The sequence below is a fragment of the Vulpes vulpes genome, chromosome 3, assembly GCF_048418805.1.
Source record: "Vulpes vulpes isolate BD-2025 chromosome 3, VulVul3, whole genome shotgun sequence".
Lineage (NCBI taxonomy): Eukaryota > Metazoa > Chordata > Mammalia > Carnivora > Canidae > Vulpes > Vulpes vulpes.
Window position 1 is genome coordinate 3,360,133 of NC_132782.1, and position 144,179 is coordinate 3,504,311.

The 144,179-nt window shown below is 42.6% G+C and overlaps 2 protein-coding genes, 1 long non-coding RNA gene and 2 other non-coding genes across 18 annotated transcripts in view; 3 read left to right on the forward strand and 2 right to left on the reverse strand.

The window, feature by feature from the left end:
• Window positions 1–22,230: 22,230 nt before the first annotated feature.
• NR4A2 (nuclear receptor subfamily 4 group A member 2) lies at window positions 22,231–40,114 on the reverse strand. 3 transcript variants are annotated; one of them, XM_072751543.1, is made up of 8 exons: window positions 39,992–40,114; window positions 28,572–28,695; window positions 27,125–27,990; window positions 26,208–26,337; window positions 25,627–25,790; window positions 24,544–24,746; window positions 23,970–24,148; window positions 22,231–23,823 (listed from the first exon to the last, which is right to left on the reverse strand). In XM_072751543.1, exons 3-8 carry the CDS (start codon window positions 27,986–27,988, stop codon window positions 23,567–23,569), a joined length of 1,797 nt encoding a protein of 598 aa, XP_072607644.1. In that variant the 5' UTR covers window positions 27,989–27,990; window positions 28,572–28,695; window positions 39,992–40,114; the 3' UTR covers window positions 22,231–23,566. The 3 variants fall into 3 exon arrangements, 2 of the variants coding, with proteins under 2 accessions (XP_072607644.1, XP_072607643.1); XM_072751542.1 differs by lacking the exon at window positions 39,992–40,114 and adding an exon at window positions 30,353–30,462; XR_012000285.1 differs by lacking the exon at window positions 39,992–40,114 and adding an exon at window positions 30,353–30,462 and having other exon boundaries at window positions 23,753–23,823; window positions 23,970–24,027.
• Window positions 40,115–40,790: 676 nt separating this feature from the next.
• Window positions 40,791–65,030, forward strand: LOC140598166 (uncharacterized). Its single transcript, XR_012000286.1, has 4 exons — window positions 40,791–41,617; window positions 41,739–41,856; window positions 45,241–45,702; window positions 64,396–65,030. It is a non-coding gene; the product is annotated as an uncharacterized lncRNA (long non-coding RNA).
• Window positions 65,031–85,801: 20,771 nt separating this feature from the next.
• TRNAA-CGC (transfer RNA alanine (anticodon CGC)) lies at window positions 85,802–85,873 on the forward strand. The gene has a single exon. It is a non-coding gene; the product is annotated as a tRNA-Ala (tRNA).
• A 267-nt stretch (window positions 85,874–86,140) lies between these two features.
• On the reverse strand, window positions 86,141–86,211 carry TRNAG-GCC (transfer RNA glycine (anticodon GCC)). Its single transcript has one exon. It is a non-coding gene; the product is annotated as a tRNA-Gly (tRNA).
• A 26,638-nt stretch (window positions 86,212–112,849) lies between these two features.
• Window positions 112,850–144,179, forward strand: part of GPD2 (glycerol-3-phosphate dehydrogenase 2) — a 149,112-nt gene continuing 117,782 nt past the window's right edge. Inside the window, exons 1-3 of one of the 12 annotated variants that reach the window (XM_072751547.1) lie at window positions 126,304–126,369; window positions 131,249–131,310; window positions 133,679–133,753. The gene's annotated coding sequence lies outside the window, so the exon portion shown is untranslated. Of the gene's footprint in view, window positions 113,375–118,183; window positions 118,409–118,435; window positions 118,671–119,258; window positions 119,399–119,745; window positions 120,057–120,534; window positions 120,620–126,303; window positions 126,370–131,248; window positions 131,311–133,678; window positions 133,754–144,179 lie in introns of those variants that run through there. The other 11 variants (XM_072751550.1, XM_072751551.1, XM_072751546.1 and 8 more) reach the window with 11 other exon arrangements.

Sequence of the window (144,179 nt, forward strand, 5' to 3'; positions counted from 1 at the left end):
AAGCATGTGACTCTTGATCTCAAGGTTGTAAGTTCAAGCCCCCATGGGTTATAGAAATTACTTAAAAATAAAATCTTAAAAGAAAAAGAAAATTTTATATTTACATTCATCAGGGCTATTGATCCATTGTTTTCTTTTCTTGTAGCTTCTTCTGGTTTTGATAGTTGGATAATACTGGTCTTACAAAATAAGTTTGGAAATGTTCCCTCCTCTTTCACTTTTTGAAAATGTTTGAGAAGGATTGGTATTAATCATAAATGTTTAATAAAATTTACTAGTAAGGCAATCTAGTCATGGGCTTTTCTTCATTGGGAAATTTTTGATTACTGATTTAATCTCCTTACTAGTAATTGGTCTATTCAGATTTTCTATTTCTTCCTAATTTAGTCTTGGTAAATTGTATATTTCTAAAAATGTTCATTCCTTCCAGCCTGCACAGTTTTTTGGCATAGAGTTGTGCATTTTTGTGGTATCAGTTGTAACGTTTCCTTTCTCACACATATTTTTGTTAATTTGGGTTGATTCTCTTTTTCACTTGATTAGTCTGTTTGTCAATTTTATTCATCTTTTTAAAAAACCAACTCTTAGTTTCATTCATCTTTCCTATTGTTTTTCTGTTCTCTATTTCATTGAATTCTGTGTTCTAATATTTGTTATTTTCTTGCCTCTATTAACTTTGGGCTCAGATTGTTTTACTTTTGCTAGTTCCTTAAGGTTCAGGGTTAGGATGTTTATTTGGGATCTCTCTTACTTCTTAATATATGCATTTATATGAACTACCTCTTAGAACTCCTTTTGCTGCACCCTAGGAGTTCTGGTATATTGTGTTTACATTTTAGTTTGTCTAAAGAAACTTTGTTACTTGTCATTTAAGTTCTTCTTTGATCCATTGGTTTTTCAGGAGAGTTTTGTGTAATTTCCATGTGTTTGTAAATATTCTAGTTTTCCTCTTGTTATTGATTTCTAATTTCATGCCACTGTAGTAAGGGAAGATACTTGGTATATATTTAGTCTTCCTGAATTTGCTAAGATTTTTTTTTAGGAATGTATTTATTTATTCATGAAAGACACATGGAGAGAGAGGCAGAGACACAGCCAGAGGGAGAAGCAGACTCCCTGCAGGGACCCGGATGAGGGACTTCATCCCAGGACTCCGGGATCACGACCTGAGCCAAAGACGAACACTCAACCGTGAGCCACGCAGGTGTCCCTGCAAAGACTTTTTATGTGACCTCTCATATGGCCTATCCTAGAAAACGTACCATGTGCGCTTGTGCAGGATGTGTATCATGCTGTTGTTGGATAGGATGTTTGTATATGTTTGTTATGTCCATTTGGTCTATAATGTTCAAATTCTCTATGTCCTTATTGATTCTTTGTGCGGATGATCTATCCATCACTAAGAGTGGGGCATTAAAGGCTCCAGCTATTATTGTATAACTGTTTATTCTTTTAGCTCTGGTAGTTTTTGCTCTACATACTTAGGTGATCTGATGTTAGGTGCATAAATATTTATAATTGTTATATCTTCTTGATGTATTGACCCCCTTATTACTACATAATGACCTATTTTATCTCTTTTCATTATTTTTGGTTTAAAGTCTATTTTGTCTGATGTAAATATAGCTCCCTCTGATGTTTTTAGATAATCATTTGCTTGAAACGTCTTTTTCAATTCCTTAATTCTTCATCTGTGTGTGTCTTTAAGATTAAAATGAGTCTTCTATAGGTAGCATATTGTTGGATCTGTTTTTCTAATCCATTCAGTCATTCTGCCTTTTTTTTTTTTTTTTTGGAGTATTTAATCCATTTATGTTTAAAGTTGTTGTTGTTGTTGTATTGAGTAGGCTCTACACACAGTGCGGAGCCCAACATGGGGTTTGAATTCACTGAGAGCAAGACCTGAGCTGAGATCAAGAGTCGTATGCTCAACTGACTGAGCCACCCAGGTGCCCCTATTTATGTTTAAAGTAATTATTGATTACTGTAAGAATTTTCTATTGCCATTTTATTAATTGTTTCCTGGTTGTTTTCTAAATCTAGTATTTCTTTTTTCTTATCTTACTGTCTTTTTTCCTATGCTTTCATGTCTTTTGATATCAAAGCATGCTTTGACTCTTTTATTGTGTTTTTTGTTGTTGTCTAATCACTACATTTTCCCTTGAAGTTACAAGAGGACTATATAAAATATCTCAAACTTCTAAAACTCTACTTTAAACTGATAAAGTCGGAAATTCATATACTTTACACTTTTACTTCTCCCCCTCACATTTTGGGTTATTGCTGTTAAAATTTACATGATTTTTATATTGTCCAACTAATTAATTTTTGTATTTATGGTTATTTTTGTTATATTTTAAAAGCTTTTAAACTAGGATTGTGAGTTATTTGCAACTGTTACCATATTGCAGAACTTAACTATAACTATATATTTATCATTACCAGTGAGATTTATGGTACCTTTTGATGTTAATTAATTTTCTTTTACTTCCACTCAAAGAATTCCCTTTAGTTTTTCTTATAAGGCCCATCTGTAGGTAATGAACTCTCTCATATTTTTGTTTGTTCAGAAGAATCTTTATCCATCTTTGTTTCTGAAGGATAGCTTCACTAGGTATAGAATTCTTACTTGACACTTATTTTCTTTCAATATTTTGAATACATTATCCCTTTATCTCCTGGCCTGAAAGTTGCTGTTGTGAAATCTTCCAAAAGTCATATTTATGTGTACAAGAACAAAACCATACCCCTCTTACACCACTTACAAAAATTAACACAAAATGGAATAAAGACTTAAATGACCTGAAACCATGAAACCCCTAGAAGAAAACATAGCAACAAAAATCCCTGATGGAGTGCCTGGGTGGCTCCGTCAGTTAAGCAACTGACCCTTGATTTCAGCTCAGGTTATGATCTTAGGGTTGTGAGATAGAGCCCCACATCTAGCTCCATGCTGAGCAGGGAGTCTGTTTTTCTTTCACTCTCCTTCTCAAATAAATAAATCTTAAAAAATCAAAACAAAACAAAAACATCTCCTTAAGATGGGTCTTGGTAATGGTTTTATTGCGTATGATATCTAAAGCATAAGCAACAAAATAAAAAATAAACAAGGGGACTACATGAAACTAAAAAGCTTCTACACAGCAAAGAAATGATCAACAAAGTAAAAAGACAACCTATGGAATGAGAAAAAATTGCATACTATATAATGGATTGATATCCAAAACATTAAAGAACCCATACAACTCAACATCAAAAAAGGGAAAAAAAAAATTAAAAGTGGGCATGGAACCTGAACAGACACTTCTTCAAAGAAGATATACAGGGGGATCCCTGGGTGGCTCAGCGGTTTAGCACCTGCCTTTGGCCCAGAGTGTGATCCTGGAGTCCTGGGATCGAGTCCCACATCGGGCTCCCTGCATGGAGCCTGCTTCTCCTTGGCCTATGTCTCTGCCTCTGTGTGTGTGTGTGTGTGTCTCATGAATAGATAAATAAAATCTTTTAAAAATAATAATAAATAAAATTAAAAAACAACAAAGAAGATATACAGATGGCCAACAGGTACAGGAAAAGATGCTCATCATAACTAGTCATTAGGGAAATGCAAATTAAAACCACAATGGGATATCACCTTATGCCTGCTAGATGGTTATCATCAAAAAGACAAGAGATTACAAATACTGGCATGGATATAAAGAAAATGGAAACCTGTGCACTGTTGATGAGATTGTAAATTGGCACAGCCACTATGGAAAACAGTTTGGAGGATCCTCAGAAAATTAAAAATAGAACTATCACATGACCAAACAATTCTGCTTCTGGGACTATATCCAAAGATAATGAAAATACTTACCCATAAAGATATCTACAGCCCCATGTTCATAGCAGCATCATTTACAATAAACAAGACACAGAAAAAGTCTGTGTCCATTGATGAATATATGGATAAAGAAATTGTGATATATATATATATATATATATATATATATATATCACATATATAGGTATATATAGATGTATCCTATATTATTATTATATATAATATTCCTATATATAGTGATATATAGATATATTGTGATATACATGAATATTATGAATATATTGAATATATATGAATATGAGTATATTGAACATATTATATATATGAATGTTATGAAACATATATATGAATAATATGAATATTATTCAGCCATAAAAAAAGGAAATCCTACCATTTGTGATGACACAGATGGATCTGGAAGGCATTATGCAAAGTGAAATAAGTCAGACACAGGAGACAAATGCAGTATGATCTCACTTACATATGGAATCTTAAAAAAAGAAAAGAAATACAAAAGAAATCCAAACTCATAGAAAAAGAGATCATATTTGTGATTACCAAATGCAGGGCATAGGGGAAGATGATCAAAAGATACAAACTTCTAGTTATAAGATAAATAAGCACTAGAAATGTAATGTACAACATGATGACTATTACTGACACTGATGTGTGATACATTGGCAAGTTGTTAAGAGAGTAAGTCCTAAAAGTTCTCATTACAGGTGAAGTGGGGTTTTTTTTTCCTTTTTTATTTTCTTCTTTCTTTTTATTTTATCTATATGAGAAGAAGGATGTTAGCTGAACCTATAACGGTAATCGTTTCATGATATATATAAATCAAACCATTATACTATGTGCCTTAAACTTATACAGTGATATATGTCAATTATTTCTCAGTAAAGCTGAAAAAAAAGTAATAAAAAATTAAGTGATTTGCAACATTCCAGAAGGTTGTCTGGGCCATTTAGATTTAGGCATAAAGTATTACATGTAACATCTATATAAAGATCTTATTTAAAAATACCTATATTGTATTTATACATACATCATATCATATATGTATGATATTATGATTTATAATAAGAAACATGTATTTGGTCTTTGTCCCCATTTCTGGCATAGAACTAAAACCATGGAATTTCTTAAGTGGTGAGAGCGATTAAGATCTTTTGTTATATGAATGAGGTGACTTTTGGTGCACCAAAGAGTCTTGCCTGATTTTTAGGAGAACCAACCATGTTATTGGGACTTCCAGACCCATTCTCCCCCACCTCTGCCAGGGTAAAGGAGCTTGAAATTGAGTTCAGTAGCCAATGGTGAGTGATTAAATCAGTCAGGTTTATATAATAGAACTTCAGAAAAAAACACAAAGGGCAGGGTTCAGAGTTTCCAGAGCAGTGAACACATGGAAAATGATGCTCTTGGAGAGGACATGGAAGCTCCACACCCTTTCTTCATATCCTGCCCTAAGCATCTCTTCCATTTGGCTATTCCTGAGTTATATCCTTTTATAATAAACTGGAAATCTAGTAAGCAAAATGCTTCAGAGTTCTGTGAGGTTCTCTAGCAAATTAATACAACCTGAGGAAGAGGTCTTGGGAACCTTTGATTTATAGCCAGCCAGTCAGTCAGTCAAAAGTATAGGTATCTACCCAAGCTTGTGATGGATTGTCATCTTCAGTTGGAGGGAGTTGTTGGAACCTCCACTCTGACCAGTTTGTCAGAAGCACAGATAATAGCTTGGGTTTGTGGTTGGTGTCTCAAGGAAGTTGGGAGTGTAGTCTTGTGCAACTAAGCCCTTACCCTGCAGGATCTGAAGCTATCTGATGTCAGAATTGAGTTGAATTCTAAGACACCCAACTGGAATACAAGAATAGCTTGTTGGTGTGGGGAACTTCTGCACACATTGGAATTGGCACCAAACCATAAGAACATGCTACATAACTATAAAAATTATTCTTGACAACATTTCTTAGGAATTTACCATAGCCATGTTTATATATCTTACCCATATTTTTAACCAATTATGCTATATTCTATACTTTAAATGGATAGATAAAAATTTATTTAGTGATTTCCCTAAAAAAGCTTTTTAGTTGTTTTCAAGCTTCACTCCTACAAACAATGCTACACTAAGCATCTATAAGCATATATCCTTTCCCTTATGGAGAATTCCCCTAGGAAGGATACTTAATTATGGAGCGTATTTACATAGGTATTGACAAGTCACCTTCTAAAAATGCTATCCCAATTTACACACACATCAACAATTTTAGGAAATGGCTCATTTCCTTTCATCCGCACCAACAAAGGATATTGTCTACACACTTAATATTTTACCCACTTACAGTTCTAAAAAATGGTCTCTGATTATTGCTTGCAAGAAATAATAGCAAAAAAGAAAAATTGTTGTAATAAAAGATTAATTCAGAAGTCCAAAAGCTTTAGTTTTTCCTCAGGAGTTGCCAAAAGAGAGAGAAAAATTATCCAAAAAAAAAAAAGAAAGAGGGAAAAATTTGAAAGAAATAACTGAGGGTATTTTCTCAAAAAGGAATGGCATTCTAGATTGAGATGGCCCACTGAACCCACAACACAGGAAATTTTTATAATAATAAAGTTAAAAAGAAAATCCTAAAGAGGGCGTTATACAAAACCAACCAATCACCAGCACCACCAAAAACAAAACCAGTAACCAGAATGCCATAACCAGAGTGATCTTTATAAAAATTTAATCAGATTATTTCCTTTCCCAGTTGAAGTTTCGTTGCTTTATTAATTGCTCCCTACTGCATATTGGTGAAGGCATAAAATATAAATGCTTTTGTATCCTTTTGCAGAATCCAGGTTCTGATTATCGCTCTAACCCCTGCTAATGTCCCCTCCTCAGATTTTATATGCCATCATTTCCAGAAAACCCAAGGCCTTTTATATTTCTCTCTCTCTCTCTCTCTCTCTTTCTCTCTGCCTTAGAAGTAAATGTCTCCTTTCTCTGCAAAAGAGAGGATGTTCCCAGGCATTCATGGGCACTCCATCCCAACATATGCTTGCAGGCCCCTGCTTAGAGTTATTAACATATTATGCCAAAAGTGTTTGTTTTCACGTATGTCTTCCTTACTAAACTCTACCAGACTTGAGAGCAATGACTATGGATTTTCTTCTTTGTATTTCTCTTATTTCTATACTAGCACATAAAGAATTTGCAGTCAAGATTGGTCAAATGAAAGAACCCGAACAAGGCCCTTCATGATGAACAACATTATAAACCACCACATACAACTACAAAGTAATGAGTGGAAGATGGAATTGAAATAAAAAGTACTTGAATTCTCAGAGCCTAATAAGATAGTGGTAAGAGAAATAATAAATATAGCACTACCTTACTGGGGATTAATAATGTCCCAGGCTGTTTTTATCTCATTGACAGATGAGGAAACTGACGCACAGATAGGCTAGGTAAATTGCTCAAGGTAACACAGCTAGTAGCTGGCAATGCTCAATAAACGTGTTTGGTTGGTTACCAAGGATTGCTCCTTTATTTCAATGCTCATAGAAAGTGCCAGGAATCTCACTCGATCTTATACAGGATAAAATGCACTGGATTCTGAAGCTATAAGTATTATCTTGCATTTGGTCAACTTTCACATTTATATATCCAAATATTCAGAACTATTCCCCAGCATACTCCTTAAAGAATCTAAAGCTACCATTCACTGGAGCCTGCTTCTTCCCTTTCTTTTTCAAAAATATATAGCTTTAGGGGATCCCTGGGTGGCGCAGCGGTTTGGCGCCTGCCTTTGGCCCAGGGCCCGATCCTGGAGACCCGGGATCGAATCCCACATCGGGCTCCCGGTGCATGGAGCCTGCTTCTCCCTCTGCCTGTGTCTCTGCCTCTCTCTCTCTCTCTCTCTCTCTGTGACTATCATAAATAAATAAATAAATAAATAAATAAATAAATAAATAAAATATATATAGCTTTAAACTGGGCAACTAATCTAATTCCTGAAGGGTTCCTGATATCAGCACAAACTAGGTTAATTCTTTTCTAAATACTACAAATAGAAAAGAACAGGGAGCAGGATGTATGCAGAGTCTCATATACACCTACAGAAAATAAAAAGCTCTAAGACAAGGGTTCATCCTATTGAGCATGTCAAAATTTCTAATTCCACCCGCTTCCAGATCCTAGAAACTCATTGTAAGTTCAAGGCGCTCAGAATGATGCAAAACTGGGCACTGTGTAACTATCTGCTTGCTTATGTGTTATCTATCTGACCTAATCTGTTTTAAACAGACAAACTTTGAACCTGCAAGTAAATAAGTTTCATTTTAATTACTAAACAAATGTTTTACTTGCCTTTGGTTAGGTATGCCATTATTTATGCCCTAATTAGTGTCAGAGCAATTTTGTGTCTGTATATGTAATAATATGTCTACTGCCTCCAGCGTTTCCTCTGCATTATATGTCTTAAGAACATAAGTCATTATTTATAAACCCACAAAGAAAGTGTTAAGCAACAAAGCTAACCATTGTCAACTACTCTCATGTTCGTACCAACTCAAAGACATCTCATTCCTTGGAAAAAAATCAATGGAAGTTATTCACATATGTTAAAGAATCATCTCAAAAAAATACTTTTTCTATAAATAAATACATTTTGTATAAGTAAGCCAAATGTACATAATGTAATTTAGATACACTTGGCATCCTAGAAACACTTGGGAGAGTATTCACGAAATCACTCACTAAATGCTATAATACTCTGTCACTGTATCATAATATTTTATATGCAAAATATGCCCTTCCCAGAGTGGGCCTAAAAACACTCATTTCTGAGCCGTTTATCTGGAATATAAATGTGTTAATGCACTATGGGGTAAAACACTTGAGTGCCTAAGGATTTTCACTAGGTCCCAGAAATTCATCAAAGGATAAATCTATCATTCCTTTTAATGACATATTCAAAATAGTTAGCATCTAAATATTAAAGCGCTCATAAAATTTCTTTTTCAAATCCTCATTCCATGACGTTACCCTTTATGCAGTTGGAAATAAACTGGGGTATTATCTTTGACATGCAAGGGAAACAAGACAAGACTGGCCAAGAGAGAGAAAGATGGCCTTAGTGAAGCTTGTGAGACCACTTTAAGCTTTGCCATTTTACAATTCTATAAACGGACAGTGCTTATCTTCCTAAGAAGATAACAAATGTTAACTGCCTCAAAAATCAATCTAATTCACCAAGTAGACATTATAAACACTGCACAAGTTATGTCATGGCTAATAACAATGTTCTTGTACCCACGGAAAATTCACATGGTGTGCAATGATGTAGTGAATTTGAAAAGTTCTAGAGAACTCATTTACACAGTCTCATTGCATAATTCTGAGCTTCATTGACATGGCCACTCCACCCTGGTTGGACTTGTCCTATGCTTTCAAGAGATAGACAGCAACGAACCACAAATAGGACAGAAAGAAAAATAAAACTGCATAATCACTTTAGAAGTTTTGTGGTCAAAAAACAGAGCTCAAAATAATGTAAGGGTTTAAGTGAATAAAATGGAGGAAAAAAAAAAAACAAAACCCTGAATAAGATGATTAACATGCAAACTGAAAGGTTAGGATTGAGTTTCCTAAAGCCATGACAAAACTAAAAAGAAAAAAAAAAAAGGAAAAAGAAAACAATTTTTTTTTAAAAAGCTCAGTATCACAACAATTCCTGGTTATTGAACAAATTAAGATAATACAAATACCTTGTCATTAAATAGTTTTAGAACCAAGGTATAAGTACTGTAAACAAAATAATCTAAAATCCAACACTCCCTTAAATGATCAGAAGAATTTAAAATGTTTGAAATAAGCTAATCATAAAACTGGAAACAAAAAACAACCCCCTTCCTTATCCACATTGGTATTTTTAAATGCACAAATAGTCACATCAGAGATGCTCTTGTTAGAAAAGTTTATCATTAGGTTTAGAAGAAAAAGTCAATGATCGTAGCTCTGTTTACTCTAATTATTTCTTTTGTGCAAAATAAGGTCATTTTCCCACTAAATCATTAACACGGTAACAAAAGTAAAGCAGTTTAGAGATTAGAAATGTTTGCTTACAGCACAGTCTGTCTACCTGTGTAATCCCTTCTCCTTGCTTTTTAAGGCAAAAATGATTAAATCTCTGGGCTGAAGAGTTTGCCAAAATAAAAACTGAAATTATAACCATTTACAAAATGAAAAAAAATCTACTGAAATCTTACAGCACCTTCTTCACTTAATAAAACTGTCTAGTAAATATAGCTCATCGACTTTTATTAGGGCAATGCCTTTTTTAAAACATCACTTTTTCTCCTTTTTTATTGAAATATAGTTGACGTGCAGTGTTATATTAGCTCCATTACAACTTTATTTCTAATAAATAATAATAAGGAAAAACCCTTGGAATCTCCGGCAGTGAAGTAAGAAGGTACTATACAGACATTTTACATGTCATCTTGAAACTAAAATTATGTGGCAAGTTTGGGTCTAAAACACTCCTATTAGAAATCGAAAGATACTTCCTATAAAACCGATTGGCTATAACCGACAAAAGCCATTATGCACTAGCTATAAACAACACCATCCCCCCAAAAAAGTAAAACAAATGTTGATTGGTTCCCATTCTCTCTCTCTCTCTCTCTCTCTCTCTCTCTCTCTCTCTCTCGCAATTAGCACAGTAAATCCTCCAAAGTTCAGATATCAACTGACTACAATAGCTCAAGGGGAAATACCTGTGTGCTCCCCCAATATGAGACCTCACTGTTAGAAGCTTAAATTATACGTATAGTAAATATCAGTTCAAATAAAGACAGACTCTAAGTCAGTGTTATCATACGTAGGCTCCTATCCAGAAATAATTACACCCAGCCTTGTGCAGCAGGCACGCCCTGGAAGCCTGCATATGTTGGCTTCTCTGCAGCCTGACAGCAGGCAGTTTCAAAGTGCATGGGGAGTGGAGAGCTCACGTTAATGAGATTCTCCTTCTGCATCCCTCTACCTCACAGGCTGCATCTTCTAGCACAGGAAAAGCACTCTCTCACTGAGAGAAAGCAGGAGATTCTTATGAGCCTTGAGTTCATTTAATTCTTCTTTTTTTCTTTTTGCCATTAATGTTTTTAGATCCATTTAGAGTTCTCATTGACACTGGAAGAAATCTTTTCCTTTGCTTGGCTTCTAGAGGAGGATGCTTTGTAAAATCCTTTCCTTTCCCTCACTTCCATGCTTATTATAATTTCAAGTGGCCACTTCATTCCATTCGTTCTTTTCCCTTCCAAGCTGAGCCAAGTTTCAGAGGGGCATGCCAGAAAAAAATACTAATAAAAGACAAATAGGAACACTTCTTAGTTCTTTTATCAATTTGATACTGGGCTGAGTTCCATCAACATCACTTCCATTATGAGAACAATGCCAGGAGAAGAATATTTTATTAAAAGAAAACATTAAGATCCTCCTATTACACTGACCAAGGTAAGATTACCTTGCTATAGAATATATGGTCGAGAGCAGCTCTCATGCTAAGAAGACCTATGAAAGTAGGAGTGGTCCTATTTTTAGGACAGCTTCATTTAAGATTCGCTCTGACCTTTATTTGAATGTGTCATATTTAATTTAAACTCCATATAAAGTTCTTCACATTCTAAACTGAAGTAAACTACTGCTTTTTCTTCCTTTCCCTCCTCCTCACCTCAAAGTTTTCCTGCAGTGAAAAAGCAATCTTTTTTCTTTTGCATTAATAAGAGCCATACAGTTTATTAATCCCCCCAAATTGCTTCCATTATTTTACAAATAGCATCACGCAAATTATTTTCCTGATAATCTACCAAATTCCTCTTTACTTCTTTTCTTCCCCTTACCTCAAAGTTATTGCCATCTTGGACCAATCTAAACAATTCATCTTCTACCTTGGTATTTACACTCTTCAAATAATCATACATGGTTTTCTTGTCTCTCCTCCCCTCTACTGCTTGTCTTGTGTGGGTAAGCAATATATAATTGGTCCTTTTAATCTTTCCTCATAAGTCAATTGCTCCAGCCCCTTAATCATTTTTGTTGTGGTTCTCTGAAATCTGTCCAATTTGTCAACATCCCTCTGGTGCTGGGAAGTTCAGGACTGCATGCAGGATTCCGGCACTGCCTTGTCAATGCTTTCTGCAGAAAAGGATTAGCATCTCTCTTGTTCTGATGGTGAGAAGTCCCTGGGCATGCAGCTTAAAAAGCATATAAGCTTTTCTGCTCTGATTTTACATGGAATACTGCGACCTAATTTTTTATCTAGCCTTCACTCCAAGCATTAGCATTTTACAAATATTTCTCTTGCACTCATATTCCGTATTTCACATCTGTAATGCTGAGACATGTATTGGATATATTTGCTTTCATCTTTTTCAGCTTAGAAGCGCTTTATTTTCGCCCTGTATGCCTGACCTCTCTTTGTGCCACTGTATTTTTCCAGTCTCACCAAGTTCTCCATTCACGACCATTTGTGAGAGTGATTAATACAACGTTTGCCATCATAAGGATTGTTAGTAACAAGGTTAAATAAAAACCTTATAACAGCACCCCCATAGAATCACACAACACGAGTCAGCTTATTGTTAGATAACAGTTTGTTTTATTTATGGTCTTTCCATTTTCAGCACATGTGACACTGTTCGTGTTAATCTGAATAAGATTTCAAATAAGATTTTGCAAAACTGGATCACAGGTTTCATGTTCCTTTTAGTCACCAGTTTTGTAATTTGATCAAAGGGTTGTTAAGTTTGACTGCTGTGGTTCAGTTCTCAATTTTGGAAGTTACTGTTATTAGCTGGAGGGAAAAAAAATGATTAGGCTATTCACAGTACTGGGAGATTGAATTCTCTAAGTGAAAGCCATAGGAACATAGACTTTTAAAAATAATAAGCGTTCATTGCAAAATCATACACATTTAATAATATGCCTAGGTTTCATGTTTATGGTCCTGTTTCACTAAGTTATCATCTAAATTTATGAATATGTCTACATAATGCAAGTGTTTGTATTCTAGTTACAGAAAGGAAAAAAATGCTTATTTACAGCTTCCTGTTTATAGTACCTTGCCTATTCTCTATCATCCATTGCTGCTTGCAATCTAATGAATGATGCATTTCTCACCCACACCAACTTTCCTATAATCATCAAATTCCATAACTATTTTATATTATTCTACATTGGAATGCTTATTTTGAATACATGTTAAGGGAAATTAACTCAAGAAAAGACAAGCACTTGATTTTCTTTCTCTTGCTTTCCAGTTAAGTACATACAAGAAATGTAATGAATGAATCAACAGTACATATTTTGATGAAAGCAATGTTCAGCATACAAAACACTGCACATTCAAGAAAAGCCTCGCATTTTTTCCTAACTCATAACTTGGGAAATGAGATTCACAAGCTTGTTAGCATCAGACTATAATCATTCACATTGCTCTACAAAGTAAAATAATATATTTTTTAAAAACCAGCATCACACCTTTGATGTTAGACTTTTCTGTTGTTTTGTAGTTTATGAATGAAATTTCACTCGGGAAGATCCTCAAAGGGATGTAAAAGTCCTAAGGCTCTGTTAGTCAAGAAGAGAAACTGGGAAGATACGAGTCAAGAGTCTGTGCAGGTTGGTGACACCATGTAAATTGCAAGATGCAACATTCAATACATCTGCGGGCGGAAAGTAAACTTGCAGTATTCTTACAAGCCCCGGGCCACATTTGCTGTGTGTGTCATGGAGGTGAAGTGTGAGTCCCCAGGGAAAGGGTACAAAGGAAAGTGCACAGAAAACTTCCACTCCAGAGGAAAAGCAGTCCTGACATCCCAGACAGAGAAAATTGCCCCTTTGTCCTTCCACCTGGAGGTAGAGTGCCGTCCTGGCATGTGACAACAGGTGGAGATTAAAAACAGGAGAAATATCTAGGACAAAAAAATGTCAAAGCCTTAGAGTCAGTAACAGTCTTAAAGAAAATAACATTTAAAGGGAAGCCACATTATTAGCAACATCAGTTTTAAAGAGGGAAAAGGCAATGAGTAACTTATTCTGAATGCTAAGACTCGCAGCTAAATCCATCCTTATAATCTGAGCAGACACTAGGATAGACTTGGTGTAGCACCGTGTTTATCACGCAAGGTAAAGAAGAGGCGGCAAAACTTGTTGTATTTTCCAAAACTCAAACCACAAACAGTAGTGCTTTTAGTAACGTGCTACTCCTAGGTTTGAAAAATGCCTCACCAGAGATTAGCTGAACCTTCTGTACTCACTTACCGAGTTCTACCTGGAGAAATAAGATAGAATATGGTACAAAGGGAAGACAACCACACTGCCAAATCCGTGTTTTAGTCAGAGAAGGCTGCTGAATCTCTGATGTAGGTATGTGTTTCCTTATACTTTCGTCGGGGCCACCTGGATTTCTCAGTGTAAGTGGCAATTCCCTCCTAGCGACCCTCCCAGAAATAAATGAATAGAGGACAATTCCAAATACTACTTAGACTGATCTCAAAACCTCTATTCATCACACCAGATTTTGGTACACAAATTCCTTGGCTTCTGAGCACGTAATCATTCCACAGAATTGCTTTTCCTTACTTGTTAATCCAGGACTATAGCAAATGTAAGATATCTCACGTGTATCAAATACATGTTTTTTTTTTTAAAGTAAAAATCAGGGGTGCCTGGGTGGCTCAGCCAGTTGAATGTCTGCCTTTGGCTCAGGTCATGACCCCAGGGTTCTGGGATCCAGCCCCACATCCAGCCCTGCATGGGGCTCTCCGCTCAGCGGGAGGCCTGCTTCTCCCCCTCCCTTTCCCTCTGTCTCTGCCTCTCTGTCTACTTATGCTCTCTGTCAAATAAATGAATAAAATCTTTAAGAAAAGAAAAGAAATAATAAAAAGTAAAAAATCAGATTATCTCTTCCACACACAGCCCTCTTTTTATGGCCATAACATGAAAAGCAGTAATAGCCTAATTCATTAAAACATCATTTACATAAATAACAACGAATCATTTATCCGAAAAGCAGATTTATAGATCCCAAATATAAACACCAAAAGCTGCATTTTAGTAACAAAACATGCACTATTGGGGAAAAAAATGCAAGACAGACAGAGCAGTACACCATACATAAAATGTCAAACATGTCAAAACACTCATGAATACCAACATCTCCCACCACACCACGACCAATTTTAAAGGTTATTTAGGGCTAACACATCTGCAAGTGCAGATTTTACAGCAGCAGACTTTTTTCTCCGATATATGAAAAATAAGTCACTAATGTGTCAAATGTTTTTTATGTTGTTTCCATACATGTGACCCATGCACATCCTGCCCACCGCCACTGAGAGCAGGGCAGTTACACACAACACAGATTCTTAGCATCGAATGGATTCATTATGGATTTCTGGAAGCTTGGTTTCAGCTGTATCAATTCAGTATGCAGGGAGGATAATTAAGCAAAAGATCAAGAAAACAAATGTAGCTATCTTCATTCCCCAAAATAAAAACCCCTCTTAGGGTCTCCATAATTCAACTTTTCAGAACTTCATCTCAAAAAGGCGCTTTCAGAACATGTCACAAGGCTTCCTTGTCCTTAAGTCACTGGTTATGAATTATTTCCGGATAGCTGCAGACAAGTCAGTTTTATAAAACAAGAAGCATAACGCATGCAGAACATACTTATCCTATTCCCGGCCCTCAGATAAGCGAGGCTTAAATTAAATGTCAAAGACGAACAAAATCTATCATATAAGCAAACAGCTGACCTAAATCCACCATAGTTTGTTTGTCAACTGTGTATATTCCAATAAATTTTGTAATATAATAAGACTATCTGTGCAACCCTTTGACCACACCAAGCTAGATGCAGATAGTCTTCTGAAGAAATATTACTCTCTGCTTGACACTCTAAGTAAAATCTACTCTACCATTTGGCAGACTAGGAGAGTAGCTTTAAGAAAATGTTAATAACAGTTAAACACCCCGTAGACCACAAATAGAGAAAGAGAAGAAAGAGTAAATGGCTCACGCTCAGCCAGTTTTTACAAAGCGGTGTGCTCCGGGCTGGGACTAAAGTGAACTTACTGATGTGCAGTTTGGTTTTCCTGATAGGAAATGTAGAAGCTGGCTAAAGATCAAATGATTAATGTAAGGAAATGCAAACAGCTTGGGGAGGAAAAACATTTTTACTCTTTACTACCATTAATATCACTTCCTCGGTGACATAAGCACATGCAGCAATCATTCCCAATCTCTTCTTTTCTTGGGCAGCAAAGCAAGCAACTCAAAACTCCCTCGTGTACTAACGAGGAAAAGCAATCAAAATAATCCCATCGAAGAGAAGGGAAGACTAGGGCGATATACTATCATCCCTGTGCTCACTACCATTTCACGTCAATGGTCCCCTCTGGAAGTCTGAACACACCTGAAGCAACCTCTTCAACTCAGCAGAAACCCTGTGGAAGAGACCCAGTCCCTCTGGGCCGGCTATCATGAAGCCGAGGCAGTTGGAATTGTGTGTCTCGGTTCTGAGTTCAAATTCCAGCTATCCCATGTACTGACCGGCCAAGATACTCAACAATACCTTTGAGCCTCATCTCCTCATTTGTAAAATGGAAGTAATAATGGGAATGTCACAGGTTGGAGCTGAGAGGATGACGCGAGAGGAGATCCAGCCTTGCCACAGGTGGTAGGTAGAATAACTGTGCCGGAGGAACCTCCGAAACCACGCAAGGTTGGCCTCACCTGCCACCTGGCTCGGCCTTTCCTGTTGGTCCAAATCTTGGAAGGAAGCCTGCATCTCCCTGCTTGAAGATTGTAGCAGTCCTTAGGGAAACAAACCTGCTTTCCAATCCCTCCTGCTAGAAAGGAATGAACAGGAGAGGCACCTTTCTTGAAAATTGTTTTGCTCTTTTTAATTCCTTTGTGACAAAACTTGAAACTTCCGTGGGGTCCGAGGCTTCCCACGCCTAAAGCAGCCACCCTCTCTTTACATAACTCTGTATTATCCCCTCCACATCCAACTTTCATCACAGACCCACCCTCATACCCCCCCCCAGTATCCCTTCTGCACCCTTTTTATTTGCTCTCCATTATCTCCTCATTTTCCTTTAAGCTCATCCACGTTACTGTTGGTGCCCAGAATCCTCTATTTCTAGGGCACTTTGGTCCTCTCCTTCCCATCTCTATTTGCCTACAACTCTGACACTCTGGTTAAATAACTCGAGTCTCCCCCTCCTCTTCCATCTCCTCAGTCCCCACTCAGCTGAGCACCCACGGTCTGGTTCATTGTCTTTATCCACCCCATCTTTATTTCCCTCAAAAGCTTCTGCTCCTTTCCATGTGCTGAGCAATAGCATACAAATGCGACAGCCTGGCAGGTAACCGGCAGACAACGTGGCGTTGACTCCCCTCCCTTCTGTGGAGCTTCCCCAGTGACCTTCACTGTTCACTCTCTTCCCAGGCTCCAGGTTGCTGAGGGAAAGGAACAGGGGGTTGCTCTACCTTGGCCCTTACTCATAATGCCCAGCAGGGTTCCAAGCACGTAACAGGCAGGGGGCCGCAGAGGTGTGGAATCCCACTGCGGTGTGAGGGGGGCAGTGAAGACTTGGGGGCAAAAAAAAAAAAAAATACAGAAGAGAGAGGACTGATCAAAACCAGCACCAGGATGCTCAACTCCCCTTATCAGCCTCTCAGTATAGGCACGTCCTCCCCTTCACTTCCGGCACATCTGGTCCACCAGCAGAGGCTCCCAAACTTTCCAAGACTCACGCTCATAAGTACATTTTATATCGCAGACGGAGAGAAGTCTCAGCAAACAAGACAAGCTCTTCATACTCTGTGCAAAGCACTCATGATTTCTATTGTTAATCTTTTATTTCTTTGGAAGAAAACTCTGATCACAATCCATTATATTGATTTTACGAACCATTTAGTGGGTTGGGACCCGCAGTTTGAAAAACACTGGCCTGCTTGCAGCCCCGGCGCAAGAGCCTCCCCTCGCTGTCTACCCGCGCCCTTTTAAAAGCCCAGCTCCTTGGGAGACCGCGCACACACACACACACACACACACACGTTCACACACACGCGCGCGCGCGCACACACACACACGTGCACACACGCGCGCGCACACACACACGCGCGCACACACACGCGCGCGCGCACACACACGTGCACACACACACGCGCACACACACGCACACACACACGCGCACACACACGCGCACACACACACGCGCGCGCACACACACGCACACACACACGCGCACACACACGCACACACACACGCACGCACACACACGTGCACACACGCGCGCACACACACGTGCACACACACGTGCACACACACGCGCGCGCACACACACACGCACACACGCGCACACACACACACGCGCGCACACACACACACCCGCAAGCTTCCAGAGGCGGAAAGTCCGGGCAGTGCAGGCCCCGCGCAGCCCCTCGGGGCGTCACGCGCGCTGCGGCCTGCGGCCACCCTGTCCCGCCCGCGGAAGCTGCTGCGGGCACCCGGGCCCCGCGGCCACCAAGCAGGGGCACGGCCCGGGGAACCCCAGGGTCTCCAGGCCCAAGTGTGGATAGGAATACACAGATGTAGGGGTGAGAGAGATTAACGAGGGGGGGAAGGAAGGGGGGGCCAGACTGTCCGAGGGCCCGGTCGGTCCGGGTCGGGCGCCCCGTCCAGGCCGCCGAGCGCGCCCGCAGACGGCGCGGGGCCAGGGACCGGGGCGCTCCGGGCCTGCGAGGGCGGCTCCAGGGCCCGGGGCTCAGGACCGGCTCCAGCGCCCGGCGGCGAGCGCACACGTGCGGGGCACGCGCGGGGCACGGCTGTGCGGACCCCGGTCGGCTCTGCCCGCGGTGTGGACGCGCCTCCGCCGCGCGCTTCCGTGCGGGCCCGCGGTGTGGACCGACGCCCCGCCAGCCGCGCGGCCCCCGACGGGCGCGTGCGGGGAGAGCCGGGGGCGCGGCCGCTCGTGCTCGTGCTCGTGCTCGCGCTCGCGCCCCGCCGCACCCACCGGGTCCCCCGGCCCGAGGCGACGCGGCCGCAGCCGCCGGGAAAGCCCGGGGCGCCGGGGGCGGGGGACCGACGGGGACCCCGGGGAGCGCGGCCCCCTCGGCGCGGTGTCCGGCCGCCCCAGAGCGCGGGGGCAGCGGCGGCCCCTGCGTCCCCCTCCCCGGGCCTGCCGCGGTCCCGGGGCCTCGCCGTCCGCGACGGGGCCTGCGGGCCCAGCGCGGGGCAGTCGGCGGCCGCAGCCTCGCTCCCCGCGGCCCTCCCGCCGCTGCCGGCGCCCCGGGACCCCGCGCCCCCGCCCCCGCCCCCGCCCGCGGCGCCCCGAGCCGGGCCGGACTCGCCCGGAGAAAGCGCCGGTTCCCGTGGGAGGAAGGAGCCTGCGGGCCCCGCGGCCGCCCCCGCCGCGCTCGGGAGGGACACGCCGCGGCCTCACTCCCCGGGACGCGGACACGCGGGGTCCCAGGAGGGTTTCTAGAGAAACTTAAAAGTAAGAATGAAAGAGGCGGATTTCTGAGTCTATTTCACTATTAAAAACGCATCCTACGACGCGGTGTGCTGCTTGGCGTTGCGCGCTCGGCCGTGCGGTCGGCGGCGGGAGCGGCCCGGCCCGAGCCCGCGCGGGAACCTGCCGGCGGCGCCGCGTCCTCCGTGCGCCCGGGCCGGGCGGGCCCCAAGCTCCGCGGCCGCGGGGGCGCCCCTTCCCGTGGCTGTGCGACCCGGACCCCGCCCCCGGCCTCCGCGTGGGGCCCCGCCGCGCGGGGAGGGGGTCGCTGCGAAACCCGGGGCGCGCCCCGAGCGACGGTTCCTGTTCCGGGGGGGGCTCCGGGGGCTCGGAGGGAGCTGCCCGGCCCCGGCCCCGCGCGGCCCCGAAACACCCCAAGGAAGTTTTGAAGCCTCAGTACGCGACGTGCCCCGGGCGGGGGGCTCCGCCGGCTCCGGCCGGGAGGGAGGCCGCGGGACACCCGGCGGGAGACCCCGGCCCGCGCGCCCCGCCGCCCCCTCCGCGCTGCGCACCGGGAAGGGAGGCGCGTGGGGGGGCTCGGGGGGGCCCAAGGGGCTGGGGGCGGGGGGGGGCGGGGGCGGGGGCGGGGGCTCGGCCTTGCCGCGGCGGGAGCGCCCGAGCCGCGGAGCGCGGCGGCCCCAGCGCCACGGGGAGGTCCAGTCCGTCCCGCGGGCCGGTCCGTGGGCCGCCAGCCCTCACGCCCAGGCCCGGCTCCCGCTGGCGCAGACGCCCCGACAGCGGCGAGCCCCGGGGCCCAAGGCGGGGTGAAATGGAGCCCTCGGGTGACGTCCTTGCGCGGCAGGAGCGGCTTCCCGGCGGGCCTGCCCGTGGGACGTGAGGGGCGCTCGGGGCGCTCGGGGCGCTCGGGGCGCTCGGGGCGGGGGCGCGAGCTGCCTGGGGCCGCAGCGCCGCGCCGAAGGAACCACGCCGGGCGCTGCCGCCCTCCGGGCTCAGGCGCAGCTCCGTGGACCCCAGTACGACCCCAGTACGACCCCCGCACCCCCCCGGCGGGGCCCAGAGCGCCGCGCCCCCCAGCCAGGAGCCGCCCCGCAGGGCGCCCGCGCGCCCAGACCCAAAACGGGCCCTTCCGGCGCGGAGCGCGGGGTGCCGGGCTCGGCAGCTGCCCCCGGGGCGCGGGACCCACGGGGGGAGGACGGGGACGGGGACGGGGACGGCGCCTCCCCTGCAGCCCCCGCGTCCTCCTGAGGAAGCCCCGCGCGGCGTCCGGGCTCCGCGGTGCAGCGCGTCGGTGGCCCCGCGGGCTCGGCCCGCAGCCGGGGGGGGGGGGGGGGCGCGGGGGGCGCGGGATCGCGGCGGGGTGACCCGCACCCGCGAAGCCCGGGAGGCGCCGGCCCCGGGCGCCTTGGGGACCCCCGCCTCGCCGAGCGTGCGGGCCCGTGCCCTGCGCCCCAGCCCCGCGCCCGGACCGGGAGGCGCACGACCTAGCGCCACGGCCTGGGGGTGCGCAGCCTCCTCAGGGGGACCCGCGGGAGAGGCGGTTCTGGGTTCGACTGTCGGGGACCGAGTGGCTGCCTCGGGGCCTCAGCACCGGGCGACCGCCGGGCGCTCCGCAGACACCGGCCTCTCGGAAGACCTCTCTCTCGGCTTATTAGCGGGAGGCTCTGGTTGCGCTGGAAGTTGCGAAAAGAAAAGGAAATGGCAAGTCCCATCTTTTCAAGAAAGGCAGGAAACTGGATGCTTCGCTCACTATTTAATCCTTTCTGTGACCGCCCGCGTTTGCCCCCGGAGATACCTGCGGGGAAACCCACCTGTTTAAAATGAGCTTCAGTTATCACGGAACCTGCCTTCTCTCTTTTCTCCCCATAAAAAAAGGAGGGGGGGGGGAGAGAAGCAAAGTAAGAAAGAACAACCTAAGAACTCTTGTGGCAGTTCACCGGCAATTTCTGACTTTGCGTTTGAAAACAATGTCTCTGAGTTTCAGCGACCCGCTGGCCCCCCGTAAGCGGCCAGGGCCGGCGAGGAAGACGGCGCCCACCCTGCGCCCCGCAGGCCCGCGGGCCTGAAGCTACGCAGGCAGGACCCCGACTGCCCAGGGCCCGGGGCTGAGCCGCGGCCGCAGCACCGCTTGCTCCTTTGCTAAAGGTTGATGATGCTGCCTGGAATCCTAGAGGCTGTGGATTAACTCACTTGTACTAGACCCAGAATCTGACAAATGAAATATTTTATGATTTATCTGAAAAACTTTAAAAACGTGATGCTAAAAGTGTCAAGTGTACCTCATCACTCTCCAGTGAAGGAGGACAACAAAAAGCTGTAAGAAATGCCCCTACTGAGTTCTGCGGTGTGCCAAGACCACTGACCCAAAGCCCAGAGGGCACAAAATGCTTGGCCCTTCTTTCAACACCCTTTACAACAGCAATAAGTAGAGGAATTGGAAAAATCAGAGATAATGTACAACATGCTTCAAATCCATGTTAACTTCCTGAGTCTTAAAAAGATACTCCCTAAGCATTCTGCAAGATGAAAACTTGACAGGACTTCAGAGACTTTGCAAAAGTTCAAAAGCCATCTCTGGTCTCCTGAACCTCTCTTCGGAAAGCTGCACTTAAGAGCAAAGTTAACGAAAGAGTTAAGGTATTCTCAATTGATTCTGATAAAGGCAGGTTGCCACCCTCGAAACTTCTGATGGAGGAAAAATGTACTGGGTTTTCTGGATAATTAGTTCAATTCTCCAGGTTCTTTTGCTAGAATAGATCCAGGCTGTCAGTTTGAAACTCAAATGAATAAATGACCTATCCTGAATCAATCTCCAGCTGTATTGTATATTGCTGTTTAGTCATCATTTTTTTCTGACCCAGAAAAAAAAAGACAAAATTCTGTTCATTTACATAGTTTATTGTTGTAAACATTAAAATTGTCTTTCTCAAAGAAAGAATTTATCAGAAAAAAAAATCAGCGTCTCTAACTGTCATACACCATAGAAAAAAAGGCAGTGACTCATATCATGTGCCATACTGGAAATATACAAAGAAAAATACTACAGAATATGGCAATATTAAAATTCTTACTCAAACATAAAATAATATATTAACTGACAATTTAGACATTAAAAAAAAAACAAAAAAAAATTCAAAGTGCTCAGTAATTTCCAGGGAGTTATGTATATTATAAGCACTCTGGAAACAGTCAAAAGCTGCTGCATGCAAGTTTTGTTTAGCTTTAGACAACAAAATAATCAAGATATAAACTTTCTTTTATCAACATCAACGGTACATACAACACTTACAAACAAGGAATGTTGGACGGTGTTACAAACACTATGTGTCCCTTTTGTCAGGATTTTCTGATGTGTAATACTTGTGCCCACCTATTTTACAATTGAGAAAATGTTTAAGCTCAGATAACTACCAATCTTTATAAAATCTAACAGACTACATAGTGTCTGAAATACTATTTATATAATATAGACATTACTGAAATAGCAAGTGCCTATAACATTTTCAACCTAGAATCAACATGCTTGTCCCTTTTTTGTGTAGTTCTTTTTTTCTTTTTTCTTTTTTTTTTTTTTTTGCAAACACACTTATCTTTTAGAATTTGTAATATGTATTCATAAATAGGCACAAAATAATTTAAAAAGCCAAACTGCATTGGGTAAATTTACAAGCCTTTCCCTTCTTCAACTCATGCCACCCACGCAACATTTAGTTTTACTATATATTACAGCTTTCTTTACAGCAGAAAACTTTGAAGTCTTTTAAAGGGCAATACTTGTGGGTCCCCAAACAATGTGTGAGTGTGTGTGTGTGTGTGTGTGTGTGTTACATTTGTCTTAACTGCAACAACCAAACATGGCCAAACATTTCCCATCATACATTAGGAATCTTTCTTCTGAACAATAAACTGATTTTTAAACTGATAATAAAAAGTTTATACCACTGCACTGTGTGTAGTCCGTGTTCTAAATCCAGGATGCCCCGGAGCCAAATGCCCTTTCAGGTTCTGCCTGCAGGTTGGGAAATAGCAACAGTTTTTGTTGTTTTGTTTTGTTTTGTTTTGTTTTTTCTTTAGGGATCAGGGGACTGGGGTTTTATGGATGGGGTGGGGGCCGGCTAGAGCTGAGGCAGCTCAAGGGGATATCTCTGCCTTGTGACTTGCCCCTCTGGATAGTTTTAGATTTCTTTGCAGTTCCTTTGAAGTGCACGGGAGGAGGTCTTAGAAAGGTAAAGTGTCCAGGAAAAGTTTGTCAATTATTGCTGGCGGTGGTACCAAGTCTTCTAGTTTCAGGTAGAAAATGCGCTGTAGCCCCTGTGTGCAAAGAGTACGGAGTTCTGGGAGCTTCCCCAACAGTTTGGACAAATAGTTGGGGCGGTTCAACCCCCCATTATTGAAAGTCACATGATCTTTGAGACAATTTACAATCTTGTTTTGCAGTTCTTCCACTCTCTTGGGTTCCTTGAGCCCGTGTCTCTCTGCAGGAAACACAATCAGAAACAAAAGAGGAACACACAAAGCAGTTAGCTAGCTGGCAGGACCAGGGAGGATCAGTGGCAAGGGAAAACCGGGACAGATCCTGCTGGGCAGTTTTGGAGAAATGCCCTGCACTTGAGGTACTGACCTGTGACCATAGCCAGGGCAGCAATGCAGGAGAAGGCAGAAATGTCGATGTTCATATTCTGCAAGTTGGAGGAGAATTCAACAATGGAATCAATCCATTCCCCAAAGCCACGAACGCATTGCAACCTGTGCAAGACCACCCCATTGCAAAAGATGAGTTTACCCTCCACTGGGTTGGACCTGCAATTAATACCAAAGAGAGAGAGGGGAGAAAAAGAGAGAGAGAAAAGCTAAACAACTAATTACTTGAAGAGCAATAAATGAGGGATTTAAGAGGTACCTAATTACGGAAGAGTTAATAAAATGTAGACCAGTAGACCTTGAAAGGGTTTAATTTCATAACAATGAAGAACGCCCCCTATCCCACTTCCATTCCATTCATCCAAGCCTTCTGGGCTTGCTCCTTCCCTTCTCTTCCTTTTGTCTACTATCTTTTCCTTCTTCTTTCCCTCTTTCATTTTCCTATTCTGTCCTTTTCTCTTTCCCCCTTTTATTTCCCCTTTCTTCTTTCTTCTCCTTCTTGATCCCTCTCTTCCTCCTTTCCCCCAGCCTCCCTGGATTGCCTCCTCCATTACCTGTACGCTAATCGAAGCACAAACAGTTCTAAGAAAGCTGATTCAAAAAGCAAGTCTTGGTCGGCTTTCGGCAGGTCAGCGAAGCCCGGGATCTTCTCAGCCCAGCCCCTGATGATCTCCATGGAGCCAGTCAGGAGATCATAGAACTGCTGGATATGCTGGGTGTCATCTCCACTCATCTGATAGTCAGGGTTCGCCTGGAACTGGAATTTCATTTTAAAAAGCACTTAATGAGGTTCTCTAAAATATATAACCCGTGAAATTGCTAACCCCGCTTCTAGTAGGGGAGCCAGGTTTTTATAACAATTAAACCTCTCTCTGACCAGTAAGGAAATTAGATGTTCCGGGGCAATTAATTCAATTAGGGATGGTGCTATGAGGTCGCTGCTTTAAATATGTAAATTACCATTTCCATACAGACTAAATACAGTGCCATCCAGCCCTGGGAAACGTTCACTCTTATCTCCACAAAACAATTGACACGTTAGTATTCATGCCAGTCCCAGAGTGGGTCTCGAGCAGAGACGCCCTTTGCAAATCTTAATAATATTGCAGTGGCTTCTAGGTTTGCCTGACACACTTCCTCCAATTAAAACCCACACATTTCTCACAGCTGGGGTAAAAAAGGAACCTGACCACTTGATTCCCCATGCCACAGCCATTCCTCATACATTTCTTTTTCCCTTCCCCGACCCCTAAGCAGGCATCACCCCCCGCCCAGACAGTGCCACAGAGGATGAGGATTAAAGCATCTCTACGGAAGGCTGGGGATAAAACGCAAGTGGGGAGCATTTTTGCACAGCCTCTGGTTTGGGCATGAGAGGCATTAGTGGATGAGTATATGTGTGCACGATGGCAGTGAGAAGGAGGGCTCCCAGAGAGGTGATCACTGTGGCCTGTCCGCCCTTCCTCTGTCTGCCCCGGTGTCTACACTCCCAGCAACATGGTTTGTTTGTCGCTCTGTCTCCTGCGGCTCTGCCCAGAGATGTAAAGCCACAGCCTTGCTTGGGTGAGTGAAGGGTATGGGAAGGGGTCCTGCCCGTCTGTGGGTTTGTCCACATGCTACCCCCGCCAGCTTCTTACCCTGGAATAGTCCAGGCTGGTCATAGCCGGGTTGGAGTCGACATGGGCCCTGACGAGGGCACTGATCAGACTCACCGGGGGCGAGGGGGGAGAGGGCTCCTGTGGGCTCTTCGGTTTCGAGGGCAAACGACCTCTCCGGCCTTTTAAACTGTCCGTGCGAACCACTGCAAAGGAATAAATAGGTTAGCGTCGCTCCCCCTAGCGGGACCCAGCTGCCGCCTCGGCCCCTCCCAGGGGTAAGGCCGCAGCCCCGGGCACCCGGGCGGCGCGCAGGGTCCCACTGCTTGTAAAGCCTTTAATGACGACAAGCATTAAAAAAAAGAAAGAAAAGAAAAAAGAAAAGAAAATGTGGGGTTGTTTCATGTCTTCTTCCAGATGGGTCGTATAGTCGACGGCGAGAAGGGCCTGGCTGCTTTCCCCAGGGCAGGATGCGCAAGCAGGCGGCTGCCGGGCAGGGAGGCCGGGCGCGGAAGGGGGGCACCCGAGGATAACCCCGCCGGCCCCCGGCTCTGGGACGCGGAAAATGGGTCTGGGCTAGGAGCAGGGGGCTCCCGCGAAGTGGGCTGCTCGGCCCGACCTACCTTCTTTGACCATCCCAACAGCCAGGCACTTCTGAAACCGGCAGTACTGACAGCGATTCCGGCGCCGCTTGTCCACTGGGCAGTTTTTATTTGCTAAACACACGTATTTTGCGTTTTTTTGTACCGTGCGCTGCAAAAGGAGACAACATAGACCGATTTTTTTTTCTTTTGAAAATCCAACAACCCAGGGAGGGAATCCAGGAACAATTTCTGAACGGCTGCGATCTACACTCCCTCCCCACAAACAAACACATACACACAACTCCTTTTAATTTTTTTTCCTTTTCCTTTTCCTTTTCTTTCTTTTCGTTTTCCTCCCCCAGGGCATTTAACAGGAGAAAATTGATAGCGTTAACATTTGAGCTAACCTTGCCGCTCCTTGCTGTGTTTTATATGCCAAGAGAAGGAGAAGGAGACGCTCAGTAAATACAAATCCGTGGGCATTCATATTATTTACATTCCTTGGAGACCTTCTCTATTTAAAATGATAAGATTATTCAATCAGGATGGCGAAATAAAGAGATCACTTAATTTGACCATAGGGAATTCTGTTCCACTTGGTTAGCTCAGACACGGTTCTCTGTCCTAACCAATTTCAATCTGAACAGAGAAGACAGCTCCCAGCACATGCAAATGACCCTCTTCCTGCTCCGGCTCCTGCAACTCGGGGCTGGAGCCTGCCGGGGTCGGCTGCGCGCAGGGGCGACGCGACCCCAGGTCTCCGGGTCTCGCTCCTTCCCTTCCTCCGGTACCCAGAGGCCTCCGCCCCGGGCGGTGGGCGCCCGCAGGGCAGCCTGGGCGGACCCCGCCGCTGGTGGAGCCGGGGCTGGGCTGCCGGCACCCGGTGGAGCGCGCGCTCCGAGGCTCCCGGCACTAGGGGGCCCCTACCTGCCGCCCCCGCCCCCGTCCTCGCTCACCTTAAAGAAACCTTTGCAGCCCTCACAGGTGCGCACGCCGTAGTGCTGGCAGGCCGCGTTGTCGCCGCACACGGCGCAGAGCCCCTCGTTGGAGGGGGAGCCCCGCGACGGCGGCGAGGGCACCTGCGTGTCCAGCAGCTGCGACGCGTGGCCGATCTGCAGGCCGGGGAAGCCCATGGACGCGGGCTTCCGGATGGGGTTGGGCACCGCGAAGGTCTGCCCGTCCACCACGTGGTGGCTGCCCGCCTGCTCCGGGTTCATGGGGACGTGCAGGGGCCCGTCGAAGCGCATCTGGCAGCTAGACACAGGGGTGCCGGGGGGCGATTGCTTAAATGAGAAGAGGGAGAGGCGGGAGACGGGCGTTTTCCTCTGCTCGATCATGTGCGTGGTGGCCACGTAGTTCTGATGGAAGTTGTGGAGAGAGCCTGGGTCGTCCCACATGGGGCTGTGCTGCACTTGGAAGCCCGGGGTGGTGGGCGTCGGGGGCGAGGAGGGCTTGTAGTAAACCGACCCGGAGTGCGGCATCATCTCCTCGGACTGGGGGGGCAGGTGGCTGTGTTGCTGGTAGTTGTGCATCTGAATGTCTTCTACCTTAATGGAGGACTGCTGTCCGGACAGGGGCATTTGGTACAAGCAAGGTGGCTTGACGTCGTAGCCTGTGCTGTAGTTGTCCATAAAGGTACTGAAGCTGGGGAGAGAAGTGGTGGCAGTGATTTCAGTGTTGGTGAGGTCCATGCTAAACTTGACAAACTCTGGAGTTAAGAAATCGGAGCTGTATTCTCCCGAAGAGTGGTAACTGTAGCTCTGAGACGCGGGGCTGGCTCCTTGAGGCGAGGACCCATACTGCGCCTGAACACAAGGCATGGCTGGAAATGAAACAGGGTGATACACACTCAGCCTGGTCAACCGAACACTTTCTCCCGGGCTCGGGTACACCTGGAGCTACACCGGCAGCCCGCGGCGGTCAGGGAGCCTGGGGCCGCCAGAGGAAGGGTGCAGAGCGCGAGTGCTGCGGAGCAAGACACTGCGGCCCTGGGGAGGCTGGCCCAGGGAGGCTGGCCGGGGAGGCTGGCCAGGGAGGCTGGTCCGGGGAGGCTGGTCCCGGGAGGCTGGCCTGGGGAGGCTGGCCCGGAGAGGCTGCCCCCACCCCCAAGGGCCAGAGCCAGAAGGCCATCGAGGGAGGGTCTCTGTTCCAGGGTATTTCAGACGCCTCCCCATCACCCCCTCACACGGATGGTCCGCTCAGAGGAGCCTTTCCTCTGAAGCTCGGGTGCAGCAAGCTCATTCTAGAAATGAGGTTGAAAGCACAATGAGAATGTTGTTCCCCAAAGACGTTGGCCCGGGAAAACCTTAAGTTACAGACTTTGCTGAGGAAGATCGCATTGCCCTGTGTCTTGACGTTCAGGGAACTCGGAGGAGGGAAAGAAAGAAATGAAGTTGCACTAACCTTCAGCCGAATTACAGGCGTTTTCGAGGAAATTAAAGGTGGACAGTGTCGTAATTCAACGAAGGACAAAGTTTCCAATATTTTTAGAAAAGCAATGGGGAGTCCAGCGTGTCGGATCTCCTCCCTGAAATACAGACACAGGAAGCTTCAGGGTGACTTTCCCCGACAGATTCAGCCGGGCATCTGTAGAGTCCCCAGGCAAGCCCTTCTCTGCCCTCCTTGATCGTTTCCTTGGAAATTGCTGTGTAGCCTTTACCAAACTCAGCAGTTACAAGGAGTGTGTGAGAGAGGACCGTAAACAACCCGGAGTGCCCCCCGTTGCACTGTGTAAATCCTTGCAGACAGAGGGTTCTGAAGGAGTACTTATTTATGACTTATGATGTAATAAACTGGACCCCTTGCTAAGATGGGGGGGCTGGGGTGGGGGTGGAGATAGGGCTGGGGGTAGTGTCATTTCCATTTGAGTTTCATTCAGACTCAAGAATAAACTAGAGTCTAATAAAATATAGCATTGGAATCTTAAATTTCTCTGTGGTGAAGCTAGCTTTTCTTTGGGGAGGGGTAAAGAAAGTAGAAGTCAAAAGCATAATATGAAAACCCCATCTCTCCCTCCCCGCCCCCCCCCCCCCCCACGCGTTACAGAATGTTAGCAAGGCCTGGGCAGCCCCGGCCCTGGAGGCAATCTGAGTGGAAGCATCTGGATTTCCTAAGTGGTTTTGACAGAACACTGGGATTGAGGATACAGGTGAATTGCCATTCACTTCTCCAGGGAAACTTGTCTTTCACCACCTTTGATGGCCAAGGGGTGGGAAGAGGAGACCCTACTTTTCCAGGAGCACCTTAGGTCAGGTGCAGAGGCAGAGAAGCCCCGCTCTCCGGTACTGGCACCAAGGCTGGAGGCGCTTCCCGACCCGGGAAGCCGAGCGAACACCTTGCCCACCCCGCCTGCCGCAGTCTGCCCACTTGCCAGAGCCAGGCATTCCTGCGCCCTAGGAATTTTCAGACGTTTCCACTTGGAAGACATTCTAGAGCACAGACAATCTCGTTGCTAATGAAAAAGAAAGCCAGACCTCCACCCCGTCTGTTCCCCTCCCCCTCCCCCATCATCTTGCTTCCGGGGAGGAAGGCTAATCAGAAAAAGTAGAGGGAGAGGGGGCCCCGGACGACCACGGCCCTTAGGAGGTTTGCCAGTGCTGGACCTCGGCCTCCGGGCCACTTGGCTTCAGGCTTCAGGGCTGCTCTACTCTGTCTCGCTCTCTCTCTCCGTCTCTGTGTCTCTGTCTCTGACGTACGCACAGACCCAAGCCCGGCATGTGTCAAAACCAGAAATTTCAGGCAACTTAGTAACAGGACGCTCCGGCACCAGCAGCGCCGCCCCTCATTCAGTGGTGCCCGGGAAACCCTGGCACGGCGGCCGGCCTCCGGGACGCAGTCCCCGAGCAACACGCGCACTGGGGAACCTCCTCCCCGGCCCCGTGTGGGCCGCGCCCGCGCCCCCCCTCGGACACGCGGGGCGCGGCGTCTCCCTGCCCCGTGCTCGCAGTCCAGTCCGCCCTAAGAGGAAACTTGGGGCTCGGATCCCGCGCGCGGGTCGGCGGCGCCGGCCGCGTCCGCCCGCCGCGGGGAGCCCGGGGAGCCCGCGCCCCGGGGCCACGGCGCCGGCGCCCGGACCCACGACCGCGCGCCCCCGCGCCCCGCGCCCCGCGCCACACACGTGCGGGCGAGAGGCGAGCGCGGAGCCGGGGCAGGAAGGGCCGGGGCGGCGCGCCGCACCTACTCACTCAGGACTTCTCCGCGCCTCTCCTCATTCATCCAACTGCGCCCGGGAGGCGCTCGGGCCGGGGCCGGGCCGGGGCGGGCGGGCGGGCGGCAGCGCGGCGGAGCGCAGCGGCGGGCGGCGGCGGAGCGGGGCGCGGCGGGCAGCGGCGAGCGGGACGGCGGAGCGAGCGCGGCCGCCGGCGGACTGGCCCTGGCCGCCAATGTGCCTTTGTTTATGTGGCTCGCGCCGCCGCTGCCAACATGCACCTAAAGTCCCCGCGCGTCAGCGCGCGTCAGCCGCCCGCCGCCCAATCGCCGCGCCGCCGCGCTCCCCGGACTCCTGGCCGCCGCTCGCTTTGGTATATTTCCGACCTGACGTCACGAGCAGGGCAGATTTTAAGGTGGGAACCGTTCTGGGTTCACCTTGGTCGCCAGCTTGGGTTTTTTTTTTCTTTCTTTCTTTCTCTCTCTTTTTTTTTTTTTTTTTTTCCGAAAGAGGTGCGACCCTGCCCTCGGGCCCGGGCGGCCGCGACTTGTCACCTCGCCTCCCCCCACCCGGCCGCCCGCACGCGGGGGAGGGAGCAACAAAAGCCCGCGCGGCAGGGACGGCCGGCAGGGGCCAGGTGGCCAGCACCTGGACGGGCGAGGGGCCGGACGTGCCCGGCGGCGCCCTAACCTCACCCTCTCGCAAGTGTCAGCCCCACTGGCGGGAGCGCGGACCGATGCCGCACGACCCGAGAGCTCCAGGGCTCAGGCGGCCAGGCCGGGATCTCCCTAGCCCGGCGCGGGACCCCTTTCCTGCCCCTGCCGCGCGCGGCCTCCGGCTTGGCCTGGGCACCTCGCGGCGTGTGCCCCTCCCGCTGCCTCCCTCGCGCACACGCACAGCCCCAGGTGGAAGGGGCGTCGGGCCCATCTGCAAGGCTCCCTTCTTCCCTCGCAGCGCCCACGTGCAGGGGAGGACGCGGTGCGTGGAAGGGGGCAGGGGGCAGGGAGCCGGCAGCCTGTCAGGGCTCGCAAAAGTCAGAGCGCGCCGCCGCCCACGCTCCGGCCGCAGACAATGCAGCCAGGCAGCCGGCAACAGGTGCGCCTTCCGCAGAAAGGTGCTCCAGCCTCGCCGCGGGGCGACCCGCAGTCCCCGGGGCTCTCGGCGCCCGCCAGCACCACCCTAACACGGTTAGAGGAGGAACAGCCCTCCTCCGAAGCACACGCGCTCTCGAAGCCCCAGAGCCAAGAGGGAGACGCAAAACGTGGGGAGGAGGCGCAGGGGGGTCGCTGCACGAGCGTAAAGTTGTGTGCAGCCCCCCCAGGAGAGGGACCCGGCGCACCGCGGGAGCGGCCTGGCCGCCCGAGGGCGACCCCCCCAGCTGCCCCGGCCCGGGCACGGCGGGCCTCCCAGACCGGTCCCGAGGCGCGGTCGGAGGCGGGGGGGGCGGGGGGGGGGCTTCCAGGCCGCGGGGACCCCTGGGCGACTCCCGCCCCCAATCCTGCCGCTCCCGGGATGGGCCAGGGGCGCCGGGCGCCCGCCGCCCTCCGACCGGCTCGGCTCCGCTGGGCGCCCGGCGCTGCTGTCCCGGCTGCGCGGCCCGGGCTCCTCCGCGCCGCAGCCTCCGGGGACTGCGCGGCCACCTTAAGTTTCCCCCAGATGTGGCGCCTGCCGCCGCCGCCTCCGCGGCTCGGCGGTGCCCCAGCGGCCCGAGTGCAAATAAAACCAGGAAGTGTGTGTGCGAGTGTGTGTGTGCGCGTGTGTGCGCGTGTGCGCGGGGGGGCTGCGGGGGCCGAGTGAGGGTGTGAGCGGGGGGAGCGCGGGGGGGGCGCGGGGGGCGAGGCATAGCCTATTAGCAGGGGCCCCGCAGCGTCAGCGCCCCGTGGGCAGGAGCGATTCCACGCGAACGAAAGGGAAAAAGTGAGAGTTTGGAGCCCGGGGAGAAGGGAAGGGGTGGGGGTGGCGGTGACGCAGGGGCGCAGGCATTGACGCACCCGCGGGGCTCGGCCCAAAATAGCAGCGGCTGCAGGCGGCGGCCGCCCGGCTGCCTTCCCTTCCGCGAGGGAGCGGGCGCCGCCGGCAGGAGCGCGCCTTGATCCCGGCGGGCGGCCCGGCTCCCGCAGCTATTTTCGGGCGCTCGGAAACTCGGGCCCAGCCCCGCCGGGGCGGCGCTTATTATTTTTTAATATACTCCTAGGAAAGCGGGGGCCGGGAGAACCTCACGGCTGTATCCATCACCCTCCGTGCACAGACGCACAGCCAAGTGGATGCCTTCCCTCCGCGAGGGAGCCTCGAACCCCCGGCGTGGGCGCGGGGTGAGCCTGCGGACGGCCGGAGAGCTCCCCCGGGAGCGGGAGCGCGGTCTGGGGGCGCCGGGGTGGGGGCTCGGAGGAAGGCAGCCTTGCAGGGGGGTGCGCTCGTCTACAGCAGCAACCTGTGGCGTCGGGCTTAGCCGCCGCCCAAGTCTTCGTGCACCCAAGGCTCAGGCAGTTTTCACAGCAGCTGTTATAATGATTAGTAACTGGAAATGGAGAATTTAGATACGACATTAGAAAGAGAGAAAAAGGTGGACTTTCCCCCCTTGCATCCTACAACTTGCAAGAGCGAGTGAGTTCTCGCTCTTCATCGAATTCCAATTCTGGTTCCTGGGAAGTTATTTCTTGGGAAGACACTCTGGATGCAGGACTCATAAGCCAACTACTGGATAAGCTATTTCCTGGGCTAGCATTTTTGGTAGGGCTCGGATGTGCTCGGGTGGGAAGGATGCAACACAAGCATCAGAAAGTGTAAAAAAAAAAAAAAAAAAAAAAAAAAAAAAAAAAAGATCCCGCTTAAAACTCCAAACTCCTGTGTCCCCACCAGATTGTGCTGGAACGAAGTCTCTGTAGAACCGCCAATGTCTGTAATTGACTGATCCTGTCAGTAGGGGGCCTGACTCCACAGCGTTCCGGAGGATCACACACACACACACACACACACACACTCACTCACTCACTCACTCACCAGCTAGCTATTTACTACTTTGGGCCAAACCCTAGGAGAGCAAGATGCAGGCCCAAATATTCAAACTGTGCTGGAATTCATAAATAACTACAAATCTTTTATTCTTTTCTATTTTTCTTAAAAGGGGAAACAGTTGAACACATGGAATTAGGTTCACAATAGATTTTCTTTTTTTTCCTCCTGCTCATGTTTAACTCACTGTTAGGTCACAGGGGGGAGAGGGGGAATCAAAATAGTAATAAAATCTCTCCTTTTATCACCAAGTAGCTCAAATTGGCATATAGTTTGGAAAAATGAAAGCATGTTTTAAAATCCTATGATTACATGTTTAAATAAATTATAGTTTAGAAGAGGATTCCTGTGGGTATATTTGCTAGTACATAAGAGAATGCTTTTGTGCACAGAGGTTTAATTACACATATAATGGAATCAAAATGTAGACTTGAACAACCTTGTAGAAAGTGTTAAAATGATGTTTTAGGCTAAAAGAAACTGAACTTTTGTATTTATATGACTGCAAACTTTCAAGATTCTTTTAAACATAGATTCTTGACTATAAACTATAACTCAATTAAAATGATAAAAAAAAATAAAATAAAATAAAATAAAATGATAGCAGTAGTTTTTTCAGGGTCCAGACTCAGGATGCAACTTTAAATTATTGCCATGTATAAATGTGTAAAGTTATTCCCAATGAAGGTCTATTTTAAGAAGTTAAAATAGATAGGAGTAAAAATTGGCCTTATATATAAAGAGCTCCTTCTTTTGAAACCAACTAAATTAAGCGACAAAAATATTAATTCTATCAATATATATTAATAGATGACCTCCAAAAAGCATTTAGACAAGTCGTGCTACTATATTATCTTTTAGATTAACCAATATTAAGCAGAATATATTGACACATACATAGAAAAATATTTTTATAAAAAATCAACATAAATAATACATACACTCACATCTAAACCAAAGTATTTTATTTTATGCATGGCTAGACAGATTATACTTAATGAAACTGAGCTTTTGGTATAATTTAGAAAGCAAACATGGATGTAATCCCATAGGATTTTCTATCTTAATGCATGGGAAACGGGTCTTTAGGGATTTCGTTCACGATTCTCCCAAAATGAACTCACAGTAGCCCTTCCAATTCAGATAGAGTGAATAGATATATCTGTTATATATTCCAGGAGTTGAGGTAACTTTAAGATATTTCATAAGAAAATTACCTAACGGAAACTATCTTAAACATTAAAATGAGATATATATTTTAAGTTCTATTTGGACAAATTTGCATTCATGGTATATGTTGCCATTCAGCAGGAAATTTTACATAAGAGATAGAGGAGAGGAATTTTCACTTCGGAAAAAAAATCAGTTATGGAACTACAACATCATTTTTCAATATTAAAGGTTTTTGTTTTTTCCTTTTACCATTTCATTTGCATTAATAGGATACTAATCAACCAACCATTTGTTCCTTTCCTATAAAATGCTTACAGAACATGTCAACTGCTTACCTGATATTCACATTTTGGGTAGTTGTGGCTTTTTACTCAGTTCTATTCAGCACATTTTTTTTTTTTACCAAAAAAACATTAAATGCAAAATTATTTCTTACTTCAATTCAGAACTCAGTTCTAGAAATGTGTAAAGATGTGCAGAAGAAAACAGCACTCTTTTTTTCTAGAAGCATCTACTTGCAAATTAAAATTATAAAACTGAACATATGGTAAAGCCTCATGCCACTCAAAAAGTATTTTGCATAATAAAAATCCTCCATCTTTTCTCTAATGCTTGACTCTTCAGTAACCATCTCCTAAACATTCTTGCTTTTTACTAACCACTTAATATCTTCTTGTGTGTGTGGTAAAATATAGATAACATAAAATTTACCACCTTAACCACTTTTAAGTGTGCTGCTCAGTGATGGTAAATACATACACATTGTTGTGTACCCATCACCACTATCCCTCTCCATAACTCATCTTGTAAAACTGAAACTCTACACCCATTAAACAATAACTGTCCATTCTCCTCTCTTCCAGCCTCTGGCAACCAACAGTATTTTCTGTATAAGAATTCTTTTTGATTAAACAAGGGAGGGTAATTTTGGTTTCAGATTTCATCGCTAATTTCAGGAAACATGAGGGTCATTACATTATATAGAGGACTTTTTAAAAATTCTGAAAATGAGTTGCTACATGCTAAGAAAATATCATGGACACTTGAAATTCTAAAAGTAGCCAATAACATTAGTAACTATCACAGTATTATATAGCATTTTAAGTAGATAAAATACATATACTTTGCCATAGTCTTTGTATTTATATCACAGCTGGCTGGTTTTTGTTCTACTTTTAATGACAAAATAACCACTTTTGATTTTTTCCTGACTAACTGGTGGATAGGAACCTCTGGATTTCATAAAGAATGAAGATCCTGTACTGATATATTATGACAAAGACATATATGCCCTTTTCCTCATCATAATTCTGCAATTATCAAGCCTACAATTTTAACACTACAAAAGTAACTTATAGCAAGGACCCTTATAGTGATAAGTAAAAAATCTAATTACCATATCCTTTGAATAGATGTAATATAAATTTCATTGCTCACTTAAAAGTTCTAAAGTTAACAGCATAAACTTGAAGTTGAGTAATTAAGTAATCCTTATATAGACACTTATTAAAGTATTTATACATATTATCTTAAATCTACATCTATCATTTTGCCAATTAAAATTAGGACTTTAATTGCAATTAAGTAATTTAATTGCCAATTGAACAGCAAAATTGCTAAGTGACTAATTTTAATGCCTATTTTAATTACCAATCATGACTGGGGAGGGAGCTAATCAAGTTACATCAAGCAGTACCAGAGTAATGATGTGAAGAAAAAAAAAAAAAAAGTAGAACAAACATTCAAGGCTACATGCTTTAAAAAAAGAAACATAAATTAAATAAATGCAAACACAATCTTATAAATGTATAAAAATACTGTATTTCAATATCTGAATACAGAACATGAAAGAGAACAAGATTAATTAAAGAAGCCCCTGTCAATCTTCAGTCAAAGTAAGGAAAACCAAGTCAAATTTTTATGTGGTATTTACATGGCACTCACACTAACCCAGATAAAAACAAAGCTGCATATAGCTGAGAATAAAAGACTGTTTCCTGCTTGGCTGGTTAAATATTTACAGATTGACAGTTTTAAAAGAATTCTTTAAAAATGAAACACTATAAAAGAGAGAAACAAGTTTCCAATGCAGCAATGTAGATTTTAAATTTGAAAAGCAAACAGGGCCAGTGCAGTGGGACTATATACTCTTTGCTGATGGCTCTCCTCCCCACCCCCACTCACTTGAATGCAGAGTTCTATCAGAGGCCTAATGCCTATCCATAACTTGTCCCGTGTTACCAGGAGAAACACGTAAATCTGGCCTATCTTACATATTCTAAAGTACATTCATGAGTAAAAAATAAGAAAGCAGCTAGGATTACATCACAATTAAAATTACATAGAACCCGGGGAAGATACCCTGTCCTAAGAGGATTTCTTCATTTGCAGTTAAAATAAACATGCCAGCTCAAGATAAAGGCTGTAAACCAGCAGGCAACCAGAAACAGTAGTGAAAATCTTCTTGGCAATACAAACACATTTTCGAAAGTTTTCATTTTCAAACTAATTCTCAGATTAGCAATATGGAAGGGCAATATTGAAAGAGGGAGGTGAAGTTGAGAGCTCACAAAAATAGAGAGTGATTCCCTGGTAGACAATAACAATGCTAGTACTTTCCAGCTATAGGGATCGCCTTGGCAGCCAGCCACCTCATTTAGAGTAACAATGGACATCCATCAAATCTTCGTTTAAAATAAAAGTCATGATGCAAGATACATATCTTGTTTTTATTACTGTATCCGTATACCAAAAACATACGTAGCTTATGCCTACAAAAGGGCCCGAAATCATTCATGAACTATGTGTAATGTTATAACTTGAGAAAAAGCAAATAGTGCTGCTTAGGATTTTATTTACTAATGGACTTGAATTCTGAAATGAAGCACAGCAGGACTTTCGGCCTGGCTTTGAAGGAGGAACACGTTAATAATCACGGGGCCTGACAAAAGGCTGCAATATCTGCTCATGACAATAACAGCTTTATAAGGAGAGTTCTGTGTGGCTGATTAAAGGAAAAGGACACACTCACTGCCTATTCAGAAGTCATGGAGATGGACTCATCATTGACAAGCTCACTTCTGATCAGGGTTAAAACGCATTGACTACAATGAGAGAGAAAAGCTTGGCCATTAAAAGATTACCAAAACCAGCCCCCAGCAACAGTTGCCATAACTAAGATACATATCTTAACGTGTTCGGTATAAGATTTTCTGCTATATAAACACACAAAAGGTCTTGTATTATTTGATAATAATTACCAACATGATTGCACTAACCCAAGCACTAGGTAACACATTATCATCCATTACAAAAGGGGACCCAAAAAGGAGAAATGTTATCTTGTAATTTCAAAAAGGTTCTGAAAGGACATGATGTACAGAAAAACTTTCAGAAATGTTAACTTTCTGAAACGTGACATGAATGAACATATATACTTGTTGCCATTGCCTAGGTCTATCTTGCATATTTTGTTAGTCTGTCAGTTCACATGAATTAACGTGGTTTACCTACTGCTGGAAGCAAAATATTTTAAAAGATAGTACGTTCCTAGCTTTCAGATGTTACTTAATAGGTAAAAGTAAAAAAAAAAAAAAATATGTTTCCATAAGTCATTTACTTTTTTTACCTTTATTTCTTGTTTTCCAGTGTTGCCTCTCTGCGTTAGTGGAAGAAAAAGGAGGGATACAGTAAGAGACAACCCTGTTTATAACCTGAAATTAGAGGCAATCAACCATTTTATTAGTCACCAGGATATTTAAAATAAGACCTGTGAAATATTACAGAAACATTCCACTAGGATCTAAACAGTGACTTTAGTATGCTGTCACTGACATGTTGGGGGAGAAAAACCACCACACAGATGATCCAAGTACACACACACTGTGTAGGGGGGAAGGGAGGTTGTGTATAGAATTGTTTGGCTCCTTGTATTCCTTCTATTTCATATTTCATGAATATTTCATATTTCATATTTCTATTTCATATTTCCTAGAAGTCACTTTCTGAAGTTGAAGAATAATCGAAGTCTATGTTTTAAAAAGGAAGTTCAAATAGTTAATTGACAGGTTTAGGAGTCAGAAACCAGTCACAGCACACATATCTCCCGCAGGAGCTCTTTAACTTTCTGGATCCCTAAAGTATGGTGTTCCTAAGTATTACTAACTCTTAAGTGACTAGGAGCGGAAATCCTACTTTCCATTTCTCCACACTCTCCTCAACTAGTATTATCAGGTTGGCTGACTGGCAATTCCTAAGGCAACAGTTTTGCTGGACTTTCTGAACTTCGTATGGTTCGGAGGTGGGAGGGGGACGAGGAAGGCGATACAGAAACCAGATTTTACAGCCAGCGTGACGTGACGGGCCCCTCACACCACACGTAGATGTTAGAGACTTTGAAATGTAGCTCCGTGGCGCAATTTATACCACAGAACCTGCGAGATGCTAGCTCCCTGTTGTTATAACGTACCGGGTCAAGGGATATAAATTGTACCAGGTAATTCGTTTTGCCGTTCGGAGAGTCATTAAGTTCCTCCCAGAATATACGTGATTGATGTCCCTGGAGGTGAAAGGCTAAAGGAACCATATGGCAACGTGTTGCCTTCCGTCTGCTCTCTGCCCATCCGTGCTTAAGCTGCCATTAGCAACATCTGCAGCTCTCGGAGATCCAGCTGCGCCGCCGGCCGCCGCCACTGCTCTTGGGGGGCACCTAGCTGAGCGCCAGGAACTGGAGGCTCCCAGGCGACCCGCCAGGGCGGGGGGAGCTTTCGCGATTACACGACACGACACAAATGCTTTATTAAAGTTTAATCTTGAACTCCCAATTAGCGCGACCGCATCACAGATCGACCGCGGTTTCCTGGAAGGCGCAGCACGTCCCCCGCCCCGTGCGAGGCCCCGGAGCGAGCGGCCCCCGCCGCCGGCCGCGGACACGGGCCCCTCCGAGCCGGGCGCCGCCGCCCCGGACGCCCCCCACGGCCGGCCCGTCCCTCCTTCCGCAGCCGGGGGCGTGCCGGCGGGGGGCGCGGTCCTCTCTCGGCGCGGCGTCCGGGGGAGCCTCCTCCAGTCCGTCAGCAGAAGTTTCTCTCGGCTCCCGGCGTTACAGCCCCGCTGGCGTCCTGCGCGGGAGGCCCGGGCCCGGCCGGGAGGGAGGGAGGGAGGCTCGGCGGCAGGGAGGGAGGCCCGGCGGCAGGGAGGGAGGAAGGGAGGGAGGCCCGGCGGCAAGGAGGCAGGGAGGGAGGGAGGCTCGGCGGCAGGGAGGCAGGGAGGGAGGGAGGCTCGGCGGCAGGGAGGGAGGGAGGGAGGGAGGGAGGGATGCTCGGCGGCCGGGACGGAGGGAGGAAGAGAGGGAGGCCCGGCGGCAGGGAGGGAGGCTCGGCGGCCGGGACGGAGGCTCGGCGGCAGGGAGGCCCACAGGGAGGGAGGCCCGGCGCTCCCACCCCCCACCCCACCCCGCCCCCCCAGGCCCCGCTCCGGGTCCCGGATACGTTACCTGCCGGCGCTCCCGGCCCCTCGGTCACCGCATCCCCGCCGGCGCGCCCCGGCCGGCTGAGGCCCGCGGCCGTCCTGCTGGGGGGCGGGGGGAGGGCGGCGGGAGGGGAGGAGGCGGGGAGGCTGGGCCCCGGACACTTACTGGGAGAAGCAAAGGAAAACAAAAAAGGTCGAAGCCGCTGGTGGGGGCGCGGGGTCCCGGCCCGGGGCCGAAGAGGCCGGCCGCCTTCCGGAGGGTCGGGGGCGGGCGGGCGGGGGGCAGGGAGCGGCCGCCCGCCCCCTCCCCCGACCCCCAGCGGCGGCGGCAGCTGCACACACACGAGCCCATTGTCGCCGGCGCCCGGCGCGCAGCCCCGCGGACTCGGCCCCGCGGCCAAGCGCGTCAGCGGCCCCGTCAGCCGGGCCGGGCTCCGTGACGCGCGCAGCCCGCGCTATAAATAACCCCTCGCCGGGCGGCTCGGGCGGCCTTCCAGGGACCGCGGGGCGCGGCGCGGGGGCAACCAGGAGCCGCCCCGCAGCCCCGCGCCCCCCGCGCTCCCCCCCACCCCTTGCCTTCCCCTCCCTCCTCCTCCCCTCCCTTCCCCTTCCCTCCCCTCCCCTCCCCCCCTCCCCTCCGCTCCCCTTCCCCCTTCCCCTCCCTTCCCCTCCCCTCCCCTCCCCTTCCCCCCTCCCCTCTCCTCCCCTCCCTTACACTCCCCTCCCCTTCCCCCCTTCCCCCCTCCCCTCCCCTCTCCTCCCCTTCCCCCCTCCCCTCCCTTACACTCCCCTCCTCCTCCCCAGGTCCTCTCCCGCCCCCTCCCCCCTCCCCCCCCCCCCCCCCCCCGCTCGGAGCGCCGCTGGCGGGTGGGAAGGCCGGGGCGAGCGCAGCCCCCGGGCTCAGGGCCGGGGTCGCCGTGTTCCTTCCTCCCGGTTCGGGGGCCCCGGCCTCCCCGCTCGCCCACACCCGCCCTCGTGCAGGTCGGATGTGTTTGTGGCGGCAGATCCTCGGTTCGAAGCCAAACAAGCCGTCCGTCCTAGGCGTCCCGACGCGGCCTCCTCCAAGCCCCCGCGGGAGTGCGCGCTGCGGCCTTCCGCCTGCACCCCTCCGGGCGGGTCGCAGCCTCCCCTTCCTCAGACCCCACCGGCCTCAGGGATTCCGGCGGTGGCGGAGCCGGGGCCGTCTCGACTGTCTGGATTGGGAGTCGCGCCCGGACCCCAGCAAGAGCGCGCCCCCCGGCCCGCGGGCTCAGGCGCTGGCCTTTGTGGCCTCGAACTCGCACAGGCCTTGCACACAGCACATTTGCATTTTCCCAGAGTCTTCCATCGTGGAAGGTTCTGGAGTTCCATCAGGGCTTACACTTAAAGGGACTTTCTCTCTAGGTAAATTTTGTGCGGGGACTTGCCGTTCCGGCCCTGCCCAGGCCCACCAGGCCCACCAGGCTGGCGCCCCGACGGCCGCACACGCGCCGCACATCGTCTGTTCCCTTGGAACCGTCTACTAACCGGCTAGACGGGCTCCTCCTGAGCAAGAGGTCTCAGATACCTGAACTCGAAAATTCCTGGGATGCTGATATGTCATTTGCCGATGGAAATGAAGTTTTTAAGTGACCTGGCCTGGATAGAGGGACTTAACAGCGCCGAGGAAATGGTGGGTGCTTTACAGTCAAGACCAAGTGAGGTCGTGAGGGATTCACGTGGCTGGGAGATGGAAGACTAGAAAATCTGGGTCTTCATTAGGTTTCATTGTGCCTCTCTGTGCCACCTTGCAGGAATTACAGCGTCGCCTTCCGCCTCGGTTCCTTGGTCTTCCAAATGGAGAAAGTGTGGCTTCTAAGACCCTTTCCACGCTAATGTTCTAGGATGCTAAAAGGACACAATTGTGTTCAGGTATATAAAGCTGTCGATATGAGTACCTGTGTCTCATGGAAAAAAGATAACCAAATATACAATAATTTGGTCCTCTGACAATTTTTTACTTTGTACATTTTTCAAAAAGAAGATCTATTAGGGCCACTTCAGAAAAAGAATGAATTCAACTATATCATTAAAACGATTTTAAGAGGAAAAAATAGTTGTCACTACATGCTTCATTTACATGACAGCAGACATAATTACAGTCTGATGATGTCTTAAGGCCTTTCCAATACCATGTGCTCTCCCACGAGTGAATGAATTATGAGTAGCTAAATGTACTAGAATCACTTGTCTCCAATTTTACCCCCAAATCTGGCTTATGTAGTTTTTAGGAAGGGGTTCTGAGTTGAAACACACAAACTTGTTTATCAGTGAGTGGGGTTTATGAGCCAGGCACGTCGTCTTCTGCTTGATCCCCAGCATTGTCAGAATCCGCCTTCATCTTCTGTCTCCAGGTTGGTGAAGGCAGAAAACATAAAAAAAGGCAGAAACAAGTTTAGAGCCAAAACATTTGCTTCACGTAGACACCACCGAAGTGTGATCGCAACTAAAAGTTAACCAGTATTTTCCCGGTTCCAAAAGCACATCTGTCTCTCTTTCCCATAAAATGTTTCATATCTCTGATTTCATCTTGAAGTTCTTTCTCCTGTAGCTTACAAAGAGGTATTTTTCCTTTACTCTCACTTTCCTGAAACTTCTAGGTTCTCACATAGTTTTAAATTGAAACTCTTTTGCTTCCTTCTTATCCTTTTTTTAATGTGGCAAGTTCCATTCTCCGTTACCCTTACCCTTAAAAATTTAACAGCATGAGAATTAGGCTAAAACTGAAACATGTCCAAATTTTATGAGGCGGGGAGCTGTGGGATCTTAGCTCTGGAACACAGGAGAAATACCGTGAAACAACCAGTTTCCTTAAAAAATAAAAAGGAAAAACAAAAACAAAAACAAACCCCCTAAACAACCACGTTGAAATTTGTGATATAGAAGAATGAAAATATGGAAGATCTTTCATTGGATCTCTTTGATAGCATAAAGCTTGTTACAATTTTTAAACATAGCGGATGTTTTAGAATATGGACATTTCTCAATATTTCTGACACTTCTGTCTACCTGAGGTTAAATCTTTTTTAAAAGACTCCTCACAGTAACAGTATTGAAGATTTTATTAAAGAAACTACTGTGCACTCTTGCCTTATTACTCAGTTAATCCTGCTCTCTATTTAGAGAACTGTGCCAGCTAGGTTGAGGCTTCAAAGGAATGAGCACAAATATTTGCCGTATCCTATACAGTATAGTTTTGGTGATAGAATTCATTTCAGAAAATATCATTGAAGTTGCAGTATACGCAAATCTCAGCAACTTTCAAATGGATAAATAGAAGGTTAGCAAGAAAAGTGATGAGGGATTCTCAGCATTCCAAATGAAAGGCAAGGAACAACCAAAGTTATAGACCTAGGTGTTTTCTGAATTTAAAAGACCAAGAAATCAAGGCAGGCAGTGTTCTTACAAATTTTTTTTTTTTTTAAATCAGCAAAATAGGGCAGCCCGGGTGGCTCAGCGGTTTAGCGCCGCTTTCAGCCCAGGGCCTGGTCCTGGAGACCCAGGATCAAGTCCCACATCGGGCTCCCTGCATGGAGCCTGCTTCTCCCTCTGCCTGTCTCTGCCTCTCTCTGTGCATCTCATGAAAAAATAAAATTCTTAAAAAAAAAAAAAAAACTAAAACAAGTTTTTAAAGAATCAGCAAAATTAACAGGAATCCCAACATAGTTTTAAAAAATGCACATAAATACATAATCAGCCCTTCTGATAAGGTTGCCCTGATTTTATTTTTTAGGTGGTGGAGAGGGGAAAGGGCAGAGAGAGAGGGAGAGAAGAGAATCTTAAGCAGGCTCCATACCCAGTGTGGAGCCCCACACAGAGCTTGATCTCACAACCCTGAGATCATGACCTGAGGCTAAATCAAGAGTCAGATGTTTAACGAGCTGAGCCACCCAGGCACCCAAGGTTGTCCTGATTTTAATGGCTTAACCCAAACTGCACACACTTTGGTAACTCATTGATGGGCATCTATTGCAAACAACTTTTTTTCTTCCAGTAAAAATTATAGCATCAAAGCAGGATTTGTGAACAGTGAGTTTTAACAAATTCCTTGTGTGGGTCCAGGGCCTAGACCTAATAGCTATTTGATCCATTCCTGCTTCTTTCCCCTTCTCTGGTCTTTAGCACAGGAGGGCCGATCCAGCCAGCTATGGTTTCCCTCCCTTCTTTAGGAGCTGCCTGCCAGCACATGTGTGACCAATGGAAAGCCAGAGCAGGGGGGCATCCCACCCTGCCCCCCAGGCTCTCGTTCCTGCCAAATGCCTCAGGACCTCTGACCTTGGGTTCCAGTAACATTGCCTTCTCCCTTTATTCCTCTAGTATTTGGGTGGCTTTGTCCTGTTGAATAATCACTGTCCTCTTTTTGTTTCTCAGCCCTTCTGTCACCTGTTTTACAAATTACTTGAATTAAATTCTCCCTGTGTTGAGTACTTAGAGCAGTTTCTGTTTTCCAGGTTGAAGCCTGACTCCATACATCCTAGTGAAAGACACTATTGACTGATATACAGGGAAAATCTACTATTCCTTCATCCTCATTTGCTAGAAAATTTTTTTGTGCTAATGAAGGATCCAGTCCTCAGAAGAATTTTTGAAAATTTCTTAAAATTTTGTTTTTAAACTCTTTTACTGTTCATTAGTCAGAACAGGGCCAATACTTAGCTGAGCCTGATACATAAATTCCATGCTAAAAAGAGAGGTGGCATATAATACCTGACAAGGTTTAATTTACAACACACATCTTCTATAAGGCCCGTTCATTCACCAGCTTATTTGTCAGTGGTTTCTCTGTCCCCTTGTATCTTAGAGAGAGAGACAGGGAGAAGGAAAGAGAGAAGAAAAGAGAAAGGAAAGAAAAAACTTTCTGTATTATTAATTTGGAATTTCATGTATGTGGATCCTTGGGATAATATTTCAAAATCTAAATAATCTCTACATCTTTTTTTCTCCCTGTATTTTCTACTACTGCTTCTCTCCTCCCTCTCCACCCCTGTAAACAGGTCTCCTTCTTGGTGTTCGTTGTTCATAGCCAGAAAGAGGCAAAAGGAAGGGCAAACAAAAGTGATCTGAATATTTCTGGCTTCGTTTTATAAAATCTTGAAATTTCAAGGGGAAAAAAAATTCCAGGACATAGCCTAAATATCTTGAAGAAACTTCAAAAGGAAAAGGATATTCTTGAAACTGGAAGAAGGATTTTCCTGGGCAAATAAATTCAAGGGGGAGAGAAACAGAATGATCGGTATTTTTTTTTTTTTTAATCAGTATTTCTTGAGAAGAAACACAGAGCTGGGAGATGATACTGGAGAAGTTCCCCAGGAAGAGAACCAGGAGTTGGCAGAGGAGTCTATGAGGTCATGCTTCTAGCATCCAGGTGTATCATGGGAGACAAATCATTGCACAAATACCCCCTGGACCTCACTCATCTGTACCAGGAATTATACTAGTCCTTTTTTTCCATTGACCATTAGCACACAGGTAGCCACAGTGAGTGGCCAGGACTTGTGTGGGAGCCACCAGGAAGGATCTCTCTCTTTTTTTTGTTCTCTGCACTTCAACATGGAGAGATGTAAACTGCCACCACACAGCAAGAGTCTGCTGGAGAATAGAGCCAACACAGAGGAAGTAGATCCAAGAGATGGAGAAGGAGAAATTGGGTGCTGAAGACATTTGAGCCTGGATCAAGCTATTCTTGGAGCTAAACCTATCACCAGATTCTCAAGTTATGTGAGTAAATCAGTTCACTTTTAGCTAAAGTCAAGATTGAATTTTCTGTCAACTGCATTGGAAAGAGTCCCAACTGATACACTTGTCCCTAATGGCTTTTCAAGGCCTTGGTGCTGGGACATAAATACAGAAGTTACCTGATGACTAATAGTGCATGCATACCATGTAATACTAATTTATTCCTCTACTGCTACTGGGCAGGGCGAGGGAGGGGGGGTACTTAATATGATCACATAGGAAGTGGCATGTCAAAATCAAGTGGAAGCGCCCATTGTTGGTTAAATTTCCAGGGAGAATGAAACTGTTCCTACCCCAGAGACATTAAACCTTTCGATCAGTACAACAAAGATTTCAATGGTCGAAGCAGGAGAACATGAAACATAGCAGTCCCTATATATCTCTCACCTCTTTATTGCTACACCCTGCCTCTAGCAGCCAGTCCTATCCAGCTAAAAATAGTTCCCCAACTATTCTTTGTGAATAGTGGAAATAGTTGAGTACATGAAATAAATGAATGTAGAAACAGAAAGAATTATACATTTTTATAGCCCAGACCTGAGAGTTCACTTAATCCTTGTGATCAAAATATTTGTCACAATAATAGGAATTGTAAAGTTATAAACTGTAAGAGAGTGGAATGTTAAATTTCATTAGAATTCATCATATGATAGCGCCCTTTATTTTACTTTTGCATAAATATAGCAATATATTATGAAATTTAAGAATTCTTGTTCTTTAAATTTGGCTACCTTTCCTCTCTCCTTTAAATTTGATATTTTTCTATTCTCTTTAAGTGTTTTGTTTCCTATGCATTATCTGTTTGCTCCCCACACCTACACAATATTTGTGATTAGATAATATTTTATTATGGCCAAGAACCAAAATATCAGTTCAAATAGCACATGAAGTCAGATACTTAACAGAGCCAAGCTAACTACAGTTGGAAAAAGACCCTCCACCCACTTTATACAAACACACACACACACACACTCCTAGACATACTCTTTAATAATTCCATGATTTCAACATCTTTGTGTAGGAAGAGAGTTGCTGCCACTTGAAAAGGTTACAGTAATGCATCCTGTTTCTTACAGACCTATAGGAATCTGGGCATGGTTAGAAAGAGGAGGATGAACAAAGTGGGAATCGACATAACTCTACGTAAAAATGTAGCTAGTTGTCTCCATTTAGGGTAGACTTAGTACAGATTATATTTGGAGAAGTGTTTCTTTTTTTAATGTAAATTGTCTTTGATAATTATTATTTGCCTTTGAGGCATATGTATGTGTAGAACCCAGTAGGTGATCAAGAAGAATGAGATGGCAAATCTTCACTGCTACAAATGGGCAAAAATTGAAATGCAAACACCCTAGGGACTGTGCTGTTAGAGACTTGTGTTACTTGACTCAACCTTTTGGGGAAAGTATTGCTGCAAATGATAACCTGTGGGTTGCACTGGTTGGGAAAGAGGGATGAACCCTCCATGAGATTAAACTATCATTAATAGAGTGTAAGGCAGTAAATATTTATAACTGGAGAGCAACAAAGAAGGAAGGTGCTGTCCAAGGCAAAAGTCAACAATGGTGGGCCCTGAGACAAGGAGCCAGGCTAGGAATCGGAGTATGCTCTTAGGGTCTCTATGTAAATATTTTACAGTAAGTTGTTTGTTTCTCTTATCCTTTGAACTATTGGAAGTTTTGTGAACAGTTTTTAATCTTTCCTTTATGTTGTAATTGTCTTCATTTGTTTCTTTTTTGTTTGTTTGTTTTTTCTTCTTCTTCATTTGTTTCTGACCTTTAGTTGTTATTAACCCCTATACAGGCTAGGGTGGTGGGGTTGGGACAATCAAGGCAAACAACAGCAGTGGCTACTATAACCTTCTGTACATCGCATCTCCCCAAGGCCATTGTGTTGTGGTCCCAACTTTGGCAGTAGTGGGGAAAGGGGAAATGAGTAGTGGTCTGAGAAAGAGCATGGAGAAGGATCCCAAAAGGGCTGTGGAAGAGCAGATGACTCAGGAGCAGACATGGAGGTGAGGTAGGGGGACAGGGTGTTGGGGGTTTGGGTTGACAAACCTTCTTTATCAAAGGAATCAGAGCTTCCTGTCCATTCTACTGTGAAATACTACTTCACCAAGCCTCCCCTGCTCCCCTCAAACCTGGCTATTTCTTCCCTCTTGCTTCAGCTTTCATCACTTTTTACCTGGATTTCAGCGACAGCTACCTACGACGACGTTGTCTCCTGCCACCAGCTGTTTCCTTGCTCTGGTCTGGTTCTCCTCCCTCGCATCGCATCACCGTGGCTATCTTTCTAAAGAGTGCTGGCCCATGACCAGTGCTCCTCCAGTACCTCTAGTAAAAAAGCGTTCTTTTCACCTGTCTATTGTCCTCGGGATTTCTTTTGAAAAGTTGCACCTTTCCTTTGGCAACTCAGGTATTCAAAACTAATAGATATTTGTTTAGGTAAGAGGTGCCATTCAAGTCACTTGCCATGCTAAAAGGATTCCGTTTAAAGATTTACCCATTTAAAGATTACACAAATTTTCAGTATTGAGACAGATGGCACCACAGTAGAAGCAGTGATGTCCTTGAAAATCTGTCTATTTTGTTTAGGAAAAATGTTCACATAATGATCAAAAGGCTATGCTTCTTTAACAATTCTAGAATACCATCAAAGATTTCCAGTCCTAAATGAATCTGGGTGGAGAGAAATGGTGATAAGATGGAGACAGTGATGGGGTCAGTGAATACAGATTTTGGATACAAGTGGATTAATTCTTGGGCAGAGCTCTTCACCTCTGCACCTCATCTTTATCAGGGGCTTAATAGCATACATGACCCACTTCATTTCCTGAAAATTAGTTATTTATAGCATTTTAAAAAGTCTTCTGTGAAGTTAAGTTCATGCCTGAATTTTTTAATATGCAGGCTGATTTTGTAAACACATGGAAGAGAGAGGAAGAGCCAGAAAATATGCCCCTTTATGCATCCCAGTAAGTCATGCCATTGAAAAGGGGCCCAGACGCAGCTTTGAAATCCAGTCTGGAGTTCCAATTATCCCTCTCTTTTCATATGCCTTGTCTGTCGTGTTTGAATGGATAGCATAAAGCTGGTCTTGTCCTTATCTATATTGCGGAGAAGTACACCACTGACGTCTTCATACATGTCATTAATATAAAATTTCTCCTAGATCAACAATGATGTTATAATACATTCAACTTTGGTATTTAGTTGATATGCCTTAAATTCAAAAACTCTTCACCCACTGCTGCCCACATATGCTGACAACTGTTCTGATCCCAGCAGGAGTAACAGATTTTATTTCTTAAGCATTGCAGAACTACAACCAGAGTGTTATTATTAGATAAAAGATCTCATACTGGCTTTGCAATAGAGAAAAAAGAAAGAATCGAGATGAAAATAATCTAGGCTATTTAAAAATGCCCCACATTTTCAAAATTATGATTCAATTTGGTTGTCAAAGGTAACATATTCAAATGGGTCAAAATTTAAAAGGTACAAAATTATATACAGAGAATAAACACTGTCATGTCCGTGTTCCCCTGCCATCCGTTCTAATGGGCTAACCTAGTATTATAAAAAGTTTCTATATTCTCCCATAGATAGTCTATGTATATGCAAGCAAATGTGAACACACATATGTGTTTAAGCATATAGCTTGTCTATTTTCCTTTAACAACTTACTTTGGAGATGGTGTTGTATCAGTACATATAAGGCTTTTTAGTAATTTTTTTCTGGTTGCGTACTATTCCGTTCTAGGAAAAAATATATATATATATAAAATTTTGCCAGTGCCACATGAATGGCTATTTAAGTGGTTTCCAATCTTTTGCTAGGTACTCCTATAAGGTATCCCTATACGTACATCATTTTGCCTGTGGACAGGTACTTCTTTAGCATAAACTCCTAGAAGTTGAATTTCTTGGTTAAAACTATGTGTTATAATTCTTTTAAGGAATGTAATTTTTTCATTTTTGATTGTGATAAAAAAATTCAAAAGGAACAAACGAATGCATTTTGAAAAATATGTCTTTCTCATACCCTCTTTGCCTAACCACACACTTCCTTTCCTCAGAAGCAAATAGGCCTCCAGCTTCTTATATATCCTTTCAGAGATTTTACACACACAGAAGCACAGGCACATACATACTCTGTATGGGCAAGAATGTGTCTATAGGAGAATTTGATTTGTTTAGTCAGATTAGTATTTGATTATGTGCTGTAGTCCACCAGGAACAGACGGCTCTTGCAAAAATGGCTGAAAGGATTCAGTGTAACCATTTAAGTTAGGAACATGCTCTTTTATTGCCTCATACACCATCATCATTTAAAGTGATAATTCCACTAATTTTCTCTATGCACATCTGTTCTGTGTAGAGGGAAGGGAGGCTATAAAGAGCCCTGCACTGTCCTCAGCCAAAAATTGTCTGATGAGATCCAGTCTGGAGTTCGCTCTGTACGCCTGGTAAAGAGCAGTTACTCTGTAATCCTATCCTCCTCGTCAAGGGCTTCTCTCTCATGTTGGATCCCCTGCTCCTCTAGCCCACGTATCCTCTTTTTCTTAGTGTTCTCTCTCACTCTCTTTCCTCCCTCTCTCTCTCTCTCTCTCTTACACACACACACACACACACACACACACACACACATTCTCTCTCCCTCACGACTATCTTCCAATAGTCAGAGAGCAAGATTGTCTAGGAGGTAAATTTTTTGAGATCTTGCATTTTTTAAAAGTCTTTTTATTCTTCCCTCCCATTGGTTGACAATAGAATTTTAGGTGGGAAATACTTTTTCCTCCCAGAAATTTGTAGGCATTGTTCCAGTCTTACTGCTAAGAAATAATATGGCATTGTGATTTCTGACCCCATTTTTTTCCTCTCTGGAAACCTTTGTGATCTCCTCTTTAACACCGGTATTTAAAAATTTTCTAATGATATGCCTTGAGTGATTTTATTTTCATCTATTATATTGAGCACTGGCTGGATAGGCCTTTCAATCTGGAAATGAATGTTATATAGTTGTGGATAATTTTCCTGAATTATTTCACTAATTATTATTATTTCACTAATGATTTCCTCTTGAATGCTCTTTTTACCCTTTTGCTCTTTTTCAAGTACATGTATATATATGTGTATGTCTGTGCATATGTATATATATATATATATATATATACACGCAAGTATATGCAAGTGTATATATATTTGAATTTGTGATGCTTTTAAAGAAAATTTCTCAACTTTATTTCCCAACTGATATATTTTTTTTTTTTAAAGTAAGCCCTACACCCTGGGGCTCGAACTCATGATCCCGAGATTAAGAGTTAAATGCTCCACTGACTGAGCCAGCCAGGTACCCCCTAACTGACATTCTTATGCACTTTAAATTTTTGGTTTATTTTTATGGTGTCTATATATATATGTATATATATATATATATACATATATATATATATCATAAAATTTACCGTTTTAGCCAATTTTTTGTGTAGTTAAGTGACATTAATTAGATTAACATTATTGTGCAACCATCAGCACCATCCATCTCCACAACTTCTTCATGTTCTAAAATGGTATCTCTCTGCCCATTAAATAATAACTCCCCATTCCTCCCTTCCCCAAGCCTCCTGGCAACCACCATTCTATTTTCTGTCTTTATGATGTGGGTAAATATAAGTACCTCATTTAAGGAGAATCATACAATATTTGTCCATTTGTGTCTGGCTTATTTCACATGGTATAATGTCTTCGGTTTCATCCTTGTTAGTGTATATCAGAATTTTGTTCCTTTTTAAAGCCGAATAATATTCCATTGTATGTCTGTACCACGTTTTGTTTATCCATTCATCTGTCAGTGAATGCTTAAGGTGTTCTTATTTTTTGACTATTGTAAATGATGCTATTAACATTGGTGTGTCATATTTTTTATTTGTACTGTTATGTATATTTTTCAGGAGTTTTCTGAATGTTCCACTTATATTTTGTTCTTTTCTTTTAAGGCTATGAAATCTTAATTCTCTAAAGATATGAATGTTAGTGTATGTGTATAGTATATTCATATTACATATACATATAAATTTATATCTCCCTGCATGTTACTCATTTCTTCTAAATTGCATTTGTTTGCTTGCTTATTTTATTATCTTTTCCAGGTTAGAGTGGTTTTTTTTTTCAGATGTCTTTTAGTTTTGATTTTCTACTCTTGACTAAGAATGAAAGTCTAGGGATGCTCTATTGGCTCAGTGGTTGAGCGTCTGCCTCCCACTCGAGGCGCCATCCTGAATTCAGAGATCAAGTCCCACGTTGGGCTTCCTGCATGAAGCCTGCTTCTCCCTCTGCCTGTGTCTCTGCCTCTCTCTCTGTGTCTCTCATGAATAAATAAATAAAATCTTAAAAAAAAAAAAAAGAATGAAAGTCTGAAAACCGATACAGAGCTCTGAATGCATGTATGTATATGGGGCTTCCTGACCTTGAGCTTTACTGTAAAGTAAAGGTAGTCTGGGAAGACTGTGTATTGGGCATCGTTATTAGCAGTATTTTTAAGTCTTTCTGGTTGGGATGGACAGGTTACCCAAGAAAAGTCCATCTATCTCCTTCCTAGAGGGTTGAGATCTGGCTGCCAGTGTCCTGGGAGGAACCGACTGTGGAAAGGGTTTGAGGGGATGTTTTCGATAGAATATTCCAATCTTCAACTGTGCCTGGCCTCTCTGAGTCCAAAATAGAACCATGGACTTACCCAAGGTTGGGAGAGTCAGTCTCCTACTGGTGTGGAGTTGAGAATCTAAAGAGATAATTGCTTCTCCGTTGATTTTTACCCTATCCTTCAGTACCGACCTTGACTCTTTCACTTTGAGTTCCACAATTATCTGGTGCTACCATTTCTTGAACCTTCTGAGGATTCTGTTGTGTTAATGGGAATTCCCAGCTTCTCCCATGACAGCTTTAGTTTTTACTGTTAGGTCTGTTAAATCAGTCAGATTTCATCCACCTATTTTCTAATTTTCAAAAGCATGTCGCTGTTATCTCATTTCTTCCTCCCCATCTTTTTGTGTCTTTAAAAAAATGCCTTTCAAATAGCTTTCACAGGATTTCCTGAAATGGTAACTCTTATGATGTGTGTGTTCAGTTCTTTAACCCTGGAGTAACATGGCATATTTAATGCTTGTCTGGAAAAGAGAAGTATCTCCTTGATTCACCAAACTTCCAAATGATTTAAAGATGTAAAATTTAGTGTTGTGCAAGGGCAACTGTGCAGGTCAGTTGGTTGAGCAACTGACTCTTGGTTTCAGGTCAGGTCATGATTGCAGGGTCCTGGGATCGAGTGGCCTTGGGCTCCATGCGGGCTTGGAATCTGCTTGTTTATCCATTCATCTGTCAGTGAATGCTTAAGGTGTTTTTATTTTTTGACTATTGTAAATAATGCTGCTATAAACATTGGTGTATCATATCTTTTGTATTGTTATGTATATTTCTCTGCCCCTCTCCTGATCTCCCTCTCTGAAAAAAAAAGAAAAGAAATTAATTTTATGCTATTAACTTAATACTGCCTTATTGAAAATTCTCACATTTCCTCATTTCAAGGTAATAGTTAGAAGTGGGCTTATTTCTCCACAACTAAGGCATTAATATTTGGTCCTAAATTACATGAAGTGTCCATTCTGAAAAAGCAGTTGATATGTCAGCAAATGAATCTATTTATTTTAAGATATAACTTGCCTATAGACACTCTATTAGAAGGAATAATCATTTAGAAAATTGTATTTACTAATGATGGATTTAACATTATAAATAAGTTGTGTTATTTGGTCCCCATTTATCAAAAAAAATGGGCTCTACTTGGTGCTCTTTTTGAAGAAGTTTCATACATTTTCTTTGAGGTCATGGCAATTGGTCAAATTAATGTTGCAACAATTGAAATGAATCTGCAAGGAAAAAAACCTTAAAAATAAAAATGGCACCTGTTTATTACCCAGATATATCTGTTCCCTCTGCTTCGTTTTAGTCATAGCTATTTAATTTCCTGAAGCAAAAAACAAACAGATTTTTCACTAATGTCAGTACTGCAGAGCTAGCATAGGACAGAAGAGCCAGCTGTACTCGATTTCGTCTTATGCATCATCAACAAAATTGGCAGCTAAGTTCTGATTTCAGAGCCTTTATGGTTAATGATGATGTACAAGCTGTGCTTGATTTTCAGATACAAGACTGATCTTTGCTGACAGAAAAATCTATTTTTGATTTGTAAATTGAGCAAATTTGATGCAAAATTATTGATGTAGGATAAACGGAGATCATGAAGATATCATTTTTAGACTCACATTTCTATCCGTAAAACCACTTCAGTTTATTATTATTATAATCATCATCATCCTTATAATTATTAGCATTACGATGATGGTAACTAAGTATTTAACTGAAATTGCAGGGAAGTTTTGTGAATGAGTCATATATCGACAAGTCTTATACTAACTTAAGAATGTGACTGCAAAAAAAATTAAAAAAAGAATGTGACTGCAGTGAAAGGAGCAACAGAGCTAATTAGCAATCAATTCTATTAGCATCCGAGTTCTGGTATAAGGCTATTTCACAACCATATTTTGCAAGTGATCATGAGTAAAATCTTCTGACATTATGTAAAGAATGCTGAGCAAATAGGTGTGAAAGAAGGGAAAAAATGCTTCCTTGATTATGAGCACTTTGACAACAGAAATTATATTTCCGTCATTGCTTAAACCAGCTACTATAATTTTTTGAGTTCATACAAATCATTTTATCATACTTGCCAATGGTGTACCATTGAATCTTTTTTTAAGATTTTATTTATTTATTCATGAGAGTCACAGGCAGAGGGAGAAGCAGGCTCCCTGCAGGGAGCCCGATGTGGGACTCCATCCCAGGACTCTGGGATCACACCCTGGGCCAAAGGCAGGCGCTGAACCCCTGAGCCACCCAGGGATCCCCTGGTTTTTTAAATTTAAAGATTTTATTTTACCGTTGAATTTTTTTGAGAGGCAGCAGTAATGGCTCCATGTAAAATCATGTACCTATAACATCTTATCTTTGATGTTCTTTTTGTCTTGGTCGCATTTAGGAGCCCTGACCACACATACCCGGTTCTTTCATGCTGTTTCCTGGAGGTAGTACTTCCTAGCTGTTGTACTGCTTTGCCCCTTTCTTATTCCATACCTATCACTCCTTAGCTTTTTCACAACTTACCTGTCTTTTGTCCCATCCGCTAAAGATTTTGCAAGGATACGTGTGTTAAGAGGTTGAAAATGTTTATTTTTTAGGTGTGTTATCCTTCTAGGAGTATAGATTTGCATTTTTAGAGGAACTCTTGAAGACCTATTGCCAGAAGTTGAAATGTCACATTTTTCTGTCTGTCAAGAGTGGCAAAAATCCATATCCTACAATAACTGGCTTTTATTTATTGATTTTACCCAGCTTAAAATGTGTGTTGCTGAAGCATAATGAGATGGAGATTAAGATCAAGGGCTTTGAAGTCAAATGGATCTGATTTTGAAACTCAACTCTGCCACTAACTAGCTGTTAGTCACATTTTACTTAGCATTAAGGTGTGATACTATACCCATTTCCTAGGGTTGTTGTGAGAAGTAAACGGATTAACGCATGTGAAATGATTACTATAATGTTGAATAATAGTAAGGGTTCAGTAATTGTGAACTGCAGTTATTACTTATGTAATTGATATTATATAATTCAAATATTCTTTCTAAATTATTGATTTTTCTTCATCTCTAATATAGAGTATGTATCTATATGTAGGTGTCTCTCTATATAATCCTATATAAAGGATATATACATATATAAATATATATTTATAAATTAACAGGGATATGTAAGGCATCAAGCCTTGTTCAACTTTGTTTCCCCAAAATGTTGCATAGAATAATTGCTACATAAATATTAAATTTTATTCAAACCATGCAATGTCTTTGATTACAATATAAATTTACTATAAGGCAGAAATGGTTCAAATAAAGAAAAAGGATTAGTTTTCACACTTACGTATTTTAATTGAATCAAATAGTTTTTTCTGTTTATCTTTAGTAAGATCAAATAACGCTTTCTCTTAAAAGACAGGCCCATCCCTTTTGTCATCAGTATAACAGAAACCTCACAAGTATAAGCAATAAACCAGTATCCGAGGGCCTCATTTACTATCAAGAGGCACATTAGATACTTTCAGATTACTAGCAAAATATACCAAATTATACTCCAGAGGTCTTAAAAAGAGTTAATATCTCCCTATGAAGTGCCCTGGTTTGTTATCAAGGAATAATTTAAACATTTGGGGAACCTTTTAAATAATATCAACAAAACAGCAGCAGCATCAATGATGTTTGGTCCAATTCTGTAGCATATAATTAGGGCTGGGAGTTAAAAAAAATCCTTTAGAAATGGAGGTGAGAACCTTGTTCAAGAATCAGTAAAAGTGAGCATCCAAGAGGCCATCTCCAGGTATAGAGTTTACTTAGCATCTGCAGTGAATTCAACCCAGGGATTGAGTGCAAGAGACTGTCATAATGAGTGACTAGTGAGTGACTAAATGAGTCTGATGCAAAATACCAGGCCCTCAACTAGATAATTTGATGTCTAACAAAATCTAAAAGACTGATTGTTTGAAAGCTATTGAATCATTTTTAAATATTGAAGAAACTAAACCTCTTAGTGGCTGAGTTTTGGGATATAGATATGAGTGGAGTAAGAAAACCTTGCCCCTTCCCATATTTACCCACACTTGCATCTTCTTTCTTTCGAAATAGTCAGTGCGTTTCTTCCTATGTGAAGCCTTGTCTTGTCCTTTCCCCTGAACTGGAGTCAAGTGGCCAGAGTTAATACCACTGAGCATCCTGGGGAAGGGGTACTCCTAAATCTTCCACTTGAGGTGAGAGCCATTTATCATCCTGTGTTACACTGGGGCCATTTAAAAGCAGATGCGGGATCCCTGGGTGGCGCAGCGGTTGGCGCCTGCCTTTGGCCCAGGGCGCGATCCTGGAGACACGGGATCGAGTCCCACATCGGGCTCCCGCTGCATGGAGCCTGCTTCTCCCTCTGCCTGTGTCTCTGCCTCTCTCTCTCTCCCTCTCTCTGTGACCATCATAAGTAAATAAAAAATTTTTTTTAAAAAATTTAAAAGCAGATGCACTCAGCAAAACTAGTGCTTCTTACCCCACCACAGCAATTCCATGTCAGGATCTTCCCACATTTCTCACTGCAACGTGTGGGAGCTGAGGAGAAAACAGATACTTGGTAGCCTCACATCTTTCATCTTAAACTGGCTGTTCTCCTCTTAAAAGATATCAAACATCTATTTTGACCCACATTCCTGCTTCTTACCTAGCTCATGATCAGGAGCCCAAGCTCACTTTGTTACCTGCTCCTTTTATTATCCATGGGCTTTTGCCTGTTTTTGTAAATAAAGTTTTATTGGAACACAAACATGTTTTTTTTACATGTTCTCTATGGCTGTTCTCACGCTAAAAATGCCAGAGTTGAATAGGCCATCTGGTCTGCAAAGCTTAAAATATTTACTATCTGGCCTTTGTTGTTTTCTTTTTTTTTAATGATTTCATTTCATTTCACTTCATTTCATTTCATTTCATTTCATTTCATTTCATTTAAGTATACTCTTTAATCTCCATCCCTGCTTTACTAACCTCCGCCCCTCCATATACACACACACTCCTTTCCTCTGATAACCTCATTTTGTTCTCTATAGTTAAGAGTCTGTTTCTTGGTTTGCCTCTCTCTCCTTTTCTTTTCCTTTGCTCATTCGTTTTGTTTCTTCAATTCCACAAATGAGTGAAATCATATGGTATTTGTCTTTCTCTGAGTGACTCATTTTACTTAGCATTATACTGTCCAGCACTATCCATGTTGTTGCAAGTGACAAACTTTCATTGTTTTTTATGACTAATAGTCCATTGTGTATATGTATCATATTTTCTTTATCCATTCATCTGTCGATGGACACTTGGCCTGGTTCCATTGTTTGGCAATTGTAAATACTACTGCAATAAACATAGAGGTGTGTTGCATGCATCCCTTGAATCAGTGTTTTTGTACTTTTTGGGAAATACCCAGTAGTGCAATTACTGGATTGTGGGGTAGTTCTATTTTTCACTTTTTGAGGGTCTTCCATGTTGTCTTCCACAGTGGCTGTACCAATTTGTGTTCCCGCCAGCAGTGCACAAGCGTCCCTTTTCTTCATATCCTCACCACTGCCTGTTGTTCCTTGTGTTGTTGATTGTAGCTATTCTGACAGGTGTGAGGTGATATCTCATTGTAGGTTTGCTTTGCATTCCCTTGATGATGAGTGATATGGAGCACCTTATCATGTGTGTGTTGGCCATCTGGATGTCTTCTTTGGAGAAATGTCTGTTCATATTTTCTGCCTATTTTTAATTAGATTATTTGGGGGTTTTTTTGGCTATTGAGTTTTATCAGTTCTTTATATATTTTGAATGCTAACCCTCTATCAGATAAGTCATTTTCAAGTATCTTCTTCCATTCAGTAGGTTGCCTTTTAGTTTTGTTGATTGTTTCCTTTGCTGGGCAGAAACTTCTTATTTTGGAGCATTTTTAAGAAAAAATTTGCTGATGTCTATCGTATACATTCATTCTCATACTACTGTGTATGTCCACTTATCTAACCTGCTCCTTCACTTCTATTGCCACCTCAAGCCCTTCCACTCTGACACCCGGAGCTAACAGTTCATCATTAGCAAACTTGTCTACATCTTCAACTTCATTTCTGAATGTTGCCTTTGCTTTCTTACTATTAGTAAAACCCAGATGTGCCCTGTTAAAATCATCCCTCAGACTATAGTCAGTGTAAGCTGTTTTCTTTTACACCCTCTGTAACTACAGGGCTGATCTTGGGAGGGTTGTTTTTGCTTTCCAGTGACACTTCCAAATCTATTCTCTTCCCTCATCCTTCCAAATGCCCAGCTTTTTTGAAGTATATGTCATCAGACTTGGTCACTACTACCCCTCCTCATTGTTGTCATCCGGAGAACTTAGTTGCCTTCTTATTTGATACCTTTAGCACATGGCTCATTGTCTTTTTATTATTCTACCATTATTCTCACAGACTTCCTTTTTACTGACTTCAAAACCACGTGGATGATACAGCTAATACCTTAGACTCTCAGTTTCTGGATGTCTCCACCCTTCATTATCATTCCCTTCTCTCTGCTGCCCTCTCCCACCTGCCCAAGCCTCAACCCTGGTTACACCCAGTAGTCCCTGTGCACCAAAACAACTGAATACTGATGAAGACACAAGAACTATGCTGGCTACTGTCACTTTAAGTACTGGCTATATATCTCAAATGAGTAGTTGTATTAGGTGGGATTTTCCAGAGAAACAGACCAATAGGACGTGATCAATTGATCGATTGATAGATAGGTTTATTATAAGGAGTTGGCTCATGTAATTATGACACTCAGATCTGGCCAGCAAGGGAGAGACCCAGAGAGTATGGTGTTTCATCCCATGCCCGGAGGCCTGAGAACCAGAAAAGCCAATACCAGTTCCAGTCTGAGTCTGAAGCAAGAAGACTGAAGTCTCAACTCCAAGATAGACAGATCGAGTGAATTCTCCCTTCCTTATCTTTTTTGTTCTATTTAGGCCTTCAGTGGATTGGATGAGGCCCACCCACATTGGGGAGGGCAATCTGCTTTACTCAGTCTACCTACTCAAATATTAATCTCATCAAGAAATACTCTCACTGGCCCATTCAGAATACTGTTTAACCAAATTATCTGGGTACCTCATTGCCCAGTCAAGCTGACACATAAAATTAACCATTGCAGCAGTCAAGAGCTATCTTATTTCTTCCATAGGACTGTTGCGTTCCCATTTTCCAAAGTGACCATTTCACATCTTGTCTTTTTAAATTTCCTAACTGCTTTTCCTCTCCATACTCTCAGCTTATAACATCACTTCATTAATCATTAAGAAAATGGAAGCAATCCAACAATTCCCTCACCTTTTCAACCTAAAACTGTCTGCCTACCTCACTCTATACCTATTCTCTACCTGCCTTGTTTTATTGGAGAACAAGTGTCTCTGCTGCTATCACTGGCTTGCCCTTGCAGTTGTGCACAGGATCCCCATTCCCCTTACCTTTTCAAAGGCTTGATTTCTCAATTATATCTTCATCTTTTCCTGAATATTTTACTCTTTATTCAGTTACTCCCACTATCATAAACCACCTCTAGAACTCTAGGAACTCCCCTTTTTTTTTTCTTTTTTCTTTCTTTCTTTCTTTTCTTTTCTTTTTTTTTTTTTTTTTTTTTTTTTTTTTTTTTTTACAGAGAGGAGAGGAGGAAAGGGGAGGGCAGAGGGAAAGAGAGAAAATCTTAGGCAGGCTCTGTGCCCAGCATGGAGCCCAAAGTAGGGCTCCATCTCACAACCCTGAGATCATTACCTGAGCCAAAATCAAGAGTTGGACGCTTAACTGACTGATCCATCCAAGCAACCCTAGTAACTCCTTTTTTAAGTACACACACACACCACACACACACACACCTCCACCACCACCAGTACCACCACTATTAACAAGGATAACAATAACAATAGCAAAAGACCCTCATTTCATCTTACCTCCTCTTTCAGTGGTCTCTTGTTCTCTGGTAGAGTTTTTTTCAGAGAAGTCTTCCCTGTCCACCCATTTAAAAGTAGTCACACGTATCCTATCATTCTACTTGAAGTCTCTATATTGCATGTATCACTCCCTTTTATGCATTATGCTGATGGTTTTTGTTTACTGTTTTTCTTCTCCCAATAATACATAAGCTCTGTGAAAGCAGTTCTCTTTTTGCCTCCATATTTTCAGCATAGAAGACAGACATAGAAGAGTCCTCCATAATGATTTTTTGAGTGACTGAATGAATGAACTATTTCTCACTACTACACCTAAGATTCTCAAGGACAAGGACTTGGTCTTACATGTCTTTGTAATTGGTTTCATAAACACTTGTTGAATGGGTGAATGAATCATTGATATAAATGAGCAATAACCTAAAGAAAAGTTATTAATATGATGTTCTACTTGTAAGATTTACATTGGCATTTTTACTTTAAAAAAATCGGAATGATTTCTTTTAGGGTTATACTAATTTCTTTTAAACTACTGCTAATTTGTGTGACTTATCCATATGCATCTAAATTAATTTTTCTAACTTTAACTAAGGCTTATAAATAAATAAGTATACATATATGTATGTAGATGGATGGCTATATATACACCTACCCACACATATATAAAACATATGTTAGTCCTGTTCTAAGAATCTGCCAAACTTTCTTGGTAAGACTTGCCAATTGCAATCATGTGACAGGATGACAGTTCTCTTCTCTGGGAGAAGTCCAGACTTCCAGTGTCTGGGACAGAAATAATATAGACCAAGAAACATATATAGCTGATGATGGATGATTTTGGCTCCCATAATGTGAGATTTGGTCTTATTGGGAGACTTTGAAAATCATTAGACCAGAAATCATTTTTTATTTCTACACAGCTAAAATTTTTCCTTTTTGTATTTCTGTATGCAGGCATACTGCAAAGACAATTTCTGGTCAATATGGGTTTATACTAAACTTTACCACTCAATGATCAGTATAGCTTGCCAGTATAGCTTGCCTTATTTTTATCAGCATAGTAAATATGTATCCAAATATACCCAATTACAGATGCTTTCCTGTTGTCAATAATGTAGGACGGCTTGAGTAAAGATGTTTTCACTCTTAGGCAGAATTGATTCAGAGGAGATGACTGGGACACTTCAGTGATCGCATTTATACACACAGAGGAGGTAATAGTAAAGAATGCTTTCAGCTACAGGCAACAAAAGAATCAACTAGCGGTGGTTTCAACAAATTTGGGTTCAGTGGCTTAATGACAATAAGGCTACCATCTCTGCAGTTCTACTGGCCTTCCCCTCAAAAATCAAATGTTGACTATAATGCAGATGTGTCTGGTACACTTGTCCTAGCTAAAAAGTGTTTAAATGCCGGAAACAGGATGTAGTATGTGCATGTGAGTTTCTCCTTTTATACTAATCACAGAGAGAAAGCCATTCAACGGACTCCTCTTTATACCTTATTGGCTACAAATTGGTCCCCTGACAGTGCTTAGACCAACTGCTAGAGCCACCTTTCCTGAGAACTAGGGACCATTATGTCATTTCTGAACAAATTTGGGGTTTGATTTGAAGGAATAAAAATAGGAACGGCTTTTGCATGGGTAAAGAATAGTGTCTTCCACAGAGGGCTACCAAGACCATTCATGCTTAAGAAGGGAATTATGCTTATGTTGAATCTTGAATTCAAGTAGAAGTTGGCCAGGTAAATAAAGTTTGGAAAGGCTGAAAAGGATGAGAAAGCAGCTTATGAAATTGTATGGAAAAAGAACTGCAAATAATTAGATATAGCTGGGCATTCTGTGCACATAGAATAATGAGAAGAGAGACTGCAGAGTTTGGCAGGAATCGTGCCATGAAGGCAGTGTGGAAGCAAGGAAGCAAGTTCTCACATCTTTAGGCATTCATTCTGAGGTTGCTAAAGTAGCAAATAAATACCTATCTGGGCTTTCCCTCCATATGTGACAAAGAAAACCCAGACGTATGGAAGACACTGTTATCTCCCTATTTTGAAGAAGAAAAGTGAGAGCAGTCATTACTTAGGATATCTTTTTGCGCTCTCTCTCTCTCTCTCTCTCTCTCTCTCTGCCTAGCTAAGTCTGGCTTGGAGATTTTTCAGCTGTTTGCCAAACCAGATTGTACTCAATGGTTAGGGAGCCCCAGAGGATTTTACGGCTATATTTCCTCTACTAAAATCTTTGGGGAAAAAAATAGCTGAATGCTTGGAGTAAAACTCACCCTGCTGTTTTGATCATTGTGTATTAGACCAAGGGATCAGAATCTTGTTGGGTAATAACAGACCATATAATCTGATCTTCTCATAGTAGGAAAGTTAACAGAGTGAGGGATAAATGCCAGAAGTGTCAATAGCAGAGACAAGGTGCCAAGGAGGGAGAAGTGGTGAGAGAGAGCTAGAGAGAGAAAAAGAGAAAGGGAAAGTGAGCAATAGCTGACTTCTAGCAATTAACATAGTAAGTCTTTTTGGCTTTTTGTTGTGTTTTTTAAAAAAAATTTTAAAGTTTTTATTTTAATTCCAGTGTAGTTAACATAGAGTGTTATATTAATTCTAGGTATACAATATAGTGATTCAACAATCTCATACATTGCTGGGTGCTTATCTTGACAAGTATATTCTTTAATCTCCATCCGATTCCATCCATCCCCCCACCCCCCTCCCCTCTGGTAACCATCAGTTTCTTCTCTATAGTTAAGAGTCTGTTTAACACAAGAAGCCTTTGATCTTGGAAACTGGGTTAAAAAAAAAAAAAAGAACATAGAAAGTGTCAACTATTGAATAGTTCTGTAGTGACCTGGATCATATTATCATCATCATTATCATCAGATCATGGGAATTATTGCGTCTGTTTTCAAAATGCAACGGAGTTCTGCTGCCCCAAGTAATACAATATATTCAGATAAAATTATTGATGAAGTTTGCAATCATACATTATTTTGAATTGAGTTGAATTACTCTCTAATTAGTATCTAATATGTGCAGTCTTCAGGAATAGTCATGCCAATGTTTCCTTTCTGTAAGCTTGTGGTTAGTGGCTCATAGAGAAGCCTTTTGTTCTTTCCTGGGTAGTTCTGAATGAGAAAACAAGAGTCAAATGGAACTAAGTAGTCACAGAGGAAACAAGAAAAAGAGAAAACCTGTTTAACCATTAGAAACCGAGGGCCAGAAGAGACATGATTCATGGGTGTGCCAAGCTGGGGAATATGGCCTGAAGTTCAATAGAAGCAGACTGGAAACAGGAAAGAAAATTCTGGGGAAAGTAGGGAGCAGGGCAGTAGGCAGCTGTTCCATTTGAAGCATATCTTATATCTACTAGAATGATAGTTCTCCGTGGTGGTCACACTTCAGAATTACCTGAAGTACTTTTGAAAGTCCATTTCCAGACCCTACTCAAGTCCTGCTGAAGCAGAATATGATGTATGCAGCTGACCCAGCACCCACCTATGGAGCTTTCACCTGTCCACAGTGAAAATATCCATATGATAATGGTAACAGTATTGTCTTGAAAGGGGCTATCTTTAGTTCTCAGACCATTGCCATCTTAATTTTTCACTGGCATATTCTTCCTTTTATGAAATGGTTGTGTAAAAACATGGTACTTCTTAAAAATGTTCTTAGAAAAATGAAAATTAGCAAAAACTATTACTCGGTTTTGACCTTGGGTAATTTACCAACATCACTAGTTTCCTGACTTTAAAATCAGAGTGATAAAATGTAACAGCATGGTTTTGTGTAGATTAAATAGGAGAACTATAGAATATGCTTGGCATATAAACACTGAAAATTTTCCTATCGTATCAGGTGAGATACTAAGTGTCTCTTAGGTTTGCAAAATTTGACTCCCTCTGCCTAAACAATAAAGCTGACTTATTGTTCCAGGTAAGTGAAAAGTCACAGATCTTTTAGATCTTGTGGTCGGCATCAGGTTTAAACAGGACTTTGGTTTTACTTTCCTGTGGTTCTAACCCCCATTTTGGTTATGCCTCAGGGCCAGCTTCTCAAGGTGGCTGCCAGGATCCCCACAGTGAGAGAAAATGCTATTCCGGAAACCAGGAACACAATTCCAGTCCTAAGGCAATTGGACCACCCCTGAGCCATGACTGTGGCCCGGGAATGCCCTGCATTGACCAGCTCAGCTCTGGGTTATTCTGTTTCTGAACCAGTGCTTGTGCTAAGGGAAATGGCATCATCCTCATCAACTTGACACACCAGGACCAGGCCCTGGGGCTGGAGGAGCTGTAAATGCCATCAAAACCAGCTGCCACACAGTGGGCAGGAGAAGAATTAAAGTTGGAAGAAATCCTACAACCCCACTCATAGCCCTACTCCCAGTAAACTTGCTGTTATTGGCTACCTGCATACAGCAGCCCTTTCACATACTTCCTGCTTGCTGTACTTGGGTTAAAATGAAAGAAGCTGCCAGCACTGTCTTTAAGGAAAACGTTATTTACTTCACTTAATACTTAGAAAGACTAAAATGAAAAAAAAAAAAAAAAAAGAAGAAGAAGTACTAAAATGTTGCTACTGAAGTTTGAAAATCAGAAGGAAAAAAACAGGTTCTTATCCTACCAGAGAAGAAAACCATCATTAAAATTTACTGTCTTACCTTTATATGTGGGCATATTATATGTTACATACAAAATTGTTTATGTTTATATGTTATTTTAAATTGAATTTTAAACTAATGTATGTATATGTTTCTTGATTATAAGAGAAGTATTTAGTCAAGTTTTTAAAATGGGAAAATAGAGAAATATAAAAAAAAAAACAAGGAAGGAGGGAAGGAAGGAAAAGGAACGAAGGAATCTCATTGAGATACCGTCTCTATTTTTCAGCGTGCATCAAATATTTGTTTTATGTAGTCGAGGTAGAGCTATTTATACTTGTGTTTTAAGCATAATTAACAAAGAAATGCTCATTTGTCTTAGATGACAGATAATATTTACCACTGGATGGTTTATTAGCCTTTCCCAATTAAAAAAAAAAAGACTCAGGTAATCAATATGAGTTTTAAAGATGTGGAAACTCATAACTCAAGCCTCCTAGCAGTAAAAATGACCAGCACTGCTATATGCAGTTCTATTTTATGGAAAGGAGAAAAGGGGTTTCTGTATGAGCATTCTCTCAATGGGGGTCACAACTTAGTAAATAGTTCAGCCATTTTTAAATTTTAATTCTTTTAATCAAAGTAATATCTACATACAATTTTAAAAAACAAATACAGACACAGAAGTTTTCTGCTCCACCCCTCCTGTGGGACCCACCCCTCCCAGCTCATCTCCCCACCAATAACTACTTTCCGTTCTTTTAACTGTGTCTCATAGACTCTAGTCTTGTTTCTTGATGCTTTTAGTGCTGTTTATAGTTACTGTTTTTAGACATTACTTATTACCTTGAAGCTCTAACAGATGAGGATTTAGCACTCTCCCACAACCCTCACCCTCCAAATATTATTATATCACACTTTTTGGTTAAGTCAACATAAATTGTTTATATTGCCCTGTCCATATAAATATTGTTTATAGATGAATACGTAATTTATTATGCTACATTTTCTTTTTTTTCTATAACTTCAGTTGCCTGGGTTATTTATTTTTTTATTTTGTAAAAGATTTTATTTATTTATTTGAAAGACAGAGAGAGCGAACAACCAGGGGGAACAGCAGAGGCAGAAGGAGGGGGAGAAGCAGACTCCCCACTGAGCAGGGAGCCCAACATGAGGCTTGATCCCAGGACCCTGGGATCATGGCTTGAGCCAAAGGTAGACGCTTAACCGACTGAGCCACCCAGGTGCCCCTCTTAGGTTTTTATAATCTGGTTTTGTTGTTGTTGTTGTTGTTGTTGTACTTGTTTCACTTTCTGTACCCCTAGCATTATTTACCTCCCCAAAATCTTAATATTAATTTTTAAAAATTGAACTATCCCACTGAAGTAAAAAACATATCATTAGAGCCAAAATATCAAGTTCTCCTTGCTTGCTTGTTTTTTTGTGCTATCTCCTCACCCCCCTCCCTCCTGCTCTAATAATAGATGGACTGTTTTCTAGGTACTGTGCATACCAAGTAATTCCCCTGGCCACTCTATTTTCTGAATCTAAGATTTTTTTCCTCTTTCCATACCTCCATTTTTTGTAGAGCAGATTACACACTGGCGGGCTCTTTACTGAGAACTTGCTTGTCTGATGAATCTTAATTTACTCATATTCAGTTGATAGTTTGGATATGGTAAGTAATTCAAGGCTAAGCATTTTCTCATGGGATATTTCCCCCCTCTTCTGGCATCTTGGGTTTGCATTTACCCTTCCTTAAATGTGATCTCTGCTTTCTCTCTGGAAGTACTTACCCTAAGATAGGTGTTCCGAAATCTTATGATTCCATACTTTGATGTCTGTCTCTTTTCATTCAATGCACCAATAACTCATTGGAAACATGTTTACCAGTAACAGGATAATTTTTTATATTATTTCTTATTTTATTTTTTTTAATTTTTATTTATTTATGATAGTCACACACAGAGAGAGAGAGAGAGAGAGGCAGAGACACAGGCAGAGGGAGAAGCAGGCTCCATGCACCGGGAGCCTGACATGGGATTCGATCCCGGGTCTCCAGGATCGCGCCCTGGGCCAAAGGCAGGCGCCAAACCGCTGCGCCACCCAGGGATCCCATATTATTTCTTTAATATTTCCTCATCAATTTGTGTGTACTCTAGCTCTCTCTATCTTATTCTCTGTCTGGAATTCTTACTGTCCCGATTGTGGACCTCCTGAGTTGCATGTTCAATTTTCTTATTTTCCCTTTCCTGTGACTAGTCTTTTTGCCTTTTGCCGTATTTTTTAAGATTGCTATATAATTAACATACAGCATTATATTAATTTCAGGTATACAACATAGTGATTCAGGAACTCTGTACATTACTCAGTGCTCATCAGGATCAGTGTACTCTCAGTCCCCATCACATATTTCACTCATCATCCCAACTAACTCCCTCCTGGTAACTAGCAGATTTTCTCTAGAGTTACGAGTCTGTTTTTTGGTCTCCTTTTTTCTTTGTTTTGTTTCTCAAATTCCGTATGTGAGTGAAATCATATGGTATTTGTCTTTCTCTAACTGACTTATTTAGCTTAGCATGATACCCTCTAGATCTATCCATGGTTTTGAACATGGCAAGATTTCATTCTTTTCTATGGCTGAGTAGTAGTCCATTGTCCTTTGATACTATTTTTTTCTGAATGATTTCTCCAACTTTATATTCTAAAAATTCTGTTAGCTTTACAATGGTCTGCTGACGTGTTTTCAAATTTCTATGAACTTTTATTCTTTTCCTTCTCTACTTCGTTTTCTTCAATAATGTACTTTTCTTGATTTATGGATGCATTATATCTCCTAGTTTCCTGATTACATTAATAATAGGTCTTAGGGGGAAAAAAACAGTGTTTCAGCCCTCCACATTTCTATTTCTTCTATATTACATTTTATCTTTTAAAAAATATTTCTATTTTACATTTTGGAGATTGCAGTCACGTTCTAGGGATTGTTGGTTGGTTGTCATTAGAAGCTCTACTTGGTAATTGGAGGCTCTGTGTATGTGTATGTGAGAGGGATGATTGTTAACTTGAGACATTTTTACTGTAGGATGAAAGGAGAAGGACCTAGTTGTACACATCTCAGTATTTGTTGGCCTTTTATTTTGGCCAGGTCCTTTGTATTTTTCTACTATTGCTGTAAAAAATTAGGGGTTCCCGGGTGGCTCAGTCATTAACATCTGCCTTGGGCTCAGGTCATGATCCCGGGGTCTTGGGATCAAGCCCTGCATTGAGTCCCACGTTGGGCCCCTTGCTGGGCTCCTGGCTCAGTGGGGAGCTTATTTCTCCCTGCCTCTCCCCCACCTCCTCACTCTCTCCCTCAAATAAATAAATACAATCTTTTTAAAAACAAACAAATAATTGCCACAAACTCAGCTACCCCAGATTAAACCAGCACCAGTTTATGTCATAGTTCTGTAGTTCAGAAGCCCCAAATAGGTCTCACTGAGCTAAAATAAAGGTGTGAGCAGGTCTGGGTTTCTTTCCAGAGGGTCCTTTGCTCTTGGCCTTCCATTTTCAAAACCAGCAGTGCCTGGCCATCTCATCACTGTGACTCTGCCTCTCCTGCCTCTCTTGCATTTAAAACAGCCTATGATGATTACTTGGATCACTAAGACCATCTAGGACAATCTTCTTATGTTAAGGTCAACTGATTAGTCACCTTAATTCCATCTACAACCTTAATTCTCCCCTAGGCATGTATGTATCCTCATGTTTGGGGGATTAGGGCATGGACATCGTTAGGAGGTCACTAGTCTGCCTACAGCACATTCCAGTTTCCTATTTGATGATCTCTTCTGGGAGCAGAGGAAGGAACAGGGCTGAGGTGTTTTGATATCTCACACATTCTCCTTGTTTTCTGCAAGGACTCCCTTCCCCTTCTCCGATGTACATTGTTTCCTGGTGTGTGGGTTCTCTATCTGGAAATGAATCTCTGACTCTTGCCAAAGATAGAAATCCATCCAGAAGCATAAAACCTGCCTGGGAGGATGACAGTTCCCTAGATGGCAGGGAAGGGAGTGGTGGTGGACTGTGTGGGTAGTAGTTGTGTGGCTTTGTTCTATAGGATACGGGGATGTGTGAGGCTAACAGCTGGGAGGTTTGTTTTTGTTTTTGTTTTTTTTCATTCCCTCAGGCTTTCAAATCATCTTTCCATTTTCAATTCTAGCCACCACTCCCACCTTCTTAGATACCTGGTATATTCCTGAACCTTTTAGGATTCATCTATTTGCTTTCCTTCTTCCAAATTTATTGATCTCTCTTCAAAAATTTCTTCTCACATTATTTTGCCTTCCATGGGCTTATATCTTATTTCATTCCTTTACCTTTATTTTATTTATTTTTTTTAAATGTCACTCATTTTTTAAAAATTTTTTTAAATTATATATTTATGATAGTCATACAGAGAGAGAGTGGCAGAGACAAGGCAGAGACATAGGCAGAGGGAGAAGCAGGCTCCAGGCACCGGGAGCCTGACGTGGGATTCGATCCCGGGTCTCCAGGATCGCGCCCTGGGCCAAAGGCAGGAGCCAAACCGCTCCGCCACCCAGGGATCCCCACCTTTACTTTTATTTTAGTGAGATTTTTAGAAGGATCACAGATAAACAAATGGAATCATTAACCAGAAGTTGTTTATCATTTTTAAACAAGTGGTAAAACTAGAGAATAACAGATATTATTTAAGTTGTCACTAAACTTGGAAAGGGGTTCTGCATAATTTGAGAGGTGCAGATTTATACATAAATATTTGTATTTGGCTAACTGGAAAAGAAGGAAAAAGAAAACAGGAAAGAACAGAATAGGGAAACATTGCAGATTAAGATTATTCCAAAACTGCAGAATTCATTTGATATAACATTTTCAACTGGATTAATGAGAGGAGTCCAGATGTTGTAAGAAAAACTGTGCAATTTCTTTTATCTCTACTTCTGCATTTTTGAAACCTTAATTTTGAATTATCTCTGAGTTCTTAAGATTATAACTCTAAGACATGGTATTCTCTGAGATGAGGCATATCTAAGAATCCTCTTCTTTGCCCTCATGCCTAAAAGGTAGCTTGTACAAGTATAAACATTTCTAGATACTTTTTTCTTTAAATCCCTTTCGATGTTTCCCCATTGTGTAGGGAAGGTGGTTTTACACAGGCACTTATTGAAGCTGACCTTTTGTTCCTTTCCATGGAGCCTGCATATATGCTTCTGAGACTTTTTTTTCTTGAAATCCTAAATGTAAACAAATTTGGGTTATATGTTATTCATAGTCTAAGAATAACAAACAGTGAAAGTTACTTTAACATACATATTGGTGCATTTCTGAGATTAGACTAAAATATGGAATAATGTTACAATCAAGGGTTCTTTGTATCAAATACAAATTGTCCTGCTTAATGATCTGTCCTAATTAAAAGCTATCTTAATTTTTAAATGAGATTCTCTATGGATTCACAAGTGGGATTATAAATTAAAGGCTGATTAAAAGCTGAATCACTTAATTATCTGAAACTTTCTTACCTTAAAATTGTTTTAAGTCTATGTAACTAATTTACCCTCCTTACTTCAGAATGTCAAATCTATAAAGACTACTCTGTTTGTAGATGCTGACATACATGTGGAGTTTTAGATTTTATTACAGAGAGTGGACATTGTTAAAACCCTACTTGGCCATTTCATAGGTTAAAACAAAAACAAAAACAAAAAAAAATTTCACCTGATATAATTATTGTTTTCAATTTTTACCTTTTTTTTCACTTTGGAGAAGTCCTGTATTCAAATCACAAGTCCTATTTTGTTTCTTCCTCACCTTGTTTTTTCAGGGTGTTATTTTTATGAGCTAGACAGTCCTTTTTTTTTTTTTAAGATTTTTTATTTATTCATGAGAGACACAGAGAGAGGCAGAGACACAGGCAGAGGGAGAAGGAGGCTCCATGCAGGGAGCCTAATGTGGAACTTGATCCCAGGTCTCCAGGATCACGCCTTGGGCCAAAGGCAGATGCACAACCACTGAGCCACCCAGGCGTCCTGGAGCTATATAGTTCTTGAAGGTAGGGCCAAATGTCATTCATTTTTACATTCACAGGGCCAGGCCCCAAAATGACCTTGAAAGACTGAATGTGGATGAACTGTGGGCTATGTGCACTGATAGCAGAGTATACATTTAAGCTGGGAGTCGCAGTGGCCTTCCTCCTATCACTGAGTATTCCTCTGGCCTCCTAGAGCAGGGAGTCTGACCTCTCTTAGTTGTGCCTTAGTTGAACTAAGAAGAAGTTGAACTTCTTATCTAGAGGCATGGATTGTAATCGAGCATGCACAGACTATTTGCTTTTGAGAGGCCCATAGCTCATGTCACCACGGTACTGCCAACAGCATGTTTGACAACATCTTGAGAGTTTGAGGTCATGGCTAAGATACCTCTTGTGAAGCTGTAGTACAGCTGAATCACAACTCAATATAATGCAAGTGCTGGAAGAGATGAGAAAGAAATGCAAGTGCTGAAACCTGGATGGTGAGATTTACCTGGATGACAGGGTTGGAGAACAACATAAGACAGCAAACAATGAATTGCTAAATTCTCTGCACAGAGCATAACAGATGCCTGTTATGAGAGTCTTCATCAATATTGAGGCACTAGAGTTTTAAGAACATCACTATTCTCTTCATATTCATATATAATGGATAAATATATGTATGTGTGTGTGTGTGTGTGTGTATGGAGTGAAGTATACTATATTTTATCGCCATTGGATATTTAAATCTGCTTAATCTCCATTTTCCAATGGAGAATTTTTTCATCATGGCCTCTGACAATTCCTTTAATGAACAAGTGAAGTCCCATAAATAGCTTGAGTATTTCAACAACCATCAACTAAACTTGTAAGCAGAAACTTATATGCAATGTCTAGGTCATTGACTTTATCTAACCAAAACAATGTAAATGAAGAATCAGTCATCTTAAATCACATTCTAAATATTTGTTTCAGCTTCTGGCCTTGCTCCAAGCCTGTGAGAGATCTGATTAGTGTTTCTGAACCGCCTTCCTACTTGGGTGGGAGCAAGCAGCCCTCGTGCCCTCTCAAATTGCTCCTCAGCAGACATTCCCAGCCTTTTCTGTACCCTTGTCGTGGAGGAGTTCCACGACTGTGATGGCTCAGATTAATTTAAATCATTTAGAAAAGTTTTCGTTTACATCCTAACCCCATGATGAAATATATCTCAAAACTGAATCTAATCACAAATAACAGCCACAGAAGAATCTTTAAATACTTCCTACTATAGTATTATTTCTTTATGATGCAAGGAAATTAAAGGCAATATGTAAAAATCTTCAAGGCAATAAATAAAACAAAGTAAAAATTCAAAATAATAAGTAAAAACTAAGGAATCTCTCTCAAATTCCTCCCAGAATTATCCTATTTATGTATGCTGGGGCTCTCATGTGGATAGCCTCCAAACTCTATGGCATCTGTATTCCTGGTAGCTGATCTATAAATTTTATTCAATCAAATGCATTTATATATAAATAGCTAACATGTATTACTTCTATGTGACAGGCATAGTTCTAAGTGCTTTGCATATATCTACTATACATTCTCCATTTAGCTTTTGTTATTCCTATTTTAAAATTGAGGTGCAAAAAAAATAAATAAATAAATAAATAACATTTAAAAAAAAATAAAATTGAGGTGCAAAAAGGATAGTAATTTTCTCGAGGTTGTACAGGTAGGATGTAGAGCTAAGATCCAGTCCCAGGCAATCTGATTCCAGCATCAAAGTGCTTAATCTCACACAATAATACCTCTTTAAAACTCTTAATTTGGTACACATATTTATTCAATCCTATAATTTTAAATACATTTTCCTCAGTGGAAGGGGAAAGCAAAGGAGAGCTGTTCAAAAATGTTAGGATCAAATGTTATACTATGTTCATTTTTTAAAAAAATATTTTGCTTCTCTCACAAGTACAAAAAAAATGTGTCTTCATCCAGATACATTAAAGTGGGTGATCGAGAAATGGACTTGAACTCAGAATCTTTGATGATTATAGATAAAATAGCTTGGGAGAACCTAATCTAAACAAATTGATTTGAGATAAACACAAAGCTCAAATTAATGATACAACCTAGAAATGCTCTCTGAAAGGCTAAATCTTTGGAACTTTATGCAATGTGGAAGAGGAGTGGGTTCTGTTAATAGGACAGACTTCGTGCAACATATGTTAAGAAAAAATTTGGAAGCACTTAAAAAAACACAAGTTGGAAGCTCAATCTTGCAAAAAAAAAAAGGGAAAAAAATCCTTAAAATATTTTGGAGCTTTTAGGAGAAAGTCAATATTAAAATTAGTACGAACATGAGAAAGGGCTTTATGAGTTGAGTGACTGTTGTTTTTCTAAATGTCAGCATGGAAACCCAAACAGAGAGGTGAGTTGGGTCCCTGGAAAGACTTACTGGGAAAACTGAGTGTTAAGTTTGTGACGTGGTTGATGGCAACCAAAAATTGTCAAGTGCATGATGACAAAGTATTTCCTGGAACTAGGGGCAGCTTCAAGACATAAACAAGGATGATATTGTGGGGGCCTATGCTTTAAACCTGGATGGGATCTATATGTGGCAATATTACCAGCGGTTTGAAAAACGTTCCCAGACAGAGGTCTCTGGAATTTGGAAGCCATTCATAGATGGTTTGAACTGAGCTTTCTACTGAATTGACAATCTTGTGTACAGCAGAGGGAAACAACCAACTTTATTTATTCAAAAAAAATTTTTTTTAACAACCAACTTTAAAACATAACTTGCTTTCTGGTTTTATCTTGACATCATGGAAAATAACCAAGTTTAAAACATAACTTGTACTCTGCTTTCATTTTAATGTCATGATCTTGAAAAATATAATACTCATCTATTAACAAGGACTAGGACTTACTTCATTAAAGCTTTTAGAGTTTCACCCTGAAAATCATATTTAATTGAATTCTTACCTTTAATTCAACGTAATATGCTCTAAAGGTATAAACACCTACTCTAAGGAAAGCAAAGAAGTGCATTCTAATTCAAAGTTACAAACCTCTCTGAACATTAGTTTCTAATCTATGAAAAGGACCTAATGATCTAACCTCTTTATGAGAGTTTATGGGCTTTTTGTTGTTGTTTTTGTCTTCATGATCAAAATCAGTTGTTGTTGATGTGACCTTCTTAGAGTGATGATTAGTTCCATTAGAAGGGAAGAGATTATATAATGCATATAATAATATACAACATATGTATATATTATAAATAAAATATTAGATAATAATAGATAATATATATAATTCTCTTAATATGATGCTCAAGAAATTTACCACACTGTACACTATATATCAAATAAGAAACCCTCTCTATGAAAACTAGAAAAGCAGTTTACCTAGCTTCCCAATATACTTCTCCAAAACATTTTATTCCCCACAGAGTAAGAAAAGCCCTTTGCAAAATACCTAAAACATCAGCCTGAATAGGGTTGTTGTGACTCCTAAAGCCTTGGGTGTTTCTGGCTCATACGTTACCATTTATGTTACCATTTACAGAAACAATGAAGTGTTTTTGTTTAAAAGTCTTTCCCCTCTAATTAAACAGAGATGGAACTGAGTCAACAATGGAGTTCTGGAAGCTGACAAACTGAAAATGTCAATAAGCTTTTAGACATGCTCTGTCTAAAGATATTAGGAAGTTGCATTGATCCTGAATTCTTAAGAAGAGAAAAAGACCTATAGATCAGAAAGTAGGCCTTAAGAGGAGCTGGGGAACCTTAGCCTGATCATGATTCCTTCCCTTTACACACTCTGATACATAGGCTGGGAAGAGAAGGCCAGGGCTTGCCAGATTTTCAGGAAAGTTCCATACTCCTTTAGTTATGCAGCATTTTCATTTTCTCTATAGTATCCCCTCACCCTTTTGTAAAATAGAAGAGATAATTTTAACAGAATCCATCAGATCTCAGAAAGCAGGGCAGTCTGGTGGAGTGTAATAATTTTCTTTTATCTATCTTTATACTTGGAGTTGGGAGAGGGATTTTTTATACATTGACCACAGAGCAATCTCCATGTCTATAAAACTTTTACCTCACCCAATAGATCTCATATTTTATGGTGATGGTTGCACAACTTTGTGAATACACAAAACCCAATGAGTTATGCCCTTTAAATGGGTGAATTATATGATATGGGAATTATACTTCAACAAAGTGGTTATAAAAAAATGTTAGCGTGTGTAACATTAGCTAGGATACACAGTCTTGAGTCTTAGCCCAAGAGGCGGAATCTCTAGGTGCTGCGTCCAAGCAACTGTTGTTTTAAACAAATATACCAGGTGACTCCAAGGAGTTGACCCAAAGTTCACACTTTCTAAGGAAATCTAAAAGATGATGCATTTTGGTACTTAACCTAAACAAGAAAAGAAATCTTACCAAAGTTCAAAATAACCAATAATCAATAAACAAATAGCCTTCCTTCAGAAATCATAAATTTGATGCAAATTTAATTCCCCCTTTTGAATATGAATATTATTAGTATTGTCGGGACCATGATACATTTTGACTGGAGACAGGTCAGGTATCCCCTCAGATAACTTACATGAGCATTTAATAGGCCACAATGGAATTTCTGGTAGATTTTCTTACTTAATCCTCAAAAAGATTGAGGATTTTGAGTTATAGGAGCTGGGAAAGCCACCCACCTTCTGCAGATGGGAAAGTGGAGATCCAGCAAGGTTAAACGTCTTGCCCAAAACACCTGATATCTGATCAACTTTGGATATCAGGTCTTCTGACACCTAGTTAAGCACTTTTTTCACTATAAGAATCTGTCTTAAGAAATGCTTCTTCAAAAAATATATATATAAGAAATGCTTCTTCAGCATGGCCTGCCCCTAACTTTTAGGAGCTATTGTTTGAGCACATTTGTGAAGTTGCTAAAAAATGTCCATCTTTTTTCTATCTGCAGCACAAAAGAAAATGCACCATTTAACACATTTCCCCCCAATTCTCTGTGGCAGTTTTGTCTAAAAACTAGATTAATGTATATCAGCAACGAGGAGACTTTGTGAGTGTGTGTATCTGTGTGGAGAGAGAGAGACAACATATATTTTTATCTTCATGTGTTTATGGAAAGAAGGATAGAACATTATTTTAATGTGAAAGTACAAAATAGGATCATTTATTAATTTGTATGTGAACTGTTAAAAGAAACTAACATGTATTGGATAATTACTATGCTATAAATCTACTTCCCTCCTGTCGCCAACCCACCCACCCCCTCATTCCTTAAAGACATGCTTCTGGCTCACTGCCTGCTTCACCCAGACCCCCTTATTTTCCTGAGGTGAATTAATGTCCTTGTGAATATCTAAAGCCTCTCAATTCCTTGATCATATCTGTATTAACCTTCACCTCCATTCCATTTTAGAGATCTACTCCCAGAGCAATGTCATCACCCTGACTTTGAAATATTTGAAATATTTATTTATTTATTTATTTATTTATTTATTTATTTATTTATTTTGAAATATTTATTTCACAGATCCCACTGACTACAGCTCTTTCAATTAGACATCAAGGAATTCTGCAAGCATCTGGTCAACCCATTCTTCTCTTTACTTCCTTTCAGGAAAACCTGAGATTTTAAGTTTATTTCTTCAGTCCCTACCCTTATCAATTCCCAAACTTCCTGGCCCCATTGTCCTTTTGTCGAAGGCACCTAACAGAATCTCTACTCAGGCCATCCGGCTTTCCCCATTCTCTGTGCCTGCTGTGGGCCAGCAGCTCTATGCAGTTTTCTCTCCAACCTAATCTTGGTCTCGGGGCTGCCTAGAATCCTTCCAGCTCCTTTAGAGTTTTCTCATCTTCATCTAAATTTTAAAGACAGTATCTTGGCCCTGAGACCAAATAGATGAACTTTCTTCTTTACAGCATTTTTCATGGGAATGTCTTCAATTTACTATCATCAAATTTATAGAAGTAAAAATATCCCAGAACCCATCATTTTCCTGCTTTTCTTTTGCTACAATAAGATAGACGTGTCTCTCTTACTTGAGGGAGACCCTGAAGGTACTTTTCACATATCTCTGTTTTTTTTTTCTTCTCTTCATATTTTCAGTAAAACATACTGAATCTTCTATCTTAAAATTTAAAAAAAAATAAAATAAAGGGCTTTCATACCCCTGTTCTTCAATATAGCATTCTTTCATTTAGTTGCTCAAATTAGAAGCTTTGGAACCATCATTTATTCCTTTTTTTCCCCCTTTATCCTCTGTATCCAACTGATATACAAGTCCTGCCTCAATATCTCTTCATTTACTCAATTTTATCCACTTCCAATGCAAAAAGGCTCTACAACAGTTTTGTCCAGGAGAAATATAATGTGAGTCCTGTGCAAAACTTTCAATTTTCTAGTAGCCACAAAAGTAAAAAGAAGCAATGAAATTAATTTTAATAATATATTTTATTTAATCTAATATATTAAAGTTGTTATCATTTCAACATGTAGTCATGATAAAAAAGATTATGGAGTTATTTTACCTTCTCACTTTAGCCACATTTTAATAAATATGTTGTTCATGGCTACCATATTGGACACTGCAGCTCTGGATCATCGTCTCTTGCCTGAGTCCTTCATTTCTTTGCTGACGCCAGAAAGAAGCTTCCAGTGGTTTTTCATGCTTCTTATTGGGGCCCCTTCCCATATGTTCTATATACTACACCTAGAATGAGTTTTCTAAAAATAAAATCTCATGTTGTTTTCCTGTGTCGAACTCCACATGGTTTCTCACAGATCTCTGAGCATTTATGATATTTACAAGGCCCTTGCCTACTTTCCACTTCAGCTCTTCCTTTTCATGTTCCACAGTATAGGATATATCCTCCTCAATAAATTTAATTTTGTTCCTTAAAGCCATTATAATCTTCTTGACTTTTAGGCTATTGCATATTATTTCTTCTGATTAGAATGGTCTTCATTCTCCTGTGCCCATTCATCCTCAATAGGCTAACTGTTGCTCATACTTCATGCCTCTACAGAAACCTTCTTTCGTCTCCTAGAACTGGGTTAAAGGGTTCTTCCTGTGTATTCACATCGAACTCTTATCTTCTTCCATCGTATCCTTTATTACACTATTGATGCTCTCTTTATATATGGTAGCCTCCCTCCTTGACCCAAAGTATAGTCAGATCAAGGATAGCACTAATTTTGTCACTTTTTTATCCCTAGCTCCAAACATAGTGCATACATATGGTAGAGGATCAATAGACGTGCACGGAAAAAAATGAATGAGTAAATTAATAGATGTAATGATTTTTAGTACCAGAAAAGAAAAGAGAGAACCTTTCCTATTTGTAAATTCTTCTGTGATTTAAAAGTGTTTATCTCTTGTCCTTTCTTGATTTCTTGGACCTGGCTAATTTCCAGATAAATATGCTTCAAAAGAAATAGTTTTTTTAAGGTAGGTATTAAAAGGTAAAGAGCATGAAACAGCTCTTTTGCTAGAAGAAAGACAGGAAAACTTCTCACAGAGAGTAACTGTGAATTGCATAGCATGTATTGGAAGAATTGACATTCAATTTTGTAGTGAAATAACTGTTATTAATGTCAACCAATAAATTCCATGTCACTAAATCCTTTTTATTTTAAAGATTTTTATTTATTCATGAGAGACACAGAGAGAGGCAGAGACACAGGCAGAGAGAGAAGCAGGCTCCCTGCGGGAAGCCCGATATGGGACTTGATCCTGGAACCCCGGTATCAGGCCCTGAGCTGAAGGCAGATGCTCAACCTCTGAGCCACCCAGGTGTCCCTCCATGTCACTAAATCTAATGGACATTTTAAATCTTGGATAGCATACCTGATTTCACAGGTGACAGTATTTTATTTATTTATTTATTTATTTATTTATTTATTTATTTATTTTTAAGATTTTATTTATTTATTCATGAGATACACAGAGAGACGTAGGCAGAGGGAGAAGCAGGCTCCCTGTGAGGAGCCTGATGCGGGATTCGATCCCAGGATCCCAGGATCATGACCTGAGCCAAACGCTCAACCACTGAGCCACCCACGTGCCTGTAGGTGACAGTAATTTAAATATTTAAGTATTTGAAACTCACTTTCTATTCTTTTCACAATGGGATCCCTGATTCCTCTGCTTTTCTTCCCGTCTCCTTGGCTCCCGTTTCTTTTCATTCTCCTTTCTCCGTCTTTACATATTAGAGTTCCTGAAAGTAGATCTTCAGTCCTCTTTGTCTCATTCTCTGCTCTGTCTCTAGTTCCATCCAGTCCCTCACTTTATTTTTTCTATACCGATGTTTCTCAAGTATATATTTCAATGCCAAAGATGGAGAGATGACTGTACCTCAAACTGAACAAAATAAAAATAGAAATAATGATCACCTATAAAACTCACTCTCCCTCTAAAATATTCTCTTTTATTGAATGACACTATTATGCATGTAATTGTTCAAACCAGAGCACCGGGACTCACCTTAGACACCTCTCACAGTCCTTATTTCCAATATCTCTCTAAGTCAGCCAACATTTCAGTGTCTTAATGTCAGAAATCTTTTACATTTATAAACACAGAGTTCTTAAAGTATACATAATATATATTATTATATATACATAAATATATGTACACATACAGATGCATACATACAATTTTTCTTGCAGAGCTATGGTGTTTTTCCTGGGGGTCCACACAACATCTAGCCAAATGCTGCTAAGAGTAGAGGCATTCTTATTATCCTTTCTGCCTTTTTGTACATCAGGGGAGAACTTTTAGTTTCCCAAGTGAGGGTAAGGGCAATGTCATAATTGGCATCTTCTTTGTTAGTCAAGAAGGACAAGAGGGCCATCTGGATGGTTGAGATGTCATCAGTGGTTGAGAGTCTGCCTTTGGCCCAAGGCGTGATCCTGGAGTCCCTCAATCGAGTCCCACATCGGGCTCCCTGTGTGGAGCCTGCTTCTCCCTCTGCCTCTATCTCTGCCTCTCTTTGTGTCTCTCATGAATAAATAAAATCTTTAAAAAAAAGGGGACAAGAAATATGAGCATTTTGGATACCAGTTAACATTTATATCCTGTTCCTCCCTACTTAGGAGTTTGTAGCATAATAACAAAGTTTGGAATTGGAGGGGAGCAGCATGAAGTACAGCCCTTGGGAGCTAAACATTTGAATCCAGGGGGAAAGCTATGGCTTTTCTTAATTTGCCTCTAATCCTTTAAGGAGAGTTCAAATACAGAGGACCTACTGAGAAAGAGTACCTCATCTTGTGTGATTGCCTTTACCTCACTTTCCCTGTTGGTGATAAATAAGCAGGAAAGTTTTATATTCTTTCTATATCTAGGATTAATGAAAAAGATAATTGCTGGCTGCCATTCCACTTGTCTGATCCTGACCTTATTGGCAGGGCCAAGAAAGCCCCAACCTAGTGTTATAAGACTGACAATAATTTGGGACCCAAGCTGCTCCCACCTACCCAGGTGTGGACGTTAAGTCTCACCCTTTACTTTTCTCCAACTCTCACTTAGCTCGATTTAGTCATGAGAGTAAGTTCTAGCTAATAGGATTGGAGGGGAAATGATGTTTGTTTACAACTTTTGGCAGGTGTCCTAAAAGGAGGGAAATGTGCCTCTTCACACTACAGCCCAGGAAGGTAGGAAACATCATTGTTTCTGGGGTTCATATGTTCAGCTATAAGTCACAAGATTTATTATAGGAAGGTGAACAGCAGTCTGTGGCACATGCATAGAAAACATTTTTTCAGGGACATCTGGGTGGCCCAGCGGTTGAGCGCCTGCCTTCGGCCCAGGGCGTGATCCTGGAGTCCTGGGATCGAGTCCTGCATCGGGCTCCCTACAGGGAGCCTGCTTCTCCCTCTGCCTGTGTCTCTGCCTCTCTCTCATGAATAAATAAATAAATAAAATCTTAAAAAAAAAGAAAACATTTATTCAGCCTAGGGATATAAATTGAAGGGTGAGATAAGCTTGGCTTGACTTCTGCTTTCAACATCTGTACCTATGTGAACATGGGCAAATTAAAGTGTTCTGGTTTGTTTCTTCCTTCAGTACTCCACGCAAAATTCCCTTGCAGAATTCATCAGGAATTTTATTTGCAATTTTTTGTTTTATTGCAATTGATATTTGTGTTCCCCTGTGCTTAGGTTAGCTCCCAGCACACAGTTTCGCTCCCTATTCTTGTAACAGTTATTAGAGAGAGTAGATTCCCTATCGGTGTGACAACTGTTTGCTCCTTTCCTCTATATTCATTGCTTTCATCTGTTTTCCCTCTTTTGGGTACCATCTTTTTTTCTTTTCAGATTAGTTATACAGTCTGCATGTGCACACACTGGCACGTTAATCCCATTCCTCTGTTAACACATTCCATTCCCTTTTGTACCTCCATTTTTAAAAACTTTATTGAGGCATAATTTACATATCATAAAATTTACACATTTTAACTGTACAATTAAGTAATTTTTGGTAATTTTACTGAGTTGTGTAACCATCATCATAATCCGATTTTAGAATCTTTTAGAGCATCTTTGTTACCCCAGTAGAATCCCTACTTAAGAAAAAAAAGTCTCCTTTTAAGAAAAAAAAAAAAAAAGAGTTTCCCACTTGAAATTGTAAGCCAGAATGTATTATATGCCTACTGAGAATGTAGTGACTGCTAGTACTGTGGAGAATTCATATAGAATAATATACAATACCTAATCTCAGAGAATGAGCTGGTTGGCAAAATAAGGCCTCCGAGAACACCATAAGAAAATATGTATCCTATTTTCAGCTTTTGTGAATAGGCCAGTACTATAAGACTATAAAACCTATCATAAATAGATCATCTGAATTTGGAAAAATCTTTTAGGCCCCATATAGATATGTTTTTCTCCTTCCAGTCTTAAAGCATCCTTTCTTAAACTGACTGACCATTGATAGTTTCCAGAAGTATGGGCTTTTTCTAACATCTCTTCTGTAAATGTCATCTTAAATATGTACCTCCTTCTGTTTCCATCTATTTGTAACCAGAATCTAAATTATAGAATTTGCATCTTTCCAAGTAGGATCTAACTTACTGTTCAATAAATACTTCTAATTCTAAATGCAAGTTATGATCGCTGTAATTTTTCACTTTGGGATACTTACCGAAAAGAGTACTGTTTATTAACTTTCTCTGAATTAAATATAACCAGTAGCTTTTTTGGCCCTCAGGTTATTATTAACGGTAATTAACTGTGGTGATGAAGGATTACTAATAGCTATGATCCTGAGGAGTAACACAATATATTTCAAAGCTCTCTCTGTTCCTTTAGGTGTTGAGAAAAGCAATCCAGTCTTTTTTTCACCCAGGAAGACACAAGCACTGGGCATTCCCAGGTGCCAAGTGCAGATTACTCTCCTCCCACCCCTTTCCTATTCTCTTCTCAAGCTTCTCTAATGTGTAGCCAAGCAGCAGAGACACTCACTCACCTAGCGGAGTTGGGATATATGAGGTTAAGAAATGCTTCTTTTTAGCACTTGAACACCTGCCTTCACCAGTTTTATTTTAGATGAAGGGAAATAGAGAAGTTGGAATGAGTCAGCTTCTTTTCATCCTCTAGCAACACCAATTCCCAAGCTCTGGAGTCCTCTGCTTTCAGCGTTATGACTGGCTTTGCTGCCCATACAACATGGTGGAGAACCTGAGAAAGGACGCACTCCAGTGCTGTGATCTCAACTTTGGCTGCATATAGGGCCGCTTAGGAAGCCTTTAAAAACCTTATGCCAAGAATGGGGCAGAATGGTTAAATCGGTATATTTGGAAATGGGGTTTAAGTATCAAAAATTTTTTTCTAAAGCTTGCCAAGTACTTCCAATATGCAGCCAAGATCAAGAACCACTGGGTTAGTAATAGACCTCTCTTGTTTTTTTTCTCCAGTTTTATTGAGATAAAATTGATATATAGCATTGTATTAATTTAAAGTGTACAATATAATGATTTGGTGTATGTACAGACCGCAAAGCGATTTAAAGAGTAGGTTTAGTTAAACACCATCACTGGACACCTCTTGTTGACATGCAAACAGACCTCAAGCTGCAGGCCCCAGGCTTAGCTGCACATTAGAATTACCTGGGATTTTAAAAAGATACTGATGCCTGGACCTACTCCTAGAGATTCTGATTTAGTTGGTTTGGGATTGGGCTCTAGCAAGCATCAGCATTCTTCAAAGGCTCTGCCAGTAATTCTAATGTGTAGTCAGGAGTAAGAACTGCTGCCTGGACTGGGAATAAACATCTTCGCTCATGTCTGAGGGAAACGTGCTCTGTACCTGGTGGCCAGAGTGCCACGAGCCAAAGCAAGAGTGTGAAAGGGAAGGTGTAAGCACAGCCAGAGATGAAAGTCACCTGCTTCAAAGTGGGGGCCTGTGGTCAGTCCTTGGGAATGATGTGTGTGTGTGAGAGAGAGAGACAGAGACAAAGGGAGACTGAGAAGGGGAAATTTGTCTCCAACCAAGAGAAGCAGGAGGGTAGAAGATAGAACTGAGTTTTTTTAGACTCTATAATTGTGGACATTTGGCCAGGCTCTCTTCATCTGTGAGCAAAGTTGGTGCAGTTTTATTTGCATAAAGATAGATGTGATCCAAGTTTCCTGAAAAGACCCCTTCATTCCAAAGTGTGCCTCCTATTCACCTTTCCCGGCAACCGCCGTGGCCGAAAAAAGCCCAGCAAGTTAGAGCCTTTCTTTTAGGTTAAGCCAGGCCAGTAAATCAACTTTATATCCTCCATTGGCTTTAGAGCTTCTTCTTCTTCTTCTTCTTCTTCTTCTTCTTCTTCTTCTTCTCTTCTTCTTCTTCTTTCTTCTTTCTTCTTTCTTTTCTTCTTCTTCTTCCTTCTTTTTTCTTCTTATTCTTCTTCTTCCTCCTTAAATCATATGCACTTATTTAGGCCTTGGAAGGTAGAAAATGAGTAAGCGTTTAAAAAGAGCCTTCTCTGAGCCTAGCTCTGAAATATCAGAGTTGCCCCAGAGAGAAGGGAGTTGTCCCACACGAGGAGTTCCCTCAGGTGATGGAGAAATAAGCCCCAACCTGAGGCCCGGGACAAAAGAGGCGAGGTCACTGGAGGCCAGTGTCCTTCCTTTACAATGCACCACATGCTGCAGTCGCAGTTTGCCCTGGTGAAAACCTTGGGAGGGAAGACACGGTTTGGAAATGTTCTGGCTTGGGGCAGAGCTCCTAATGGCTGTCCACTGACGTGGTTTGTTTTGTGGGTTTTTTTGGACATTCTGTATTATTATATTAGATCAGCATGTGGCTTGTGCTAGTTAAAAACAAAATCTGATTATGAGCCATTATTTGTTTAAATTATTGTAAGGAAACAGAGTAACTTACTTATTTTTAATCTCAGAGTTGATTATGAAGCTTGTGGTTCACTCAGAATTATTTTGAAACCTGCGCTCCCCGCTCGGCCCGGGCCTGAGACCGCCCGCTCCCCGCAGCGTACGAGAGGCTCGGCTGCAACCTGCAGGGAGCGGAGCCCGGGCCGTCCGCGGGGCCCGGCGGGGGCGGCCCCGGAGGGGAGGAGGACGGGCAGGGGGAGCAGTTGCCGAGACCTAGGCCGAGGCCGGGGGTCGGGGTGGGCGGGGAGCTCAGGGGCCGGGCCGGGCCGGGGCCGCGGGGTCTGTAATATCAAACCCGGAGAAAACTCCGCCCTGGGCAGGCTCCCCGCCCCGACCTTGGCGTCGTTCACGTAGACTCAAGGTGCAGGGACGGCGGCAGCGTCCGTTTTTTCAGTTTGGTCCCCGTGGAAGAGAGCACGGGGCAGTCACCCTCCGTCCAACAGGTGGCTGCCGGCGCTGCCCCACCCGGCCGATGGGGCTTGGGGGGCAGGTCGTTCACCTCGAGCCGAGTGCGCACGGGGGGCCCCCAACTCCCCGCCTGGGCAGCAGGCCTCGCGGGGCCCGGGCGACGCGCCTCCGTCGGGAATGCAGGGGGGGAGGGGGGAGAGGGGGCGCAGGCGGGACAGGCCCCCGCGGGATCCCCCCGCGATGCGCGCGACCGACCCCTCCCCGCCCCCCTGGCACTAAGCGCCCCGTGCCCTCCCCTCCCCCCTCCCCCACCCGGCAGGGCGCCCCGTGCCCTCCCCTCCCCCCACCCGGCTGGGCGCCCCGTGCCCTCCCCTCCCCCCTCTCCCACCCGGCACTAAGCGCCCCGTGCCCTCCCCTCCCCCCTCCCCCACCCGGCTGGGCGCCCCGTGCCCTCCCCTCCCCCCTCTCCCACCCGGCACTAAGCGCCCCGTGCCCTCCCCTCCCCCCTCCCCCACCCGGCACTAAGCGCCCCGTGCCCTCCCCTCCCCCCTCCCCCACCCGGCACTAAGCGCCCCGTGCCCTCCCCTCCCCCCTCCCCCACCCGGCACTAAGCGCCCCGTGCCCTCCCCTCCCCCCTCCCCCCACCCGGCAGGGCGCCCCGTGCCCTCCCCTCCCCCCTCCCCCACCCGGCACTAAGCGCCCCGTGCCCTCCCCTCCCCCCTCCCCCCACCCGGCAGGGCGCCCCGTGCCCTCCCCTGCCCCCTCCCCCCACCCGCTGGGCGCCCCCTCTCCCCCCCCCCCCCCCGGGCCCACGGGGCCGGCCGCCGTGCTCGGGAGCTCGTCCCGCCCGGGCCCGGGCCTCCGGCTGCGGCGGGCCCCGAGCGCAGGGCCGCGGGCCGGGACGAGAGGCTGCGGGCAGACACGTGCGGCCGGGCCGTCGCCCGAGTCCAGTCCCGGCGGAGGCGCGAGCGGCGGCTGCGGGGGGGATGACAGCCTTTCCCAGAAAAGCGCTCCGCGGCCGGGGGATGTAGCTCAGTGGTAGAGCGCGCGCTTCGCATGTGTGAGGTCCCGGGTTCAATCCCCGGCATCTCCAGGCGGCCGGCCTCGCTTTTTGCTTTTTCCTATTACAGATGCGCGTTTCGCTCCCGGCTTCGCGCCCAAGGACGGTGTCTAAAAGGGAGACCGAGGAAACCGGCGAAGCTCGGGGACACAGCCTTTTCGGTTGTTCCAAGCAAAAGTGAAACCGGAACCCCCTTGGTTCCTCATTCCTCCTTTTCCCTCATTTGCATAAAACCAGCGCCTGGCCGTCCTCACTGACACGTGCCCTGGGACCTAAGCCTCCGGGCCGGGAAGAAAAAGCTGCATTGGCCGGGAATCGAACCCGGGCCTCCCGCGTGGCAGGCGAGAATTCTACCACTGAACCACCAATGCGCCGGCGGCGGCCGTCGTCCGCGCCCGGCAGCAGAGCCCGTCCCCGGCAGCAGAGCCCGTCCCCGCGGCGGAGCCTCCTCCCCGCAGCCGAGCCCCCTCCCGGCGGCGCGGCGGGGGGGCCGTCGGGGCGCCGATGCCTGCGAGCGAGCGCCCAGCTGGGCAGGAGACCCTGGAGAACGGGGACCTCGGCAGGGACCCCCGGGCGCGGCCCTCGGGGAGGCGGCCCCCCGCAGTCTGCGCGGTGCCGACAGGCTTGCGCGCTTACCCCTGGTCCTGCGCCGCGCGACGGGACCCCTCCCGGGCTCAGGCCCCCCGACGATGGGGGTCCTCGGCAGGCCCGGGGGATGGGGTCAGGGAGCTGTGGCAGGACTCGGACCCCGGCCCAGATTGCAAGGGCAAACTGGAAGGCGTGCCCTGCGACAGCCGATGCTATCCAGATGACCCGAATTCCCCAAACCGCCCCTTCCTTCATTGTGAAGGACTTGACCATGGGACCCCTTTCAGCTCTAACAGTATGACTCGGAGCCTCTGCCCTTAATCTCCAGAGAAAGGAAAATTGCAGACCTTGCAACGAAGATAGATGAGGGAGAAAAACTAAAATGAAGGAAATGCATTTATAGAAATGAACCTAAGCGTGAGATAGAAGGCTCTGGATTTAAACATCATTTGCCCTTTATCCGTGAGAGGGAAATTCCCAATAATTTGCAGGATCTTTGATGTCCAAAGAAGACTGAGGGGTGAGGAAAGCCAGATGAGAGTAAACAACCAGCAGCGACTAGGCGCTGGGCTTTGTAAGGACTTTGCGGGTGAACTTGAACCCACTGAGGTACCTCGTACAACTACCTTCACTTAACAACTGAGGGAACTGAGGCCCTTAGAGGCAAGATTAGAACACACCGTAGTGTCAAGCAATCTCTGGTTGCTTAGCCACAGCCCTGCTTTGCCTAGAAAAGAATAAATCACTGTGTACTGCACCCAGAAATACTGCACGTAGCTCAGGACATTATATATGAAAAACAGTAGAGTGGAGTTACAGAAAACGATAAAAGGCTAAAGAATAATGTAAGAACTTCTACATTAAGATTTATTTTTAAGGACTTTTTAGTTTGTGGATATGCAGCAGAATTTAAAGACAAATACCTTATTAAATTATTAAGGCATAAAAGATGTGAAGAGACCAGGGAATTTGTAAATTGAACCTGCAATCCTAAGTAACCCGTGGAAGAACAAGGTCAAATCGTTTTACCTCTCAGAACTTCAGCTCTTTAAAATGAGAGAACTGGAGAGAGAGGTGGTTTTCAAATTGCATTCTGAAGGGCTCTAAGTTTTCAGAAGAGCCTCAGGGCCATTGGCTGGTGGGGCCCTGCCTTCTTTGCCCAGGCCCCTAACTTCCACCAGGCCATTTATTTACTTTTGTTTGAGGGATTATAAGTCTAAATTAAAAAAAAAAAAAAAAACCTTTGAAACCCTGTACTACATGACCTAAGTTCCTTCAAACTCCAAAATGTGATTCAAAATTTAAAACAGTCTAGAAGTCCCTCAGCCCAAGAAACACTATCAAAAATTTAAACAGGTAGAAGGGATCAAATAAGTAGGGCCTAATGGCAAACCGTTTTAGTGGCCTGTCAAAGGCCGTTCTACATTTTTCTTACCGCAAGTCCACGAGTCTACCAGAGTCAAATGTGGTTTGCTAAGCCAGTTATCTCGTGTCCTTTCCAGAGATTGGTCGAGGATGGGTTTTGTGACACCTCCTGCCAAAGAGAGGGCGGTATAGACAGCTAGGGGCTTCTGGGAAAGAGGGTATGCGAGATCCCTTTTGCCTTTTGTTTCCTGCTCTTAACATTGACATGAGGTCATGTCAATGCTTGGAGCTGCCCCAGCCATTTTGTGATTTGAGAGACTGAGAGTGACCCAGAAGACAGAGACACTACACCATCCTAGAATTTTCTCCATCCAGACTTTTGGTTAAGTAAGGTAATTAAAGATCTTTATTGTTTAAGCCCCTTCGAGTTGGGCATTTTGTTGCACAGCCAAGAGCATTCCGGGGGGTGGGGGGGAGTGTCTGTTTAGCACTTATTTCTGATAGAAGTCTGGTACAAGTCTTCGATTCTGTAGACAATTGGTACATTGAAATTTGGGTGAGATTAACTTTCTCTTTCATCTCTGTTTCTCTATCACAGTGATAGGTGTATGAAACAGATCTAGCCTTTTTTTTTTTTTTTTTTTTTTTTTTTTTTGTCACTGTGTTTAATTTGGAGATGGACATGTGGCCATAGATGGGGCACCTTTCCAGAACCCACCAGAACTTTCTTTCCGGAGCTGTAAGCAAAGACTGTCTTGCAGCTCAGATGAGCAAACAGGTGGAATGTATAGCTAGGTTTGCTCTATCTTGCCTTCCAGGAAACAGAGAGAGAGAGAGAGAAACACACCCTCAATATGACATTGAGCCCCTAGAAGCAATCGTGCCTAACTAGAACAAATTCTGGACCTTGTGTTTTTTGTGAGTCAGTAAGTTGTCCTTAGAAAATAAATTGTCTTTTTTTTTTTTTAAGACAGTTTAAGTAGCATTTATATTGCTTGCATCTAAACAAAAATTGAGGGAAACAATCTTACCCAAAACAGTAAATTTAGAGAACTCATTACCCTTGAATGTGATAGAACCTGAAAATATGGAAGTGTAAGAAAAATTCAAAGAAATGCATCTGTGGTAGATTTACAAGAAGACCATAAAATCCATGAAAAAGTTTGTAGCCATATCTCTGGTTTGTTAGAAAAAGGTTACTTTTGTAGCAAGGAAAGAAAAGCCACTGAAAATTTTTTGAGCAAGGGAAGGATCAAAGTATTTGACGGGGTCATCTAACAGCAACGTGCCAGAGGAGTGGAAACTGAAAGTCAGGAAATTCACTCGGGAGGTGCTTACGATGGAAGTGGAGAGGCAGGTCCCAAACCAGGAGGTCCCGAACAGGGAGGAAGACTCTAGCATGAGGTCCATGGCAAGGCGGAGGAGGGGAGAAAGCAATCTAGCTGCAGTGACTGGGAGGATGATGGCATCATGTAGGAAAGTCAGGAAGAAAAATGACTGGAAGGACAAGGGTGGAATGAAGTGCTCACTCTGGGCAGCATAGACTCGAGGTAAGTAGGGGGAGATGCCTCCTGGGCAGTTGACATCGAGATCTAGAGAAATCAAGGCTACTGAGGGGGGCTGGAAGCCAACCGGGCAGACATGAGAGCTAAGTGTGTGGAAGTGGAGGGAGCCACAGGCAGAGCAGAGCTGAAGGCCGAGCCTGGAGAAGGGGTGTTTTTAGGGAGCGGTAGGAGTCGGGGAGCCCAAGGTAGAGAAGCCGGGGCGTGGGTTGTCGTGGAACCTCTTGCTAATACTGAGCAACACATCATGACAGATGCGGGCATCGCTGTGCTGCAGAGCCGCATCCTGCTTCACCGGAGATGCTGCGGGCGCAGTGAGCTCCTTATCGGTAAAGCCTGGAAAGACCCCAGGATGGTCACCAGTGTCTTCTGGGGGGCGTTGGCCAACACTGTGCCCCGCCTGCTGAGCATCCTTGCTCGAGGAGCGGCCCCTACTGGGGCTGGCAGAGAGGAGAAAACGGGGAGTGCCATGGAATGTTCCACAGTCATTTCTCTTAGGACTCCCGTCACCGCGACAGCCCAGTGGGGCAGGCAGGACTTGCAGGTTGTCAGAGCGCCTGGGATCACTTGCTCGGGGCTCCGTAGTCCGGGTTGGTGTTGGCTCGCCGTGGAAATGTGGCCAGGCTTGTATCATCCGAAGAAAACAAACCATTTAGAAACAGAAATAGTTCATATAATACATAGCCACCAAAGCAAAGCTTTTTTTTTTTTTTTTTAAACTTGTGAGTGATTGTATTGATTTAATACACACAGCTTATTTCTGTCCCAGGTTACAAACTAGCCCTGGGGAAATGGTGGAGCCAGTCATTTGGATTGCCCTTTACTGGCTGGGAATTAAATCATTACTTATTCCATTTTAGATTCACAAGTAGTACCCCAAGGCCTACTTTCCCAAGGATTAAAATCAAGGCATGGAAATGAAGAATCCAGGTGTAATTCTCAGATGCATGCAGATGTTGAGAATGCAGCAATTTTTCCCGGAAAGCTGTCACTGCAGAATCATCCTGCTCGCGGTATGCTCGTTCCTAGTCCTCCAGCACGTCCAATTAGTCAACAAGTCTGACTTCCCCCTTTTAAAACAGCATCACATCTTGCTCTTCCTCATAGGGCCGTCCCTCCTGCCTCATGCAGGTCCTTTATCAGCTCACTCCTGGGGTTACCTGGGAAACCCCTGCTTTCCTTTGCCATCCTTCCCTTGCCTCTGGTTGAACGTCCTCCCTCCCTCTCCTACTATTTATTTCCCTTCCTCTTCTCCTCCTGTTTCTAATTTCCTTAATTTTTGAAAATTCAATCATTCCTTTATTGCCAGTTCAAAACTGAATCTGTTGCAAATTCATATAGAGTCTTCAGGGTGGAGGATATGTGGGTCTGAATTCTTTGTCCTTCTCTCCACACCCATTACTGGCCCAGCTTATATTCACATACTCTTGGGCTGTGCCACTTGGCTACCTACAGCCTAACGGTGGAAATGGCCTTCTCCTCCCTTCCCTCTCTCTTTCCTCTCAGGTCATTTGGTCTTTTAAAATATGTAACTTTTCTCATAAGGAGCCCATGTGTATAGTGCAACATTCAAAAGGTGTAAGAGTATGCGTTAAAAAGCTTACCTTCATCCCACCGTCCATGTTTACACTCATTTCCTGGGTTCCATTTGTTAGAAGCAAGCCACTGTCATCAGTTTCTTGCATTTCCATCCACAGATATCATATGTAGATACAAATATTGCACTTAGCTTTTATGCACAAATGCTCCACACCACATATACTGTTGTGCTCCTTGCCTTTTCTTTCTTTCTCTTTAAGATGATAGATACCAGAAACTTTTTCTTCTATACAAGTGGAGCTACCTCTTTCTTTTTAATGGTTCTATGTTCATATCCAACTGCCCTTTACTGGCTAGGAATTAAAACATTACTTATTCCATCTCACAATCACCAATAGTGTCCCAAGGCCAAGTTTCCTAAAGACTTAGAATCAAGGAATGGGAATGAAGAATCCAGCTTTAAGGCTAAGATGTATGAAGATGGTCAAAATGTCCATTGCATGAAGGTATGTCATTACCTTAAGCAGTTCCTCAGAAGAGGACATTTAATTTGTTTCTGATCTTTCACTAATAGAAACAACACCGCAGTGAAGATCTTTGAACAAATGCCATTTTGCTCATTTATTCAATTATCTGCAGAATAAATTCCTAGAAGTGTGACTGCTAAGTCAAAGGGTGAGAGCATTTTAAATTTTAATACGTATTAAGGCATTATTCCCAAGAGAGGTCTATATATATTTTTTAAACATTGTTTTCACTTTATCACTCTTTCGCTCACAAACTTAAGTGGATCCTAATTCCAACTACATTTTTTATACATTTCTAGATTCAGGGCGAGCATCATGGATGTGCAACCTGTACATTCACACAGAGTCTTGCACTTAGCTTAGCTGTTGCTTTGTTGTAATTCTTAATTTTTGAACAAGGGGCCCTGCGTTTTCATCTGGCGCTAAAAATGATGTAGCCAGTCCTAGCCAAATTCTGCAGACGCCCTACCTCCCAGGCCCATTTTAACTATTGCAGTCATATATTCTTGCTGCCCCTGTTATGCACAAAACACAGCATGCTCATTCCTCACGATGATGGCTCTGATCAGGTTGCTTTCTGCACTCTGTATGTTTCCCCTAGTCTTTGTGCATCTTTCCAGGCAGAGTTTCAACTTGAGCACCATTTGGGAATCCTTATCCAACTATTCTAACCAACTTGTATTTTCCTTTTTCTCTCTGACTCCAAAGGTCTGCCTCTTCCACCCTGCACTTTGCTGCTTATCAGTTCGGATTCTGTCCCTCAAATCCCGTTAATAGTAGGAGAGTCCATTTATTTTATTTGGGCCTCAGTTTCCTTGGGTGTAAATAAAGTTATTGTTCTAGGTCACTGAGATTCTTCCAGCATTAATCATCTGTGAACTTTTCATATTGCTTTGAAAGATGCTGAACTTAAGGTTGTAGACAAGATATACAAGTCTGACTAGGTGAAAACACACAGTTGAATTCTAAACGAGGTCTAGCAGAGCTAAAGGGCACTAGATTATAGAGTAATACATTTGGATAGAGAAGACGTATTCTAATTAAATTTTTTAGGAGTTAAAGAAATTCAAGTTAAAAAAGGAGATATCTGGAGTGCCTGGCTGGCTCAGTTGGTAGAGCATGTGACTCTTGATCTCAGGGTGGTGAGTTCAAGCCCCAGGTTGGGTGTGGAGCCTATTTAAAAATAAATAAAATTAAATAATTTTTTTTTAGAAAATTTAAAAGGCACCTGAGTGGCTCAGTCATCGGCCTTTGGCTCAGGTCACGATCCCAGGGTCCTAGGATCAAGCCTCACATTGGGCTCCCTGCTGCGTGAGGAGTCTGCTTCTCTTTCTTCCTCTGTCCCTCCCCCTGCTCATGCTCATGCTCTTGCTCTTGCTCTCTATCTGAAATAAAATATTTAAAAAAAATTTTTTAAAAGGAGATATCCCTTTAGACCCACTAGACAATATTATAAGACTGCACAATTCTGAATGTGAGCGAACACATGGGGACATTTGACCCTGTGGGCATGTGGGTGAAGGCAGCCATTTCAGAGGGCAGCTGGTACCATTTGGGCACATTAGGTTTGCATATAAACCATGGACTAGTATGTCCATTTGGAAATACTTGTGTATGTAAATTCTTATGTAGGTCAAATAATTTCTTATTGAAGTCAAGAGAAGGACTTGGACTTACTATACCAGGATGTTCATTGCAGGATGTTCATTGACTTCTAGGGAGGCAGAGGGACCAGGATAAGGATAAAGGGGTAAAGTTGAATAAATATATACATAAAACAAAGAGGTATGGCTGCAATGATAATAGAATGTCATGAACAGAGAAGTATGATTAACTCAATTTTAGACAGATTAGTTTGTCCAACTCAAAAAATGTTGAAAAGTAAAAAGTAAAGCATACATGTTATAAAAATTCAAACAGCACAGAAAACTATAAAATCAGAAGTTAAATTCTTCTTCCAGTCTAGTGTATTTTTCTTCCTTGTTTCCTGGAATTAGTTCTTGAAGTTTTCAACCATTAATAATTTCTTGTTTAACCTGTCTCTTTCTACGTCCATTTCAGCACAGCAGATCTGCCTTTGCTACAATAATGACAGAGTCCTCCATGGTAGAGAGACACAGCATAATTTAATCAATCCCTTATTGATGGGCCCTGTTTACTAGAATGTCTCTCATTTTCTTATTGATTTTTCAGAGTATTTGTGTATTAACAAACCTTACTTGTATTTTCCTTTACTGAACTCCTACACTATTTCCTACACTATTTTGATAGTCCCTATCAAAATTTAGCTCAAATATCTACTATTTCCAGTTTTTACTGTCATTCATACCTTCCTAATACATTGCATTTGTAGTCAGGGCAGGGAAACTTGTATATGGTTATTTTGTTTGTTTTCATAATTGTGTTTCAGCAGCCCCTAACACAATATTGGATATAAAGTCAGTGTTCAAATTTTCTGATTGACATTGGGAATTGCATATGCAAAGTAACCTATCAAGAATCATCGATATATATGAATAATAATTGATATTTTTTCAGTAGAAAACTCCAAATGAGGTCTGGAAATACTTTATTTTTTTTTTAATTTTTATTTATTTATGATAGGCACACAGTGAGAGAGAGAGAGAGAGAGAGAGGCAGAGACACAGGCTGAGGGAGAAGCAGGCTCCATGCACCGGGAGCCCGACGTGGGATTCGATCCGGGGTCTCCAGGATCGCGCCCCGGGCCAAAGGCAGGCGCCAAACCGCTGCGCCACCCAGGGATCCCTGGAAATACTTTAAAACATTCTCTCTCTCTCTCTCTCTCTCTCTCTCTCTCTCTCTCTCTCTCTCTCTCTCTCTCTCTCTCTCTCTCTCTCTCTCTCTTTTTCTCCCTCCACCCCCTTTCTCTTTCTCATATCCTGGAAAAATAACACTGAGCATACTATCTTCAAACACTGCAAAATTACTTCAAAATTATAATAGAATACATGTGAGTTTTGGTATAATTTATATATCAGATGTTATGTGTTGAATTGTTTTCCCCAAAATTCATATGTGGAAGTTCTAACCCCTGGTACCTGTGAATGTGACCCTTTTCTTAACTTATTTTTTTCAAAAAGGGTCTATGAAGATGATTGGGATGAGGTCATAGGGAGGGCACCAATTCCGTAAGGCTGGGTCCTGATAAAAAGGGAGAATTGGACACAGAAACAGACACACACACACACACACACACACACACACACACACACACGGAGAAAGAAGTCCATGTAAGAGGAAGGCATGGATGGGGCAATGCTTCTACAAGCCAGGGAACACTAAAGATTGCTAGCAAACTTCCAGAAGCTAGGAAAGAGGCATAAAACAGATTCTCCCTCATAGCCCTCATACAGACAATCCTACCAAAACATTGATCTTGGACTTCTAACCTCCAAAACTGTGAGACAGTATATTTCTGTTGTTCAGGCCACACAATTTGTGGTACTTTGTTGCTGCAGCTCTAACAAATGAAAACATCAGGTTATCAGGAAGAAGTAACTCAGTTAAAATAGTACAATATGAATTTTTTAACCTGGCAGAAACCAGTATATTTGTTTATATTAATAACAGTAACTTTATTCTTAATATGAATTCTTGCCTTAAATAGGCTCCTATGATTTAAACAACACAAAGCTAGACCAAACAGTGATTTGATACCAGAAAAGTCAAGGAACTACCCCACATGAACAGGTAGGAAAGAGAATTGAATTCCACAAATAAACTCTTCTACAAAAATAGCATCCTGGTTACCAGAGGTTTAATTTAGGGAAGCTTAGTAAATAATTTAATTTAAGAAAGTACTAGTTTCTTAAAGAAATTAGTGTAGCTTCTCTAGGAAGACTCATAGATGACACAATTGACAACCCCTTTTTTTAGAGAGAGCAGGAGCAGGCTTGGGGGGTGGGCAAAGGGAGAAGGAGAGAGAGAATCTCAAGCAGGCTCGCCACCCAGCAGGAGTGGCCATGAAGCATGGTCTCATAACCCTGAGATCACAACCCTGGGATCACAATCTGAGCCAAAATCAAGAGTCGGACCCTTAATCAACTGAGCCACCTAGGCACCCCAACAACCACTTTTTTTGAGAATAGCTTTCCCTTTAGACAAGTTTTTAGACTAATTCCTAATCTAAATGTTTCTAGTTCTATTTTCATGATTATTTTAGGGGTTAGAAACATTAAATATAATTAATGGTCATGAAGGGTGGCAGAGATAGGGATAAAACAAGAAGGACACAGAGCTTTCAGGACAGAATGAAATTTTTTTTTTGCTTTCAATCATGTAAATATCATTGCAAAATCTATACATTTGTCTTACCAAATGCTTTGCTTATTGATCATCTAGCTTTGCAAATTTTTTGATTTGCTCTTAAATGTACTGTGTCCATTTGTAAATATAACTCAGGTTCCCACATGCCTCTTCAGCTGTGCATACACATTCACGCACACTAACGCATACACATATATTGCCTTTTTTTTCTCCCTAAAGGAAACATGAAAGATAAATCTACAGAGATGTGTGAGAATGAGGCAGGTAAGTAAGACATCCTTGAGTGTACATTTCTGTATAGCTTTGTATTTTGAACCATTTAAACATGTTCATATAACAATATTTAATAAGAAATAATGAGGAAAGCTGACCCTAAAATTTGAATGTGAACAGAAACCAGGGAGCCTAACTGTATATAAAACACAACCACACATGTATGAGAGAATTAATTCAAATAACATTCGAACAAGTACTTTGTATATTTTTTTGTGACATGTATTCTAAGGAAAAAAATGGCAAATCTTGAATTTTACATAGTAGATGCGTCATGAGTAGTGGCATTTATGAAAAAAAGAAAAAATAGTGCTATTGATAAATGAATTCTGAAACTCTTATATGTATTGTATGATAGTGCAAATGAGTAATATATCAATGTTCTGTGGTATTAAGTTTCTCACTTTGAAGAGGGAGATAAAAACATAGATTGAGGGAATATGAAAAAAACTGTTACTGAATTTGAACTAGAGATCATCACTAAAAAATCATAGTTAAAGAAAAGTTTTCCCTTAATTTTGTCAATTGAAAGGGCATGAAAGCAATGGCACTTTAGTATCCAATGAGCATACCCCAGACCTTAGTGATGTATCCTGGTATTGTGGGGTGAGGTTAAGAGGGAGAAAGGCTCACCCCAAAAAAACATTATGCTATTTTCCACATTTTTGTAAGGGCAATAATGTATGTAATTGTAGAGGGAGGACTGTATGAAAAAAAGGGATTATGAGACTGGTATTGTGGGGCAAGTGCACCCTCTGTCATTTACCAGCTATGTGAACCTTAGCGGGTTACTTAAGCTTTCTGCCTTAGTCATAAAATCTATTAAATAGGTATAACAATGGTTCTGACCTCGTTGGAGGAGGTACACTTAGCTAAAATGTGCTGCTCTCTATTCCAGGGCAAGCATTCCCAACTCCTTTCCAGAGACACGTTTTTTTTCTTTTAGTGTATGAATAGCATTGATAAACTTGCAATTGGTTTTAGTTCTTCTCCTTCTTGTGCAGGACATCATTTTTGCTGCCTGTAACACATCTTCTTATTCGAATCCATTGGATGGCCAGACTGTTATTTCTAGGTTACACTGGAACATAACATGTGTGCTGGATAATGTAAAGGGACAAGCAAAGCCTCCTGGACCAAGGGTGAATTCTCTCCCCCAAATCTTTGTTTTTGTTTTTTTTTTTATAGTTTTTTTTTTAATTTTTATTTATTTATGATAGTCACACAGAGAGAGAGAGAGAGAGAGAGAGGCAGAGACACAGGCAGAGGGAGAAGCAGGCTCCATGCACCGGGAGCCCGACGTGGGATTCGATCCCGGGTCTCCAGGATCACGCCCTGGGTCAAAGGCAGGCGCCAAACCGCTGCGCCACCCAGGGATCCCTCTCCCCCAAATCTTTGTTTACTCACAACTAGAGAGTCTTCATGATAAAATACAGTGTAGGAGATCCTAGAAAGATCTAGTTTCCCTGTGTTCGAACTGTCCCACCCACTGCGTGCCCTGCTACTGCTGGCACTCCATAGACTCTTTGCTTCCAACAAATTCTGGCTTTCGTGTGTGTGTGTGTGTGTGTGTGTGTGTGTGTGTGTGGTGTATTCTGTTGTTTCCTCTTCCCTATGGCCCCCAGACTTGCTCTTAGAAAGTATAAATTTCCCTGCTTCCTGCTACTCCCTTTTGTGGGTATTTATTTCCTTTAATACAGTGCTCCTGAGGCTCAGTTCAGCTCAGTCTCTAAGGGCCTAGTTTGGATGCCACTGGCCTAGAGAATAGGACTCAGACAATCCCTTATACAACTGTGTGTCCCCTCAGCATTATGCAGAGTTAGTTTTCTTTAAGTATGCATGAATCGAATGGACAAATCCATCTTTTGAGTTGTTTGTAAATGCCTTGAGCTTTTCACACCCAGGATTGTGTTGTCCTAGAAGTGACATGCAACTGGGCAAAAGATCTTAACAGAAACGGACAGATTTAACTTTGGGTGAACACTAAGAACCTGTAACACATTTGTCTTTTTTTTTTTTTTTTTTATTTACACTCACTTACTGCAAGGGGTTGTGTTGCAAAGCCATATACCATTTGACTTTGCTCCTTAGCATTCATGACCATCTTATCTTGAGTTTATACTTAAAAGGTTAATATTGCTATTAGTTACTTGGAGACCTCTTTACTCTTCCCCTTTCCCTATTACATAAATACAATATTTACCCAAAAAGGATATTGCACTGAGGAAAGGAATATTCCATTTGGTCCATTAACTGAGTGTCTAACACAGACAAATTATTTCCAGTTTAATGTGATTTTCTTTTCACTTCTAAGACTGATTTTATGTAGTGGAAGAAAGAAAAATCGGGATTGGAAAAGATAAGTAAAAATACATGTATTGCTTTTAAGGAACTAGTCTTTGTTCAGCTTGACCTAACAACAAAATCATTCTCATAAGCTAGAACAGAAGGGGAAACTAGGGCTTGTGTAACTTGCTTAAGATCCTTCAAAAAGTAAGTGCAAGGTTGGGATCCTGAACCCAGAGCTTATATTCTTGACAGCTGGGTCTGTAACACGTCTATAACAGATTTATTCTGTGTTTGATTTGCACAACTTTTCAGTCATATTAAATTCTGTATATTGAAGAATGCAACAATGGACATTTCTAGCAGTTTTTCCTTTAGTGCCAAATAACTGGAAGACATCAAGCTAATAAGATGCTTTCTACTATGACCTTAGGGGCCGTTAAACCTGAAGTTGTTCCTCAGAAGGACGAGGATTCCAAGTGTCATTGCCATGTTCTGACTCCATGATTCTAAATTATAGAACTGATACGTGTTCTAAAAATAGCATTTATAATGTTTGAATCACTGGTAAGAATTCTTCCTACGGCATCTTTTATAAGCTTAAGGAGTACTTTGCCTGTCCAGAAAAGCCAATGCCACTTAGATAGAAAGTAGTTTGCTTGGGCTCAGCTTGGCATCCTGAATAAGGGTGCTTGCCCGAGTCAGTTAAGAACCCTGGTAATCCCCTGAGGCTTCCACTAGCAGCGTTGAGTAATAAAGATGTAGGCTAAAGCCAACCTTAGAAAGTACTTCAGACAACTGAAACACTTGTGCCGTGGTATCATGGTTAAGAGTACAGGACCTGGGCAGGCTACCAAGGTTTAAATCTCATCTCTAGCTCTAGCTCTGTGAACTTAAGCCGGGCATCTCTCTCTCTTTCTTAGTTGCTTCCTTGCTGAAATGGGCATGCAATTGTACCTCCCTCATAGGGTTTTTCTGAGAATTAAATGGGCTCATGCATACAAAGCTCTTCCAGAGTGTCTGGCACTTAATTAACTTTAGCTCAATAAATGTTAGCTATTAATAATAATACAGGAGAACCAATATTGTAAAGCTTGTTTCCCACCAGTATAAGATAAGTAATATGGCTATGAGCACAAATAAATTAAAAACTGAGAGAAGAAACTACATAGTAGACCAAATATATTTTTGCTGAGTTTACAAAAATGGCAATTTGGTACTTCATTAATATTTTATAATTTTTCCTTGTACTTTTTGGGCCTGTTTTGGTAGGTGTGATGTCAAAATTAATAATCATATGGCCTTTTATATTTATAACCTACTTGTGGTCACAAAGTACTTTCAAGTCATTTTGCTTTCCCACAACACTGTGTGATAGGTAACATTTCCTTGTTTCACTAGTAAAGAAACAGGGGTGGGGAGAAAAAAGTAATATTTAAAAAGGGCAGAACTGGGGCCCAAAAGTTTGTGTTTTGTTTTGTTTTGTTTTGTTTTCATTTAAAATTTCTAAATTTTGTTCTATGGGAGTGTGAAGAATATAGATAAAGTGATGTGTATACTTAACACAAGTAGTAAATCAGCAGAAAGTATTCAGTTGGATTTAGATTGCTTCAAAAGTTCAACCATTTCAGCTTAAATAATTTGAAGTGTTTAAAAGTTTCGCTGTAAATGCACAAATCACTTGGAGACAAAGCTTGCATTTTCCTTATAATTGAAGGATAGGGTCTTGGTATCATTCTTCCTGTTACTCAGATTTAAAGATTATAAGACAAACAGCGAGCATATGCCATTGATCTATTCTTATCTTAGCATACTAAACGGAACTGCTTTAAGAATTGATGTTTTAAAGTGGACTAACAGTTGTTGAACATAAACAACTACAATTTACTGCTTACATATGTGACCTCATCCTTCAAATTTCACATAAACTTAAAGTTAAACCCAACAATTCTGTGATAATTTAGCTGACGCACAGGGATAGAGAATCAATGTGAGGTTAAACATTCACCTTAAAATGTAAAGAATTAGGTCTATTTTCCGAAAGTACTCATGTTTCTTATACCTATATATCTAAATGTGTTTCTATCCTAAGAACTATGTGGATCCTGAGTAGCTCAGATGTTCACATACTTTCTGGAAAAGGTGTGAACCAAATGATTTCAAGTTACTTTCTAGATCTGTAGCTCTGTGACGTTTCAGCTGCTTTAGCAGCATCATATTATTGGTGAACTTTATTTAAAAAATAAATCAACTTTTTACATTTAAAGCAGATGAGATCTGAAAACTTCTTCACAGGTTACTTAGTACCAGCATTACTTTAATGCATACTTACTTTCTAAATGGTTGTGATTTTAATGCTATTTGCATTTAGAAAATGAGGAATGTTATCAATTATCCCATATATGTTCTAAATAATGACAGTCCCAGAGGGGATCAATAGGTCTTTAATATATGGTGTTAAATAAGGACATAAAGGTATTACATAATATTTAACTAGATTTAGGAATTATATTATAATGATGATAAGTGCTCCTATTTCCTCTTTTAGACAGTCTAATGACACATGTGCTGTTATTCAACTGCAGAAATGTGGAGCAAGAAGAAAGTCTAATCCAAACTCTTTACTTTTCATTAATTATGCATTCATTAAATATTTTTGGAGAGCTTTTATATGCCACACACTCTTTGAGTCCCTAAGGATAAATCTATGAATGAAACAGAGAAAGTCCCACCCTCATGGCACAAGCATTGTCGCATGGGGCGATCAATAAAAGACATAGTAAATGAGACAAAATATATAGTACCCTAAACAGTGATAAGTGCTGTGGAGAAAAATAAATGAGGGAAAATGTTGATAAGGGACTGAAATTCTAATAGGGTGGTGGTGGAAAGCTTCACTGAAGAAGTGACATTCGAGTAGAGACCCATGAAGGGGAAAAGTATTCTTGCAGAGAGACTATTAAGTGCAGTCTTCAGACTTTGTCCCTGTAATAGAAGATGCTTGCCTGCCCGCTTTCCTTCTCTTTCCTTTCCTTTTCTTTTCTTTTTTTCCTTTTCTTCTCTTTTCTTTTTCTTTTTTTTTTGTTTTTTTTTTGTTTTTTTTCTCTTTTCTTTTTCCTTCCTTCCTTTCTCTTTCTCCTTCTTTCCTTCTTTCTTTCTTTCCTTCTTTCTTTTCTTTCTTTCTTTCTTTCTTTCTTTCTTTCTTTCTTTCTTTCTTTCTTTCTTTCTTCTTTCTTTCAGTAAGGAGGTCCTATGGTTGGAATGGAATGAAGGAGGGGAAATTGATGGGAGATGAGATTAGGGATATAAGTGGTAGATAGTGGCCATGGTAAGGACTTTGGCTTTTGCTCTGACTGATACGGGAAGCCATTAGAAGATTTTAAGCACAGGAATGGGCTGGTTTTACTTAACAGCAGTCTGGCTGCAGATTGAGAATATGGTAAATGGGGGCATGCAAGGAAGCAATGAGTCAAGTTAAAACATTATTTCAGTAATCTAAGCAAAAGATGATAGAAGCTGGGACCAAAAGGTGAAAGGAAGATGGTGAGAGAGAATCTGAATATATTTTGCAGCTAGAACTCAAAATTAGATATCACCAAAGCTGAGAAAAATCTAGGCCTGGAAAGGACTGGACTAAGAATAAGAATGGCTGGCCTGTTGCTGGCAGAGCCAATCTTGGATCAGGGGTGTTCTTCACCATTATATATATCTCCCCAAAACCTCACTTGTAGAAGAATTTAAATAACTCATCCTTTGAAATCACACTGGAACATTAAAAATATTATTAAAATAATGTGTCAGAATTCATTTTTAATAATAAATTTATTTTTTATTGGTGTTTAACTTGCCAACATACAGAATAACACCCAGTGCTCATCCCGTCAAGTGTCCTCCTCAGTGCCCGTCACCCATTCACCCCCACCCCATGCCCTCCTCCCCTTCCACCACCCCTAGTTCGTTTCCCAGAGTTAGGAGTCTTTATGTTCTGTCTCCCTTTCTGATATTTCCTACGCATTTCTTCTCCCTTCCCTTCTATTCCCTTTCACTATTATTTATATTCCCCCAATGAATGAGACCATATAATGTTTGTCCTTCTCCGATTGATGTGTCAGAATTCATGGTTTAAAATTGAGACTATTTCAAAGGGTCCCCATGTTTTACATCAATTTGTCCTAAAGTTCAAACTTATTTGCCTGACATACTTGACAGGTTAGATCTGGATTCATTCTTGCCGTTTTTCGAAGTGTAAACATCTGACTCTATTCCTTCACTTACTCACTGGCTTTTAAAATGATTCTTGAGTGCCTATTAGGATGCCAGATCCTGGGAGCTGAGCTACTACCTGACTTCAGTGACCCTCACCTTGGCTGTCCTCAGACATGGTTGACCACTGTGTTTGTACTCCTGGGGCACTGATTCATACCTCTGTTGTAACATTTACCACCCCGAATTACATTTATCTGTTTAATTACCTGATTTCCTCATTAAATTTTAAGCAATTGGAGTTCAGGATTTAGTCTAATTTGTCTTTGGATTTTTAGAAGGTAGCAGAATGCCTTGCACATAGTAGATGGTCATTAAAGGATAAATTAGTTTTACTCAGAAGAATCTGGCTTTTCAGGATACTTTCTGGGGTTTTTTTTCTTTGATTTTATTCTTTGTGAGGTGAATGATCAATAAAAAGGATCACTGAAAAGTTAAAAAATATTATTTGATTAATACCTGAAATTAGGTAAGCTCTGAGATTTTGATCGCATAAAATTAAACATATGCCAGAAGATGAAAATTATAGTTGATTTGATGATTTGGGGCAAAGTCTTAATGAATTGGCAGTGATTTTTTTTTCATTTGTATCTTGGTATGCACATTGCTAAAGAAGCTTTGGTAATATAGCCTCTCTTTCCAGTTTTAAGGAGAAGAGGATCAGCATTCCAGATCTTGTTGTTACTATTGGCTTTAAATCTCTTTATCTGAGTGATATAAGCACTCCTTACTGATTGATCTGATCTGGAGCTCTTTCATTTCCCATGTTTTCCCCTCTGTTTCTTTTTTTTTCTTCTTTGACCTCTTTTGTTTCCTAAAGTCATCATTATTCTTCTTATCATCAAGAACAAGTTCAAAAAGGTAGAAGAATGTGCTTAAATTTGCATCATGAGAAAGAGAGATTAGTCTCCTACTATCTCCTTGACTTTTACCTAAGTAGTTTTATAATGAAATGAGCACCAAGACAAATTGCTTTGAGTACCAATCAAAGTTGTTGATTGGTTAATTCTGGCTTTTGTTGTTAATCAAGATCAACCATTGCCTTATTTAAAATAAAACTTAGAGGATGAGGACAACTAAAGTTACATTTTATATATTGCATTCTTAAGGCCTAACAAACTTTGCAACTTTTCTATAAGTATATTTGAAAAACAAGGATTTATGGGATGGAAAAGGGTTACTTGATCCAACATATATTTTTTTCCCTTTGGGTTTATTTCAAATTCCACCATAACTATCTGAAATAATGATTTAAATGATGAAACTTTTGACATCCTAACAAACATTCATATTTGAAGATTTTATTTATTTATTTGAGGGATTGACAGAGTGGAAAGGAGAGGAAGAGAGAAAAGCAGATCTCTGCTGAGCAGGGAGTGAGACTCTGGTCTCAATCCCAGGATCCTGGGATCATGACCTGAGCCAAAGGCAGACATTTAAGTGACTAAGCCACTCAGGTGCCCCAAATGTTCACATTTGATAATAATATAGTTACTCCAGTCAGATTCCTGTAAGAGACTAACACAATAAAATTTGTGACTCAATACAATATATTTCTACCAATTTTGCACCTCTTCAAAAAACGAGTAATGCTAAATAAAAGCTCCATCATTTTCCCTATTTGCTTTTAGTTTCAGGTGCATAATTTTACAATTTAAAAGGGTGGTCAATAGAAACTGACAAGCCAAGTAAAACCAAACCAATTTTATTTCATTTTGCATCTATTGATCATACTTTGAGCTGTTTAAATATTTCTTGCTGCAACCTCCCATAAAGTCATTTATACCTCAAAAAGAGCTAGAAATTGATATATAAGCTGAAGGGGATAAGTAGAGTACTGTTAATAGATCATATAGATCTAATTTTTCCTCATTATATTTCCTAGAATGTTAGTGAAGGAGTCTTCTCTGCCACAGGTTTATCTTTTGGGGATTTTTTTCCCCTCTCTGATCACTCAAGTAATGCTGGAAGTAAGGCAATTTGCTGCAACTCCTCAGTATCCAGTACTACCTGGATTCTAGGTTTCCCCCACAAAAACCAGAAGTGTGGGACTTCAGTTTTTCATGGGAAATTTTTCCTGTGTTGGATATACCAGATTATTTATTAATAGTTAACCTACAGAACAGGGTTTAACAAAATTTAATGTGCATACAAATTGTCCAGGAAATTTGTTAAAGTTCCGATTTTGTATAGTAAGTCTAGGACGAGGTCTGAGATTCTACATTTCTGACAAGGACTTGCATGATGCTTTGGCTCCTTTTACAGGGAACAGCCTTTAAGTGGCAAGGATTTATAGCAGAGTTTTTCATCATAATGTAGTTGAGGATTTCATCATAATGTAGTTGTAATTATATAATGTATCTATATTTGAATTAGCTGGGGTTGGTGATGTCGGTTAGAAAGCAGATTTTTAGTCCTCAACCTGTTTTTACAGAGACAAAAATATATGGAGATACCCTTTACTCCTAGGAGTAAGCATTTAAACAGGTTATTTTTACATACATTAAATTAAAACAACAAGTTTGCATTAAGTATCTTATAGTTCTGTACTCTTCCTGGGAGCAGAGAGAGCTAAATAGGTATTGAAAGAGAGGGCTAAAAGGTAACAATGGTTTGCCTTCCTTGAAAATTTGTCTGATGTAGTGGGTCATAAAAACGTGCATATTAGTATTTTAGAAGGTGCTCCAATTCCTAATTGAGAGTTGAAAGAAAAAAAATCCTTTGTATCACTTACCTTAGATTAACTGCAAAGTTCTCTTTTAAAACTAGCTGTACTTAAAATCTATTTAGCCCAAAAGATACCTTGCTTTATTTTTTTTTTATTTATTTATGATAGACATAGAGAGGGGGGAAGGGGAGAGAGAGAGAGGCAGAGAACACAGACAGAGGGAGAAGCAGGCTCCATGCTGGGAGCCCGACGCGGGACTCGATCCTGGGACTCCAGGATCACGCCCTGGGCCAAAGGCAGGTGCGAAACCACTGAGCCACCCAGGGATCCCCAGATACCTTACTTTAAAGTATGACCTATAAACAACCTGAAGATAATGAACTCCTTCCTGTTGATGTCCATCACTTTTCTGCCCATGTCTTTTCTGCTTACCCTTTAATACCCAGCTGTGGTATCCTTTCTATCTACCTGAAAGCTTTTCTTGTGCAATCTACTAACAGATGTTAAAAAGTTTTAAAAATGTTCATCATCTTTGGTGCACCTAGGTGGCTTAGTCAGTTGAGCTACCAGTTCTTGGTTTTGGCTCTGGTCTTGATCTCAGGATTGTGAATTTACACCCTGTGTTGGGCTCCGTGCTGGCCATGGAGCCTACTTACTTAAAAAAAAAAAAAAAGTTCATCATCTTTGACTCAATAATTCCCCTTAAACGATATGTCTTTAAGAATCAATTGGATGAGGATACAAAGATAGTCCGAACAATGTTGATTATACTAAAGACTAACAGCCATTTTTGAATGCACATGCCCTTGAATGAACTATTGGCTCAATAAATCATATCTTCCCTCTGAAATGCTATATCACCAGTAAAAATGATGATACAGATTCATGTTTATTGTCATAGAAAGATATTCTTCATATTGATATTTTGTTAAGTGAAAGAGAATTTACAGAACATTATGTTAATAGTAGTGATAATATTTAAGATAAATACCATATTTAGTTCACTGATCTGGTCTAATCCTTAATATGGAAAACTCTTACTAAATATTTTTTAGCTGAATGAATATGTTAAGTACTTTATATACACTAGGGATTGTCCTAAGAAGTATACTTCTTTCAAGTCATTATTATTTTTAAAAAATATTTATTTATTTGAGAGAGAGAGTACACACAGAGGCAGAGGGAGAAACAGATTCCTTACTGAGCAGGGAGCCTGATGTGGGGCTTGATCCCAGGTCCCTGGGATCAGGACCGGAGCTGAAGGCAGATGCTTAACCCACCGAGCCACCCAGGTGCCCCTCAAGTTATTATTTTTATAATAATCCACTAAGGTAAGGTATCATTACCTATATATTATAGAGGAGAAAACTGATGCTCAGAGAGTTTAAGAAGATTTTCTGATGTCTTGAAGGTAATATTGTAAGACTGGTTTGAATGATTTGATTCAAGCAATGTCTTCACACATTTTTTTGATTTTTATTCTTTTAAAAAGTTGTCCATATATATCCAAGAAAACATGCTTAAAATGTTTATAGCAAGCTATCAACAGTGGTTAATGATGATCTGCATGGCGGATGATAGTGATTTTTTATCTCTTTTTTGTCTATATATTTTCACAGTCCCCAAGTTAACAATAGTTTATTATTTCTGTAATAAAATACCTACTTTAAAAAGGGCCTTTTTGGTTGGTTTCAGTACCATCACCAACAAAAAAGCTTTTTGGCATTTTTCTTTCTGAAGAGAATAAATCCTTTCCTTTGCCATGCTAAGTCAAAACCCAGTTCTACTGCTTTTTGCTCTTTTTCCTCTTTTATAATAATTATTGTTTCAATGTTGTTCTTTCCAATATATATTTTTTTAATCTTTGTATTTTTAGGGTTAATAGAGTGCCTGGGGGACCAGACATATATCCAAAGAGATATATCTAATTGAAAAAGAACCTTAAAATAGTAAAATCACTGTTAGTCATTTTATTTTTCTTTGTCCCTTTTCTTGTCCAGTAAATACTATGCTTGTTCCTAGTCTCTGCCATGGCAGAGTGAGTCTCCACTTCCCTTAATCTCCTACTGCTAAGAGCAGTAGCCACTAAGTGTAAAAAATCAAAACAAAGCACTTTCCCATCTCCCTGATGGAGTAAAAGCAGTGAAGCCCAAATAATGCTTAGTTACCAAAAGCCACGCCAGGTGTCTAATCGAAAGGGTATTGATTTTAGCTAGTAAATAGCCCTTAATATAGTTGGAACCTGGGATGAATATGCAGCCGGTAATTAGCTAATAAAGCAAACAAGAGCTGGAGAGAACGTGGCACAGTTGGATAAGCAGCAGCCTGTCATCCAGGAAGCTTGCCTAGGCCTAGGCCTTCCTCACACAGAGGACTCAAGTTACCTGTAGGACTCCATCCTAGTGTTTTCAGCCATTAAATAAGGAAAAAACTATAAACCTATCATAGGGTATGAGATACAACTAAAAGCAGTTGTAAATGTTTTGCAAATAGTACATGCAATAGAAATGCTTCCTGAAGACAGATGTTGCAATTTAATAATCTTAAGTAGGAAGGTTTAATAACTATTTTAGATCATTAGGATAATGTTTAGTACCCTGGGATAATTATTAAACAATCCTAGTTTGCTAAATCATCTGATACTCCAGAAAAACCCATTGCTTGATTAATTCTCACATTATGCACCAACTGCTCAGTGAAACTGCAAAGTGGCAGAGGCCAGTTGGGAAAAAAAAAAAAAAGAGCAGGAGTGAGAAAAGAACTGTTAGCCACATACCACTTGGAGAAAGAAGAAAATCAAGGATGGAGGGTCAGAGAGCTAAGGGGTATGGAAAAGGGTTAAGGTACAAAGGATCTAACCCTGAGATGGTAAATTAGGGGCTGACAGGTCAGCTTCTCATTGCAACATGCCCGCACAGAGGTGTCATTTTGTTTGTTTTTAGTATGGTTGCTAATATTTTCTTAAGTGGCGAAAGCACTTTATATAAAAATTCCAGATTTTCAGTTACTTTTGAAAATTCAGAGTACGGGGCACCTGAGTGGCTCAGTGGGTTAAGTGTCTGCCTTCAGCCTGTGTCACCATCTCCTGGGATCGAGTCCCACGCTGGACTCCCTGCTCAGCAGAGAATCTGCTTCTCCCTTTCCTTTCTTCCCTTATTCTCTCTCTCTCTCACTCTGTCTCTCAAATAAATAAATAAGATCTAAAAACAAAAAAAAAGAGAGAAGAAAATTCAGAGTACCTTATCTAGTAACGCAGGACCTCATTCCCACATGATAGTAATGGACAAGAGCTGCATAAAGTCTACTGCTTTTATTTTTTCTAAAGATTTTGATTATGAAAATCTCAAGACCTCCTGAAAAGCAAAAAGAGAAATAAATATACAACCACTTCCATGTTCAACAATTGTTAATATATTGCCGTATTTATTATAGAATTCAGCACTTGTATCTAAACATTTCTATTTTTGCTGACCTGTCTTAAAGTGGATATATTCCTTCATCTCAAATACTTTGGCATGCATTTCCAGAAATAAAGAGTTTCCTACACAAGTACAATATTATCACCACACTGGAAAAAAAAAATCAGTCATAATTCCCTAATACCATTTTTACTCAGTCCATATTCAGATTTCTTTGCTGTCCCCAAAATATCTTTTATACTCATTTTCTTTTCATGCCAAGATCCAATTAAAATACATTCATTGCATTTGGTTGTGTCACATTAGTCACTTTTACGCTAGATCAGGCTCTCTCCCATTTTTTCTTTTCTTCTATGACATCGTCTTATTGAAGGGGTCAGTTGTCTCGTGGGCTGGGATTCATATCTAAAGACTTGATTAATTCAGGTAAAACATTTAGGGCAAACATAATTCAAAGGTCACCATGTGGTCTTCATATTGTGGAGGCCAAGAAAAATTAAGGCCATCCCACCTAAAGTTTAGCATTAGCACAACTACAGCCATCTTAGGCCCCTGTGAATAAGAGCTGAACTTTATGGGAAAAACTGCAGAATGCCCTGAATGTCCTCAGCAGGGAATCCCATATCAGAAAGACAACCGAGCCCATGCCTGTGGTAGAAAGTCCCATATTAGAATGAGAACAGAGCTCAATGCCCTTGAAAGCCCCATATCAGAATGTAAACGGAACTTGAGAAATTCCTCCACCCCTCCTGGAGGTCCCCTAGACCAGCCTATAAAAAATCCAGCTGTAACCCACTTCGGGGTCCAAGTCCCTGCTCCGCTGTGTCGGGTATACTTGGACCCAAGCTCGAGCTTGCTAATAAACCCTCGTGCGCTTGCATCGGAGTCGGCTCCTTGGTGGTTTCTCAGATTCGCAATCTTGGGCCACATATTGCTTCACACAAGGAGACACGTAATATCTCTTTTCCTCGCTGGTAACGTCAAGTTTGATCATCAGCTTAAGGTAGTGGGCCAACCTCTTTGAATGTGGTAAAGTTCTCTCCAATTTGCCATAGACTTCTACGACCCTGTATTCATCTTACATCTAGGCCAAACTCATTTTATCTTGCCCGGGAGGCACATGTAAACTTTGACCTAAAGTATATCCCCTGCTACAGTCAGGGCTGTGACAAGAGCATAGAGCACTTCATCCCCTAGTACAAAGGGGGCTGGAGAGAGTGTGGTACAGTTGGATAAGCAGCAGCCTGTCACCCAGGTGTTGTGCCCAAGATTGTGAATATGAGAAACCACCAAGGAGCCGACACCCATGCAAGCGCACGAGGGTTTATTAGCAAGCTCGAGCTTGGGTCCAAGTATACCCGACACAGCGGAGCAGGGACTTGGACCCCAAAGTGGGTTTACAGCTGGTTTTTTTATAGGCTGGTCTAGGGGGTTTTCAGAAGGGGTGGAGGAATTTCTCAAGTTCCCTTTACATTCTGATATGGGGCTTTCAAGGGCATTGAGCTCTGTTCTCATTCTAATATGGGACTTTCTACCACGGGGGTGAGCTCTGTTGTCTTTCTGATATGGGATTCTCTGCCGAGGTCAATTCTGAGCTCTGTTGTCTTTCTGATATGGGATTACCTGCCAAGGACATTGAGGACATTCTGCAGTTTTTCCCATAAAGTTCAGCTCTTATTCACAGGGGCCTAAGATGACTGTAGTTGTGCTAATGCTAAACTTTAGGTGGGATGGCCTTAATTTTTCCCGGCCTCCACACCAGGAAGCTTGTCGAGATATAATACCTCCTCGTATCAGGTATTCCAGTTGCTCAAGGTGCTCAACAAATATCCATTGACTAAAGTTACAAACACTAAATTAGAAAGCACCTGAAAGGAAATGGAGAGCAGGAAAAAATTCAACAGCACACGTTCCTGTACTATATGTGGTTTAGAGAAGCCTCATGCCCTTAGACAGGTAGGGCAGATTGCAGAGGCCCCTGGCTCTAGGGGATGGCTCTTTATTCGAACTGGATAGAAATGTACAGTTCCAGGGGAGAAATAAGAAGAAAGAATGAATTTAAAATTCTGTAGAACTCAAGGCTTTTGGTTACCCGGGTATCTCATTTTCATGAAGGGCCTTGGGGCAGGCTAGGCTTTTGGAAGCAGCAACTGAGACAGAATGAGTGACATTCAGGTTATTATTAGGGATACTTGTGAAAGAAGAATGCAGAAGTGAGACTGGGCAGAGGGAGAAGTAGCATTGTTGATATGAGCCCAACAGAGCCCCAGTCAGCCCCTCCCCGGCCCCTCCCACCTTCCTCCCTCAGCCAGGCCCCTGCCCTCCACCCAGGGAAGTTCTGGAGTGCCTGCAGCCCAATTGCCCAACTGAGTCTTTATAGCCCTGCTTCACTCAGTCACAGGGTGAGCCTGTCCCAGGAAAGGAATGACCTTGAAAGAAGTAGTTCTCTATAGTAGAGACAAATTCTGAAGAGGTTGGCCAAAGAAGCTTCCAGCATCTGGGATACTAAGTTCTACTTGAAGGAAGATCTGGGTGGTGTGGCAAAAATTTTGCTCTTATCTCTAAATGAAGTTATATGGACAGTTACTGAGTATTCCTTCTGCTGAGCATTAGATGGCTAATTGTAACATTCAAAGTATATACTGTAATCTTGTCTTAAAACTTGTTCTGGCATTTCTTTACTTACTAGAAAGCTCAGAAAATTACAATATAAAATGGTCCGGGCATCTTTCAAATTTTAGAAGGCTCTGGTATTGGTTGGATGTACCACGGAGTAGAAAATTGAGTCCCTTTACATGTTTGTAAATTGCTTTGGCATCACGAATGGAAACTGCCCCGTGAAGACCAGTGGCGTATTGAAGGGCTGGCTCCACGGGGACAGATTGGCATCAGTGCCAAAGGGACATAAATGACAGAGGCTGTATTTGTCTCCTGTGGCTGCTATAACAAGTTACCATAAGCTTGTTGGTTTAAAACAAAGGAATAGATTTTCCCACCCTTCTGGAAGCCAGAAGTTCAAAGTCAATGTCCCCGGACTACAATCAGTGGTCAGTAGGGCCTCCCTTTCTCCAAAGGATCTAAGGAAGAACGGATTCCTTGCTTCTTCCAGCTTCTGGTGGCTGCCGGCGTTTCTTGGTTGTGTCTGCATTACTCCAGTGTGTATCCAGGCTCTCCTAGTCTTTTACTCTTCTGTCTGTGCAAAACCTTCCTATTACTTCTCTCCTATAAGGATACTCCGGATTGTGTTTGGGATCCACCCTGATAATTCAGAATGTCTCTATCTCAAGATCCTTAATTAAATATGGAACACCCTCCCCCTCCACCCCTCCCTACCGACCCACCCCCCCGCCCCTTCCCCTCCAGTCATAGGTTCCAGAGAGGCCACTATGTAGCCTACCACAGGACAGCTTTTACATCTTTGCTTTAGCTCCACGAGCCTGGGAACTATTTGTTTTTCTTCTGGCTGAAGAGCAAGCACATCAATTTTGTCTAGGGTGAGCATAATGGTGGAGAGGCTAGAGTTTCACCCTGCAGCACTTTGAGACTCACTGTAGGAAGGCCATCCTTGTGAGAGCAGGACTTTGCTGTTTCAAAGCCATGAGAGAACCAGGTTGACAGTGAAGAGCACATACTTGCGAAAAATTGGTCTTCCTTCACATTTGGCTACCAAAAAATATTTTTAGAACATGCATACTCTAAATTTACTAGAAAAAAACATTTTTTAGAGGTCCTACCACTAGTTTCTAGTTTCTTAATCACATGTCAGCTTTGTCTAAGTTCTTAGAAATCCGACCAGGGTTCAAAGTTAGTCAGAAAGGGAAGAGGATTATCTATTTATAGTGTGGTCTAGAGAATTTTACAATAATTGACTTTCCATTAAATGGTCAAATTTCCCCTTGATGGAAGTTATGTTGAACCATTCTTTCCTGTTTTATGCCCCCTGGAAGAGCTATTTCAAAAAATAAACTTCAGTATGTAACCCAATGATAACAGAACAAAGATTCTCTACTTTCCTGTCATTCGTTTTTCAGCTTTGTGTGATGGTTTTGCTGATAGAGGAGGAATGGAGATTCACTCTTGAGGCCAAGGCATTTGCGGAGGGAACAGCACCTGTTACTCTCTGGCTGGTAACCTTGTGTGTAAAGACCTTCCTCTTGGCTTGGCAGAAATTAGGTCACTGCCCACGTGTTTCAGGCTGCTGAATTAAGACACCACATGCTCATTTTAAAGCTAATCATGCACAGACACGAGCCCTGACCACTGCTCTTGTTCTATTATTGCTGTTTAGGTTTATTCCTTTTTTTTTTTTTAATTACATTATAACATTACAACCAGTGGTTGAGTTTATTCGAATCACTGCTGAGATTCAAGCCATTTCCAGGTTATGTAACAGGTATTCAGATGTGGAACTGAACAAATCTCTGGTTTCTCAGTCTGCTTACCCTTGGCTCAACTGCCTCTCACTGAATCATCACCAGATTTACCCTGAAGAACCCAATATTCCATTTTGGTTCAGCTTCCACATCAGAACCTAATACTTATTCATGTTCTCTGCATGAGTTTCTTGGGACATTTCTGTTTACCCACAACCTTCCTGCAGCTATTAAATAGGAGGCTGTGTTCCAGAGTCAACATTATTCAATTTACATCATCAACATCAAGCTTGTTTTCAGCGGTGCTCTGTCCTAGGAACCCAGTGGATGCCTGCCTAAGGAAGGAGCTCACATTTCCTTCACCCTCAAGGCCTTTAAATCTAAGTAAGTTTCCTGGTGCCACTTTATATTGATGCTTTAAAAATTTATTTAAAAAATACTTTCCCAGATTCTTATAAAGCAGAAATAAAACTTAAAGTACCCATTTAAAAGTATATTTAGGATTTTTATTTCATCTTTTCAAGGATCATATATTCACCTCATTCTTGATCCTAACTCTTTGAGAATCACTGACATGGGAAGATTTTCCTGTAGGCTATTTTTAGAAGTCTCTAATTCTTCTTTTAAAAATTCAAATAACAACTAGGCAGAGGTCTACGAAATTGCAAAGCTTCATCATCACAGCTCTGGTCCTGTTTAAGGATTTGATTTGAGATTTTTGTGGCCAGAATTTTTTTTTTTTAAGATTTTATGTATTTATTCATGAGAAACAGAGAGAGAGACAGAGAGAGAGAGAGACAGAGACACAGGCAGAGGGAGAAGCAGGCTCCATGCAGGGAGCCCAATGGGGACTCAATCCCAGGTCTCCAGGATCACGTCCTGGGCTGAAGGCAGATGCTCAACCTGGCGGCCCTGTGGCTGGCGCATTGTTCATCTTTTAGAAACTCTGTATCAGGTTTATGTCCTTTGTAAGTCGTAAACTTGTGGTCTTTGTTTAAATTTGGTTATCTTCTTAAGATAACTAAGAAGATTGTAACTATTGTAACAAGGCATAGGATTATAGGTACACCCAGTACTTCCCATATTATGTACAGGACACATAGTCCCCAATTTACAATGGTTTGACCTAATGATTTTTTTACGTTACTGTGGTGCAAAAGCGGTAAGCCTTCATTAGAAACCCTGCTTTGGATTTTGAATTTGGATTTTCCTCGGACCAGTGGCCTGTGTCGGGCCTTCCCGACGCCGGTGGGGCTCTGGGCTGCGCCACAGTCATGCTTAGGCCCGGTCTTGGCCCATTCGGCTACCCTGTGTTTCTCCTTCAGTACAGTATTCAACGCATTACCTGAGATTTTTGACGTTTTATTGTAAAATGAGCTTTGCGTTGGATGATTCTGCCCAACTGTAGGCTAATGTGAGTGTTCCTAGCACGTCTAAGGTAGATTAGGCCAAGCTGTGTTTTGTGGGTTAGGCATATTACGTACATTTTCAATGTCTGATACTTGCCCACCTTTGATGAGTTTGAGACATCGCCCCACCATAAGTCGAGAGGATCTGTACTAAAATAAGGTAACTGAAGAAAAATGTGAGCATACACAGCCATCAGAGCTCAGAATAGAGGGGTCTGGCCCAATTTTATTTTTATTTATTTATTTATTTATTTATTTATTTATTTATTTATTTATATTTTTAAAAAGATTTTATTCATTCATTAGAAACCCAGAGAGAGAGGCAGAGACACAGGCAGAGGGAGAAGCAGGCTCCCTGCAGGAAGTCTGATGCAGGACTCGATCCCAGGACTCCCGGATCAGGCCCTGAGCCAAAGGCAGATGCTCAACCTCTGAGCCACCCGGGCACCCCTTGGCCCAATTTTAGACCAAGAGTCAGAATGCCTCTGATTATACTCTTAGGGAAGGGAAATGAAATTGGTGATACTTTTGTTGACAACCTATATGTCAGGCCTTTTATATATATTATCCAACTCTATCCCGGGGTGGCCATTTGCTAGCTGTGTTATCTTGTGCATGTTACTTATCAATTGTGTGCTTCAATTTCCCCATTTTTGTGAAACAAAATAAAATCAAGAAGCAAAAAATCCAGAGTTATTTTGAGGATTAAAGATTGTATGGACCTTGTTAAGCCTAGGGCCTAGCACAGAGTGAACACTGTGTGAAGGTGCCCTATTATGCAAAGTTCTCAGAGACTAGAGAACTTAGGTTAAAGAACTTAGAAAAGGGTGCACTTGAAGCCCATCCACTGTTCTCTATACCAAGTAGTTTCTCATTTTAATCTTGGTGCTATGTTTGGTTAATCCTGTAACCTTAGGTAAGTTACTTAATACTACAGGGCCTTGGTTTCATCCTTTGTAAAACAAAAAAAGTGTGGGAGTTGGTAACATTTATGGACCCTTTCAATCCTTATATCCCATAAATATTATTATGAACATTGGTGACCAGTGAACACTTGGGGAAAATTTATTTCTCTCTAGAAACGGGCAGGGACTAAAACAGTTGACCCTTGGCATATGGTAAATGGTCACGAAAGGTGCATGGTAGTATCATCAATGGAAGGTTCCCCCATGTTGTTGGGGAAAGTTCACCATCAGCAGTGGTGTTTAACACGTCCTAGCAGCAGGTAGGCTACTCTCCAGGCTTGGGAAAGGAACAACTTGCTCATTTTGTTATACTAATATATGGGAAATAATCTAAATTCATCTGATAACACTACAAATGCAAGATAAATTAATGGTGGGCAAATTCAGGCTTTGGTAAGACAGGAATGATTGAAGAAGGGACAGCTTTTCAGATTTTGGTAGCCGTATGAGACTGAAAACCCATGGCAGTCCTGAAGTTTTCTTAGGCACACAAGAAAAGAGGTGACACCAAAGTTATTTGACACCCTCAATCTGAAAGACGGTAAACATTATTTCATTCCAAATGCTGAGTCATGCTTATGATGACAAGGAGAAACACTCAAGACTAACTTTCCTGAGATACTGGTCTTTAGTAGATGCTTTCTGCTGAAATAAATACTTTGTGTTTTTAAATTGCTATGGTAAGTGCTTCCCCTCCTACACCCTAAGTTTTTCCCTTTTTAGCCTTCAGCCTGTTTATTTCACTTTTTTTTAATTCCATGAGGAAAAAGAAGCTGTAGCAAGTGTATGTGTGTAGGCAAGACTTTTTAAAACATGTATATTGTTTGTGGATTTAATGTAATATTTAATCTGAAGAATATTCCTAAATTAATGACTATCCCCCTTTTGCCCCAAATTATCTTAACAGTAAAAAGAAATTGCTTAATAAAAAAGAAATCGCTTAAGCATATAGGAAGTTATACTCCTGTTAGATGGCCTAATCAGCAACCAAACTTCCAGTGGAATTCCAAGACAAAGGAACAGAAATAGGCAGGGAGCTACTTTAGTTTTAGGCTAAAAGGAACAATTTATTTTAATATTGTATTCCTTCTAGAACGTATTGATGAAATAAGTAGGGAATAATTTTTGGTTTTGTAAGTTTCTGTGGGTTTTACATGTATATATATTTAAAGATTTTATTTGTTTTCAGGAGAGACAGAGAGAGAGGCAGAGACAGAGGCAGAGGGAGAAGCAGGTTCCCGGGAAGAAGCCCCACACTGGACTCGATCCCAGGACCCCAGGGTCACCCCCTGAGCCAAAGGCAGACACTCAACCACGGAGCCATGCAAGTGTCCCAGTTTCTGTGGGTTTTAAAGAAGAAACTTACTCCTGCATTTTGAAATTATCTAGTGCTTATCTTTCAAACTTCACAATTTTTTTTTTTACCACTTTGATCTTGAACAAGTGGATGCCTAATTTAAGCTTATACTGAATAGTGACAAATTATCGTGTTTAATGCAGTAATTGGAAGTAACTTTTATAACAATTTTCTATTTTTATTTTTTAAAATATTTTATTTATTTATTCCTGAGAGACACAGAGAGAGGCAGAGATGCAGGCAGAGGGAGAGGCACACCCCTGAAGAGAGAATCCAACCCTGGACTCACTGAGCCACCCAGGCGTCCCAACAATTTTCTATTTTTAAGTTATTTTTCAAGGGTGTAGTTGAGATTGCATATGTGTACAGAGGATGGGGAAGTGGAGACAGGTGGCTTAGGGAAAGAAGACCCAGAGTACAGGGTAGGCTCATCATGGTAAGTTTCTTCTCTCCTCCCCTAAGCCCTTTCATACATACCTTTTCCTTTGATGTCTTTCCTGAATTCCACCAGATGTCTAGTGTCCTTCTGCTTTGGGCCCCAGTTTTGGAAAATGAAATCATGTGTGACGCTCCTGACTTTTCTCAGCAACTCAAACTCCTCTACCTTCTCCCATGTTCTGTTCCATCAAGGCCTGACTTGGGTTTAGACCATTATGGACGGTCATGGGTTTTTGAGAACTGAATCCCTACTGGCTTGTTAGCTATCAAGGTAACCAGGATTTGTGGGTAAGAGAAACAGTAGACATAATAGGTTCCGGAACAAATTGTTCACCTAAACGTTCGTTTCAAATCAATAAATAGTTGTGAAACATCTATTATGTTATAGGCCCTGTGCTAGGCCCTGGAGTAGAAAAGTTAATAGGTAGTCTCCATTTTCCAAGACCTGAAATGTTCTCGGAGAATTAGTGGGAAGGACAGACAGGACTAGCACCTCAATTCAACCAGAGGATCCCTCTTCTGTGTAAAATGTTGTGCTTCTAAATAAATGTTTGGGATTTGAAAAACTGTGAAAGCATTGGTTTATGACAGGGATTCTCATTAGAATCACCGAGGCAGCTTATAAACCGTTCAGGAGCTTTAGTGTGCAAGGGAATCCCTGGAAGGGCTTGTTACGTCAGAGAGCCTGGCACCAACCCAACCCGAGTTAGGAACCAAGTAGTTGGGAGTGGAGCTGAGAACTTGGATTTCTGAGTTCTTAGGTGATGCGGGGCTGCTGGCTCCCTTGGCTGCCCTTCCAGAGCCCCTTTTAGAATGTAAGGATTTCCATGTTCCATTTGCAGTGATTCAGTTGGTGTGGGAGTGGGGACCTGGGACAGATCATTTTAATGCCCTCCTTCCCCTTCTAAGATGTACCCAAGTTTGAGAGCCACTGGGTTGTCCACTGGATAGACTGGTTTCCCGAAGTTATGAATTTGGGACCCAGTGAATCTGCGCCCTCCTTTACGTCCATTACAATGGCTCTGCTGCATTTAAAGGACTGAGTAAGCGACTTCATCAGTAATTGGCTGACAAGAACCCACACTAATTCGGGTGCCTTCCCTTTGGAAAGGCCTTATTTTGCAAATAAGGTTTTGCAGAACTCCCAGAGGTTGTGGGCAGAAAGGTCTTGGAGAAATGGGGACCGTTTGAACCCCATCCGCGCCCTCCCTGGGTGCACCTGGGCTTGCCTAGACACTTGCGGTTCCCGGTGAGCTGGGCATGCTCAGTGGGCAGGGGCGGCTTTAGGGGCGCATCTGCGAGGCCGGCCCCCACCTGGGTGAGGCTGGGCCGCGGCCGGCGCGGGCCTCCCACCTCCGGGCGCTCGGGCCGGGCCTCCGGGCGGCTCCCCTGGCAGGTCGCGGCCGCGCAGGTCCCCGGGGCCCCCCGTGGGCTCGCGGCGTTTCTAGGCCCAGGGAGGCCCCCGTGCTGACGGGGGAAGCCACGTGCGGGGGCGGGCGACGCGACCTCAGGTGAGCAGGAGGCCGAGCGGCTCCGCTCTCCCGGGCGGGGGAGGCCGCGGGGGGAGGGGAGGGGAGGCCGCGCGGGGGGGAGGGGAGGGGAGGCCGCGGGGGGAGGGGGCCGCGGGGGGCGGGGAGGGGGGGCCGCGCGGGGCGGAGGGGAGGGGAGGCCGCGGGGGGAGGGGGCCGCGGGGGGAGGGGAGGCCGCGGGGGGGGGAGGGGAGGGGAGGCCGCGGCGGGGAGGGGGGCCGCGGGGGGCGGGGAGGGGGGGCCGCGGGGGGAGGGGAGGGGAGGGGAGGTCGCGGGGGGGAGGGGAGGCCGCGCGGGGGGGGAGGGGAGGGCCGCGGCGGGCAAGAGGCCGGCCGGGGGGTGGGCGGCGGGGGGAGGGGCGAGGAGGGGCGAGGAGGGCGGGGGCGAGCCGAGCCGTCCGCCGTGGTCCCGGGCGCGGGCTGTCGGGCCTGGGCTGCGGGCGGGGGGCGGGGGGCGGCGGAGACCCGGGGCCGCCGGGCGCCGGCGACGCCGCAGGCCGGGCCCCGCCTCCGCTTCCGCGTCCCGCGGGCCGGGCGGGGTCAGGGCGGGGTCAGGGCGGGGTCCGGGCGGGGCGGGGGCGACGGGGGCGGGCGGCGCGGCCCGGCGGGAGGGACGGCGGCGCGCCGGCCGCGGGCCCGGGAGCGGAGACTCCGCCCCGCCGGAGGGACGGAGCGCGCCGCGGAGCCCTAGCGCCGGAGGAGCGAGCTGAGGTGTGTGCTTCCTGGGGCCCGGCCGGGGTCGCGGCGGGCGCCCCTGGTGCCCCGGGGCGAGGTGGCGGCGGGCGGCCGCCGAGGAGGGCTCGGCCGCGGGCTCCAGCCCCCGCAGCCGGGGGGTGGGCGGGGGGCGGGGGGCGCAGCTGACTGAAAGTTTGCGGCAAAGTCTGGGCTCGTGCCTGCGGCTCGTCCGCGGGGCGAGGAGGGCCCCCGAGGAGCACCGCCGCGGCTGCAGTGGGACGGCCCCGGGGGACCGAGGTGTTCGCGGGGGAGCCCGGGGCGCCCCCCCGCCGCCCGCTGCGGAGCCCGGGGCACTGCCTTGGGGACGCCGCCCTGGGGCCGCTGAGGGCGCCGGCGAGGTGCAGCCGCGGGACTCGAACTCTTCCCCGGACGGGTGGGGGAAGGGAGGCGCTCGCCCGCGCGGGCCTTGAGCAACCTCCAGCCCTGCCGACGCTCTGCGCTTCTTCCTGGGCTGCTCGGGGCCAGGCCCGGCCGGCGCAGGGCCCTCGGCTGGGGGAGCTCCGGGGTGCGGGTGTGCACAGACCCGTGTTCCTCATAAGACTGCGTCAGGTTCCAGCGCTCCCTTCGTTGGTGAAATTCAACTTTTCAAGTAAAGCAGCATTATCTTCGTAAAAGATAAAAGATGGGATTTCAGGTTTGACAGACAGCAGAGGGGGAGCTGTCCGTTCTGACACAGTCACTTTGTAAGGAGATTCTGAGCCGCACGAAAGCTCTACTTTTTCTCTCGCTCTGATTTTCTTTTTCTTTTAGAGAAGGAGAGTGAGAGGACGTGGGCGGGCGGACGGAGAGGGAAAGAGAATCTTAAGCAGCCTCCAGGCCCGGCCGTGAGCCAGACTCACAACCCTGAGGTGACCTGAGCCAGACGCGTAGCCCTCTGAGCCACCCGGGTGCCCCCCTCTCTAATTTACTAAAAGATGTGTTGGGGCCTCAGGGATTGACCAGAGGCCTGCAGTTACCAAGTGTCATGGGTTTTACCCCGCCCCCTTTAGTTCTAATCTAATCTCATAAAAGTTATTTAAAAAGATTTGACTCTCAACGTAAGTAAACCACACTGGCAAACTATTATGACTCTGAAATGGTTCTTTCTGTTGGGTTGTTTTCTGTCTTTTCAGCACTAGAATGTAAATTCCGTGAGAAGGGTTGGTCTGCTTCACCCGCATTTCTATTTCTTATGCTAAGAGTGGTGACAAGCTTGTAGTAAGTGCTCAATAAACATTTTCTCAGTGAATGACTGAACTGTGGGACAAACTCCAGCTGAGTGTAGTCAGGGGAAGAGAATAAGATAACACTTTGGCCTTAGGTAACCTATTCAAACTCACTGAACCTCAGTTGTCTCATTAGCAAAATACAGGTAATGATGTATGATACAGCACATGTAAAATTGCTAGTGATGTACCTGCTAGGTAGTAGACTTCAAAATACTAACTTCCTTCCTTGTCTATTTTTCTTTTTATATTAAAAACGGAAAGATTTGGGCAAAGAATAGATGATTTAGCTCCTACAGGTTGTGCATGAATTATCCAGGCATGATCTCCTTTATTTTGGTGCATGTGATTGAGGGGGAAGGTGGTTAGTGACAAGCCCTTATTACAGATGGAAACCATTTCCAGATAAGTATCCAATTTCTCCTTTTTTTTTTTTTTTAAGATTTATTTATTTATTTGAGAGAGAGAGTGTGCACACGTGCATGCGTGCAGGAGTAGGAGGGGCATTGGGTCAGAGAATCCCAAGCAGACCATGCTGAGTGCAGAGCACTATGTGGGGCTCCATCTCATGACCCTGAGATCATGACCTGATCCAAAACCAAGAGTCAGATGCTTAATCAACTATGCCACCCAGGCACCTAAAAACAATTTTTTTAAAAGACTTTATTTATTCATCAGATCGAGCTCCACATTGGGTTCCACACTCAGTCAGGAGTCTGCTTGAAATTCTTTCTCTCCCTCCTTGTACTCTCTCTCCTTCTCTCAAATAAATAAACAAACCTTTAAAAAACAAAACACATTCAACCCTGAACAATATGGGTTTGAATTCTGAGGGTCCACTTATATGTAGGGTTTTTTCTTTTCTTTTTTCTTTTTTTTTTTTTAAAGATTTTATTTCTTTAAGAGGGTGTGAGCCAGAGAGAGAACACAGGCATGAGGAATGGTACAGGCAGAGGGAAAGCAGGCTCCCCATGGAGGAGGGAGCCTGTTGTGTGGGGCTCTATCCTAGGACCTTGGGATCACGACCTGAGCCTAAGGCAGACACTTAACCTACTGGACCACCCAGGTCCAAACTCTCCTGTGGAGTGTTTTCAATAAATATAGTTCAGCACTGTAAATGTATTTTCCCTTCCTTATGATTTTCTTTTTATTTTAATTTTTAAAATTTATTTGACAGAGAGAGCTCAAGCACAAGCAGGGGGAGCGGCAAGGAGAGGGAGAAGCAGACTGCCCGCTGAGCAGAGCCTGATGGCGGTCGATCCCAGGACTCTGGGATCCTGACCTCACCTGAATGCAGCCGCTTAACTGACTGAGCCACCCAGGCGCCCCTTATGATTTTCTTAATAACATTTTCTATTCTCTAGATTATAGATTACTTTATTATAATGTAGTATATAATACATATAACATGTGATATATGTGTTAATCAGCTCTTTATGTTATCAGTAAAGCTTCTGGTCAACAGTAGGCTATTAGTAATTAAGTCTTTGGGGAATCAAAAATTATATGTGGATTTTCAGCTCTGCAGGGGTTCAGCACTCCAGCCCCTGTGTTGTTCAAAGGTCAAGTGTATATTTAACACTTGGCTTCTTGAATGAAGTTTTCTCTAGGCTTGTGTAAGCATTACATAGTAGCAAGTGCTAGAAAAAGAGAAAGTATGGTTGTCTTGCTTTTGAGAGAGTTGGGAGTTTATCTAACAAGGTAATACAATTAGGGACCAGCATAAGATCTTGCGTAATCATATAGCCATTGGTAGAATATTGGCTTTAACTGTGTGGATATGCCGGGGAGATGTTAATTTGGGCTCGAGTGGTTGAGACAGTTTGTGGTGAAAAAACACAAAGCTATAGTTTCTTGAGGATCACAGCAAGAGGAGGTCATCATTGTATCAAAAATGTTTGCTGTTTGGTATTTCAGTGCATTAAAAAGCACAATCCTATGCTTTCAAAAATGAACTTTCTGTGGAAATGTATTAAAAACTTAAGTAAAATTCCGTATATGCGCTAAATATTACTTTTCACTGCATCTCTGAAGTTTTAAAGCTCAGGATTGGAGTTAGAAATTGTAACGCTCCATTTTTGATGCTTTTAACACACTTCTGTAAAAATATATCTATCACGTGGCCTGTTACTTTATCCAGTTGTGTGTAGTGGGATGTATTTTTCATCTGATGTTTCTGGGGAAAATTACTAGTAATTATGTGTGGGACCCCCACACCTGGCTGATTTTAGGATTGTTATTTTTGGAGATAGGGAAGGAGCGAGTGGAACTATCTGAGAAGATTATTGATGTGTTTCTAGATGCTCATCCAAATACTCAGATGATTCCATCAGGACTTAACACCTTAAGATAAGAAACCATAGGGGTTGTGTTGCAGAGGATAAAGCTGCTAATGAAGGGCATGTTCTACATTTCCTTGTTGACGTGATGGGGGAAAGAAATGGGGAGGGAGAGATGATCAGATTCAACTTCAGTGAGAAAGGGCTAGGTGGCTGCAAGCCAAGACATCTAGCAACTTCAGAGAAGATCTCTTCCTGTAGTATCTGACCAGGGATTGATCTCAGGAAGTTTTAAGGAAAAGGAAATGTAGGGGCTGATGGTTTGCATGCCTCAGGATGTTTAGGTACTGAGTGTGGTCAGAGTTTGTCCAGAACTCTAATTTTGTGTTCTGACATGATTGTGACCATGGGTTTTTTTGTTTTTTGTTTTGTTTGTTTTATTTTTTCTTGTTTTCCAGGATTTTCAAATTTTGTTGGAGGTTTTTATAGGATTTTTGTGTTAAACATTTCTTCCTGGGTTGTATCTGTGCTCTTCTTTTCCATTTTTTAGTTGACATTTTTATGTTGGTTCTCTCAAAATCAGAGTTCTGATTTATGCAGCAGATAAGACACGGTTTCTGATTTTAATTAGAGCTGTGGTTTTTGTTGGTTCACTAAAATTAGTGAGAAAAAACTAATAGAAAATATTTCCCTCCTAACTAAAAATTTATTGTGACATATGTATTAACAAAATTTTAAAACATTACTTGGGAATATTAAAATTTTTTTTTCTGGCAAAATTGTTACTGATTTACTTAATTTTTTAATAGTGAGATCTGGGTACCTGGTGGCTCGGTCAGTAAGCATCCAGCTTTGGTTTTGGCTCAGGTCTTGATCTGGTGATCTTTGGATCAAGCCCCACCTGAGGCAGGCTCTGTGCTCAGTGGGGAGTCTGCTTCTCTCTCTGCCCCTCCCCTGCTCATGCTCTTCTCTTTTACTCTCTCTAAAATAAATAATTCTTTAAAAAATTTTTAAAAATAGTGAGATTTGTTAACGTGTGGATGCTTTGTAAGTAATGTCTTTAATTTAGATTTTTCAAACTTCCTATTCTTTAAATGTGATGTGTCCTCTGTGGGAGCTCATATTTGATTACCCACTTACATCCCACTATAAAAAGGTTTTATAGAGGGGAAAGCATACCCCACAAACCAAAACAAAGAGGTTGTTTTCTGAAAATGAGTTTTCTAGAATTTGCTACTATCAAATGAGATGGCCTCCCAGAATGACTTGGTGACTTATGCTTAGAAAGCTTTATTACTTACCTTGAAGCCACCAGTGGTCACTTAAGTCAGATGGTTATATGCAACAGAAACAAGTATATTTGGAGAGTGATGAAAATAATAAGCTTGGCATATTAGGTTCTCAGAAGCCGTTTTCCTTTGTTTAAACTGGATAAAGAAAGGGTGTTTGTTTCATTGTGGTAGTGTCAAAACCACTTCGATCATACCACTTTCTGCTCTACTCTTCTGTGGGCTACTCTGACCTATTGGATCAAGTTCCAAATATTTGTCTTTGAATTCATAGACCTCTCTAGTCGTGCTCCAGTAACAAGGTTGCATCCTGATCTTCCCTGTGATCCAGCCACACTGGACTACTTGGGATTCCCTACTTCTGTCTTACTGCTGCCTCTCTACCAATATTCTTCCTTCTACTTCACCTTTTTGAAATCCTATGAATCCCTGGATGTCCTGACCACTGGCTACCAGTTGCGTGCTGCTTTCCCAAACTGCTTCAGTTAGAAGTGTTTTGTACATTTCCTAAATCCTTCAACTACTCTTTTTATGCCACTCTAAAGTCTCTCATTTCCAGCCCTATAAGCGAATTATTTGAAAACATGTATCATTTCCTTTTCTGCAGATCATGCAGGGAAGGGCTGGATCTTACGCAACTTTATAGATTTCACATGCCTAGGCCAAATGCCTTGTGTGTGGGGAACACGTAATAAATAGTTTTGAATAAATGATTGCCTTATGTAATTCCCTTATCCTTTAGGTACTCAGGAAGCATGTGACAGAAACGGGTTGGTTATGATTAGACAGCAGATAACATAGGCAGGTGCATTGCAGGTAATCAGATGAGCTGGGCACGTTAAGTTTTCTCTTTTCCAGGCCTCCCCCCCGCCTTTTTTTTTTTTTTACAGGTTTAGCACTTTCGAAAGCCCAAAATACTGAATTTAGGAGGAGGAAAGGAAAGCACTGCAGGTGACGCAAAGTTATGAAAGCAATCCCCAAAGAAAAGGAGGGGAGGAACCTGCAAAGGAGGAGGTTATTTATATTTAGTAGCCACTGAGGGCTCCCCTCTTTTCATCAATTTCTCTCTTCTTTCCCGCCTGCCCACCTAATCCAGTCTCTCAGAATAGAATCTGGAAAATTAATTTATAAAGAGATGATTGATAACATTAACCTGTCACCTTATCAGAAGTGTCTGGATTCTGAAGGGACAAAACCTTGACTGTCATTTATGTAAAGCTAAGAGAAGGAGCCTCTGGGGAGGACCGTGTCCCTGAGCATCCCCGCAGTCACTGTACAGCCACTTGAGCGGGGCTTTGGTCAGTTTCTGCACCTTTCAGTGTCTGCCTCTGTGAAAGGAGGTAGATTGCATGAATTTTAAGCCCATAAAAGCATGGAATATTTTAGTACTCTTGTCCTGCCTAAAGTTAGGCCAGTCTTGTTCATTGGATTCTGTTTACTCCTCGATTCTGGGCCTACCTTTGCCTCTTCCCCAGATTTGGAATCTCCTTACTCCCAGTGTCTACAGACGTAGCTTTCATATGCGGAGGATGCTGCATTCTCTGCCGCGCCCTCCTGACTTATGCTCAAAGGATCTGTTATAACAAGTGTATTTTCATTTCCTTTTCTCATCGTGTTTGCTAGTATTAACCCTTTTCCCTCATCCTAGCACATCATTAAGTACCTGGAATATTTATTTTAAAAAATATAGATTCACAGTTGTAAATAGGAAAGAGCTTAGAGATCTAACCCAACTCTGTCTTTTTTATTATGAATAACAATTAATAATGACAAGGATCATTTATTGAGCAATCATCATTTCCTAGGCACTGTGCTAAGTAAGCACTTGGCTTGCATTATTTCATATAGCAACAGTGAACTGTTATATCGGCGGGGAAACACAGTTCCAGAGAACTTAAGTGACTCACTCAAAGCCGCATAGTCATTTCCTGGTATGACTGAAACTCTCTTGAAAACTGTAAAGAAAGAATAGAATCAAAGGATAATCCTTCCAGGATTTCTGTAATGTATTTCCTGCTTTTTGCTGCTTTGGATCCCACTGCTTGACTCATTGAACTTTGCCTTTTAACACTTCCACTTCCTAATGTTTTACCCTGTGGTTTCAGCAGTTTTCACCAGCGATGCTGCACTTGGTCAGACATCGAATGCATGGCACAGCATGGCTGCCTAAAATGGTATTCTTTTTTTTTTATCTAACTTCTAGGAACCCATGACATTGTTAAAATCTTTAGTGTTAATGGGTGTGGGAACAACCTGCGACCTGGTGCTAATCTGCTTTTCCCCCACTTGCACCTGGGTTTGTGAATGCTACTGGGAAAATGAACACAATCATGCATATTGGAGGTCCATACGAATTCATTTCCTCTAGTATCAGCCAGGAGGCAGTTCTTTTACCTGTGTTTAGACAGCACCTTTTCCCATTTTCTGCCATAGTTTTACCAACCTTTAGCATTATCTCTGAGCCTTTTACCTGACTTGTGCATTTTTTTGTGCTGGAGTGCCATGGCATTTCAATACTTTATTAGAAATTATATAATGTTCAAGAATAAATGTGATTTAAACACATAGAAAATATGCAAAGTTATTTGGCTTCTCATTCATTCATTCATTTGGTTATATTTGCCAGATATTCTTAAGCATCAAATATTTCCAGATTCGAAACCAAGTCCTGTTATTTTTCAGTATTTCAAGCCATTTTCCTATGTGTATTTCTGTCTGAGGATAAAATGCATTTTATAGTTCCAACTGAGCTGATGAGATTTACATTTTAAAATTTATTTATTATGTTTAAATTCAGTTACTTAACATATAGTGTAGTATTGGTTTAGGAGTAGAATTTAGTGATTCATCACTTACATATAACACCCAGCGCCCATCACAACAATTGCCCACCTTAATACCTATCACCCATCTAGTGCATCCCCTGACCACCTCCCTCCATCAACCCACAGTCTGTTTTCTTTTTTTTTTTAATTTTTAAAAAATTTTTATTTATTTATGATAGTCACAGAGAGAGAGAGAGAGGCAGAGACACAGGCAGAGGGAGAAGCAGGCTCCATGCACCGGGAGCCCTATGTGGGATTCGATCCTGGGTCTCTGGGATCGCGCCCTGGGCCAAAGGCAGGCGCCAAACCGTTGCGCCACCCAGGGATCCCTACAGTCTGTTTTCTATAGTTAAAGGTGTCTTATGGTTTGCCTCCTTCTCTGTTTTTATCTTATTTTATTTTTCCTTCCCTTCACCTATGTTCATCTGTTTTGTTTCTTAAATTCCACATGAGTGAAACCATATGATACACGTCTTCCTCTGACTGATTTATTTCACTTAGCATAATACACTCTAGTTCTATCCATGTCATTGCAAATGGCAAGATTTCATTCTTTTTGATGGTTGAGTAATAGTCTGTTGTAGATATACACCACATCTTCTTTATCCACTCATCAATTGTTGGATATTTGTGCTCTTCCCGTAATTTGGCTATTGTTGATAATGCTGCTATAGACATCAGGGTGCATGTGCCTCTTCCAATCAGCACTTTTGTATCCTTTGGATAAATACCTACTGGTTCAATTGCTGGGTCATAGAGTAATTCTATGTTTAACTTTTTGAGGACCCTCCATGCTGTTTTCCAGAGTGGCTGCACCAGTTTACATTCCCGCCAGCAACACAAAAGGGTTTCCTTTTCTCCATATCCTCACTAACATCTTTGTTTCCTGAGTTGTTAATTTTAGCCATTCTGACAGGTGTGAGATGGTATCTCACCGTGGTTTGGATTTGTATTTCCCTGATGATGAGTGAGGCTGAGCATCTTTTCATGTGTCTGTTGGCCATCTGGATGTCTTCTTTGGAAAAGTGTCTATTCATGTCATCTGCCCATTTTTAAACTGGATTGTTTGTTTTTTTTGGGAGTTGACTTTGATAAATTCTTTATAGAATTTTGATACTAACCTTTTATGATACTAAACTTTTATATCATTTGTGTCTATCTTCTCCCATTTGGTTGGTTGCCTTTAGTTTTGTTGACTGTTTCCTTTGCTGTGCGGAAGCTTTTTGTCTTGATGAGGTCCTGAGAGTTCATTTTTGCTTTTATTTCTCTTGCCTCCAGAGACTTGTGCATTTCTTTATCAGATGATTGTTAGTGGTTTGGGTAAACTAAACTGTTGGAAGGATCTGAGAGTACATAAAAGTACATACATGACAGATGTTTATTTCTTGATCATATCATAGTGTTGATTGGTGAATAACTTTGCTCCACTTGATGATTTAGACACCCTGGAACCTTTCATTGACTCTGCCATTCCTTAGGGCTTTGTTTTAAACTTTATCCAGTTAGTGGAAGGAGATAGAGAAGAAGTATCTCCATTTTTTAAACACTTAGTCTTGCAATGAATGTATCACTTCCTCGCACATACCATTGGCCAGAAATCAGATGCACAGTCATACTTATCAGCCAAGGGAGATTGGAAAATGTAGTGTAGCTGGGAGCAGAAGAGATTGTGAGTTTTTGGTGAAGCTAGCTGTTCCCTTCACAGTGCTTTGCATCCTATATACTGAGAAAACAGAGATCAGAGATAATCATGTCAACTTGTAATATTTTGGTCTTCATTATTAACTACCAAGTTAGAGGTAGAGTTATTCAAAGTTGGGGCTTTCACCAATACTCAGATCTCCCATTCCTTTAGCTACCTTTCTCTATGAAATTTCTCTATTTTTGGGATGCTGGGGTGGTATAGAGATTGAGCATCTGCCTTTGCCTCAGGGCATGATCCCAGAGTCCTCAGGTGGAGTCCTGCATTGGGCTCCCTGCCGGAAGTCTGCTTCTTCCTCTCCCTGTGTCCCTGCCCTCTTTCTGTGTCTTTCATGAATAAGATCTTTAAAAAAAAAAAAAAAAGATTTTCTCCATTTTCATCTGTATTTTAAATATTTAGAAGAATGCTCAAGATTCTCCCATCACAAAACAAACAAGACCAAAACTATTCCCTTACCCTGTATTCCCCTCTAGCTACATGCTCACTTTCTTCTCTTTCAAGCTATATTTCTCCAAAATATATTGTGTATATTGCTTTTCTATTTCCTCACCTTCCATTCACTCCACAGCTGTTGGAAATTGGGCTTCTCCCTTAGAAGAATCTGTTATTGTATGATTATTGGTGTCCCCCTGACTGGCAAATCAATGGGACCTTGTTACTTGAAATGTCTGTGATTCTGCTCATTCTCTCCTTTGTGAAGTTTAACTTTCACTAGGCTAGTATGACACCTTATTTCTCCTTTGGAAAAATAGGTTCTTCACCTTAATATTGGAATTCTTGGGCCTGTCCATGGTCTTCCAAATCACCATCTCCAACCAGACCTCTTCCCTGAGTTCAGACTCAGTAGACATTTCTACTTGGATGTCCCACGGTCAGGACAGGACTCATCATCTCTCTCCACCCTCATGCTAATGCTGTTTCTCCTCTCATTGAATTGGCACCATCATCCTTTCTCCCCATCTATATCATCCATTCATTTGTTAAATGTATCACTCACCTAATATATGTCAGGCATTTTTTCTACAAGTTAAGATTACAGTGGTGTATAAAACAGGTACAGTCTTTGGTTTGTAGAGTTTCATTTGGGGAGGGAGGGAAAGGAAGAAAATAATAATGATTAAATAAAGAAGAGATATCAGATGATGAGAACTATGTGGTTGTTTTGAATTTGGGTGGCTTGGGAAGGAGGAGCTGACATTTGAGCTGGGTCCTGAGTGACCAGAAAGAGTTAGCTGTCCAAAGATAAGGAGCAGAGCATTCCAGGCTAAGAAGATAACTGGTGCCAAAATTCTAATTGTATTCTTGATGAATTTGTTGGGCAGAAGAAGGTAAATAAACCTGAAACCTAATGGATGAGAGTGAGAGGTGACTGTATTAGTTATGTGTATCTACTGTTACAAATTATAGCAAACTCATTAGCTTAAAACAGCAGAACTTTGGGCTGCCTGGCTGGCTCAGTCATTTAGGCCTCAGACTCTTGGTTTTGGCCCAGGCCGTGATCTCTTGGGATGTGGGATCAAGCCCCTCATTGGGCTCCCTACCCGTCAGGAAATCTGTTTGACAGTCTCTCCCTCTGTCCCTCCCTTCACATGCATGCTGTCTCACGCACACACTCTCTCAAATAAGTAAATACAATCTTTAAATCTTTAAAAATACCCCAAAACCCAGAAATTTATTCTCTCTTAGAGGCCAGAAGTCCAAAATCAGAATCACTGGTCTGAAATCAGGGTGTTGGCAGGTTATGCTTCCTTCTGAGATTCTAGGGGGGGATATGTTCCTTTTTAACAACTGCAGGTGACTCTAGGCATTTAGTGGCTTGTGGCTGCATCCCTGTGATCTCTGCCTCTGTGGTCACGTTGCCTTCTCTTCTGCATGTGTCAAATCTCCCTTTGTGTCCGTTTTATGAAGGTATATGTGACTGCATTTGAAAGGTACCCTAATAATTCAGGATAATTTCTCTATCTCAAGATCTTTATTTTTTTGGAAATGGGAGGGGCTAAAGGAGAGGAAGAGCGAGAATCTTAAACAGGCTTCACACCCAGTGCAGAGCCTGATTCTGGGCTTGATCTCACCACCCAAAAATCATGACCTAACCCAAAATCAAGAGTCAGTCATTTAACTGACAATGCCACCAGGACACCCTATCTCAAGATACTTTGTTTTTTTTTTTTTTGGGGGGGGGGATTTGTTTTATTTAAAAAGTAACATTATTTTAGAGAAATTGGAAAATAATTAAAAATTGCAAAAGAAAATGCATAAATCTCTGCCATCCTACAATTCAGAAGTAAATACTAATACTGTCTTACAGTATTTTTTTATCCACATACACACACATTGGGATTACGGTTTGTATATAAGTTTGTAGCCTGCTTAAGAATTTGTTATGAAAAATTTCAAGCATATTTTGAAGCGGATAGAGATAAAAACAGTAAAATGAGTTTCCACATATGCATCACCTTGATTTAATATCAGAATTTTGCTTCCTTTGCTTTATCTCTCTCTTTTTTTCCTTTTTCTTTGCCTTAGGACCCTAAGACAAGTCCCAAAGGTCCTGTTATTTTTTACCCTCATTGAGTTCATTATCCATCGTAAGTATATGGATATTTTCTTACTATTCACAATGCCATTATTATACCTAATGAAATTCACAGTGATTGTCCAATATCTAAAACTAGTTCAAATAGAGGTTTCCCTCATTAGTCTACTTTTTTGCATATAACAGTTTGGAGAAATAGTTAATCAATAAAATAATAGTTTTAACTGTACAGTGTTTGAGATCTTTCATTTGATCACATTTGCAAAGTCTATTTTTGTTGTGGTTGTTATGTAAGAGAATACAGGATCCAGGGGCTGGGATGTGGATAACTTTTGGGCACCATTATTCAACCTACTATAGTATCTAAGAGAATCTTTGAAAGGTAAGCAAGGGTCAGGTCTCCTAGGGCTTTATAAATCCTTTTATTTAGATATTATTCTATGGCAATGTGAGGCATTAGAGGGTTGTTTACTAAAATGAAAATGAAACAGTGTGGTTTTGCTCTAAAGCAGTGTCTGTCAACTTTTTTTTTTCATTATGTTACTACAAGAAGAAAAATCAAATTGAAATTAATTAATTATAATTTTAAATCAATTTCTTCCTAGCAAGAGGGTATTCAATAATGTTAAGGAATAAGATTTTGTTGAGTAGAGTTGAGCTTTGAAGGAAATCACTGTTAGTATGAGGTTGTTTTCAGCCCCAAGACCTAGTTTTGTCGCCTTTTGGGTGTTAACTGCTCCTCTTAAGAATTGCAGTTGTATGGTTTTTTTGGGGTTCCTGCACCGAGTTTCAGTGTGTGTGCAGGGGTTCCTTACACGCATCAGCCAATTCTGTTACTATCTACTTGGAGGTAGCATCAGATTCCATTGGGTTAAGGACTAGGTCATATAAGACTGACCCCCATGCCTCGCTTCAGATAGCAGTTGTAAATCCCAGGCTGTTTTGCTACCTTTGCTTCTGACCAACAGGCTAAAGATTGGAGTTTCTGACCTCCTTCTTAGGTGTGGCTAATTTGCTAGAGTAGCTCACAGAACTCAGGTCATCTGAATGATCAAATACATATTTCTTCGAAATCATTATATTGCATATGGACAAGCGTTGTGTTAGAGATGAAAGAACTGAATGGATTTAGGATATGTTTTTGAGATAGTTGACTGAACTTGCTGATAGATAATTATCTGGAGATAGGAAACAAGAATCTAGATAAAGGCTTACGGTTTTTTTTTTTACTTGCACAACTGGGCCATAACCTGGGAAGGGAAGAGTTGGGAGAGAAGCAAGCTTGCTGGAAGATATAAAATGCTCTGTTTTGGCTGTGTTAAGTTTGAGATACTTATTAGACATTCCTTTGGAGATGTAAGTTACATAATTGGATAAATAGGGTTTGGAGATTCTGGGAGGGGTTTTGGCTGAAGATACAGAGTTAGGAGTTATTTGCATATAGGTTCTTTCTGATACTGGATGGAATAACCTATTAGGAATGTATATGGAGAAAAGGGTGCCGTTGGAGCACTGTGTTAGTCAGAAGAGAAGAAGGAGTTGCCGGTGGGGTAGGAGGGAATCAGGAGAGTGTGGTATCCCTGAAGTTAAGAATCCAAAATGTTTTTAAGAGTTGTTTCTACTGTGTCAGTTAATAGAAATTGCATTTGGTAAAATTAGGCCATTTGTGATTTTGACAATTTGACATACAGTTTAAGTGGTGCGAGGCTGTGACAGACTTATTCAATGGAGTTGTAAGCAGAGACAACATTTACAGATGACTCTTTCACAAATTTTTGTTGTGAAGAGATGCAGAGGGATGGAAAAGTTCTTGGAAGGAGATACTGGCTAGGGAAGGGTTTGTTAGGACCAGAGAGTAATAGAATGAGTTTAAGTAGAGAGGAGATGATAGAATGATTAAGTAGAGAGGAAAAGCTGATGAAGACAGCAGAGAATGATGGATAATTGTCAGAGGACAATTCCTGAAGAGCCAGGAAGGAAGGAGATCCAGGGCTCAAATGAAGAGGTTAGTCCTTATTAGGAACAGGGACATTTAGAAAGGACTGTAGAAAGAATGTGAATACCCAGACACAAACTCCTTGGGGTCCAAATTAAACCAAAGACCATGACAACGGAATGGAAATTTAGGGACAAAACAGGGTCATTTAGGAAGGACAGAAAGAATGGGTAGAGAGGCTGATATGTGGTGGTTTGGGTGGTGGGAAGTTCTTACTAATGGCTTCTCCTTTCCTAATGAAGTGTGATGATGTTGGGGTAGAGAGAGGTAAAACAGAATTTGGAAAAGGAGAGACTTGAAATAGCTATTTTGAAACATCCTGGGGAAATATAATAGGATTGCCTATCAGTGTAGGTTGCCCATTAGAGATTTGCAGCCATGAATTTAAATTGAGGCTAGTTGGTGTTGTGTTTTTTTTTCCCAGGCAGTTTCTTCAGCTGTTAGGTGGAGGTGTGGAGCAGGAAGATAGTTGGGCTTAACCAACTTGAGGATTTGCCAGGTAAGAATCTGGAAGAGAGGAATGGGTGCTTGCAAGGGAGAGGTTCCAGTGAAGGACCTTGACCCTAAGCTGGGCAGGAAGAGACATGAGGTTGTAACTAATAGTGGAAAAAATTGAAGGGTCAATGGACTGGAAAGCCAGATGATGCCAGGAAGATTTTAGAATGGAAATAACCAGAGTAGATGAGCTGGAGAAAGAGAAGGTAGTGTTTATGCTGTGGGATGCTTGAAGCTGACATCTCCAAGCTGGTGCAGGTACTGGTGATGCTGGTATCAGAGGTTCTGGCAGTGGGGGTGGTGGCCGAGGTGGAATCAGAGAGATCGCCACACCTGTGGTGATGTAGGAACCTCCTCCTACAGAGTAGGAGTAGATGTAGAAGAAAGCAAGAATGAGAACACTTATGTTTGGAAAGGAAATGGCCAGGTGCTTAGGTCATCAGTGAATGAGGGAAGCTGCAGTAGATGAGGGAGCCACAGCAAGAAGGGATGATGGGTGGAAAGGTCTAAAGACATGAACTTTAGAGTAGGTAAGATTTGAAACAGGATAGGGAAGTTGGAAGGTGAACTGGACAGACATTGACTTCATCTCCAGGCTGGGGGACTTTAGTGATTGGGTCAGAGCTGTTACTCAGAGTCTACGACTCACATAGAATAGGCATAATATTTGCAAGCCTTTGGTCTGCAGCAACCTCCTGGGAAGACTTTTGGGGAGATAGATTCTAACTCTTTCATCACTTAATCATTGGAAGGTCCCAGGAAAGGGGCCAGTTATTACCCAGGTCAGAGGTGTTTTGATATTTTAGCGATGGGCACAGCCGTCCCTGTTCACACTGGCAGGACATCAGACTAAGTGTGGAGTATTAACAGGGTCCCCTTGACGAGGTGCTAGGAAGATGGTGTTCATTGGCTTCAGCCTTCACAATTCAGGTTAAATCTTGCCTTCTCTGTGTTTTTAGAACATTCAGAGAATGGGACATTGTGGAGTTTGCTGAGGGTAGAGTTTGAGTTCTAGAGGACAGATGGGAAGGAAGGAGGGCTGAGAAGGTGAGAAACGGGGCAGATTGGGCTTTGGGTGGTGAGCAGGGTGGAGAGGATTGTGGAGCATGCTGGGATTGGTCCCAGGGGTGTCTTGGGTGAGGCTGGGTGCTGACTGTGTGTCGCGGGTGAGCAAAGGCCTCGGAGTATCTGTAGGGCATCTCCTGATGGCTCAGTGGCCAATTGGAGCACAAAGGCCTCCTTGGGAGTTGCTCACAAGCGGCCAGAAGCATCAGGTGCTCGGAGGGTGTCTCCAAGCCAAGATGGTGGTGTAGTCCCTGGGGAAGTGCTTTCCGTTACGTGGTAGGAGCTAAGGGGTGCTGCTCCCGGCGGCAGTCAGCTCAGCAATCTTTCCTCCAAAACATATGTAGGCTCTGTGCTTTCCGCTCCGTTGTCACTGTCTTTGGTTTAATTTGGACCCCAAGGAGTTTGTGTCTGGGTATTCACATCCGTCTCCTGATTTCCCTGCTCCCAGACTTCTGTCCTTTTTAGTGTGTCTCCAAACACTGCTTCAGGGACCGTGGAATGGAGAGTGGTCTTTGATATTCAAATGTGATTCCATCTAATCCTACTAGGAATGTTGTCAAGGATTAATGTAACCTGTATAAGTCGACAGGCACAGTCTTTATAATGGAGGAGGCAGCCAAGAACTACACTCCAGAGCCTTCCTTGGCAATCTGTTGCCTCCTGGACAAAAGCCAAAAATCCTTTGAGCTCCAGAGATGCCCCCCTGCTTGCTGTGTGGTCTGCTCACCTCCTCACCTGATTCCCGCACGCTGGCCTGGGCTCCAGCCATACCGCACCCCCTTATTCTTGAGAATACAGTAGTCACTCATACCGCCGTGTCTTCGCTCGCGTTTACCTTGGACCCTGTGAACCTTCAGCACTTGAGTTAATTATTGCTTCCTCTACAAACCTACCCTGATGATGTTCCCTACCATGGGTGATTACTCCCTAGCCCCTTGTCCAAACCTTATTTGTATCACTCTTACTGTTTTAGAATCTTCTCTAAGCTATGAGTTCCTTAACGGCAGAAGCTATAAATTATTCATTTTTCTTTACTCACAGTTTAATATAGGAGGTGCCCAATGAATGTTGGTTGAATAAGTGAAAATTCAATACGTATTTGAGTTTACATATTGCCTTTCTGTTGTGAGATCCACATTATAGTTTCTGTATCCTCATTTTCTTTACTTCAGCAGCGGAGGCAAATTTTCTGAGGAAGCAGAAGATGAATGCAGAAGAAAATTGGTGACCGTGTAGTTAGTTAGGATGGGAGGCAGATGTAATCCTGTGTTCTTTTTCTTTTATGCAGTGAATTTGATTTATTTAAGTTATCCGGTGATTTTGCTCACTACGGTCATTGTCTTACACTGAGTTGTAATTATTACTATTTTTTTGGTTACACACAAAAGAATACAAACATCAGACAAATGCCATTTTGTGGTAGTGTTGCAGCATGATTGCTCAGGCGGTTTCCAGTGCCCGCTTGCACCTGGGCGACTGGTCTGTGGAGCCTTTTGAAACCTTGGTTAAAATGCCCAGTTCTTTTTAGGTCTCTTCAAACCTTGCTTTCCTTCATCGTACGCAAACTGATTAATTATACATAACAAAGAACTGAGAGAATGTAAAGCAGACGTGAACAGTAAGAGGCTAGTGAGAGAAGGGTGGGAAGGGCACATGTGATGTGTGAAACAAGGTGGTAGGGGTGTCACTCCTTAGTGTAGATGAGTAGAAAGAGTGGCCAGGGAGGGCAGAGGGGCATAGGACGGTGGTGGAGGAGTCTGGGAGGGGGGGAATGGCAGGGAGGCTGTGGGCATGGGTAAACGTAGTTTAGGGGATGCAGTGGACTATTGGGCACAGCTGACATGCATTGAATGAATGACCAAAAAAGACTGACCCTTGTTCCCAGGTTATTGCTGTGAGATTAACCAAAGTCTTAGTACAGATTTTTACATCCTGAGAGCCAGGCATCATCCGAGAAGGGATACATTCTTGAGAAATACCTTTATTCTTTGAAAAAATATTGACTCAGAGTTAATTGTTTTAATAGCATTTTGTTTTATATTAGTATTTTCTCTAAGGTAGATGATATTCTGGGTTTGTGATAGGGCCAGAAAGCAATTTCTCACTCTCTCTGAACTAAAAATAAATATGAAGCATTCTGAATAGAGGAAAAAACAAAAAACAAAAACAAACCACTGTGGTGGGTTAAAGTTGTCCCAGTGACTTGGGTTGACTCAGGCCACAAACCTTTGATCAAGCCTCTTTATGGGGAATGTTTTCAATGCATCAACTGAACCACTAGAGATAACTGTAAGAACACTGGACTCCACGTGATTGGAGCCTGATTGAAAGTGAAAGAGCCTCTGCTTCCCTGTGGCCTCTACAGCAGGTAACCCTTGGCCTGGAATTAGAACCGCGTTAGGTGTTAGGCTTTATAGCATTTTATTTTTGAGAGAACACTCCACAGATATCAGTATACCTTCTATTCGAGGGCACATTTATTTTGGGAAGAGATGCTAGAGAGGTGCCAGAAGAAGCCTGTCTACAGTGTTTTCAGGGAAGCAACATGATTCATTTCCCTAATGTGTGAGTCTTAAGTGTGCTTGCTTGGTCAAAGTCAAGTGTTGCTTAGGCTACAGCAGGGTTATGACCCCATGTGGTGGGCTGTTTCTGTCCTCTTCTCTAACCTGTCACCCCAATTTGGCCCTGCACATGTGGGAGCCCCTTGTAGGTGCTCAGTAATATTATGTATTAGCAAGTGAGGATTGTTGATCATACATGTATTTTTACATCTTACATATATTTCTCATACTGTATTTTTATTTATTTATATTATCTCAAATTCTCAATCTAACTTAGATGAGACTTTTATGGATGAGAAGGCTGAGGCTCACCATCAGACACACAGCTAGTAAGTGGCATAGTTGAAATTTAGATCAATGCTCTCTGTCTCTGATGGCCCTGATTCCAACTGCCTTTTTTTTTTTTTTTTAAGATTTTATTTATTTATTCATGAGAGAGAGAGAGAATGAGAGGCAGAGACACAGGCAGAGGAGAAGCAGGCTCCATGCAGGGAGCCCAATGTGGGACTTGATCCCAGGCCTCCAGGATCACGCCCTGGGCTGAAGGCGGCGCTAAACCGCTGAGCCACCCAGGGATCCCCCCAACTGCCTTCTGCAGAGAATATTCTCCTGACCAGTCAGTGATAGCATTTGAATATGCCGGGACAGCACCCTGTTGCTAGAAGGACACAGAGCATTAGTAGTGTTCCTACATGTGGCCACTGAATTGTGACAGAGTAGGGGCAGGTGGGGAAGGTTGGCCCCTGTCGGTCCCATCTCTGTGTCTGTGGCCTTCCTTTAGGGCTTGGCACAGTGGAGCCCCCCACTGGGTATGCTGTTGGCTGAAGACAGTCCGCTCTGATGGAGTTGAACCCTAGGGCACACCAAGTTCCAACAAGTTGGATCAGCTTTGCATCATTGGTTTGATTAGTTGTTGGGACTTCTGGTTGTGTTAAACTTTAAATCCCTGAGAGGATGTAATGTGAAATAACTAAAAATTCAAGACTAGTTTTGGTGTAGTTTAACTCAGGCTTAAATAGTTATGGTGTCAGATGTTCAAGGCAGATTCATTCTAGTTAGAGTGGAGACTTCTTCAGAGTAGGGTAGATAATCCAGTGACATTTTCCAGTTTTTGCTTCAAGATTCCAAATAAATTGTAAAGGTGAAGTATCCTTTTTCTTTCTTTTGTGGGTCTTTTATTCTAGTTCATTAAAAATGAGGAAAGGTGTGTTAACAGGAAAATCACTCAAGTAATGGTCAGAAGATATGGGATTTAGTCAAATGTCAGCTGCCTGCCTGGTGCTCTTTCAAGTTTCTTGCTCTCTCCCTCCCTTTCTTCCTTTAACTTCTCTCTCTCTCATATACATACACACAGTTTTATTTCTCAGCAGAAGAATAATATATGCACATCTTAGAAATTTTTAAAAATGATGCGCATGAGGAAGAAAATAAAAATGATGTGTAACCCTCCCATTCAGAGATGAGAATTTAAACATTTTTGGGCATATCCTTCTAGTCTTTGTACGTGTGTGTGTGTGTGTTTGTGTGTGTATGTGCATGCATACTCATATACTTTGTTTTCACACATATACTTTATTTTTAATTTTTTTTTTTAAATTTATTTATGATAGAGAGAGAGAGAGAGAGAGAGAGAGAGAGGAGAGACACAGGCAGACGGAGAAGCAGGCTCCATACACTGGGAGCCCGACGTGGGTTTCGATCCCGGGTCTCCAGGATCACGCCCCGGGCCAAAGGCAGGCGCCAAACCGCTGCGCCACCCAGGGATCCCTATTTTTAATTTTTTTAATTTCAATTTTGTATTTAAATTTTCGTTAGTTGACATGTATAGTAAAATGGTTTCAGGTGTAGAATGTAGTGATCCATCACTTACATACAACACCCAGTGCCCATCACAACAAGTGCCCACCTTAATCACCTATCACCCATCTAGTGCATCCCCCGACCACCTCCCTCCATCAACCCACAGTCTGTTCTCTATAGTTAAGAGTGTCTTATGGTTTGCCTCCTTCTCTGTTTTTATCTTATTTTATTTTTCCTTCCCTTCACCTATGTTCATCTGTTTTGTTTCTTAAATTCCACATGAGTGAAACCATATGATACACGTCTTCCTCTGACTGATTTATTTCACTTAGCATAGTACACTCTAGTTCTATCCATGTCATTGCAAATGGCAAGATTTCATTCTTTTTGATGGTTGAGTAATAGTCTGTTGTAGATATACACCACATCTTCTTTATCCACTCATCAATTGTTGGATATTTGTGCTCTTCCCGTAATTTGGCTATTGTTGATAATGCTGCTATAGACATCAGGGTGCATGTGCCTCTTCCAATCAGCACTTTTGTATCCTTTGGATAAATACCTACTGGTTCAATTGCTGGGTCATAGAGTAATTCTATGTTTAACTTTTGGAGGACCCTCCATGCTGTTTTCCAGAGTGGCTGCACCAGTTTACATTCCCGCCAGCAACACAAAAGGGTTTCCCTTTCTCCATATCCTCACTAACATCTTTGTTTCCTGAGTTGTTAATTTTAGCCATTCTGACAGGTGTGAGATGGTATCTCACCGTGGTTTGGATTTGTATTTCCCTGATGATGAGTGAGGCTGAGCATCTTTTCATGTGTCTGTTGGCCATCTGGATGTCTTCTTTGGAAAAGTGTCTATTCATGTCATCTGCCCATTTTTAAACTGGATTGTTTGGTTTTTTTGGGGGTTGACTGTGATAAATTCTTTATAGAATTTTGATACTAACCTTTTATCAGATACTAACCTTTTATACTAAACTTTTATGTCATTTGTGTATATCTTCTCCCATTTGGTTGGTTGCCTTTATTTTTTTTTTTTCCTTTTAAAAGATTTTATTTATTCATGAGAGACACAAAGAGAGAGGCAGAGACACAGGCGGAGGGAGAAGCAGGGCTCCATGCAGGGAGCCCGATGTGGGACTGGATCCCAGAACTCCAGGATCACGCCCTGAGCCGAAAGCAGGCGCTCAACCACTGAGTCACCCAGGGGTCCTGGTTTGTTACCTTTAAATTTGGTTGACTGTTTCCTTTGCTGTGCAGAAGCTTTTTATCTTGATGAGGTCCTGAGAGTTCATTTTTGCTTTTGTTTCCCTTGTTTCCAGAGACATGTCTAGTAAGAAGTTGCTATGGCTGAGTCAAAGAGGAGACTGCCTGTGTTCTCCTTTAGGATTTTGATGGTTTCCTGTCTCACATTTAGGTCTTTTATCCATTTTGAGTCTATTTTGGTGTATGATGTAAGAAAGTAGTCCAGTTTCAGTCTCCTGCATGTTGTTGTCCTGTTTTCCCATTTGTTGAAGAAGCTTTTTTCCATTGGATATTCTTTCTTGCTTTTCCAAAGATTGACCATATAATTGTACATCCATTTCTGGGTTTTCTATTCTGTTTTATTGATCTGTGTGTCTTTTGGTGCCAGTATCATACTGTCTTGCACTGTCTTGATTACTATAGCTTTGTAATATAGTTTAAAGTCCAAAATTGTGATGCCTCCAGCTGTTCTTTTTCTTCTTCTTCTTCTTCTTCTTCTTCTTCTTCTTCTTCTTCTTCTTCTTCTTCTTCTTTTTTTGATTTTATTTTGAGAAAGAGAGCAAGTGGGTGAGGGGCAGAGGGAGAGAGATAATCTCAAGCAGACTCCATGAGTAGCACAGAGCCCAATGTGGGGCTTGATCCATGACCCCAAGATCAGGATCTGAGCCGAAATCACAAGCCTGACATTTAACTGACTAAGCGACCCAGGCGCTCCTTGCTTTTCTTTTAAAAGATTGCTTAGGCTTTTTGGAGTTTTTTGTGGTTCCATACAAATTTTAGGATTGTTGGTTCTAGCTCTGTGAAAAATGCTGCTGGAATTTTTATAGGGATTGCATTAAATGTGTAGATTGCTTCGGGTAGTATGGATATTTTAATATTTGTTCTTCCAGTCCATGAGCATGGAATATTTTTCCATGTCTTTGTGTCCTCTTCAGTTTCTCTCATAGGTGTTCTATAATTTTCAGAGTGCAGATCTTTTGCCTCTTTGGTTAGACTTTTTCCTGGGTATCTTAAGGCTTTTGGTGCAGTTGTAAATGGGAGCAATTCCTTGATTTCTCTTTCTGCTGTTTCATTTTTGGTGTATGGAAATGCAACAGATTTCGGTACATTGGTTTTATATTCTGTGACTTTGCTGAATTTGTGTATCAGTTACAGCAACTTTTTGGTGGAGTCCTTCGGTTTTTTTACAGAGAATATCATGTCATCTGAGAATAGTGAAAGTTTGACTTCTTCCTTGCCAATTTGGATGCTTTTTATTTCTTTTTGTTGTCTGATTGTGGAGGCTGGGACTTCTAGCACCATGTTAAATAGCAGTGGTGAGAGTGGACATCCCTGTCGTGTTCCTGACCTTAGTGGAAACGCTCTCAGGTTTTCCCTGTCCAACATATACTTTAAAACAGAAATACATACAGATTCTGTTTTACCTGCTTTTTTCTCTTCATAATTCATTCTTACTTGCCTGTAACCCACTGTCCTTGCAGGGTATAATCAACCCAGAAAGAATTAACTTCTAAGCAATAAAGAAATTCTAAAATGTTTAACTTACTTGAGCTGTCCCCTTATTTCTAGAACTCCCTTCACTTTAGTATACTTACCACCAGCATAAACACGCTGCCCTTTCAAGTCGGAGGGGGTGCGGCGGGGGGCGGGGGTGGGGGATGTGTTGGTGGCAGCTCCTAGCCGCGTGGGGCCCGGGCTGGATCCAGCAGCGCCGGGGCTCGGCCGGGCGGGGGCCGAGGCCTGGGGTGTGGCGGCCGCGGAGACGGTGCGGCCTGCAGCTCGCCGCCCCCCTCTGAGGAGCTGTGTCCCGGTCGCTTGCCTCCTGACTGCAGGTCAGCCCGTGGCCCGCAGGTCGGATTAACTGTGGGTGTCGCCGAACCCCCTGCCCAGCGTGTGCAGAGGAGAGGCCGTGGGCCCGCAGGGGGGTCAGCAGGGGCCGTAGGGGCCAGCAGGGGTCCTCAGGGGTCAGCAGGGGCCAGCAGGGGTCTGCAGGGATCAGCAGGGGCCAGTAGGGGGGTCAGCAGGGGCCCGTGGGGGTCAGCAGGGGTCAGCAGGGATCAGCAGGGGCCATCAGGGACCAGCAGGGGCTAGCAGAGGGGCCAGGAGGGGCCCACAGGGGTCAGCAGGGGCCATCAGGGACCAGCAGGGGCCATCAGGGACCAGCAGGGGCCAGCAGGGGGGCCAGCAGGGGCCAGCAGGGGGCCCAGCAGGGGCCCACAGGGGTCAGCAGGGGCCCGCAGGGGCCGCGCATCCTGGCCTGGAACTGAAATGTGTGGCCCTGGGGGCTGCGACACTTGGGCACTTGGCTTTGGCTCCTTGGCCTCCGCAGGGGCAATGTTGTAAGACACTATGTGCGAGGCCCGGCATCCTCGAGATTCAAACTCATAAATATAAAGAACTGTAATTAATCATTCGCCGTCTCTCTTGTCTATTAAATCTCTGCTCAGAGGGTCAGCTTCACATGGCCCTTCAGCGTCCTGCCTGCGCGGTGGCAAATGTTCTGGGTGCCTCCGCTTGTTGAGATGTGACCCAGGGTTCTTTTCTCACATGGGTCCAAAATCAGTTCAAGGTATCCTGAGTTGTGGGGGGGGGGGGGGGGGGGGAAGCCACCTGCAAAACACCCTAGCCCCAGGGGCAATAGAAATATAAATAGGATGTCTGGTGCTGGCATTTGAGAGGCTTTCTCAGTTGGCGCCCTCATTCCTTGTTACCAGCTTGTTAGACTGAGTGGAATGGAACAGTCAAGTGGCTGAGTTCAACAGATATTTATGCTCAGGATTATCTTTGAAATATTTGTTTTCCTATTACGGAGTACTGTTTTTGATTGTGGTTTACATTTTTTGCTATTTTCTCATGTGATTTGTTAACTCTTCTCTCTCTCTCTCTCTCCATTTTCTCCTTTTTTTTTTTTTTTATTTTCATCTATTCATTATGAACATGGCTACTGTGTCCTTAAGAAATGACTGCTGTAGAGGCACCTGGGTGGCTCAGTGGGTTAAGCCTCTACTCAGGATCTCAGCTCAGGTCATGACCTCACGGTGGTGAGATGGACCCCCCTGCTGGGCTCTGCGTTTGGTGGAGAATCGGCTTGAGAGGCTCTCCCTCTGCCCCTCTCATCCACACACACATTCCCTCTGTCTTTCTCAAATAAATCTATATTTTATTTTTTTTAAAGATTTTATTATTTATTTTTTAGAGAGAGAGAGAGAGAGAGAGGGAGCAGATGCTAGCGGGAGGAAGGACAGAGAGAGAGAATCTCAAGCAGACTCCCAGAGGAGCACGGAGCTCAGTCTAATGACCCTGGGATCCTGACTGAGCCAAGATCAAGAGTCAGAAGCTTAGCAGGCTGAGCCATCCAGGTGCCCCAAATAAATCTTTAAAAAAACAAGAAGAGGAAGAAATGACTGCTTTTGTTCTTACTACTCTTTTTTTTTAAATTTTTTTTATTATTATTTATTTATGATAGTCATATATATAGAGAGAGGCAGAGACAAGGCAGAGATAAAGGCAGAGGGAGAAGCAGGCTCCATGCACCGGGAGCCCGACATGGGATTCGATCCCGGGTCTCCAGGATCACACCCTGGGCCAAAGGCAGGCGCCAAACCGCTGCGCCACCCAGGCATCCGTGTTCTTACTACTCTTAAAAGGCATCCTGTGCAGGGTAGCTAGAGTTGATCTTCCACCTTCCCTGTGAATTCCATTGTATCGTTGCACCAATTACGACCCTCCGTTGATTTTTCTATGTCTGTCTTGT

Coding starts and splice junctions, on each gene's coding strand:
- NR4A2 (XM_072751543.1), bottom strand. CDS start 27,988: ATGCCTTGTGTTCAGGCGCAGTATGGGTCCTCGCCTCAAGGAGCCAGC. Junction 26,338..27,124: donor GCTGCAAAGGTTTCTTTAAG/GTGAGCGAGGAC, acceptor CTCCTTTTGCAG/CGCACGGTACAAAAAAACGC. Junction 24,149..24,543: donor GTGCTTCGATTAGCGTACAG/GTAATGGAGGAG, acceptor TATTAATTGCAG/GTCCAACCCAGTGGAGGGTA.